Source organism: Furipterus horrens, unplaced genomic scaffold, assembly GCF_987537825.1.
Source record: "Furipterus horrens unplaced genomic scaffold, mFurHor1.1.pri manual_scaffold_7, whole genome shotgun sequence".
Taxonomy (NCBI): domain Eukaryota; kingdom Metazoa; phylum Chordata; class Mammalia; order Chiroptera; family Furipteridae; genus Furipterus; species Furipterus horrens.
Genome location: NW_028327177.1, coordinates 516,156 through 638,576, shown reverse-complemented (window position 1 = coordinate 638,576; position 122,421 = coordinate 516,156). Strand labels below are relative to the sequence as shown.

Sequence of the window (122,421 nt, the reverse complement as noted above, 5' to 3'; positions counted from 1 at the left end):
CCTGTCCTCAGGTGACGCCACCCTGCGGTGCCCTCCGTGTCACTGGGGCCTGCCTCCGCTTCCACGGGCTCTGGACGGAACAGATCAGGGACGCCCCTCCTTTCCAGACACCCTCCAGCCTCTTCTCCAGTCCCCGCCTTCGGACCCCCCTCCGCCCCCCTGGCCTCTGAGACCAGCCAACACCGTCTTACCCGAAACCCTCACCGCGGAACAAGCGCGAGCTCCCAAGTTCGTCAGAATACTCCCCAGGCGGCGGCTGCCGTCCACGGCCCCGCCACGCTGCGGCCTCCGGCGCTGCCTCCCCCTGGGCCCCTCTGTCCACTGCCAGGCTGTGGCTCCGCAGGCAGAGGCCACGTCTTCCCCGCCGAGCGGCTCTTAAAGCTGCAAGACCAGCGCAGTGGCCAGTTCTCTCCCAGGACATGGTGAAGCCGTCCCAGGATGCGGGGGGCCACCCAGGACGCCGGGGCAGCCGCCCTGGGCCTGGAGAAGCGCCTGACCCAGGCCCCCGTGGACGTGCAGGCCCAGGTTCTGCCCGCGCAGCCCTCAGCCCCGAGGCTTCCTGCAGAACCGAGCAGGTGGAGCTCACCGAGAACATGGGCGACACCTGGCTCACCTCCCGGGCTGGCCGCCCCCAGCCTGCGCTGGGCCGGTGTGTCTTGAAGAGGCTCCCTCTCAAGCAGGACCAGGAGCCTGTGTAGCCCAGAGGATTTGAGGGGCCCCTCTGCACCCCCTGGTGTCTGACTTCTGCCCGAGCCTCTCCCTGAAACCACGAAACTCCCTTTTTTAACCCCCCTGGAGCCTCTCCCAGGCTCCAGACCAAATGCAAACAGTAAAGCTTTTTGTAGGGGAAAGAGGAGAAAAAGGCAGCTGGAAGGCCCTGAGCGGCACTGAGCGCGCAGCTGCACGTGGGGAGGGTGCCCTCACTGACGTCATCTTCTGGTCCGCGGACAACAGACCGCTTTCACGGACTCAGATCCACGGGTTCTTTCAGCAAGACCTTGGCGTTTTCAGTGTCCAAGCACTGCACTTCCCGTTAAATTTACTCCTAAGTCCTCTCTTCTTTTTCACGCTACGTTTATGGAAGGGTTTTGTTAATCTCGTTTTGGGGTCGGTTGTTGTTGGTATGAAATCCCGCTGACTCCCGTTTACCGACCTTATGACGTGCGCTCTGCAGTCTTGCTGAACTCGCGCATCAGCTCTAACAGTGTTCCGGTGCGTGTCCTGGGCTTTCTTCTGTGTGTAAGATAATATTCTCTGCAAACAGGGGCAGCTTTACTTCCTTCTTTCCCGCCAGGATGGCCCTTGTTCCTTTCCCTGCCCGACGTCCTGGCTGGGGGTTAAGCAGGGCCGCCTTTGCCTTGCTTGGATCTCAGGGGGACGCCGGCCGCACCTTTTACCGCCACGTGAGGTGCTCACTGTGGGTTTTTCTTAGATGCCCTTATCAGGGTGAGAAAGTTTTCTTCTCTTCCTGGTTTGCTCCCTGCCTCGGCCATGAGTGGCGCTGGACGCCGCCGGCTGTGTTGCCTGTGCCTGCTGCCCGTCACGTGGCTCCTTTCCTCCCTCTGTTCCCTAAGCGCGGTGCGTGACAGGGTTGGGCTCCTGTGCTGCACCGATCTTACACTCCCGGGATGAGTCCCGCTGGGTCGCTGTGCACAGTCCTCTGCATAGACTGGTGGGTCCGGCCGGCCGGTATTTTGCAGGACACAGAAAACTATGTTTTTCGCAAGCTGTGCATAGAGTGCCTTTATCTTTCATAATAACGATGAAGAACACATTCTAAGCTAAGAAAACCAACGTTTCATTAAATAATTCAGAGCAGTTTTCTATTTATAGGGATTTTACGAAACAACGAAACAGCGCCCACTCCCTCCACGACGCGTCGGCACGAAACGCTGCAAACGTTGGGGTGACCCTGGATTGGCGCCGACGCAAACCTCGCCCCCTGCGCCCCGCGGCTGCTGGGCGGCGCTTTGCCCCGGCCTCACTCAGGCCCAAGGGGGTGAAATAAAAACGGGTCACAGCCTTTGAGTGTCCTCGGTAACCAGGCTTCTAAAATTCCACCATTTGGAAGGATACGTGGGTACACGCGTTTCCGCCCCTTGTCCGTGTGACCGCTGCAGTGGGGACGTCAAGGCTCTGATAGAGGACCGCGGCCCCACGTCCCATGTCCCCAGGGCGGGGTTTCCTTTAAGACACTCAGCTGTCGCTTCTCCATCACCAGCGACACCTGACGGTTCCCGGGCGTCGCTCGGGGTTGACATCGGGCGACTTTCGTTAGAACTGACGCTTTGCCGCCGCCTGGTGGCCACCTCGCGTCACGAACGCCCACCCGCGCCGCCGTCCAGGCCGGACACCGTGAAGCCATCGTTCAAACAAGTCACAACGCAAACGGGCCGCGGTCGTCTACACGAGGAGGGGCGTGTGTGGCCGTGCGGCACGGCGCTCCTGCGGTCACGCGGGGGTCCCGGAAAGCGCCCCCCACCCCCGCGCGGCCAGCCCACCCGGGAGCAGGGAGGACGCAGGGGTGGGTCCCCCAGTGCTGAGGCCGCGTCCTTGGCGAATTAGCCCCGTGGCCCCGTTCCCAGGCGGGGACAGGCGACATCGCGGGTTCCTGAGAGCGCGTGGCTCGGTGGGACGTGGCCGGCAGCCCCGGCCAGTCAGTGACCGGTCATGTGCGCATCAGTCCAGTGTCCCCAGATCAGAGATGTCCCCTCCTCACCCGGGCAGGAAAAACAGAGGTCAGAGCAGGAAAGGGGCTCCCCCCCAACGCCTCCCAGCTTTGTCCTCTGTCTCCACTTGGTTCAGGGTCCCTTAAGCTAGAGTCCCCCAGGGTGTGGCTGTCCCCTGCGCCCCCGCCGTGTGGGGACCCAAGACCAACAATCTGCCCCACACGCTCTGCTCCAACACCAGTCGCAGCCGTCGTGACGCTGGGGGCCCCCCCCAGCTGTGTGGGGGGAGGTGTTCCCCAGAAGGCTTTGAAACGTCTCAGAATGGGACATTGGGGCGATCAGCTGGGCTTTGGGTGAGGCTGCCAGTGGCTTGAGCTCCCATCAGGCGGCACGTGGTGACTGTCTCTCCTGTAGAGCGACAGCGTGGTCACCCTGCCCCCCCACCTTGCTTGCTGGCTGGATTCCTCCGTGGAGAGGAACTCCCCTCTCCTGCCATCTGGTGACCCAGAGCCCTAGGTTATCAAGGAAAAGCCAGAAAAATGCTAGATTTTTGTTTCTGATTGAACAATTGATTTAATTATTTTCCAGTTCTTGGATATTTAGGTTATTTCCAATTTTTCATAATTGTTCCATATTTTGTTTTATTTTCTTGTTATTGTGGTAAAATACACATAACAGAAGATTATCTTAGTTTTTAAAAAATATTTCAAATACTTTTATTTTTAGAGAGAGGGGAAGGGAGGGAAGAAAGAGAGGGAGGGAAACATCAGTGTGTGGTTGCCTCTTGTGTGCCAACAACTGGGGACCCGGCCCACAACCCAGGCATGTGCCCTGACCGGGAATTGATCCAGCGGCCCTTTGGTTCACAGGCCGGCGCTCAATCCTCTGAGCCACACCAGCCAGGGCTGTTTCTTTTTTTTAAATAGTATCCATCCTAATAGGTGTGAGGTGATAGTTCATGGTACCTTTTATGTACATTTCCCCAGTTATTAGTGATAGTGACCATCTTTTCATGTGCTAGTGACCATTTATACATCCTCATAGAAACGTATGGTCCAGTCTTTTGCCTGTGATTGAATCAGGCTGTTTGCTTATTGTTGAGTTTTAGGAGTTCTCTACATACTCTGGGTATTAATCCCTTGTCGGGTATATGATTTGCAGATATTTTTTCCGTTCTGAGGTCTGCCTTTTCACTTTGCGGAGAATGTCTTTGGAGGCACAAATATTTAAAATTTTCATAAAGTCTTAATTTCTTCCTCATTCCTGAAGGGCAGTTTTGCTGGAAATAGGATTCTTGGCTGACAGTTTTCTCCTTTGGGCACTTGGCATGTATTGGCCACTTGCCTTCTGGCCTCCAAAGTTCCTGATGAGAACTTCGCTGGTTCTCTTACTAAGGAGCCTGTGTGATGAGTCGCTTACGTCCTGCTGCATTCAAAATGTGCCTCTTGTCTCTGGCTTTTAAAAGTTTGACCACACTGTGTGTCAGTGAGGGTCTTTTCAGCTCATCTGAACGTGGAGTTCATTGAGCTTCCCTGATGTTTATAATGTTTATGTCTTTCTTTCATGCAATTCGGTATATTTTCAGACATTATTTCTTTCCATATCCTCTCCATCCCTGCCTCTCTCTCTTCTCCGTCTTGGACTCCCAGTGTGGATGGTGTTCCCCTGATGGTGCCCACAGGTCCCTCAGCCTCTGTTCACGTCCATTTTTTTCTTTCTGTTCCTCAGCCTCGATGATTTTTATTGTCCTATTTTCCAATTTGCCTATTATTCTGCTCACATTCGTATTTGACTCCCTCTTGTGAATTTCTCATTGCAGATTATTGTACTTTCTTGCTCCATAAGGTCTTTTTGGTTTCTCTTTAGGTTTTCTATCTCTTTGTTAATACTCCCATTTTTTCAAAAAAGATTTTATTTATTTTTTAGAGAGGGGGGAAGGGAGGGTGGGAGGGAAACACCCATGTGTGAGAGAAGCACAGATCGTTGCCCCCCATGCCCCCCACCAGGGACCTGGCCTGCAACCCCGGCCTGTGCCCTGACCAGGAATCAAACCGGCGCCTTCTGGTTCCCAGGACAATGCCCAGCCCACTGAGTCTCACCAGAGAGGGCAATATTTCCATTTTATTCATGTTATTTCCTTCACATTCCACTTTCCTTTAGTTCTTTGAGCATCATTGAGAGAATTATTTTAAAGTCTGTGTCTGGTATATCTGTCATCAGGTGTTTCTCAGGGACAGTTTCTGTTGACATTTTTCTCCTCTGAATGGGCCGTGCTTTGCTGTTGCTTTGTATGCCCTGTGAATTTTCTGTTGAAAACTGAACATTTGAACCTAAGAATGTGATGGATCTGGAGAGTAGAGTCTCCCCTTCCCCAGAGTTTGCTGTTTATTATTATGATTACTATTATTATTATCACTTTTGTGGGCCATCTCTCTGCCAGGGATCAGTACTGGGTGTAAACTGAAGGTCTTCGCAGGCCTTTTCCCAGCCTGCACGTCTCACTGGGCGCCTGATAATTTCCCTCTTCTATGAAGTTGCTTTGGTGTCTTTCATGTTTGGCTCCCAAAGCGGGGAAGAGAGGAAAATGAAGCAGGGGAAGGTTACCTGGAAGTCGCCGCAGCCGGAGGGGTGGGGCTTGCCGCGATGGGGCAGGTGCAGCATGGCCGCCTGCCTCCTTGCACCTCTGTGATCAGAGGCGGCCATCGGCGGTCAGAGCGCAGGTCCCCGATGTCTGGAGGACGTACTGCACGTCTGCACTGTGGAACTACCGTCCACGGGACGCCCTGCTGAGACAGGAGCCGAGGCACCGCTGGGGCCCGGAGCCCAGAGGGCAGACTCCCGGGGCCAGGCCGCGGCAGGGGCCTCTCGTCACTGACACCCTTCGTCACCCCGCCCTCCAGTCCGGGGCCCACAGTGCAGCTGCACACGGTGGGGCTGCTGGGCGCTACGGGGTCACCCGAATTCCGGGCTCAGCTGGAATCAGCAGGGCCCCAGGAACACAGGAGGCCCAGCCATGCAGAACCTGGGATGGAGGAGCCTGGGGACAACGCGGTCCCGGAGGGCAAACGGCAAGGGGATGAGGGCTCAGGGGACAGCACACCTGGGTCCCGCCTGCCTATGAGCAAGCAGGCCTGCCTGTGCCTCCAAAGTGGCACCGCCCACATGCGCTGGGGCCACCCTGAGCGACCCTGAGGGGACCCATGTGGCGCTGAGTGAGTGCACGAAGCTGCCTCCTGCCTGCAGACCTCCCCACCCCCATGCCAGGCCCCTGGCCCGAAGAGATCCTCACTCAGCCCAGGACCCAGGAGCTCAGCTGCACGCCAGGGCACTGCGCTGCCTCAGGCCTGAGCCAGGGTGCCCACGTGACTGGGGGCTGTGCCCTGTCTGCTAGCACAAGTGGGACCTGAATGCCCAGGCCCCCAGAGCCAGGTAAACAAGCAGCAGACAGAACACCTTGGAAACATAACAGGACCCGCAATTGCCAACCGGGTCTGCCTGATGCAGCAGCTACAAGCTCGGGCAGGCCAGAGAGCCGGCCTGGCCCCCTCCCAGCCTGGCCCCCGTCCTGTGCTGTCTGGCCCATCTGGAAAGGGCTGCTTTGTTAACCCCTCTGCTGCTGCCCTGTTTCGGACCAGGGCTCCCACCCCTTTAATGCTACTCTTACATTTTTAACGTGAATACTTAACAAAGTCCAGCGTTGATTGAAATTCCCATCCTCACCCTGAAAAACACGAAGGCATGAAAATATTTAAACTCAGATCGCTCCTCCCACTTCATATGTGACTAATGCCTGATATTTTAATGCCAGTTTTTCGTCCTTTTCATCTTAACCTCTGCTTACTCCAGCGCGTGACTCCTGGGCCGGAGGTGATTCGGCTTATGTGGCTTGCTTCCAGCCTTCCCTTCCATTCAAGAATGAGGCAAAGTGGCCGCGTGTCCGTGCGCAGGTGTAAGACTTTCTCAGAGTAGGACCTGTCTGGGAAAACGCTGCGTCGTGGGCTCACTTTAAAATAAGTTTCAACCTACGTTCATACCATGAAACCGTGAGCACGCTCTTTTCTTCCTGCCTGACTCTCTCCTCCAGCCGCGGCGGCCACAGGTCTGCTTTCTGTCACTATAGACGCGTTTACCATTTCCAGAATGTTCTCGAAGTGGGATCAAACAGTCCGTACGTTTTCTTTAGCCCGGGCTCCTTCAGTCCGCGTGTTCTAAGATACACGGGCGTTGTGGTGGGGTCGGAAGCCCCTTCTTCATCGCTCAGCTGTGTCTCACCACGTGGGTACTTCACACTGTGTCTCCCGCCAGCCTGTGGATAAGCACATGGCCGTTACAAACACCGTCACTGCGCGGACTCCCACTGGTTTTGGCCGGGTCCCCACCTAGGACTGGAAGGGCCAGAGTCTTCTCCAAAGCGGCGGCACCGCTCTGCCCGCCCCCACTAGCGAGGTCTCAGAGCCCAGCTGCCACGAACTCCGCCGGCCTCGATGGCGTCCATGCTTTCCCCGTCAGGCTTTCAGCCACGTGTGTCGCACTAGCTCCCTGCCACTTAAACACTCGTCTCCCTGGAGACTAAGGACGCTGAGTGCCTCTTCCTGTGTTGCCCGCCACACGGCCATCTTCACTGGTAAGTGTCTGTTCAGAACTTGCACCCACTTCAAAACCGAGTGGTTTTCCTTTAGAGTTCTTTGTATATTCTGGATACGGGCTTTTTTTTTTTACATCAGTTACGTGATTTACAAGTATCCCCAGTCTGTGGCTTTTTAAAAAATCCTTTCAGTATGTTTTGAAGAGCTTAAGTTCTTAATTTTAATGAAGTCTAATTTAGCAATTTTTTTCCCCATGGATCATGTGTTTGGTATTATGTTTAAGAAGTCCTTGTCCTAACCCAAAAATCACAAAGATTTTTCTCCTATGTTTTTAGATTTATAAAATAGTTTTAGATTCCAATTCCAATCTATTTGAGTTCCTTTTTTTATGCCATGAGGTTCATGATTTTTGCAGAGCTATTTAGTGGTTCCCACATCATGTGTTTGAAAAGAAGACTTTTGCTCCACTGAATGACCTTTGTACTTTTATTTAAAATCAAATGACAATACAGGGGGCTGGGACTGCTGGAGGGAAGGGAGGTACTGAAAGGAGGGGAGCCAAGGGAAAAAAAATTGGGACAACTGTAACAACATAATTGATAAAATATACTTTAAAAAATGACAGCACATGCACGATTCTGCTCCCGGACTCTGAGGACCTATCCGTCTAAGTCCGCACCAGTCCCACTCTGTTCTCATTACTGTCTGTTTATAGGAAGTCTTGAAGGCAAGCAGAGTCAGTTCTCCAGATGTGCTTTTTTCTTCAAGGTAGTTGTAGCCATTCTTGTCCTTTGCATTTACATTAATATTAGAATCAGTTTGTCCATTTCTTTTCTTTTTTTATCCTTACCCAAGAGCATGCTTATTGATTTTAGAGAGAGGGGACAGGAGGGGGAGGAACACCGACTGGCTGTCTCTTACAGGTGTCCCGGCTTGGGGACTGAGCCCACAGTCCAGGCATGTGCCCTGACCAGGAATCGAACCCACAACCTTTCACTTTGCGGGACAGCAGCCAACCAACTGAGCCACAGCAGCCAGGGCCAGCATGTCAATTTCTAAAATAAAACTGTTGGGATTTTGACTGGGTTGCATTGACACTACAGTTCAATTTTGGGAGAATATCTTTACTGAGTTTTCTGATCCATGAACAGGGTTCTCTCTCTCCACTGATTTGATTTCGTTGTTTAATATCTATCGGCAATGTTTTGTCCTTTTCGGTGCTCAAACCATACATCTTTGTCAGAATTATCCCTAAGTATTTCATACGTCTCAGAGAAGGAAAACTCTGACTCCAAAAAACCTCCGCTGCCTTGCGGCATACCTCTTCAGGGGAAAGGCTAAGGGAGTAAACCCCGACAGAAAATCCGGAGCCGGAGTCCCTAAGGCGGTTTGACGTTGTAGTCAACACCGGCAACTCCTGCGGCGCACCTGAAGCCAAGCTGTATTGACTCCGTCTTTCCCTTGGATCCTTCAGCTGCGAAGAGAGGGGGGTCTGCTGCATGGGCAACAGCAGACCCTCCATATCACCCTGCCCAGGCTCTGTAGCTTCAGCTTCACTGGAGAGGACACTCCAGCGTCATCGCAAGATGTCGATTCAACACGGGAGGAGACAGATACCATGTCACTCCCGAGTCGGACTGCACAGCCATTCTCGGCGGTGCAGATAGACTCTTAAGAAGCTACACCATCGTCTCTCGAGATGGACGGCTGCCGACTGTGAATTTCATACGTCTGATGCTATTTTAACACATTGTTCACCAGTCACAAGTTAACTCGTTTTTGCATTTGCGTTACCTGTTTCAATTTCTAAACTTCAGGGTAATATAGGATATTGTAAAATCTTTCTTCATCTTGTTCAATCGTGTTCCCTTTATTATAAAAAAATACTCTTCTTGATATTTAGGTTTTCGTCACAATTTTAGTATTACAAAAATTTCAACCATGACAGATCGTGACATTAAAGAAATTTTCAATGAATTCTATGCAGATGCTTTATCTGATTGAGTGATTTTTAAATATATTGTAGTGATTTGGAAACTGATAGTTTATTGGAAGACAGTTATCAACCTGATATTAGACACCAAAATGGCAAAAAAGAAATGTGATAGAATCTGAAAGGGAAAGTGATTTTGAAGAAGAGGGGATTGAAAATGATATTACCGCAACTTTGGAGGGTTATTCACATATTTCTGGTGTAATGGTCAAACCTTCTCATCCACAGAGCACCAGTGAAGTGACGGAGTTACTTTTTGATAATGATTTTTCTGAGTTAGCTGTTTCTCAAACCAATTTATACCACTGCCAAATGGAACAATTTTATAAAAACCCTGCTAAAGCTTTACCATGGACGGAAGTTACCACTAGCGACATAAAGAAGTCTCTCGGTTCATTGGTGTTGACGGGACAAACTAAAAACCACATTGGAGACATTACTGGTCAATGGACCCTTTGGTTGAAGCACCAATATTTCCTAAAACTATGAGCAGAAAGTGGTTCAAGCAAATTCTTAGGTTTTTCCATCTTAGTGATAATTCACAAAACATCTAGTGAAGACAGACTATGTAAAATTAGACCTCTTTGGGTTACTTTATTCCAAACTTCCAGCCTTTGTATAGACCTCACCAGGAGTCCTCCCTAGATGCAGCAATGGCACCCTGCAGAGGATGTATCAGCCTCAGAACGTAAAATCCGGCAAAGATAACAAAATACGGGATCTTAGTGAGAACACACTGTGAAGTGAGACTGGCTACGTCTGCAACTTCGAGGTCTAGTCGGGTGAGAGCAAGAGGCTACAGGAAACTGTATTATCGGTCTTAGAGCCATGCCTGGATTCTTAGCACCGTGTATATCAAGACAATTATTATAATAGTGTGCCTACAGCTGAAACATTATCAGAAAAGAAAACATGGGTCTGTGGTACCATAAGGGAGAGCCATGGTTTGCCAAAGGTACTAAAAGGAAAGTCAAAGAACCTTCAGAGAGGGGAAATGACGTCTTTACAGACAGGACCCACTCTTCTTAGATCATGGGAAGATAAAAGACTAGTGAATATGACATCAGCTATTCACGATGCCTCCATGACACCCACCGGAAAGCGAGAGAGGAATTCTGCCGAAGACACAGGTCAGCCTGCGCGCGTGTTAGACCCCCACGAACACACGGAAGGAGTCGGCCCCGCAGATCAGTACTTGCCGAACAGCAGTATCTTTTGAAAAAGTATGAAGTGGTATATAAAAAAGTAGCTTTCTTTCTGGTCAATTGCCCTTCATTCAATGCATTCAAAATTTACTTTAATTACAATTTTCAAAATAAAATAAGACACAAAAAATTTCTACTAGAAGTGGCGAGGAACGGACAGCTGCTGATTCAAATGAATGCGGCACAGAGCCTGGCACGTCTTCAGGTGCCTCTCACAGAGCTCCTTACGCTGATCCACCACTCAGGCTTTCCGGACAACCAAGACCACGTTTCAGAAAAAATAGTCACTGGTGTGAAAAGGAATCCAACTAGAACACGTAGCGCATGCCCTTCAAAAGGAACGCGCAGCGAAACCAGATGTATTTGCAAAACCTGCTGTGTTCCACGGTGCATAGGTGATGGCTATACAGTTTATCATACCGAAAAGAATTATTAAAACTTATGTGGAAGATGTGCACCAAGTTTCATTTCTATTCATTACGTGTCAGTAAAGTATATACTGAAGCTCATTAGGGTGTTTCACTTTCACACTCGATTATGAAATAACAGCCGGAGACATGAGACGGTTTCTGCGTAACATTGCCGGTCAACAATGTGTTGAAATTTCAATCTCTGATTGGTCATTGATGGAATGTAGTGCAACTGAATTTTGTATCTTGAACTTGTATCCCACAATCCTGCTAAATCCCTTTAGTAGTTCTAGTTAGCTGCTCTGTATAATCTATTAGATTTTCTAAATAGACAATCATGTCCTTGGTGAATAAGGACAGTTTACCTCTTCCTTCCCAATATGGTGCTTTTTTTTTTTTTTTTTTATTTGTACCTCTAGCACAGTGTTGCCTTTTTCCTGACCTCAGGGGAAACGTTTTTTCCCTGTTAACTGTGTTATTGGGTGTAGGTTGCTCACAGATGCCCTTTATCCAGTGAAGGGAGATCCCTCTTCTTCAATTTTCTAGAAGTTTGTGTAGAATTGGTACTATTTTTTCCTTATGTATTTGGTAGAATTCTGCAGTGAAGCCATCTGGGCCTGGCACTTGTTCTGTGGGAAGGATTTTGAATGACAGACTCAAGTTCTTTCATAAACATGGGGCTCTTCCGGTCACCTGTCTTCCGGGGTGAGCTTTGCAGCGTTTGTCTTCTGAGAAATTTGTTTCTTGCGTCTCCACTGTTGAATGCACTGACAGAAACTGGTTCCTAATGTTCCCTTTTCATGTTTCTACCTGTGGCGACGTCACTTCTCTCATTTCTGATATTGGTGACATTCATCTTCCCTCTTTTAGTTTGCTAGAGATTAATTAATGTTATGGCCTCAAAAACCAGCTGTCAGTTTCACTGATTCTCCCCAGTTCCCTCCTGTCCTTGTTTTCCATTTCATTGATTTCTGCTGTGACTTTTGTTATTTCCATTCTTCTTCTTGCTTTCAGCTTCATTTCCTCTTCTTTTTCTAGTTCCTTAAGGTAGTAGTTGAGGTCATTATCTTCACTATTTTTCTGTAAATTTTGAAATATTCCAAAATTTAAAGTTTGCTTTAAAACACTACTGTGTGTGTGTGTTGCTCTAATGAAGCTTCTGAGCCATGGGCCTGTAGCAGGCTCAGCATTCTGCATTTCCACGAGGTCCAGGGTGATGCCCTGCATGTAAGTTCTTTGGCTTCACCCTGTCCTATATTACTCTTAACTTCCCCCTGTCTATTCTGTACAAACCAATTATGCTTCTTAGTCCCTGCACCTTTGCCCCATTTCTCCCCCTCCCCCCTCCCAGCTGATAGCCCTCCAATTGGTCTCTATACCTATGATTCTGTTCCTCTTCTGGTTTTTTCTTTGTTTTTTTTCTTTAGATTCAGTTGTTGATAGTTGTGAGTTTGTTGTCATTTTAATGTTCATAGTTTTGATCTTCTTTTTCTTAAATGTGTCCCTTTAATATTTCATACAATAATGGCTTGGTGATGATGAACTCCTTTAGCTTTACGTTGTCTGGGAAGCACTTCATCTGCCCTTCCATTCCAAATGATAGCTTTGCTGGATAGAGTAATCTTGGTTGTAGGTCCCTGCTTTTCATCACCTTGAATACTTCTTGTCAGTCCCTTCCTGCCTACAAAGTTTCTTTTGAGAAATCAGCTGATAGTCTTATAGGCACCCCTTTGTAGGTAACTCTCTGCTTTTCTCTTGCTGCTTTTAAGAGTCTCTATCTTTAACCTTTGGCGTTTTAATGATGTGTCCTTGTGTGGTCCTCTTTGGGTCCAACTTGTTTGGGACTCTGTGCTTCCTGGACTTGTATGTTTATTTCCTTTGCCAAATTAGGGAAGATTTCTTTTATTATCTTTTCAAGTAAGTTTTCAATTTCTGTTCTTTCATTTGGGCCATGTTTTTTTGTCTCCTGATTTTGGCAGCCTCACTGTGTCTGTTTCTGTGTATTGGGTAGAGCTGCTATGACTCCATATCTTGGTCATGTGGCCTGATGTGGTAGGTGTCCTTAAGGGTCCAGGGGCACAGTGTCCCCTATCACCCAAGCTGGGTACTCGAGGTGCACCCTTCATGTGGGCTGAGTACTCCCTCCTCTTGTAGCTGAGCCTTGGTTGCTGTTGGCAGGTCAATGGGAGGGGTTTACCCAGGCCAGGCAGCTGCAAGGACTGGCTGTGACCACTGACCACCCACCTCTGCCCTCCATGGAGGGTCCGCTGTGTGGGAACAGGGTGGTGGTGCTCTGGCGTGGTCTGTAGTGTCCACTGGGTGAGCTGGCCCTGGGTTTCCTGGGTGGTGCAGGCCAAGGTCAGCCCCCACCTGAGTTTTGCCTGGGACAACTTGCCTGAGCTATAGAGCAATCTAATAGGCTGGCTGCTGCTGGTGCCAGGCCCAGGGCTCACTGCGGCCGGCTGTTGCTTGTTTGAGAGGATTGAGGAAGTTGTGAGGCTGAGCCGGGACCAGCCATTCATATGGAAGCACTGTGTGGGTGGGCCTGTAAGCTGAGTGGGGCAGAGTCCCTGGGGACCTCCAAGGCAGGGCAAACAGAGTCAGCGGGGCTGACAGGTCGCAGGCCTGGCACCAGTTTGCCGGCTCAGTGAGGGGAGGGTTTAGGAGAGACAATGGCCTCTGCTTGCCTCGCTGCTGGACTCTGCAGGCGCTCCCTGGGTGCCGCCGGGCCTTTCAGCTGCTGCCCCGGTGCTGGGGCTCAGAGGGGTAGTCTGAGCAGCGGAGTCCCTGTGTGGGCTCTTTAAGGGAACTGCTTGGGGCTCCAGCAGTTTCTTCCACTGACTCAATCCTCGCGGGTTTTTGTAGCCAGAAGTCGGGGGGACTTACCTTCCTGGTGCTGGGGCCCTGCACTGGGGCCCTGGTGTGGGGCTGGGACTCCTCGCTCCTGAGACATCCTTCCTGAAACTTCATCCCCCACACATGGGTGAGGGACCAGCCCCGTTCTGCGTCTGTGCCCCTCCTGCCCGTCTGGATAGCTGTGGTTTCTTTAATTCTGTAGTTGTCAGACTCGCATTATACCTCATTTCCGACGGTTCTGAGGGATGGTTGTCCTATATTTTTTGTTGTAATTTTAATATGGTTTGAAGAGGCGAGCTGTGTCTGCCTACGCTGCCATCCTCGGGTGTCCCCTGCTCCTTTTTTGTCAGATCTGAGATATTTGTTAGGTTTCACCTAGGAGATTGGCGGGGGCGGGGGGGCCGGGGGGCGTTCAGGGTACTTGGGTCTGTCACGTGGCTGCTCCTGTGGCACTCACCCCAACACCCTTGGCCGGAGGACTGTCCTTGGCCGAGCGCTGCCTCGTTCAGGGCAGCCTGTAGCCCATGAGTGGCTGTGGCGGGGCTGTCAGCCCTGACAGACCCCTCGTCACCAGAGAAGCGGCCTCCAAGGGCAGTTCACGCCCAAGCCCCGTGGCATCGGGCTGCAGCGGGCCCTCAGCGGGAACCACACCTGCCCAGCTGAGCCCGCCCCCTCCCGGCAGCACCGTTCACAAACCCGGTGCCCTGGCAGCGCCGTCTTGGGCCCTGCTTCTGAGGGACAGACCGGAGGTGGGGTGCCAGGCGTGGGCTGGGGAAGCACCCTCCACAGCTGGGACTTGGGGAGAGTGCCTGCTGGCCGGCCGCACGCTCGCCAAGGCTGGTGTGTGGTGACCCAGGCAGCACGTTGGGGCACGATGACCACAGCAGCGTTGATGGGCTGAGCCACGTCCCCTAAATCCACGTGTTGGGGTCCTGACCCCCAGGACCTCAGAATGTGACTGTGTCTGGAAACAAGGTGAAACAAGGTCGCTGATGTCAATGTGGGGCCCCGGCCCACGGTGACCCGTGTCCTCATCAGAAGGGGAGCCCAGGACACACACACATACAGAGGGACAATCACGTATGGACACTGAGAGGAGAGGGCCACCTGCCCACCAGGGAAAGGCCTCAGGAGGAACCCAGTCTGCCAACAGGCTGACCTCAGGCTTCCCGCTTCCAGAACTGTACGGAAGTGTGTAGGTCCCTAATCTGGGCACAGGCAGTGGACAGCCTGGTCCCCAGGGACTGTGAGGATGTGTGGAGAATGCAGAGCTCAAGGACATGAACAGGTGGGCAGCTGGCACGAGGACTGCCGGGACCGTGCTCTGGAACCAGCCCGCGGGGTTGCTGGGCAGCCTCGGAATTCCTGAACCAATAGTTCTAGGGTGGGGCTAGGAATCTGCGAGTCACAAACTCCCAAGGGGTCCTTGTGAGTTGCCCAGGATAAACCCTGCAGAAGCTGGAATAAACTTGAAAGTGCAGGGCTACGGTGCAGACCTGTGGGGCTCACAGAGGGTCCCCCTCGCTGAAAGAAACCAACTTACCTCTGTGCAGGGGGTAGAGTCGATGACCACCTGATACAGGAGCATGTGCCCCCCTCCCCCCAGGTAAGTGCCAATCACAAACCGGAGGGTCATCGCCTGGACGACCAGCAGGGCTGGAACCTGCAGGAGCTTGCCCGGCCCCTGCCCTGCCCTGCCCTGCCCTGCACCTCATCTGCTCGGGGCCTCAGTCTGGGTGTCTCCTGTCCGAGACACGCAGCCACATGCCAGCATCTTTGCCGAAGCCAGGACATGGTGGCTTGGCTCCAAGCGCAGGGCTGCAGCGTCTCCCGTACCCCAACACACACTCAGGACAAAAGAGCAAGGCGAGACCCACAGGAGGAGTGGAATTGCTTTTATTGAGGGGGGCACTGCAGGCCCACCCACGGTCAGGTTAGTGTTCTGCCTGAGCCGCTGGAAGCCTGGCGCCTCCACCTGCCGCCGGCCCAGGTTAGTGAACATGCAAAGCTCAGGGGGTGGAGGCAGGGGGGAAAGCCACCAAGGACGAGGGCCGGGTGGGCTGCCTGACTCAGCACAGACAGTCCAGCTGGCATCCCCGGGCCCAAAGGGCCAAGGCTCCCGGGGAGAGGCAGGCAGGTGGACACCCCAGGCAGGACCTCAGAGGCTCGAGGGGCCACGAGGGGAAAGAGCCTGTGGAAGCCCCAGCCACCCCAAGCCAGGGCCGGCAGCCCCAGGCCCCCAGAGCCCGGGGTGTGAGGGGCGACACAGAAGGCACTTACTAGGAGCTGAGGCTGAAAAGCAGAGGCTAGAGGCCTGGGGTCTCAGGAGAGAGTGTCAGGGGCTGGGGGCTGGGGACAGAGCTTGGGCCAGCTGGTTCTGCTGACTGGACCCCCATCTTCCCATGGGGAAGGGGCTTCCCTGGACAGGTGGGAAGAGATGGCTGGCCCAGGACCCCCTCTGTCCATGCAAGGCCCCTGGAGCCAGCAGGTCAGTCCTGGAAACAGATGAGAAAACGCCGACCCGGAGGGCCCTGCTGGGGATGGGTGCCCCACTGCCCCGAGCAGCTGGAACTGGTGGGCTGGCCTATGGGGCAGGGAGACCTTGCCCAGACAGAGCCCTCCCTGGGGGGATGGGAGGGCTGGGCAGGGGGCCCGGCTCTGGACCTCCAAGGCACCTGGCTGTGGTGAGTGGCAGGAAGAGAGAAGGAGGGACCTGGGGGTGAGGTGGTCAGTGGAGCTGGACTGGCCTCTTCCCTGGGACACAGGCTGTCTGGACAGCACACGTATTAATGTATTAGTCTGGTCTTTTTGGTTAAACTTTAGGCACCGCTTGGGAGGAAGACACCTTTAAACATTAAAGAAAGAAAGACCCAGCGCCTGGGCAGGGAGCCTGGCCACATGCAGAGCAGAAGGGCGAGGGCGGGCGGGCCTCAGGCCTTGGCAGACTCGGGGCCCCCCAGGGGGGTTGTGTGCCCAGTGGCGTAGCGGCGGCCGTAGCCTGAGGAGGAGTAGGAGGAGGAGGAGAAGGTCATGGAGAAGCCGGAGCCAGTGGCGTCGAAGCTGCCGCGGCGGGAGCCGGCCCGGGAGCCGGTGCGCGAGCCGGTGCGGGAGCCGGCCGTGGAGCCGGAGCCGCTGACGCTGTAGGGGCTGTAGTAGCCCTTGCTGGACTGGGCGGCGGCCTCCAGCAGCCGCAACCCCGTGCCCTCCTCCACCATGCTGCGGTCCAGCGCGTCCTTGTAGGAGATCTTGAGCTTGGTCTTGGGGCAGGTGAGGTACTTGGAGTGCGCGCCCACATCGCGCAGCTTCTGGGCAGTGCGGGCGTCCACCGTGCCGCGCTGCAGGGCTTCGTCGAGCGGCACGCGGCCCGGCGTGTCGGGCTCAATCAGGCCGCCGGTCAGGTACTGCACCTCCAGGAAGCGCTGGCCCGCCTCGTAGTAGAGCCAGCCCTTCTTCAGGGCCTGCGCGGCCGACATCTTGGTCTTGGTGCGCGGGTCCTCGAAGCCGCTGAAGGCCTTCTGGGCCAGGTTGATGCGATCCACCATGATCCTGTCCACCAGGCCCCTGTCGACAGCGTCGGGGACAGGGAGGCGCTCACCGGTGCTGGGGTCGATGATGCCCCCGGTGCAGGCCTGCGCCTCCAGCAGCCGCTGCCCCGTGATGTTGTCCACCAGGTTGCGGTGCATGGCCTCCGTGATGGACACCTTCTCCAGCGTCTCGGTGTCCAGGATGCCGGCCACAGGGCCCGTCTCCTCCGTGGGGTCAGACCAGGAGGCCAGCTGGGTCCTGGAGACGGCCGGGCTGATGGGGTAGGAGGAGGAGGAGCCCACGGAGGAGCCCACGGAGGATGAGCGGGAGCGGAAGCCGCTGGCATTGCCTGAGAGCATGTCAGCAAACTCAGTGATGGAGAGGGTGCCGGCACGGTACTGGTCCAGCACAGAGCGGTCAATAAGGCTCTTGGTGATGGCCTCATCGATGTCGTACTGGCGGCCGGAGCGGCGGTCGATGATCATGGACTTGACCACACCGTCCGAGGAGGAGATGGTGATCTCCTCCCACTCACACTCCTGCTCCGACAGCTCCAGGTACGTCTGGTGGTCTATGAGGCCCTTGCGGTAAGCCTCATACACCGACATCTCCTTGCCCGTCTCCGGGTCCACGATCACCACACGGCGCTTGCGCACAGAGGACTTGGAGGACGTCTTCCGTTCTCGCTTCTTCTCCTTCAGCGGCAGGAGGCACAGGCCCGTCTGGGGGTCAGTGATGCAGCGCTCCATCAGCTGCAGGTAGGTGAGGTTCTCCTCTGTGTTGGGATCGAAGAAGCCTTTGGTGTCATCCGAGGGATCGGTCAGGATCTCATTCATCTCCTCGTCAAAGAGGCCGCGCTTGTAGGCCACCTCCACGGGCAGCCGGTGGCTCTCCTCAGGGTCGATGATGCCGCCCGTGGCAATCTGGGCCTCCAGCAGGCGGATGCCGTGGTCCTTCAGGATCAGTCCCTTCTTCATGGCCTGGAAGAGCGAGATGAGCTTCCCGGAGTAGGGGTCCTTGTAGCCGGTGACGGCACGCTCGGCCGACAGCAGCTTGTCCTTGAACTCAGGACCCACGATGCCCATGCGCACGGCCTCCTCCACGGTCAGCTTGAGCCCCTTGATGGGGTCGATGACGTAGCCGGTGGCCGCCTGAGCCTCCAGGAGCTCAAAGGCTGTGCCCGGACGGATGATGCCCTTCTTCATGGCCTGGTACACAGACAGACGCTCCTTGGTAGTGTCAACAAACACCCCAGCGATACAGCTGGTGCCCTCAAGGAACTTCTGCAGGTTCTTGGTAACCTCCTCCACGGAGGCCAGGCCCTCCTGAAGCTGCCGCGCAGTGGCTTCGTCCATGACCTGCGAGCGCACCAGCTCCTCCACCGTGATCTGCTTGCGCAGCCCGCGGAAGGTCAGCTTGCGGGTATCGGAGAGCGGCAGGAGTAGCTGGCCACTGTTCTCGTCACGGCGGCACCGGCGGAGCAGCTGCGTGTAGCTGAGGCGCTCGTCTGTGGAGGGGTCCACGTAGCTGCGCACCTCGCTGGGCTCCGAGAGCTGGTCGTGCGTATCCTTGTTGAGGTAGCCGCGCTGGTAGGCCACCTCCAGCGGGAGGTGGAAGCCCAGGCGCGGGTCCACGATGCCGCCCGTGGCCAGCTGGGCGTCCAGCAGACGCAGGGCCTCCTCGGCAGGGATCAGGTCCTTCTTCATGGCCTGGAAGAGCGAGATGGTCTGCTCTGTGTACGGGTCACGGTAGCCAGTCACAGCCCGCTCCGCCGACAGCAGCCGGTCGTGCAGCTCAGGGCCCACCACGCCCTTTCGCACGGCCTCGTCCACGGTCAGCCGTTCGCCCTTCACTGGGTCCAGCAGGAAGCCCGTGGCCGCCTGCGCCTCCAGCAGCACGCGGGCCACCTCGGCGCTCAGCAGTCCCCTCTTGAGGGCTTGGTAGATGGTCAGCGTCTGCTGGGAGCCAGGCAGGTAGACGCCCGCCACACAGCCTGTGCCGTACAGGTAGCGCCAGGCGGACTCCATCTCCAGCACCTCGCGGAGGCTCTTGATGCCCTCGCGAAGCAGGTTGTAGGTCTCACGGGAGATGACCCTCGCCTCGAACAGGTCCTCCGCCGTGAGGCGGCGGCGCACGTAGTCGTAGGAAGCCAGGTTCTGCTGGCGGATGATCTCTGTCTTCTCGATGATCTCGATGATGATGATGATCATGCGCTCCTTGGTTACCCGGCCCGCCTGGAAGTCGGCCATCAGCCGGGACCGCTGCTCCTCAGGGATCAGGTCCGACTGCATCACCTCCCACAGGGACATGGTGGAGCTGCCGTGGCTGCCGCCGCTGGGGACATCAATCTGTGTCTCCTCGAACGCCCTCCGGGTCTCCTCCTCTGTGTACACCTGTGTGGTCTCCACCACCTCCTTCTCTGCCCCCTTCAGCGGCAGCAGGAGCAGGCCGGTCTCGGGGTCCTCCACGCAGCGCTCCAGCAGCTGCATGTAGGTGAGGTTCTCGTGCGTGTTGGGGTCGAAGAAGCCCTTGGTGTCGTCGCTTGGGTCCGCCAAGATGCGGTTCATCTCCTCGTCGAAGTAGCCGCGCTGGTAGGCCACGTGCACAGGAACACGGTGGCTGTGCACCGGGTCGATGATGCCGCCCGTGGCGATCTGGGCCTCCAGCAGGCGGATGCCGTGGTCCCTGAGGACCAGGCCCTTCTTCATGGCCTGGAAGAGCGAGATGGTGCTGCCCGAGTAGGGATCCTTGTAGCCCGTCACGGCCTTCTCTGCCGACAGCAGCTTCTCGTGCAGCTCAGGGCCCACGACACCCGTCTTCACGGCCTCATGGACGTACAGACGCTGGTTCCGCACGGGGTCCACCAGGAAGCCGGTGGCCGCCTGGGCCTCGAGCAGGAGTGTGGCAGTGCTGGGCCTGAGCAGGCCGCGCCGCATAGCCTCATAGATGGTCACCTTCTCCTTGGAGTCCTCCAGGTAGATGCCGGCAAGGCAGCCACTGCCCTGGAGGAGCGTCCGCACAGAGGCCACTTCCGACAGGTCCTTGACCGACGTCTTGCCATCCCTCAGCTGCTCAAACTGGGCCTTGCTGAGGACCCCGGAGTCCAGGAGCTCACTGGCTGGCACTGGGGTGCGGAGGCCGCTGAAGGAGAGCCTCTCCCGCCGCACTGTCTCCACCTCCTCCACGATGGTAATGAGGATCTTGATCACCTTCTCCACGGTGACCTTGCCCGTGCGGAACTGGCGCAACAGCTCCAGCCGCTGCTCCTCCGTGAAGTACTCGGAGCTGATGAGCTCCCAGATGGTCACCGTCCTACCCCGGAAGGTGCCCACAGGAACCTCGACCGTGGCCTTCTTGAAGGCCTCACGAGCCTGGAGCTCAGAGTAAACCTCCTCCTGCCGGGCCCGGGCAGCCTTCTCTGAGAGCGGCAGCAGGCTCAGCCCCGTCAGTGGGTCAGGCCGGCACTGCTGCTGAAGCTGGCTGTAGGTGACCGGCTCCTGTGCCCCGGGGTCGAAGTAGGTCTTGGCATCATCCCTAGGTGCCGACAGAGCTTTGTGGGTCTCCTTGTCCAGGTATCCCCGGGCATAGGCAATGTCCAGGGGTACACGGTGGCTCTTGCTGGGATCCACAATGCCACCGGTGGACAGCTGAGCGTCCAGCAGACGCAGACCCTGCTCCTTGGGGAGGAGGCCCTTCTTCAGGGCCTGGAACAGGGAGACGCTCTGCCCCGAGTATGGATCCTTGTAGCCGGTCACAGCCTTCTCAGCTGACAGCAGCTTCTCGTGCATCTCAGGCCCCACCAGGCCGGCACGCACAGCCTCATCCACAGTCAGCCGGGCGCTCGTGGCAGGGTCGATAATGTGCCCAGTGCCGGCCTGGGCCTCCAGCAGAGCCACCGCCACCTCTGGCTGCAGCAAGTTTTTCTTCAGGGCCTCATAGATGCTCAGCTTCTGCCCCGCCTCCTCCAGCCACACCCCCGCAATGACATTGGTGCCCCGCAGGGCCCGCCGCACAGCATCCACCTCAGCAACCTCGCGAACGGAGCGCTCACCCCGCTGAAGCTGCTGGTAGAGGTTGTGGTCGATTACCCCACTCTCCCGCAGTGTGGCAGCAGGCACCAGGGCACGGAGGCCCTCGAAGCAGAGCTGCCCCTTCTGCTCGTGCTCCTCAACCACGGTGATGACAATCTTGATGACCTTCTCCACAGTGACCTTGCCCGTGCGGAACTGGCGCAGCAGGTCCCGCCGCTGCTCTGCCGTGAAGTATTCGGAGTTGATGATCTCCCAGATGGTCACCGTTCTGCCCTGGAACTTGCCGAACGGCGCGGACACAGTAGCTTTCTCAAACACATCCCGGGCTTCTGAGTCCGTGTAGACCAGCTCACCGCCCTTGGCAGCCTGATCTGTGAGCGGCAGCAGGCGCAAGCCAGTCTCGGGGTCCTCCACGCAGCGCTCCAGCAGCTGCAGGTAGGTGAGGTTCTCGTGCGTGTTGGGGTCGAAGAAGCCCTTGGTGTCGTCGCTTGGGTCCGCCAAGATGCGGTTCATCTCCTCGTCGAAGTAGCCGCGCTGGTAGGCCACGTGCACAGGGACGCGGTGGCTGTGCACCGGGTCGATGATGCCGCCCGTGGCGATCTGGGCCTCCAGCAGGCGGATGCCGTGGTCCCTGACAATCAGGCCCTTCTTCATGGCCTGGAAGAGGGAGATCTGCTCCCCGGTGTAGGGGTCCTTGTAGCCAGTGACCGCACGCTCGGCCGACAGCAGCTTGTGGTGCAGCTCAGGGCCCACCACGCCCTCCTTCACAGCCTCATTAACGGTCAGCTGCCGGTTGCACACAGGGTCCAAGAGGAAGCCTGAGGCTGCCTGGGCCTCCAACAGGATTAGAGCCGTGCCTGGGCTCAGCAGCTGCCTCTGCAGAGCGGCGTACACGCTCAGCTTCTCATTGGCCGGCTTCAGCAGCAGCCCCGCAATGCTGCTGCGACCCTGCAGGTAGCGGCGCACGTCCTCCCTCTGTGCCAGCTCAGCCACTGTGGTGTGACCCTGCGCCAGCCGCTGCAGCTCCTCTGCACTCAGGATCCCCACGTCCTCCAGCCGCTGGGCCGGCACCTTCTGCCGCAGGCCGTCAAAGGTGTGCTCGGGCTCCACCTCAGGGGCCGGGCCGTCGGGCGCATCCCGGCCATTGGGCAGGGCTTTGGTGGCTGCTGCCTGCGAGGCGGCAATCTCCTCCGAGTGTGCCAAGGCAGCCTGGTGCTCCTCCTCCAGCCGCTGTAGCCTCTCACGCAGCCTCTGGTTCTCCTCGGCCATCAGCTTCTCCTGTGCCTGCCGCTGCTGCTCCAGCCGCTGCAGCTCCTCCTGCTTGAGCCGCACGCCCTCCTCGGCTTCACGCTGTCGCCTGCGAGCCTCCTCCATGCTGGCCACCAGCTGCCGCTTCTCCTGCTCCATCTGTTGCTGCTGCCGCTGCTGCTCCTCACGCAGCTTCTGCGCCTTGGCCACCTCGTCCTGGAACAGCTGCTCCAGCTTGGCCTTCTCCTGCTCGATGAGGCGCTCCCGCTGCAGCAGGCTGTCCTTCTCGGAGAGGAAGCTCTGCTGCAGGGCCTGGGTCTCCTGCAGCAGCTGCTCCTGCTGCACTGTCTGCATCTGTGGAAGGGGAGGGTGGTCAAGGACCTCAGCCCGGGGCCCCCCACCCGGCCAGCCCGCGAGCCTGAGGGGCCAATACCTCCTCGGACTTGAGCTGCAGTAACCTGGCCTCCTGCTTGAGCTTCTCCTTCTCACGCTCCAGCTCAGCGATGGCCTCCCGCAGGCGCTCAGCATCTTGGTCGCTCTGCTGCCGCTGGATCTCCAGCGTCTGCACCAACGTCACTTTCTCCTGTGTGGCCAGCTCTGTGCGGTGCAGCTTCTCGCCGATCTCCTCTGCCTGCTTCCGGAAGCGCTGGGCATCCTCCTCCGCGCGGGCCTGGGCCCGGCTCATCTCAGCCACGCGCAGCTTCAGGCGCTCGGCCTCGGCGCTCATCTCCAGCTGCCGCTGCCGCTCCGCCTCCAGGGTGCGCTGGAAGCCCTGCGTCTCCTGTGCCAGCTGCTGCTCCATCTGCTCCTTGTCCTCCTGCAGCCGGCGGGCCTGCTCCTGGGCCAGCTCCTTCTGCTGCTGCAGCAGCTCCGCCTCCGCCTTGAGCCGCGTCGCCTCCTGCACTGCCTGCATCTTCTCCTTGAGCATCTTCTCGGCCAGGGCCCGCTGCTGCGCCAGGTCCTCCTCTGCCAGCTGCCGGAGCCGGGCCGCCTCCTGGGCAGCCACACTCAGCCGCGCGGCCTCCTCCGCCACCTGCTTCATCTTCTCGGCCTCCTCCTCCAGGAACCGCTGTGTGTTGTCCTTGTCCCGCAGGATGAGCGCTCGGTTCTCCGCCTCGATGCGCGCCTTGAGTTTGCCCAGTTCCTCCATCTGCACGCGCACGGAGAAGAGCTCCTCCTCCACTTGGCTGCGCTGGCGGGCAGCCTCCGTCACCTCCGCCTTCAGCCGCTGCAGTTCCTCGTCCAGGATGCTCTTCTGGTGGTCAGTCTCCTCCAGCTGTAGCCTCAGCGTCGTCAGCTCCTGCTCCACCTGTGCCTTCTGCCGCAGCGTCTGCTCCGCAAACTTCTTGTGCTTCTCCATCTCTGCGTCGGCCGCCTGCTTCTGCCGCAGGGCCGCCTGCTCTGCCTGCGCCCGCCGTGCCGCCTCCTGCTCGGCCTCCTTGCGCAGCTTCTCCGCGGCAGCCTGCGCCTGCGCCCGGGCCTGCGCCTGCTCCTCCGCCAGCTGCTTCAGTCGCTCCGCCTCCTCCACCTGCCGCCGGGACTGCGCCGCCTCGCGCTCAGCCTGCTCCCGCGCGTCCTCCGCCTCCTCCGCCGCCCGGCGCGCTGCCTCCGCCTCGCCGCGCAGCCGCTCCAGCATGCTTTCCTCCTGCTGCAGCGTTTGCTGCAGCTCCTGCTCCTTCTGCTGCACGGCGAACGCATGCGCCTTCTCCTCTGCGTGCAGCCGCTTCTGCGCGGCGTCCTGGGCCAGCTGCAGCTGCCGCGCTGACTCTTGTTCCGCCCGCTCGCGAAGGCGCCGCGCCTCTTCCACCTTGGCCTTGAGCCGCTCCACCTCCTCCAGTGCCGCCTTGCGCTGCCGCGCTGCCTCCTCCTCCGCCGCCAGGCTCTTCTGCACGCGCTCCTCCGCCTCCCGGCGCCGCTGCTCCTCATCCGCAGCCAGCTGCCGCTGCCGGGTGGCCTCCTGCTCCGCCTGCTCCTTGCTGCGCAGCGTGTCCTCCGCGTTGCTGCGGATGCGCGCCAGCTCCAGCTCCAGTTCCGCCTTGCCTGCGGCTGCCCGCTCAAAGCTCGCCTTTAGGGACAGGATCTCTTCCTCCACCTGCCGCCGCTGCCGCAGCGTGTCCTCCACCAGGCCCTTCTGCCGCTCCAGCTCGCTCTCGGATGCCTTGCGCAGCTGTGCGAGCCGCTCCTCGATGTCAGCCTTGTGCTGAGCCGCCTGCTCCTCCAGCCGCCGCCGCTGGAAGGCCTCGTCTTCCGCCAGCCGCCGCAGGCGCTCGTTCTCTGCCTCCTTCTCCTTCAGCGCGATCTCTGCCTCAGTCTTGAGCCGCGTAGCCTCACTGATGGCGGCCAGCTTCTCGGCAAGCACCCGCTCCGCCTCCGCCCGCTGCCGCGCCGCGTCCTCCTCTGCCAGCTGCCGCTGCCGCTTGGCCTCCTCGGCCAGGGCGCGCAGGCGGGCGGCCTCTTCCGCCAGCTCGCGGAACCGACTGGCCTCGGCTTCCAGCCTCTGCTTGGACTTCTCGCTGGTGGAGCGCGACTCCTCCTCGGCCCGCGCCTTGCTGGCCAACAGCACCTCCATCTCCGCCCGCACCTTGGCCAGCTCAGCCTCCAGCGCCTGGCGCTTCTGCGTCGCCTCGGCCGCCTCGCGCTGCAGCCGCCCTAGCTCTTCCTCTAGCAGCTGCCGCTGCTGCTCCCCCTGCTCTGTCTCAGCCCTCAGGCGGATGAGCTCCTGCTCTGCAGCCAGGCGCTGCTGCGCTGTGCCCTCCGCCAGCTGCCGCTGCTTCTCTAGCTCCTGCTCAGCCAGCTCCCGCTGTCGCACTGCCTGCTCCTCGGCCTTGCCACGACGCCGCGCCTCGCGCTCCGCCTCCTCTTTCTGCTTCTCCGCCTCTGCCTGCGCCAGGCTCTTCTGCTGCGCCACCTCCTCGGCCTGCAGTCGCAGCCGCAGCGCCTCGTTGGCCTTCAGCTGCCAGCGCTCCAGCTCCCGCTCTGCCTCCTCACGGGCGCGCTCAGCCTCGGCCTGCTGCTGTGCGCGGCGCTCTGCTTCTTCCCGCAGCTGCGTCACAGTCACATGCTCCTCCTGCAGCGTGCGCTCCAGCTGCGCGGTCTTCTCCGCAAAAGAGGCACGCTTGCTCTGCAGTTCCACCGCCGCGCTGCGCTGCGCGGTCTCCAGGGCCACCTGCACCTGCCGGGCCCGCTCGGCCTCCGCCTGCCGCAGGCGCCGGTCCGCCTCCTCGGCCTGCAGCCGCAGCTCCTCGAGTGCCTGCATGGCCCGCTGCTTCTCACGAGCGGCCTCCGCCTCAGCCTTCACGCGCAGGGCCAGCTCCGCCTCCGCCTGCCGCTTGCGCTGGGTCTCGTCTTGCACCTGCCGTCGCAAGCGCTCCGCCTCCTCCTGTGCCTGCCTCTTCTGCGCCTCTGCCTCCTCAGCCCGCGCGCGCAGGGCCTGCAGCTCACCCTCAGCCCCACTGCGCTGGTGCTCGGTGGCCTCCAGCTGCAGGCGCACCACGCGGATCTCCTCCTCGATGCGCAGCCGGCTGCGCTCAGCCTCCTCCGCCTGCCGGGCCTTGGCCTGGATCTCGGCCTCCGAGCTCTGCCGCAGGTGCTGCAGCTCCTCCTGGATGCTGCGCTTCTGCTGCTGCGCGTCCACTGCTGCCTCTTCTCGCCGCACCACCTCCTCCTGCATGCGCCGCTGCAGTTCCTGCGCCTCCCGTTCGGCCTGTGCCTTCGCCTGTGCGTGTGTCTCCGCCAACTGCCGCTGCTTCTCCAGCTCAGCCTCCACCTCTGCCAAGCGCTCCCGCTCCTCTGCCCGCTGCTGCTCAGCCAGCCTCTGTGGCCGCAGCAGAGAGAGGAAGAGAACCGGAGAGCGTGGTGAGTGTGGGACCACTGCCAGGCGCGCACGGAACACGCACCACCACAGTCCACTTGGATGGCACGATGGGGGATCAGGGCAGACAGAGGTCACAGCGCGGTGGGGGAGGGAGCGTGCACCCGCCCAGGGCACTCGGGGCAGCGAGCGCAGCCTGGCCCCAGTGCTCACCAGCCCCGGGAAGGAGGCTCGGGCGTCCTCCCCTCTTCCCGCAGACAGGCGATGAGACAAGACAGGAGGAGAGAGAGAGAGAGAGAGAGAGCAAAGCAGGCGGCTTGCAGAGCCCGTGAGCCACACCCTCACACAGCCCTGCCCGAGAACCGTGAGTGCGCGAGTCCCGGCTCCATTCCCACAGCCCAGTGGGAAGTGGCAGGGCAGCCACCTGAGACAGCAGTGCACACCTGAGCCAGCTCAAGAGGGACGCAAAAAGCCAGCAGCTCTGACCACAGTGGAGGCTGCAGCTGGACCTGATGTCAAGGCTGCCCAGGAGGCAGGAGGAACAACACAGCTGGGCAACCTGGGCAACCACCTGGCCAAGGCCCCTCAGGACACCCCTGCCCAGCCCCACGACCAAACAGCCCCGCTCTTCCAGAGCAATGGACATGAGTGACGACACGGAATCTGAGGAAGGACACCAAAGGGGCCAGTGGGACAGCCGGCGGGGCAGGTGCACACACAGAGGAGAAAGAGGAGGCCCCAGCCTTCCAGGAGAGCAGTGCAGCGCCAGTCGAGGTGGGCAGGCCGAGCTCAGGGAGGGGCGCTGGCGGCGTCAGGCAGCAGGGAGTTGGGGGGCTGAGGTAAGTGGTGACAGACAGACTCCCCGGGGCTGCATCTGGGCAGCAGGACACCCCCCAACTCCAGAGGCCGTACCTCCTCCTCCTCCATGCGGCGCAGGGTCTCACTGATGAACTTGATATACTGGCTGGTCAGCGTGGTCAGCTCACTGTAGCGCGTGCGAAGGTCCACGTACTGGGGGAAGGAAGGAGGCGGCGGCCAGGGTCAGCCCTGCCCCCGCCACGGGCCCACCAGCCGCCCACAGGCACGTTCCTCAGCCTCACCTCCTGGATGACGCTCTCAGACCCCGACTGGACCTTGGGTTTTTTGGCCGGAGAGGCCACCGGCTCAAGCTGTGCTTTGTATGTGATCAGCTGGAGCTCATAGTCCTGCAGGAAACTCGGGTCAGCCACCAGCTTGCCCAGCCCCTGCCCCCACCAGCCAGGCCTGAGCTTGGGGCCACCCCTGGGGATTTGGGCCCCAAGGTCGGCAGGAAGCAGAAGCCTCACCTTGATGGCGTTGATATACTGTTTCGCGAACCTCTGGCATTCCTCCACCTTCTCCCCGTGGCGCTCAATTTCCTCCAGCAGCGCCTGGGGCAAGCGGTGGTCAGCACAGGCCCCCAGCCCTGCCCCCGCCCCACGCCCCCACGCAGGCTCAGGCCCACCTTCTCCTGCCTCAGCTGCTCCCGCACGGCCCGGCTGTTGTCCAGCGGCACAGCCTGGATCTGCTCCTGCCGCCGCTTGGCGTCCTGCAGCCAGGCGTCCAGCGGGTCCGCACTCTCCCGGTAGTAGCGCAGCTGGCGTCCCAACTGGTCGAGCTCCCGCTGGCGCACGTCGACCTGGGCCAGCACAGCCTGCCAGCGCTCCAGCAGCTGGGCCACCCGCTCACGCCAGCGCTCCACCTCCACGTCCCGCTCCCCGTGCCGCTGCTGCAGCCGCTGCCCCACTTCCTGCGCCCCCCGCAGCTCATCCCGAAGGGCATCAAACACAGGCTGCTGCGCCTCTGCCTGGGTCCGCAGCTTCTGTTGGGGGCAGAGGGGTGGGTGCCGTGTCAGCCCAGTGCCCCACTGCTGGCCCCCAGTGCACCCAGCCCCCCGGGGAGGCACTGGCCCGGCGACAGTACCTTCAGTGCAGCCTTGGTGGCTTCGAGCTCTGGGAGGGTGGTGGGGACAGCCTGGGCCTCCTTGAGTTGCCCCTCGTGGACCCTGAGCACCTCCTCGGCCCCCTGCGTGCTGCGGATCACCAGACTGATGGTCTTGAGCCTGGGATGAGAGCGGGGCTCAGGGCTGGGCTCACGGCAGCAACAATGCCACGCGGTCAGGCCAGTGCCCCGGTGGCAAGGGGGGAAGGGTGCTCAGGGATCTCTGGGACACAGGGACGCTGCGCTCCAGCCTGAGTCCTGGTGGGCAGCTCTGTGGGCCAGAGGAGCGAGCAGCCAGCTACACCTTCGTCCGGAGAGCTCCCAGCCCCAAGGCTGGCTGTGAGGGACCCGTGTCAGCCTTTGTGAAGAGAAGTGGACGTGTGGTCTGCCAGCAGCCTCGTGAGAGACTATGACATGACGGGTCGGAAACAAAGACATGGAAACAGGCTGGGCCTCGGGGGTGAGTCCGAGATGGGACCGAGAAGGGGAGGGTGGATTTGTCAATCCACTTCCGAAAGGGAGTCCGTGAGCCGCGAGTGTGTATGCACTGAAGTGAATGCCAAGGACAGACGAGGTCCCTGGGCTGGGGACACGAGGTGGGTGGGAGGATGGGGCCCTGGTGAGGACTGTTTCCCCAGGGGCAATGGGGCCAGAAAGGACCATGGGGGAGGGGAGTCAGGAGACAGGAGGGTATAGGTCCCCCAGAAAGACCTCAGCATGGGCCCCTCTCTCAGCCACGGCCCTACCCCTCTACTTACCCAACCCAGGGGTTCATCCCCACCTTCCCCCAAGAAAAGCCTCCCGCAAGGACTCTAGTTCCATACCCCAAACTCACTGGCCCAGGGTCGCCTCCCCTGTGGGCGTTCCTCACCCTACTGGGCTCCTCCTCTGCCCGTACTTCCCTCAGACACTCCCAGCCCCTGAGGTCACATGGGTGGGACACCTGTCTTCACTCCCACAGCCCCCCACCTCCGGAAGCCACCCCTCTAACCCCAGGTCCAATCATCAAGAAGTCCCACCTTCAAGGGGCAGGACTGAACCCCTCTATCCAAGTCTATGGTGCCCATGCTGGTCCACACCCATCTTGTGGCCAGATCCCTCAACAGATCCCACCATGCCTGCCCTGGGCCAGCCCACAGTGGTCAGATCCCCACTTCTTAGCACCCTCCTGGGACCACAGCCGCAGCTGCCGACGAGGACTCACTTCTCCAGGTAAATGGCAGAGAGGCTGCGGACCTGCTCCAGCTTGCCCAGGGTCAGCTCTAGCTCGGAGCGCAGGGTGGGTGCAGCTGGTGACGGCTCGGGCAGGGCCAGGACCTCCTCAGCCTCCTTGGAGAGCTGGGCCACCCCCTTGCCCAGCCCCTCCACCTCAGCCTGTGCTTTCTGGGGAGAGAGCGAGGCAGAGAGCTCAGCACAGAGCCCAGTTGCAGCCCCCCTCCCTCAGAGGCCCAGGGGAATGGCGGGTGTGGTGGGGGGGCGCCTGCCTGCTGCTCAGCAATGCGCTGGGCACACTCCCGTGCCGGCTCCTTGTCCAGCGGCAGCCGCAGGCGGTGCACAGTGCGCGTCTCGCAGGCCTCCAGCTGCAGCCGGACGTCCCTGAGCTCCGAGATGCAGCGCTGACAGCGGGACTCCTCCTGCTCGCCTGGGGACACGACCTGCTCATAGGCTGCCCAGCCCCTGCCCGCCCCCGCCCACCTGCCTGGGCTGCTGGTGCACCTACCCTGCTCCAGGTTCTGCACCAGCTGCTGGTAGTGGTGGCTGCAGGCGCCGTACTCGCGCTCAGCCTGCAGCCGGTCCTCGGGCCCGAAGCTGCTGGCGTCCTGGCTGTCCCTCAGGAAGGCCTGGTAGTGCAGCTCTAGGCTGCGCAGGGCCTGGCGCTGCTCCTCTGGCTTCAGTGTGCGGAACTGTGGGCAGCATGGGGACTGAGCATGCCGGGCAGGCCCAGCCCAGGGAGCCCGCCCCACCCCGCGTGGCCCGTCACCCTACCGTGACCAGAGACCAGGAGCGGATGAGCTGGATGTCGCGGCTGAGGCTCTGCCACGCCAGAAGGCTCTTCAGGTCCACGTGCAGCTGGTGCCACAGGGTGACCAGGGTCTGGTGCTGGGCCTCCAACCTGGCGGGTCAGGGGTGCCGTCAGCAGCGCCAGGCACCGCCCCCCGCCACCCACTCCAGCGACCAGACCCTGGAGCACACACCTGGCGACGGCCTCCTGGGCCTCCTGGTTGGGCGGGGGCACAAGGAAGCACACCGAGGGCACCGCCGCCTCGCTGCCACGGCTGCTGACCACCTTCCAATGGTGCTGCTGCGCAGGGCCCACCAGCTGGCACTCGTCACCCTTGTGCACGGTCACCTGGGGCAGCCAGAGCTGTCACAGGGTGGCCATGCCCACCCCATCTGGCCACCGCCACCCAGCCACACGGCCCCCCGAGCCAGCCCTGCCAGCCCCCAGCCTCACCTCCGCCTGCTTGTAGTCACACACAGCCAGCAGCGGCACACGGCCCCGCACGGGGTGGGCTGGGTTGCGGGGCTTCAGCTGCACGATGGCCTTGGCCCGCTTGGCCAGGCCTGAGAGGTGGCCCCTGTACTCGTTCAGCTGCTCCTTCTCGTCCTGCAGGAGACAGGCAGCTCAAGACCACCACCCAGCGTCCAGGTGCCACGTGCTGGGGCAACAGCATGTGAAAACCAACACGCCCACCCTGTGTCATGTGCCAGCACACCGGGCACCCCCCACCCTGAGATCAGGGGTCCTTCCTGCAGCCCCAGCGCAGGGCGCTACACACTTGAAAGGAGCAGATGGGACCAAGGCAGGTCCCCAGGACTTGGCCTCCAACAACCCCCACTGACCCTCCTGCCTTCCTGCCAAGGCCTGCATGCCCTGCCCCTGCCCCAGGTCACACAGGAGGGGCCCCAGCTGCACTACTGCCCCACGACACCCTGTTCCCTCCCCTGCAGGCCACCCACCTCCTCCCGTTCAGCCCTCTAAGGCGCCAGACCCACCAAGAACTGTCTGAGGGTGTGCACAGCTTAAGAGTCGACCCTGAAGCAGCCTGCACCTCTCAGGCCCTCCTGGACCCCCCAGCCTTCGCTGACCCCCGCTCCTGAGCACAGGAGTCCGAGCCAGCAGAGTCTCTGCCCTCCTCCACCCTTCACTGCCGCCAGGGTCAGGCCGACGTGCCAGAGAACCCACGCACTTTGGGGAAAGGGCTGAGACCGAGCGCCCCTGCTCTGGCCACACACCTGCTGCACTGGGAGGCCTGCCCAGGCCCTCGGTCCCCCACACCCGTCCCACTGCGCTGACGTCCCCGCCATCATGCCTCACCTCCACTTTCACACAGACCTTCCCAAAGCACCAGCGCTGCCCACGGGCCACTGCCTCATCCAGACCCTCTGCCCTCCCGTCTGCCCCACTCCCCCCTCACCCCTGCCCCGCTGGGTCACCTGGGCATCCTGCAGCAGGTCCTCGAGGCGGGTGATGGTGATGGCGCGGTCGCAGGTGTACTTCCTGCGCAGTGTCTCCTGCAGCTTCCGCAGCTGCTCCTCAGCCTCCCGCACGTCCGAGAAGAACTGTGCGACAGGAAAGAGTCGGGCTGGGCAGAGGGCCCAGGGCCCGGGAGGCCGGGGTGGGAGTGCAGGGCAGGGTGCATGGGTGCAGGGAGGGCCCCCCAGCCGCAGCGCTGGTCCAGGGCTGCCACCACCGCGCGAGGGCGCGCAGTCTCACCTGGAAGTAGGCGGTGTTCTCCTTCAGGTGCGCCTCCACGCAGCAGCACAGCTGCAGCACCCAGCTCCACTGCGTCTGCAGGGCCGCCTGGAAGTACTGCAGCACAGGGCCCGGTCAGCCCCAACCCGCAGCCCCCGGTCCCCAAAGCTCCAGTCCCCGCGGTCCCCGGTCCCTGCAGCCCCACCTCCACTGTGGCCCGAGCAGGGTGGTCCTCCCGCAGCAGCCGGTCCCCGGTGTTCTGGATCTCCTTGATTTTCTTTTCCTTCAGCTCCAGCTCATGCATCAGGGCCTGACACAAAGGCAGCAGGTCTCAGGGACAGGGTCTGCCAGTCTCCCCCCAAGCACCACCGGAGGCCCCAGTGGGACCCAGAGCTGGACCTGACCGGCTGCCACCAAGGGGCAGCCAGCCTGGGGACACGCCGTGGGAGCGGCGGGGCCACCTCACCGAGTAGCTCTCCTTCTTGGCGGCCATGTTGGTGTTGCGCTCGCTCCAGTCGAAGCGCACCTCCTCCTCCTCCTTCTCATTCAGCCACATCAGCTCCTTGGTGGCGGCCGCCACAAAGCCGTGCAGGCTCTCCAGGGACCGCAAGCGGGCCTTGGAGGAGTTCTGGAGGCGAGCAGGGCGTGTAAACAGACCGCAGCCCCGCGGCCTGCCCCACCGCCTGCCCGGCCCCCACTCACCAGCAGCTTGGCGTACTGCAGGTCCAGCCGGCCCAGGCACTCTCGGTAGGCACCCCGGATGGCTGCAGAGAGCTGGCCCTGCAGAGATGAGCAGTGAGGCCTGCGTGGCCAGGACCCCGTCCACCCTACGGCCCACCGCACCGGCTCCCACTCACTTCGTCCGTCCGCGCCCGCTCAATCTTGGTCCGGAACTCCTCGATGGACTGGTGCAGGCCACGGTGGCTGCCCAGCTGTGCCTCCACACTGGGCAGGTCCACGCCCCACTCGCCACCGTCCAGGCGGTGCTGGTTGTCCTCCACCCAGGCCAGCAGGTCCTGCAGGTAGCGCAGAGTAGAGTCCTCGAGCTCAGGGCGCCGCGGCGTGCTCTGCACTGCCACCTGGGTCACAGGGGCACTGACGCCCGCCTTCATCCGGACGTTGTACTCGGTGCGCAGGGCCACTAGCCGCTCGTGCAGGCGGTACACCCTGGGGGCAACGGAGGCATCAGGGGGCGTGAGCAGGGGAGCAGGGACCGGCTGCCCCAGGCTCCCCGGGGCCTGCACGGGGGGGGGGGGGGGGGGGGGGGGGGGACGGGACGGGACACACGGACGTGCGCCCAGCCCACCTGCGGTACATCTGCTCGCCCTGCGGGTGCCGCCCATCCTTCAGTATCTGCACGTCGTTGAAGAGCAGCCGGATCATGCCCTCGGCTTTTTCCAGGTCCCGCTCCACCTCACCTGGCCGCTGGGACGCCTTGCCTGCAGCGTGCAGCCGAATGTCCTGCAAGGTGACCGCCTTGGCTCAGACCCTGGCCCAGCTTTTCCCTTCCCTCCTCACTCATCTTCCTGATGCTCAAACCGCCAGCCCTGGCTCTGAGGGTCGGGGTGGGGAGCCCAGTCCCAAGGCCTCTCCCCGTCCAAGCAGCCAGACCCGTCCTGGCCTCTCCCTCCCCACCACACCCTCTGAGCAGCAAGCCCTCGGGCGGCCTCGGCAGTACCCTGCCTGGTACCCAGAAGCCAGCTCAGCCCAAAGCAAGCAGTTGAAGTTGGCCACAGACCAGGAGGGAGGAGCTGGGGGCCACCAGGCCCCGCCCCCTGCCCGGAGCCCCGCCCCGCCCCCCTCCCGCTCACCGCCTGTAGCAGGGCGTCGGCCTGGTTCAGCTGCTCCTCACACAGCCCCGCCTCCATCTGTAGTTTGCAGACCACGCGCTGCAGACGCTCCAGCCTGCGCCCAACACCCACGGGACCAACGAGAGGGGGTTGCAGCCAGGCTCCCGGCTGCACAGCACAGCCCTGCCACTCCTGGCCTCCCTGCTGCCCAGCCTGCAGGCTACTGGCCCGCTGGCCCGCGTGTGGGTTTCCCAGTCTGGGGGGGATTTCCTCCCCGGGCAGTGACTCACCCCCGGGTGGCTCCCCAGCCACCGCAGGGCCCCGCCCTGCCACCACAGCTCCCGCCCCAGTGCCGCCCACCTCTCAAACTCGCTGCGGAGCAGCTTCTCCCGCTCCAGGATGGCCACGTGCAGCTTGCCCCACTCCTTCTCCACGTCCAGCGGGTGGTAGCCGGGGGGCAGCTTGAGCTGTCCTGCTTGTACTGCCCCCTGTGGGCGGGAGCCAAGCTCAGGCCTGGGCCAGCAGGGTGGGGGAAGGTGCCAAACCACCCAGGCCCCCAGGCCCCGGATCTGTCCATCCAGGAACAGCCCTGGCCCCAAAAGGGAACAGCCCCTGGCCAGCCTCACTCACCTCCGGGATGCCCCTGCTCACCTCCCTCCAGGACCCCCGCTCACCTCCAGGGACTGGTAGATGCCCTTGGACCGGCTCTTGTCGGCCTCCTTGGCTGGAAGCTCTGTCTCCTTAAACTTTAAGAACTGGCTCCACAGGATCTGTGGGGACAGGGAGGTCAGGCGCCAGGCCTGGGCCCCCATGGCAGGCACACCGCCTGGCCCGAGCAGACAAGCCCACCTCGATCTCCTCGTAGCTGGAAGGGAACCTGCGCTCCTCGAACACGGCCGTGTGGTGCCGGACCCACTGCAGCAGCAACAGCACAAGCTCCCGGTACTCCTGCCAGCGCAGCTGCAGCTCCTGCGGGCAGGCCGGGACCGTCAGGGTGTACGCTACCCACACACCCACCCCCACCGCTGACCTGGGTCCACTGGCCACCACTCACATTGGCCTTCACCCCGTCCTGTACATCAGGCACGCGGGGCATGGCGTCATACAGGGACGAGACGTATGTGATGATGGACTTCTCGTCCGGCTGAGGGACGTCCACATCTGTGGGGGACAGAGGTCAGAGGCCCCATGCAGGCAGAGGGCAGGGGCGGGAGGAGGAGCAGCGGCACGCACCCTCAGGGTCCAGGAGCCGGGTCACTCCCAGCTCCCGCTCCGCCACAGAGAAGGCCTGGTCCAGGTTCTCCAGGTTGGTCTGGCCATACACCTTGTTCATGTCCACGAGCATGGGCCTGCGGGCACAGCGGCCAGTGAGGCGGGCAGCAGGCGCAGGGGCAGCGAGGCCTGGGGGCTCCCGCATATCCCACCGACAGCCCCAGCCCCACACACCCAGCAAAATACAGTGCCCAGCTCTGCCCACACAGGAGGCCCTCTGTACTTTGGGACTACCCCCCGCGCCGAAGGGGCCCACAGCGAGCACAGGTGCAGGTGGGGCAGGCTGAGCAGAGGGTGCCAGGCAGCCTGAGCTCCCCACAACCACCCTATCCGATGGGCCCCAGGTCCTGGGTTGGGGCTGAGGTCCTCTGAGGACTTCCCCAGCACAGCACAGCCACCCAGACCCCTTCTGAGGCATCCACTCAGGGCTGCAGTAAGCAGCAGCCCACTGGCCCTCTGGTCTTAAGAAAGCCAGGGTGCCTGGAGGGGCCCCGGGGGAGGCACACAGGGTGTGGGTGGGGCTGGGCCTGCACCTCCCAGTTGAGGAGGAGGCTGGCCTGGGCACTCGTCCACACGGGCAGCAGGCTCCTGTCACTGGGAGACACCCCTCTGCCAGCCTCCCTGCCCTGACTTGTTGGAAGTCGTCCGCTGAGCTGCTCCAGGGTGTCCCTGACCTGCAGCCCCTCTCGGCACCCCCGGCCCCCTACTTGTGCTGGTGGATGATGGCGTTGAACAGGCGGCCGTCGCGCCAGCTGGAGGTGAAGTTGTCGCAGCGCAGGCCCGGGTAGCCCTCCACCATGCGCTGGGACCACAGCAGGAGCTTCTCCTTGGCCGTCATGTCCTCTGACTGCCCGCTCACCTGGATGTCCGAGATCTGCCCGGTGTGGCGGGCAGGAGGCAGGGGCTTAGCCACGCCGCCCATGCCCACAGCCATGTGTCAAAGGGCATGGCTGGCTCAGCACCTAGTTGGGGTACACGGGAACCACCAGGCCAGCAGAGGCCAAGCAGGGTCCTTGGGTCCCCTCCCATGCCAGTGGAACAACGAGGACGCACCACACTCCAGGCCCAAGCCCATGTAGCCAGCAGCTGCCACAGAGGAAGTCAGAGCCCCCAGCGCTCACTGCAGCCCCGTGGTGCATGCTTAGCTGGGGAGATGTGGCCTGGGGCATACCCAAACCCCAGCTGCGGGCTCCAGAGCTCACCCAGAAACCAGGCCCAACACACGCTGTTTCAGTGGGGGTGGGGCAGTTGGCCCCTCTCTGGCTGCAGGCTGGGTAGGGTCTCTGGGTCTGGGCACAGTACGCCCAGCAGCTCAGGCCTGAACCTGCCAGCCTGTCGGGCTGTCTGTATACCCGCCCGCCTGCCTGTCTGTCGGCCTGCATGCCCGTGTGACTCAGCGGCCATGCCAGCCAGGGCTCTGCCTGCCCAGCTCTCAGATTTGTGGCTTCCTGTGCAGCCAGGCAGGCAATGGATGAGTCAGCCGCTGCAGCGGGTTCTTCTCCAGAACCTTCCCCCGCAGGCGGCTAGACCAGCAGGGCATGCATTCCTCTGTAGGGAGGCTCTGTGGGCCCTGCCCAGCCAGGGCTGGAGGGCACAGGATGGGCAGGCCTCAGGGAGAGGCCCAGGCCCTCAGGTCATAGAGCTAGCACAGGGCTGGGGTGTGGGCTGGGAAAGGGCAGCAGGAGCTCCAGGACCCCACTCTAGGGCCACCCTGCAGGCGGTGGCGGCAGCAGGAGGTGCCGGTGGCCACTATACCTGGAAGTGCAGGATGATTGTCCAGATCAGGCCGAGGGTCAGCTTGGGGTTGCCATCTGCAATGTCATCATTCCTGATGTTCACCAGCTTCACCTGCAAGCAAGTGGCCCTCAGTCACACACAGGCAGCTGGGGAGGGAGCCGGGCCGGGGCCGGGGACCAGAGGCAGCCTCACCTGGCGGTGGCGGAGGTAGTCCAGGGCAATCTGCACATTCTGCAGCTTGTGGAAGCGCATCCTCCCCTTTTCCCGGGGCTGTGGGGGACAGGCCGGTCAGTGTCCGTGGAGCAGAGGCACTGTGTCCACCCGCCCTCAGAACCCCAAGGCACCTGTGCAGTTGAACCTGGGGTGTCCCCCAGCGTGGCGGCAGTCCCTCCCATGTCCCTGGTTCACCCTCCCCGGCTGCTGAGGGGCCCACGGGCCAGGGGGCCAGGCCCAGCAGGGGCTTGGGAAGTCCAGCAGCCAGGCCCAGGCCGTGGGAAGGAAGGAAGGGGCTGGGGAGGAGACAATAGCCAGGAAGCTGCAGGCGGGTGGAGGGCAGTGGCATTGGGGGAGGGGTCCTCCTGCTCTCGGTGGCAGCCCCGGTGGCCCCGGCCTGGCCCTGGGCAGCGCAGCAGGCAGCTGAACACAGGGCCATCTGCCCACCGAGCGCCAGGCCCAAGTGAGCTGGGCTCCAGCCTCAGGGAGCCCATGTGCCGCCGTGGCCAGCGGGCACAACCACTCACCAGGCGCGAGCTCCTGATTATGTCCCGCTCTCTTGGCTGCCCGGCCAGAGCAGGGCAAAGGGTAAAGGGCAGAGGTCAAGGTTCAGAGTCCAAGCAGCAGAGAAACCAAAGCAGAGCAGAGCATGAGGTTACTACATCAGGGTCTCGGTGAGGAGCAGCAGGGCTGCGCCCACAGCTCAGAGTCGGGGCTATGCCCAGGTGACCTGGCAGTCTGGACCGTGAGGCCCGGGGAGGCGCAAGGCTGGCTGCGCACAGTGGGCTTGTGGGAAAGGCCTCGAGGAGGAAAGGCAGGTGGGGCGTCCAGGTGAGGCAGGCGGGGCTGCAGAGGGGGAGGTGAGTGCACATACCAGACTTTCCCCTGAGAGCACCTCCAGCAGGGAGATGAGGTTGTGGCCATCACGGAGGTCCTCATACAGGTCACTGATGTGTCTCTGGGCCTGCGGGGACAGAGGGTCCGGGTTGGCCTCAGGCTCCCAAGAGCCACCAGTAGGCCCTGGGAGCAGGGGGGGAACACTGACCCCAGAAAGCAAGAGGCAGGAGGCCCTTAGCCTACGCCCCATGGCTCCAAGAGGCACCTACCTCTGCCCTCCAGTGCTACAGGACAGATGAGGAGAGACGAGGAGAGTCCAGGAGAAGGAAGAAGAGGAGACAGGAGGAAGCAGAGAAAGACAGAAATTCACAGGTTTGAGAAGAAAGGTGAGGCCCCAGGCGCGGGGCGGAGCAGGGCAGCTTTGGGCAGGGGCGGGGCAGCTCCTGTTTTGCCTGGAGGGCCAGGGGCACCCTCCTTCAAGCCCACCCAGTCCCCTCGGTCCTCCCAGCATGTGCGCACACACAGGCACCAACCTTGATGAGGTGCTTGTTGACCCACTTGGTGAAGGTTTTCTTCTGCACACGGTCCCGCTCATCTAGGAGAGACAAGACCAGGTTACCTGGGGCCTGGGAGACGCCCTTGGAGCCCCCAGGAGGTGACCATCATGAAGATGCAGTGGCTGGCGCTGCAGAGGGCCTTGGAGTCACACCGAGACCCAGTGCCCCCCACCAGACCGGCGAAGACCAAGGGTCCAGGCCCAGCCAGCCCTGTGGAGACAAGGAGGGCTACAGGGCCCACAAGAAGCCTGCTACTCAAACCCCCCGTCTCCCTCTGGAGAGGGGAGGGTCCAGAGCTGGCAGCGGCGCCCAGAGCGCAGAACGCAGAGCACACAAGTCCCAGCCTGCCCCATCCCCATACACATGGCCTCCTGGAGGCCTAAGCAGAGAGCTTCCCAGCCAAGGACCCAGGCCTGGTCAGGAGGCTGGCAAGGGGACAGCCTGTGGTCCCAACAGGGTAACAGGCCTTCTGCAGGGCACAGAGGGCCCCGCACGCACCGCAGCCCTACCCCCCGGCCCACAGGCCACTGCCAGCCTTGCCAGCACGGCCCCCCCCTCTCCCTGCTGGGCCACTCTGCACCTGGGCCCCGACAGCACACAGCCCAGGGTCTGTCCCCCAAGTTCAGACCTTCAGAATCTGGGCCCCACCCAGAGCCAAGCTTCCTGCCGCAGGAAGTGGGCCCTTCCCGCCTCAGCCTGCCCTGCCAGGAGCAGTGCCCACTACCTTTCTTGCCCTCCGAGGCCCTGAGCACAGCCAGGTAGAGGTTGTCCTCTGAGCTGGTTCTCTTGTGACCCAGGCCCTGGGGCTCGGGCACGCGGAGCCGGTGCTGAGACATGCTGCCACCCCCCTCGGCACTTGGTCCCTGGCCCCAGGTGCTGCGCTGTGTCGCCCTGAGTGCACACCGGCAGCTGTGCTGAGCGGCTGAGCGGCTGGCTGGCTGGGCGAAGGACCTTCTCACTCAGCGGCGGCTCAGCTCCCAGCCGAGTTGGTGTGGCCACTCCCTGCCGGCAGAACTCCCCAGCACCGCTGTCCCCGCCCCAGGAGCCCCACTCACCCTGCCCACCCTCCGGAGGGAGTGTCCCAGCAGGAAGAAAGCAGGCAGCCCCTCCCCCACTACCACACCCTGGCGGACAGAAACAGGAAACCCAGGGGTTTCCTCACCCACCCTGCCCGCAGCGGCCCTTGGGGAAGACGGGGGTGTGAGGGGACCTGGCATTTTACTACACACGGACGGCATCCCAAAGGACGCCCCCAGCCCAGGCAACAGCGGCTGAGTGGGGCTAGACCCAGGGTGTGCTCCAGACCACTCCTCCCTTCAGCAGCAACCCGGGCTTCGGGCCAGGCTGCCCTTAGCCCGCTCACCCTACCTGGCCTGGGGGAACTGACTGCCCGTCCTTTCCTGGAAGCTCCCTAAACCACATCTCCCGACAGATCCACGTGCCCTGCCATGGCCTCAGCCCCTTGCGGGGCTCCACTCTGCCCTGTCGGCCACTCTGGTCCTTTGCGGGCCTGGCCCATCCCGCACTGCCCCCCCAGCATGCTGGGGGTGATGCCCCTGTCTGCAGGCAGAGCCCCGGTGAGCGGGAGCAGCACATAGCCGAGCCCTGACTCACCGCCAGGCAGGACCGCCCAGCCCAGAGCTGCGGAACTCTGCCCCTCGTTGGGAGGGGGCGCCTGGGGGCGGTGGGAGGCACTCAGAGGGCCCCCTCCTCCGGTGAGTCAGAGCCGTTGGGGGGGGTGCAGGCACTGTGACTCATTGGGAAGGAAGCTGCTCTGGGGCAGTGGGTGCAGGATGGGTGTGGGGCTGTTTGCACTGGGGAGGATTCGGAGAGATAGCACCACCCCGGGCTGTAAAGGTGGGAGACAGGGCAAAGGGTGCGAGCCCTCGGCCAGCACCGGGACTCGCCAGAGGAAGGAACGCGCCACCCAGACCACAGGAATTTTCCAGATGAAGCATCAGGCCTGATGTGATCCAGCTGTGAGCCCTGCCCCCCCCCACCCGCTGCACTCTGGGCCCCATTCCGGGAAAAGCTCACCCCACCCCGTCCACGCTGTCCATGCTGCCCCTCAATGGCCACGGGAGGGCACCCAACTCCCATGGGGTGAGGCCCACGCCTGCAGGAGCTGGCTACGCACCCCCTCCCCTCACATGTCTGAGTCCCCTCCCCACAGGTGGGGAGACCCCTTGGCACCACGTGCAGAGACACCCTCCTCCTCTACTCTCTGTACTGAGCACCTGCTCTATGAAGGCTCTGGGCTAGTCCAGCAGGGACAAGGAGGTGGGTCGCTGTCTGCAAGGGCAGGGGTCATCTTGGTGGGGACAGACACCAGAGGACCCTGGGAATGGGTCAGGAGTGGGATGAGGAAACGCAGAAGCTGGAACCCAGAGGGGCCAGGGCTTGCCCTCCAGGATGGGTGTGAGCCCCCGCCCCCCACTAGGCCCCAGCCCAACTGCTTCCCCAGCCTTCCCTCTGCCTCACAGGGGGCTCCACAGGCCGGGGGCAGGGGGGACAGTCAGAGTGGTGCAGCCGTCCCCCTGGGAGCCCCCCTCCTCTGAGCTCCTCTGGGGTCTCAGAGCTCATCCTCTCCCTTCCACAGCCCCTCCCTCCCAGCCCTGCCCCAGGCTAGAGCTGCTCCCAACCCGCCCATCCCACTGAGACTCTCAAACCTTCGGACCTCTTCTCCCAGGTTGGCCCAGCCCCCGTGCGCGCCGGGCCAGGCCACTGGCTCCCACACGGCTACACTGCTCAGCCGCCCCCCGCCCCCGCCCAGGACACCCTGCCCAACACTGGCTCCTACACGTGTGCCTGACCCCTTAACTATCCAAAGCAGCTGACCCTGCCACCAGCCAGTGTCCCCACGGCCCTCTGAGGGGCACCACAACAAAGACAGATGCGAGAACAAGGGCCGGAGGTCCCACAGGTGGTGCAGACGTGTCGGGGAGCGAAGCCCGAGAAGAGCCCAGCGCCCCCGCGCCCCGGTCAGGCTGCCCACTGCGGGCGCCCAGAATCCAAGGCCAAAGCCCCGCCAGCGGGCCCCGCCCAGGAGGAACTGAGGGGGCCTAGCCTTGTCACCGCCTTCCTCCCAGGTGTTTCCGGAACAGGGCGTCGGGGCGGGGCTGCACCTGGGACGGGCACCACCGCCTTCCCGGCCTGGGCAGCAGTTCCCCCGCCTTTGCCGCCACCTCTCCCCCGTCGGGGCCGCACCCACCTACGCAGCACAGCTGCCGGTAGAGGTAGCCCCTGCGGGCGCGCTCACAGCCCCCATCCAGCCAGCACGGCTGTTCCAGCAGGACCTCCTGCGCAGCGAAGGCGCCCCCCGCCCCCCACGCGCCGGCACCAGCCATGAGCCCAGGCAGCCTGGAGTCCCCGCGGACGCGGTGCCTCTGCTCCCCAGTCCGCGCTGCCAATCGCGGCTCTGCGCTCCACAGCCTCCCCCGCTGCCAGCGGCAGCCGGCACGCAGCCCAGACCCGAAGAACCTGCCCCTGGTGGGGCGCCCCGCCCCGTGCAGCACCGGAAGCCGCACCCCCATTGGAGGGAGAGGGCCCTGCTGGCCCTGGGGGACCGGGGCAGGGGAGGCTGCCCACATGACAGAGAGGCCTGGGAACTCAGGGTCTGCCCAGGCTCCGGAGGAGGGGAGCCCCGGGGGACGCCCAGGCGCTGGGAAGCTCCCCGAGAGGAGGCTCCCAGCAGAATGCGCAGGGGCGGTGGGGGAGGGGCAGGGAGGAGCCGGCTCAGAACAGGACAAAGGCACCCAAGCCCCAGGGGCCCCGCAGGGCAGTGGAGACAGGGAGCAGCCCGGACAGCAGCCCAATGGGAGCCCCTGCCCCACGCGGGGACAGGAGACAAAGTGGGCTGAGGGCCAAATCCACGGGGGAGAAGCCCTGGCCACCCATTTTACGGACTGCGGTTGAGTCACCATGTGCTCCCCGGCCACAAAAGCCACGCCTAGGAGCCCCATCCAGTCCACTCAGACCTCAGGTCCCGCAGGTCCGGCGCCAAGGCTGAGACGGGTCAGACCTGCCAGGGGGCAGCCTGGCCACCCCCACCAAGGACGAGTGAGCCTCCACACCCCAAGGTGTGCTGGGCGCGGACCTCAACACAACCTCCACGTCCCCATTAGGGCAGTCCCTCTGGCCGGAAGCCAGATCCGGTGCCCGTGGGCTCCATTCCCTGGAGCGGGCGCAAGCCCCACCCTGTCCTGTGTCGGCTCTGCTGTGCTGGGCATGGCTGCCTCAGGCCGTGGCCCCAGGCGGTGACTTTGAGCAGGGGGAGGGCAGGGTGCAGCCTGGCTGCCCGCCCCGAGCCCGTCCTGGGCCCTGGCAGAGGTGCTCAGGCACCTGCCTCAGCTGCAGCCGCACCTCTCCCGGTGGGCGGGCCCTCAGTCCCGGGCAGGAGCCTCCCCAGACCTGTCTCAGGCACCTGTGCTTGCGGTTTCCGTGTGGACAGTCACCTGGGTTCCCCTCCCTGGCAGTGGGGAGGGGCCGCGCCTGCACTGCCCTTACCCCCATCCAGAGCCCCGAACGGAGCTACAGAGCCGGGGCCCCGCCCAGAGGAGCAGGCAGGGTCTGCCGTGCAGGGTGGGAGGCAGGGGCCACCACCACGTGCTGCTGCTGAGCTCAGGGACGGGAAGGGGAGGGAACAAGGAAATGCAGGGGTGAGAGGGAGGCGGCCCCTCGCCCCTGCCCCGCCTCCCGCCCGTGGGCAGGAGTGGTGGTGGCGGGTGCCAGGGGCCCAAAGCGGTAGCCGCCAGCGGCTTACCTTGCTCATCCTGCGCCTGCCGGCGTCCCCTGCGCCAGCGCCACACAGCGGCCAGGGTGACGACATGGCCCACGACCACCAGGGAGGGAAACAGGCTCCCCGAGGGCTCCATGGCTCTGGGACCCCAAGGCTATGGGCGGAGCAGGCGGCGCCGCCTTCCGAACTCTGCTAGCGGCTGGCAGCCCCCTCCCTTCCCTGCATGAGGGCGGGCCAGGGGGGCCCGGGACAGGGACGTCCTGCCTGCAGGACCGCCCTACAGCACCGAGGGCCCAGCGGAGACTAGTTCTATTCCCGTCCCTGCACCAAACATGCTCCCACCACCTCCTCCCCCGCAGGCAGTCCCTCGCGGTCTCCACCCGAGGCTGCGCCCGGCCCAGCCCAGCTCAGCTGTCCCTGCGCTCAGCTACCGAGCTCAAGGTTAGCGGGAGCCTTAACCCCTGCTTCCCCGCGGCCACACCCGCCGGGAGGAGGAGCCTGTGGCGACGCGTGGGCGACGCGTGGCCAGGCCACAGCCCCCCTCGCCCCCTCCCGCCAGCACAGGTCTCCCCACCCCCAACGGGAGGGTGACCCCAGTGCCTAAGCACCCCATTCTGCCTCCCAGGGTGCCCTCTGGTGACAGCTGCCAGACACCAAGGGGTCGCTGGCCAGGGCCCAGCTTCGAGGGCCCCAGGCTTGCAGCCGACCCAGCCACGCTCAAAGACAATGCCGCACAGAGATCCAAGGCCTCCCATGTGGGACAGCGGGCAGGGTCGGAGGGACGGCAGGCTATGCACAGGGAGAGGACAGAGCCCTAACCCGGCCCCTGCCCAGCTGGGCCCTCACCTACCCGGCACGACCTTCATTGGGGATGGCAGCAGGAACTCCTGGGGCAGACAGGAGTGGGCGCGGGGTGTGGGAGGGTCTCGGGCCCCGCAGAGGCGGCAGAGAGCGGGCAGTGGAAGTGTCGGGAGGGAGGAGGGCGCCGCGTGCGCTGTCAGCAGAGCGCTTGTGTCCGTGGGGGAGGGGCGGGTGGGCAGGGGGCCCAGAGATATAAATATCCGAGGACAGCAAGGCCCGTCATCTGTCCAGACTTAGAATGTGACGTTCAGAGCGAGGGCACCGGGGCCCCGGGCCTTCACCCGGTCCTGTCCCACTGGGTAGCGCCCACCGGCATCACCCCCAAGCTCCCACAGCAGCTCCAATAATAAGAAGCTTCCTGGTCTGGCAGTGGCCCATGGAGGGGGAGCAGCACCCCCACCGGAGCAGCAGTGCGGGCCACTTGGTAAAGGCCACACGGGCAAAGGGGCCCCCACACACATCACTCAACACAACACCTGCCCTGGAGGGACAGACACCCTCCCCAAGGTCACACTGGCCAGAGACTTGGGCAGCCCCACAGGGGGCAGGGCCATGGGAACGTGACCGAGCTCTCCCACGAAGGGGCTGCGCTTCCCCATCCCAGGCCACTCCTGGTGTCTCCCCTGGCCCCACCCCAGGAACCCCAGCAGCTGCTGTGACTGCGGAAGGCCTGAGGCCGGAGGTTCTCATCGCATCCTGGTCACATCCTGGACTGACCAGGACCTCAGTGTGGCCAGCGACACAGGACATGGGGATACGGTCTTGCCCCTCTCCTCCAAGGCCCCAGCACAGAGGGGGCTGAGGACTAGAAATAGGGTTATATGGGATTTTGTGGCACTTCTGTGGCGAGCAGGATCCTATTAAACCCTCACAGAACCCGCTGAAGCAAGTCGTATGTTATTACAGCATCATGCAGATGAGAACCCAGGCCCAGAGAGGGTGAGGAGCTGGCTGCCGTCACACAGGCTGCAACAGGGGCCCCGTCAGCCTGCAGCAATGCTTGGCCTGTGACCACCTGGTCCACGCGGGGAGACCCACCCAGTGCTTCAGAAACTCACTTGTGGAGGGAACTGGCTGCCTGGCCAGCTCTGCTGACTAGGGCTGGGCTAGGGGAACTTCAGGAGCCTGTGGGGGTCAGGGGACCGGCATCAGTGAGCAGCCCTCCACCACCCACAGCGACCTGGGACAGGCCCGATGCCACTGCCACAGCAGACACACGCTGGGGCAGCTCTGAGCAGTGCCAACCCTGTACCCCTGAGCTCCAGCCCCCCAGGCCCGGTCGGAGACCTGGATAACCCCTTCACCCCCACCCGCCCTGCTCGCCAGCAGCCCGGCCAGGCCCTGCCCTACCTTGGCCCAGCTGAATCAGCTCCTCCATGCTGTACCTGTCCATGGCCGGGGCTCAGGCCAGGCTGTTCTGAGGCCACGGGGAGAAAAGGAAGAGAGGCAGGAAAGAGGGAAGGGGTGGGAGGCAGAGGGAGGGCTCCCCACCCTCCCCACCCTCCCCACCCAGCTCCTCCTCACAGCCACCCCTTAGTCAGAGGGGAGCAGAGCTGAAGGCCACTGCCCAGTGGATCAGAGCAGCCTGGGTGGGTCAATGGGCCAGCCTGCCGGTCCTGAGCCCTCTGAGCCCCCGGGCATAGCCCCCAGGGCCCACCAGTCTTCCTGTTGCGCTGTTGTGCTGGCCGGCCTACAGCCCCTGCCCTGCATGCATCCCTCAGCTCCCAAAGCTGGCCCTTCCCCCACACCAGCCCTGTGTCCCTGCCTCTGTGGTCCTCCAAGTGCTGTCCCACCAGTCACCACAGGACCAGGCCACAGGCAAACCTACCCTGGCCACAACCGCCTGCACCCCACAACACGCACAAGGACCTGAGATCACAAAATGCCGACTGGACCCTAACATCCTGCGACCACACCGGGCCCTGCTCAGCCACACAAAAGAGCAAGGCCGCTTGGGGTGCTGACTCCCTGTCTCCTGAGGACGAGGGTCCTGGGAAAGTCAAGGTGCACGGCGGATGGGGGCGCGAATGACATGCACACGTGCCCACTGCGCAGATGGAGCCTTTTTCTCTATAGACACCTGGGTTCAGAGAGATTTTTGAGCCAAGCACAGTGTTACTTTGAAATGTAAATGAAATTCATATAAGAAACCCATTCCACCACACAGAGCAAACCCAACTCCCTGCAGAGCCATGGGCCGGCCCATATCCCACCTGCCTGCAGGCCACCAGGCACCCCTCTGTCCCTCCCGCTGCTGGGCTGCTCTTGGACAAGCAGGTTCCTCCTCATGGGTCAGGGCTCAACTCAGGGCACCTCCTCAGAGGAGCCCTCCCTGATTGCTCCTAAAGCTGCATCCTCATCCCATTCATCCCCAGGTAGTGGGGGCTCGCAGGCCAGGGGCTCAGTCTGGATCGGGCTGACAAGAGTTGGTAGACACCTTCCCAAATGGAGAAGCAGGGCACCAGGGCACAGGGAGGGGCCAGGGGCACGTGTGACTGCCCTGCAGTGACCATGCCTCCCCGGCCTGGGCTGGAGGGGCAGAGGCAGCACATCTGACTGAGATCGTTCTGGGACCTGTGCAGTTGGTCCCACCGGTTCCTGACCTTGCCCTGCTACCACTTGCAGAGGGGCGATGCTTTGGGGAAGGGATGAGTTGGACTTGCCACTTAACCATCCTTGAAGCTCTGAGACATGGAGGTCCCAGAACTGCCCTTGCCCCAGTGTGGAGCCCCCATAACCCCAGCAGATGACATGGAAGCACCGTACCACACCCAGCACCCAGGCACCCCGGGCGTCTGGGGATCAAGAGTGGTCCTCCGTTCCGGGCTGGGCCCCAGGGATGCGGGGGGAGGGGAGCCCACACCGCCGGCCCTGACTCAGCCTGGAGCTGGAGCTCATTTCCTGTTGGAAACTCTGAGCTGCCACCGGCAGCGGCTGTGGCTGCAGCAGGGAAGGGAAGACTGAGTCACCTCCACCAGGACTGGCGGTGCCCGCCCTTCTGCCCACCACAACCACACCCAGTCCCCCTCCTGGCCCTGCTGCCAAATGCCCACAGGGCAGCCCGGCGGTCCAAGGTCCAACGGAGCCAGGATGAAGGCGGAAGGAGAGAAAAGGAGGGAAGGGTCAAGATCACCACACCCTGAGAGGAGGAGGGGCAGGGGCTGGTCTGGAAACCACGCAGGCCGTTGGGGTCGGGGAGGCAGGGCAGAGGGCCCTGGGCAACCAGATGCTCCTCAGTGCTGACCAGATGGCAAGCGCCAGACCGAGCACCTTCCTCTCCTTGTGGAAACACTCACTGGAACTGGACCGGCCGTGGGAGAGTCGAAGGGCCCCTGTACCCCACAACCCCACCGCTCCACCCAGAGGGGCCCCCATGGCATGGACCTACTGGGTCCGACCTAGACCAGGCCAGGACCAGGGCTCCCGCTCAGCACCTTGAGCCAGCACCTGGGTCCCACCAGCCCCTTCACCAGGAAAACTCCTGCCACCCAGCCAGCTGCACTCCAGGCCCCCTTCCCAGCCCCTCAGAGACCAAGAGGGAAGTGGGGTTCGATTATGCTGAGGGACTGGGGCCACCCCAAGTCAACACCAAGGTCGGTGAGCTCTGGGAGTGCAGGGCACACTGTCATCTAGCCACCTGGGTCCTGCCCGCACCGGGCTTTGGGACAGAAAGATGGTACAGAGAAGGAAAAGGCAAAGGGTCACTGGCAACCCCTGGGCCGACAGGACACGCCCCGTCCTCTGAGACCCAGCTCCCAGCAAAACAGATCTGTCTAGACCTGGGCTGGGCCCAGCACCCACCAAGTCCCAGCCGTGGGCCCGCTCCTGCCTGGGGCCTGCTCACCTCCCCCACCGGGGGTTCCCCCTAGGCCAGCACCAACCCCAGGTCAGTCAAGCACCTCGTTACAAAATACCACATCTGAGCCACAAAACCACGGGGCAGCGGTCAGCCCCACCAGACAGAGGCAAGGTTCGGAAAGGCCAGGCGGCGCCCCCTCCACCCCAGCACCCGCTCTGCATGCTGCCCCTGGTACAGAGACAGGCCACTGGGTGAGGGCAGCACTGGGGAGAGGGGCAGGGCCCTGCTAACAGCTGGTCCTGCCAGTCCAGGGACACAAGCCCCACCCCTAGCCCCAGGGTGCGCCTGGGGATGGGCTGGCTGGGGCCTGTGTGCTCCTGCCTGGCCTACCCACCCCAGGTCCTCAAACCAGGAGGAGGAGCCACGTGGTCTGATACCGGAGCACCCAGCACCCTCAGGCAGAGAGAGCGCCACCCGCCTGAGCAAAGTCCCTCGCATGTGCTACATGTAGCCCCACACACACCCCAGCCCACCAGGCCTAGGCCCCAGCACCCCCTCCCCTTGCCCATCTGGGGCCAGGATGCAGCTGACCTGTGGCTGGGGCAGGCTCCGGGCCAGGCCTCGCCAGGGTCCCCAGGGTGGTAGCAGGCACCACAGGGGGCTCAGCGGCCCCCTCTTCAGGCTCCTTCCGGCGGTAGACCCGTCGCTCCTCACGGGCAGGGTCCTCGGCTGGCAGCTGTCCCCGCTTGGGCGGGCAGCCCACGGGACCCGGCACAGTCTGCACGTGAGGGGTGCGGCGCGCGGGCATCACCATGGCAACAGGACGGCGCACCCGCTGCAGAGAGGCGGGCACGATCTCCGGCGGCAGGTGCAGGTACTGGCGCAGGTGGGCCACGCCCTCGTTGGTGAGGTACCAGTAAAAGTGGCGCCAGGCAAAGGTCTCCCGTACTAGGCCTCGCGCCCGCAGGGAGGCCATGGCCCTCATGACCTGCAGGTTGGTGACGCCGGGCACATGGGGATGAAGGCTGCGGGGCCTCCGGTCCTTCTTGGCCACCATCACACCCTCCCGGAAGAGCACCTCGTAAATGGCCCGCAGCTGGTCCAGGGGCATGAGCATGCCTGCCACCATGGCTGCCCCACCGGTGAGGAGAGGGCGCGGGCAGGGCACAGGGCGGAGGCCGACAAGGCGCCTCAGCACAAGGAACCACAGGGGCCTGTGACGGGCAGGCGCGCCGGGTGCTGAGCTCCAGGGCCTGCGCTCCGGACTCAAAGCTCTGGTGCCTGGCTGCCTGGCTCCCGCGATTCCTGCTGCAGATTCCTGCCTGCCTGCCTGCCGGCACTTGGGCCTGCCCACCGCCTGCGCGAGCCTCCCGCCTGCCCTCCCTCCAGGCGGCCCAGGCCGGCCCCCTCTGACTCAGCAGCACGGGTGGCCCCTCCCACCCACAGCCACCAGGTCCCTAGAAGAGTCGGGGGCACCTCACAGTGGCAGCAAGCCCTGCGGCTGTCCCCCTTCCCTCCCCTCCCAGGCCACTCAGCTCTAACGTCAGAAATTACATCAGTTTCTAAGCACACTTCCTTCAAGGTTCCTCAGGCTGGGGGAGGGGGACAGGAGCAGACATGGACCAAGAATTTCAAAGGTGGCAGATTGGGAAGAGGGAAGTGAGGAGCAGAGGGCAGAAGGGGACCTCAGGCTGGAGACCCAACACAGGGCTGTGGTCTCAGGGCTTCATGGGCTCACAAGGAACTAAAGAAGGGTTCTGGGCCACCTGGGCTGGGGGGAGCTTGAGGTCTAAGGGGGGAGGACCAGGACTGGGGATACTCAAGGCCTGGGGGAGGCTGGGGGAGGGGACAGAGGCCTGGGGGGAGCTGCAGGGGCCGCTGCTACAGCATGGACAGGAGGGCTGCGGGGGCCACTGGCTGCTGCCCACCAAACAATCTCCACCTCCAAAGCCAGATCTGAGACAATGGCCACCCTATTTAAACCTTCCCAGGCCCGATCAAAGGTGGCCCAGGACATGGAGCCCCCACAGAGCAGGGCGGGGGGCCTTGAGTGGGGCCTCCATCCACCCTACACCCAGGCCAGCTGTCAGAGGCCAGGAACGCTCAGCTGCCACAGGAAATCAAAGTCACCAAGCCCCTGCCACCACACAGACACCCCACCCAGAGTGCCGGCCTGTGAGCCAGCTCGACAGATGCTGGTCAGAGGAGACCAAGCTAGCAGAAAGGGCCAGGGGCCCAAGTGCATGTGGGACCAACAGCAGGCTGGGGGAAGGGGCAGCAGGCTCTCCTGAGCCCTGGGGCCTGGCAGGCCACACCCATCAGTCACCCCAGGGCCCCACACTGAAGCTCAACCATAGATACCCTGTGCCCCCCAAACCACCCAATACCCGACTCCCCCACGCGGCGCTGATCACACCCACACTGACCCACACCCGGATCTGCCTCTCCCCCACCCCACAAGTGGACACACTCATTCTGCGCAAGCCCAGCAACCCGGGAACTGATTATAAATTGGGCGGGGTGGGGCATCCCCAGGTGGAAGGCGCCTGCGGCCAGCCGCCGAGGCAGCACGTGGGGCCGTTTACCCAGCAGTTGCTATGACGCCGTGAGCTCGCTGCAAACACAGCGCCAACACACACTCGCGGAGCCGGCGGAGGTGGCGTTGGAAACTCGGTAGGCAAGCCAAGCGTTCCCACAGCCCTGCCCGCCAGCTCCCCCCGCGCTCTGCCCGCCGACCGTGCAGCCAGCCAGCCAAGCCGAAAGGGCGCCGGCCCCACGAAGAGCCGCTCCCCGCGGCTGGGGCACTGCTCGGGAAGACACGGAGCGTGGGCGCGGCGCAGCACAGCGTGGGGACTCCCTGCCGCTAGGGCTGTGGCTTCCTGAGCCCACACCGCCGAGGGCCTGGCCGGCTCTCAGGCCAGTGGCCCAGCCCTGTATCCAAAGAAAGCCCACCGTGCCAGCCTGTCCCGCCGTCCTCCCACAGAGACCTCCTGAGCTCCCCCAGCCACCCCACTGACCTTCTGCTTTCCCTCCATGGCCACCCCATACATTCCCGACCTACTCTCCCCAGTTCCTAAGCACCCTGCCAAACCAACCCACGCTCCCCTCCCAAAATGATTCCAAGCCACATCCAAGGCTCCCCAAACACTTGGACTTCAGGTCTCTTTCATAGGCCTGCAGGGGTCTGTGGCCAACCCACCCCGTTCGGTACCCCTGCGCCATCTTCAGCAGCAGAGGGCAGTAACTTGGGGCTCCGAAGAAAGGGGGCGGGGCACGGCGGGGAATCCCCCTCCCTCCCATCAGCCCGGCGCCCTGGGGGAGGCGGGGAGGAGCCTGGAGGAGCCCGGAGCAAGCAGTTCAAGGCCGGCCACTCCCGCCCAGCGCTCTCCCCGGGCCCTAACGCGGGGGCCGGGTAGGGGCACGCCCCCCACACCGCACGGAGGGGAGACCGCCCCTCTCTGCCCCGCCTCCACCCTGCGGAGCCACCGCTGCTGATTCAGCACGGCTAGGGCCAGCGAGCGCGGGCAGGCCCCTCCAGGTTTCCAGGGCAACCAGTTCGGGCCCTCGGGCAACCCCCAGCCACCCCACCCCAGAACAAAGAGCCGCAGTGTGGACTCGCCCGGGGCCAGCCCGCCTGGCGCCACCCCACAGGGATCCCACAGCGCTGCCGGTCCCCTCGTCCCCCCGGAGGCAGGGCAGCAGGCGGGGCGCGGGCTCCGCAGAGTCCCGGAGGGGAGCAGGGGCCGACCGCTGCGCCAGCCAGCTCCCACCCAGGCCCCGCCCCGCCCCCGCCCCCGCCCCCGCCCCTAGCTGCAGGGAGGCTGCAGCGGCTGGACTCCCCCGCCCCCCCACCCCCCCACACCTGCCGGGGCCCCGCAGGGCCTGAGGTCTTCGCGGCTCCAGCTCCCCATCCCCAAAGCTGTGCCGGGGAGGCGGACCCCGACCGCTGCCCTGCGGGGGGCTGCACCCAGCCAGAGGTCACAGCTTGGTCCCCGCACCCCAGCTCGGCCCCGCCCCGGCCTGTACCTTTCAGGGAGCTGATCTCGTGCTGGATGGCTCGCGAGGGGTCCATGCCTTCGGCGGCACGGAGGGCGTCGCCGCCCGCAGAGCCCAGCCCCGCACCTCTCCCGCCGGCCAGAGCCGCAGCCTGGGGGCGGAGCTCGGAGGCGCGGGGCGGGGCTTCGTGCGATCGATGCCCCGCAGGGCCGTCCAAGGCTGCCTGCCCCCCCCCACGCGCATGCTCCTGGCCCTGCACCGCCCGGCCATGCAGCCCCCACCTCCCAGGCGCCGGACCCCAGCAACTCCAGCCGGATGGCCAGGCCAACGGGCGGCATCCAGGCGCAGTCAGACGTCCACCTAGCCCACCCTACAGTCCCTCAGGGGACCTCAGGGCGCTCATGCACTCGGGATCCTGCACGAAGCCGCCACCACTCACTCCCCGCAGAAGATGCCCATCAGTCTGGGCTTCCCGGGGAGGAAGGAAGGCGTACCCCACCCTCCAGCGCAGGGGCTGGAGGCCTGCCGCGGTGTGCCCCCAGGACCCAGGCTAGCCCTGTCTTCTCCAGGATTCTTGTCGCGACCTCCCAGGCCCCAGCGGCTCTGCCCCGTTCTCCTCCACTCACATGCTCCTGTGGGCCATCTCACCCCGACCTATGACTCCAGATGCCCTCCACTCTGAGATGACAGCCCATCCGGCTCCAGCCCGGCCCCGCCTCTGCCTCTCCCACTCCGCAATTCCCTTCCAGGCCTGTCTTGGGATCCTCAGTGGCTGCAGCACGGTCACCTCCCAGGGGCTCAGGCCAACCTCCTGGGGCCATCGACCTCCCACCGCCCACCCCACCAGTCCTGGCAGCTCTGCCTTCCCATCTCCCCACCAGTCACCATCTGTGATGCCACCACTGGTCCAGGCTCCCGCACATCCCCTTGCTGTGTCCCCTCCCACCCCTATCGTGACAGGATCAGCCTTCTAAGCCACGGAGTGGGATATTCGTCACTGCCTGCCTGCTGGGGTGGGGGTCTGCCCTGCCTCACTCACCGGACCACAGGAAGCCTTGTCCACCCCCTGGGCAGTCACCCCGTCCTCTCCTGCCACTCCCCTTCCACTCCGACCCTCTGAGGGGCTGTGGGGGACAGATCCTCCCTGGATGAGGGCTGCCCACCTCAGTCTCCAGGCCTTCCTGTGTCCTCACCCCAAGGCCCCTCTGGGCCCCTCAGGCCCACAGCCTGCCCAGCCAGGCCACCTCCTCCGTGCCACCCCTTCTGCAGGCAGGCCGGCTGCTAGGGGTCAGGTCGGGGCTGGGGCGGGGGACATGATGATGACACAGGGCGAAGCCGCAGCACCCACAGGGGCAGGTCGGTGGGCAGAGGCTGGTGCAGCCGTGCACCGGCCCCAGGTCTGGTGGCTGTGTTGCCCGCCTGGCCCTGCCTCTCCCCGGACTCAGCCAGGCCAGGGCACAGGAGGCCTCAAGGAAGAACAGTTACCAAACGGGGGGGGGGGGGGGGGGGGGCTGGGAGGGGGCGGGGGGGGGGGGCAGTAAAGTGAGAAATGAAACCAGGGTTTTGTGATTCCTTACACCTAAATTCCCATTACCTTTTTATTACCTACTTCTGGATAAACCTAAATTCAGCCTGTCACCAAGTAGTACTTCCTCATGAAACTTATACTTAAATAATCACATCTAAAAACTTTGGAAAACTCATCCCCCAAAAACCTGCGCTTGTTCTATTTTAAAAGTGTATACAGTTGAATTTTGTAAGATGGCAATTTCAAGCTGACGGAAGGAGAAGGAAGGAAGGTAGGGGTCACACAAGAGGGTGGGCACAATTAGCTTTTTCCTAACTCTTCCAAACCACAAGGACAGCCATGCAGAGAAGGAATGTCCCAGACCCTTAGAGGCCCCTCCCATCAGGCTGCCCACCTGTGAGTGGCCACTGCCATCACCAGGCCGGTAGGTACCCCACTGCTGGGGACAAGGGCCTGGCGGCATGAGATGTGGGAAGAAAAGGCCGCTCTGCTGGGCGAGAAGAAGGCCCTGGCCCTCCCTACAGTGCTCGGCCTTCAGTGGCCTCATGCCCAGACCTCTCGCAGGGTCCTCTACAAGGCAGGTGGTCTGACCCAGCACAACTCCCCAGGGCCCAGCAAGGGCCCTAACAGGTGACCTGGGCCCTGGACTCACTTCTCGGACTCACACCTCAAACCCTCTGGAACCTTTATGCAAATTCCAGGAGGTAGTTCACACGCTCGGGGTCCCCAGAACCGGAGCCAAGCCCAACACCACTGCCAGACCCCCCTCCATCCCGCCTCTCTGTCTGGGACCAGGGACCCTCTCCCCACAAGTCCCAGGACACCCCGAATAGCTAGGTGTTGCCCTGCCTCCACACAGCCCCACCTGCCATTCAGCTGGTCCTGCTGCTCCCAAGGACTTGCCTGCCCTCAGCGTGGTGCCCCCAGCCTCAAACCTGTCCCCCAGCCCTGTGGCAGCTTGCCCCGCTGCGATTCACTAGGGCTGATTCAAGGGATCCTGTGAGGGGTGGCATGTGAAAGCTGTTGTCCCTGCCAGCAGACCCCTTCCTCCTCTGACATGTGGCCCCATGACCGCCAGGCCTCACGCACGGCTAGAGCTCAGTATCAGCCTCACCCTCTGAGGAATCTCCCAGGCTGGGCCAGAGGAGACCCTTCCTCCATTGGGAGGCCACCGGGGCTGGATGATCACAGGCCAGCCACCCTGGGTGGCTCCTGAAAGCCTGTGGCCACCAAGCCAGCCCGTCCACCACACCACCGGGAGGTGCCGGCCGGGCTCCTCGGGGTCCTGGGGAAGGCAGGCACAGAGGGTACCATCCAGCTCCCTCCGGGCAGCCCAGTGCTAGAAAAGCGCCTGAGGCCATGGGAAGTCCTGGGTCCCACCCCCAGGTCCCACCCATTAGGGGAGGTCCCATCATTCTGTTTCCACATCTCTCTCAGGCCTGTCTTCTTCCCCCATCTCCACCACCACCCCGGGCCTGGCCACGGCATTTGTCACCTCCAGGACAGCACTGGCCCCTGGGGGTCTGTCCCTGTGGCTGACGTCACCCACCACCCCTGCACCGCCAGGCCTCAGGCATAGAGCCGCCCAGGGCTTCCACACACAACCAGGTCCCGTCCCGCCACAGGCCTGCCGCCCTGCACTGCAGCCTTGCTCCCAGCAATGGAGGGCCCCACCTCCGGCCAGCGGGGAGGCCTGTGGCGGTCCACCCCTCTGTGGTCCCTCACAGCTGGGACAGCACCCCCCAGATCAGGGCCGCAGGGGCAGCTGTCTCACCCCCACACCCCAAGCCCAGACCCGCAGGCGTCACGGGGAAAGGAAGGAATAAATTCTTGCCGTTCAGGGGTGACGTGCTTCCCGCGAAGGCTACTGATGCAGCTCTACGGGGACCGCAAAAAGGCTGACGACTCATCTGACAAAAATGTATCGGCACTTGATGGGAAGAAGTGGCCAGTAAACCAGAAAAGACGGGAAGCACTGCTAGCCCAAGAGCAGACGTCCCTCTGAAACCTCTTGGGACCCCTCCGGGGGCCGCCCCGGGCCACACAGGCTGGGACACAGCAAGGTCAGGCAGAGCTCTTCAGCCCAGGGCGGCAGGGCCCTCAGCCTGGCGGTTAGGGACCCTCTGAGCCCACACTGCCGCAGGTGGCCAGGCCTCGGCACCTCTGCGTGGTGGCTCCGGGTATGCCGACCAGGACAACAGGATGGAGAGTGGCAGCAGTAGGGTGGCTGCCATCATGGCACCAGGACTGCGCTCCCCTTGGCGCCTGAACAAACCACACCGACCTCCTTGCACCACCAACAAAGGAGCCCACTTCTGAAAGACCTGGGGGATTTCCTATGGACCAGCAACAACGTAATGGGGAAAACCTTTCATTAGCAACGCAAGACAGAAAGGGCTGTGGGATATGATGACTAAAAGCCAGTCGGAACGTGAGAGCACAGAGCCAGCCTGCCCAGAGGAAGACACCAGCCCGCGGGGAAACCCACAGCCCGAAGGTCCGGCCCCCCAGAGCCAGAGCCCCCAGCGTAACCGATGCATTTCCCGAAGCTGCGATTCTGATCCACCCGCCAGCCAGGCCTGCGTGACGGTTCTGCACCCTGTCGGGCATCGCCTCGCCTGCACGCTCACGGTGTGGGGTAGGAGTGGCAGGGCTGTTGTTCACTGAGGCTCTAAGGCGGGGAGCAGGCAGGCATGACTGAGCCCCCTCAGGCACCGCAGGGAGAAGCGGCTGCGACACCCAGCAAACACCTTAGAGACGTCTGTTAATGCTTTGTGAGGACAGAGAACATTCTCCTGACTCCAACGCCGAGCGCTGGGTGCGCCCTCTCCCGGGGCCCCGCCCCACCCACACGCTGGGGCTCACTGTTATTCGATTCCCTGCTTACCCTCCAGCATGTCCCTATGGAACATCATGTGCACATGCATGTGGTTCTTGGTTCCTCCCCTTTCAACACACAGTATGGCGTCTCACAGACACCGCACACAGGAGGCACCCCTTCCTGCAGGGGCCCCTGTCCCCTGCGTGGGCACTTTCAGGTCCGATAGACAACCTCCCTGGCTTCTCCCACAGCTTCACCAGCACCACCCAGAAACCCAGGGGTGGGGCCTTTTGCCAATCTGAGGGGTGAACAGTATCCTGGTGGAGATAAAGCTTACATTGTGTGTACCATTTGACCCAGAAATTCTATTTATAGCAACAGTTACAGCCGCGCACCCCCGCGCACCCCAAGCCAGCTACAAAGCTGCTCACTGCAACAATGCCTAATACCAGGAAATAAAACACAATGAAATAACCTTAATGTTTTACAACAGGAGACTGGTTTAAATATGACAGGGTCACCATGCAAAGGAATGTTACCTTGTAAGTTAATGTCGCAGAAAGTTGTTCATGTTGTAACAGGAAGTAAAAAGAAGTTATATGTGTCCAAAATATTTCATCTTGCCCTGACTGGCGTGGCTCAGTGGGTTGGGCATCGTCCCACTAACTGAAAGGTCGCCGGTTCGATTCCCGGTCAGGGCACAGGCCTGGGTTGCGGGCCGGGTCTCTGGTTGGGAGAGTGTGAGAGGCAACCGAGCAATATTTCTCTCACACATCGATGTTTCTCTCCCCCTCTTTTTCGCTCCCTTCCCTTCTCTCTAAAAATAAATAAAATCTTTTTGGAAATAAAATATTTCATCATATTTAAATACAAAATTACAAATAAATTAAATTGTACGACAAAACACTGTGCACATTTTTAAAAAACAACAAACACAAAACAAAAAGATGCAGGAGTTTTACAAAACATCAACCAAGCGCCGCAGGGTGACTTGGCGCAGGGGGGTGGTGGCACTGAACGGTGCCCCCCCCCCCCAAGGCAAGGTACCTGTGCCAGGGACCTTATTTGGAAATAGGATCTTTGCAAATATAATTAAAGATCTCAAGATGAGATCATCCCAGATTATTGGGTGGGCCCTACATCTAATAACAAGTGTCTTCATAAGAGACAGAAGCAGAGGGACTTAGAGAAGCCATGTGAATATGGGGACAGAGACTGGAGTGATGTGGCTGCAACCCAAGGGACGCTGATGGCTTCCAGAAGCTGGGAGAGGCCAGAAGATTCCAGAGCCTTCAGAGAAAGCACAACCCTGTCAACACCCTGACTTTGGTTGTCTGACCTGCAGACTGTGAGAACAAGCTCCTGTTGTTTCTGGCCATCTGTGTGTGCTGGTTTGCTGGGGCAGACACAGGACACCACCAAAGACTTTGTCTCTGAGGGTGGTGCCACTATGACCAATACTAAAAGGTGTGGAACGGGCTTTGAGATTGGATGCTGAACAGAGGCTGGAGGACTCTGAGAATCATAAAGAGCCCTGATTGCCTCAACAGACAGCTGGTAGAATTCAGGTTTAAGTTGTTGCTTTAGGTGAGGGCTTAGAAGGAAATGAGGAGCAGTGGAGGGAAGGGGACCCTTATGAAACAGAGCAGAAATCGAGGCTGAACTGGCTGTAAAGCAGAGCTTGTAAGTGATGAACCTGGAGATTTGCAGAAAAGTGTGCAGGGCCTGACGGGTGTCTCCTGGCTGCCAAGGAGAAGTGCAGGAGCAAAGACACGCACTGTGGAAGGGGCTGTTGAGCCAAAGAGGAACTAGCGCAGTGATCTCGGAGTGACAGCCTGTTCAGGTGGCAGAAGATACTGCTGCAGAGACTCACTGTTAAGAAAGCACGCTCTACACAGAGAGCCGAGGGCGTGACTGGGCAACCTTCAGCGGAACAGGTGCATCTTCACAACACCTAGGGATAGACAGGGGTCATCCAGGAAAGACCCGTGATGATCCTCCTCTCTAATGGCATGGATCCTGTGACATACATGGGAGACCCACAAGGTTTATGAGGATGTTGTATCAGCAGAAACACTGCCAGCTTGGACTGAAGAGGACAGACAGGATACAATGAAGGCAGCCTATTGGAATTCTGAGATCCCATGGGCAGGAAACGGGGTGATGGAGCTACTCAGCTTCACACAAGTGCTACTCTTTCAAAGAAAGGAAAAGGGCCTCCAGGGGCAGAGCCTCCGGCCCAGAGGGTGGGGTGGCGGGTGCAGGGTGGAGTGTGAAGCCACAGAAGACACAACTGTCTAGTTTCATGGGTCCACAGACAGAGAGAAACTTTACCCCAGGTAGACCATACCTACGCCTCACTTATACCTGATTCAGACAATGTAGGTTAGACTTGGGGCTTTTGAGCTGGTGAGATCCAGTTGAGACTTTGGGGTTGTGTTGGGATAGGGTGAATGTATTTTGCATATGACACAGATTTTAGGGGACCAGAGGGCAGACTGAAGTGGACTGAATGGTGGCCCCCCAACATATGTCTACCTCTAAACCACTGAATGTGCCCTTATTTGGAAAAAGGGTCTTTGCAGTTATAATTAAGCATCTTTTTTTTTTTGAATTATTTATTTATTTATTTTTAGAGAGAGGTGAGGGAGGGAGAAAGAAAGGGAGAGAAACATCAGTGTGTGATTGCTTCTCACGCATCCCCAACTGAGGACCTGGCCCACAACCCAGGCATGTGCCCTGACTGGGAATCGAACCAGTGACCCTTTGGTTCACAGGCCAGTGCTCAATCCACTAAGCCACACCAGCCAGGGCTAAGCTAAGAATCTTGAGATTCTGGATTACTCAGGGGAGATGCTAAATCCAGTAGCACATATCCTTACAAGAAACAGACAAGTAGACACAGGGGAGAAGCCATGTGACCACAGACACAGAGATTGCAGAGATGCAGCCACACTCCAAGGAGTGCTGGCAGCCACCAAGCTGGAGAGGCGGGAAAGGGACCTGCCCCGGAGCCTCTGAGGGGCACGGCCCTGCTGGCACCTGGATTTTGCACTTCTGGCCTCCAGACTGAGAGAACACACTTCTGCTGTTTTGGGCCACCAAACAACCCAAGGAACCTAGTACAGGGGGTGTTTTGGGGGGCTAACTGTACTCTGCAAACGAGGTGAGTTCCTGTGTAATAGTCACAGTGAAGCTCACTGTATTTTGTGTCTGTTTTATGAGCTGCCCTGTAGCCACTTATCATTAAGAGAAAAAAGGTTCATTTCAGAAGTACAACATACACACTCATTTGAAAAACAAAAAGAACAGAATAAAGATCATAAAAGCCACATGTTCAGAGACACCTGCTGGGGACACCACTTTCTGTCTTTCTACCAGTCGTCCCCCCACCTGCACGCTGTGGTCCTGAGCTCCCAGCACCCAGCCATGCGCCTACCCCACTGTCCTGGGCACCGGGGCTGCCCAGCCCGCCTGGCCACAAGATCCCCCCCCCAGGCCTCCCAGACTCCAGACCAGCCACACCAGATGTCCTGCTAGGACCTTCCTTTCCTGTAGCATTGGCCCTGGATCTGTCCCCACCCCGGGACCAGCGTGGGCAGCAGGTGCCCCTATCCTCTTCCCGGCCCCAGATCCCCTTTGCCTCAGGGCAGCAGTAAAGCTGCCAAGAGCTGACCAACCAGCCGGGACGACCCTCTGCAGCTAAACCACGACCCAAGCTCCCCCAGGAGAGGCAGGGTGAAGGGGAACGGCCGCTGCAGGCTAGTGTCCCAAGTCCTCCGAGTGGGCAGCTTCCTCCCCTCACCTGAGAACACTTCCTGACACTCCCTCCACCCAGTCCACCATCACCCACCCAGCCCTGCACCTCCCTGTCCACTGTGGGCCTGCTTCTGGGCACTGGCCTTGGCACCAGGCCATGGTGGGTCTAGGCAACTGGCCCCCCACCTGCACCATCCCTCCCCGGCCTCCCTGAGTCCCTTCTCAGGGCACCCAGCTCCTGGCCCCTGCTCCCAGCTCCCCTCAGGCTTCGCCAGGCAGAAAACGGAAGTTGGACCCCTACCTCATGCCATACACAACAATTAATTCAAAATGGATCAAAGACCTAAATGTAGAAGTTAAAACTGTGAAAACCTTGAAAGAAGGAAAATGTGGGCATAACCTGCATGGCTTGGGAACAGGCAATAGCACCAGAAGCACAAGCTACCAAGAAAGGAAGAGGCACATTGGGCCCCTCATAATGAAAACTTCTGTGCTTCCAGGAACACCATTGAGGAAGTGAAAGACAACCCACAGAATCAGAGGCAGATTCTGCGAATCACCTACCTGAGAAGGGACTTGTGTCAAGAACACGTAAAGAACACTTACAACATGAAAAGACAAAAACCAATTTTAAAATGGACACAGGGCTCGGACTGGTGTGGCTCCGTGGGCTGGGTGTCATCCCGCAAACCAAAAGGTCACCAAGGACCTGGGTGAAGGTTCCTCAGCAGAAACGCACAGGGGTCAGTACGCACGTAAGAACGCGCTCGGCAGATGGGGGTCAGGGAGCACGAAAGGCACCGGCACGAGAGCGCACTTCACACCCACTAGACCGGGTGTCCACCATCGGAAGGGCAGATAATGGCTGCAAGTGCGGGTCACGGCTCTGGGAACGCAGGGCGGCAGCGCTTGGAAAACCCCCTGGCAGTTCTCCAAGAGTTAAAGATAGAACGGCCGCAGGACCCAGCAATTCCACTCCTTGGTGTCTACCCAGGAGAGATGAAGACACGTGTCCACACGGCAGCTCCGTACAACGCTCCGGGCGCACTGCTCAGAATAGCCGGAGGGTGGGAACAGCCCAAATGTCCATCAGGGTTGTCTATTACGTGTACGATAGCACTACATCTAAAAAAACAAAGGGCATACCATAATTTCTTTATTGCTGAAAAACGCTAATCGTCACCTGACCTGCTGGGAAAATGGCACTAACAGCATTGCTGGACCCTGGGTTGCTACAACCTTCAATTTGTAAAAAACGCACTCTCTGCAAAGCACCGTAAAGCAAGGCACACCTGTGTCTGAAATGTCCCATCCCAGCACATCCAAATGGACTGAAGTAGATCAGCGTTTGCTGAGGGCCAGGTGATGTAAAGATTCTGGAATTGTGGTAATGGTTTTACAAATCTATTAATATGTTAAAAACCACTGAATTCTGTCTCTGTCTCTCTCTCTCTCTCTCTCTCTCACACACACACACACACACTATGGTCACCCCAGCCAGTGAGACTGGGGGCCAGAGTGGTAACTTAAACCGTTTTTCTTTATATCCTTCCATAGTGCTTGTTCTTTGTTTTTTGAGCACATTCTACTTTTGACAGTGAGCAGAGACCAAAAGTCCTCCCCACAGAGTCCGTTACCTGCCAGCCTCTGCTCCTGCCAGCTGAGCTCAGGCCACCTCAGATGACAGTCCATGCCATCGCCCACTCACCCATGCAAGCACCCTGCAAACGCTGGCTGAGGGCCTGGGGCCAGTGCCAGGGACACAGATAACAGAGCTCAGAGTCCAGGACAGGAGAGGGTGGCACACATGAGGAGGGTACCCGGCACAACGGCCTGGGCCTGCCAGGGAGGTGGGGAGCCCCTCTGGCTGAGTCTTAAAGAAAGCCATGCACACCCTGTGGACACATGGACACCCCTCCTGGCCTCTCTCCAGCCTCACCTTCCTTGGTCCTACCCTCCAATCTGATCCTCACTGACTGTTGTCACACTGTTCCCAGCCTTGAGGGGACAACCTTGAAGTTTCTCCCCCGCTGCCCAGGTCCTCCTGGCTGGTCCCACGCCCCACTGCCTGCCCTGAACCCTCACACGCAACCCCTCGGCAGACCTCTGGCCCTGAGCGCACACACCACTTGAAGGTCTGGGAGGCTCCTTCTTCACCAGACCCCCTCCCACATTAGCCTGCTCACCTCGACCCTGCCCGGCCCTCGCACCCCTGACCCCGCCTCTCCAGGCTCCCCTGGGGAACCAGGAGTCAGGACACCCCTTGCAGCTGGGCTGGCCAGCCACACACTCCAGTGGCCACAGCCCCACAGGAATCTGCCCTGCAGAAAAGGCAAGGAGGATGGGGAGGGGCTCTGGCCAGCAGGAAACCAAGAATGTTCTGGAAGGATCAATGACCACCCGGGGACAGCTGGGGATTTTCAGGGGGAGAGCTGGGGATGATGACGCATCCAGGGTAGGGCCTAAAATATCGTGGGGTCTGGGTGGGGGGAGGTCAGAGGTGAGAGACAAAGAGACTGGACTCTGGAGGGGAGACCAGCAGTTGAATCTGGTGACTAAGAGCAGGGGAGGGGAAGGGTGGGGGTGGGGCTGGGGCTGGCTGCTAGGGCGGGGGCGCGTGGGGGTGGGGGGGTCACAGGCAGAAGACAGGGCTCTTCACTGGCCCAGTGAAGGACCAAGGGTGGATGTACAGGGCTGGGCAGGGGACCCTGAGGGCAGAGCCAACCCAGGACAGAGGTTCTCCCACACCCTCAGTCCCGAGCAGACACTAGATGTCTGAGGTCAGGGGCCATACCTGCCCTTGCCCCTTCCCTGGGGCAGCCCTGCCTCTCCAGGGACAGGATGGGCCAGGTCTCAGGCTTCTAGGAGGTCCCAGGGGCTCACCATCATCGACCCTGCGGCCCACAGCCTGGCCACTCCAGCCTCCTCAGGGCCACTCCTGGGGCATGGCCACGGCCCGGCATCGCCCACAAGCTCCAGCTCAGCCCCTCACCTATTCCCTTGGCTCAAGCCAGAAGCTGAGAAGACTCAGAGATACCTGGTACACCCCAAAAGTTTGCCCTACTCCTGGCTGCACAGGGAGCCCCGCATCTGCTCTCCTGCTTGGCAATTCCTACCCACCCTCAGACCAGGCCACATGGGGGCTGCCCCGTGCCTCTGGTGAGTTCACCGCGGGCAGGTGCCCCGGTGTCCCCAAGCAGAATGCACAGACAAGTTACTCAGCAAGCCCAGGAAGTGCATGTGGGCCCAGGCGCCCCACTGTGTCCAACACCAACCCTGGCAACCAGGGACGCAGGGCTGTGGAGGGAGAGTCGGGTGCCCAGCCCAGGACGGGCTCTGGAACCACCCACAGCCCTGCGTCCCATCCAGACCAAGGATCTGGAGCAGAGCACTGTGCATGCTGTTAGGGGTCCCCACTCTACAGAGCGGCTGGTTGATACACAGCCCTGTCCTGAGGTTTGTCAGGAGGGCAGTGGCCCAGCGGGGTAGCTGCTGGCCCTGCGCCTGTCCAGACTCACCCTCCTCCCTGTGGGTCAGTGCTCAGACTCAGCCCACGGTCACAGGAGTGGCTCCACCTGGCCCCAATGAACTAGTCACAGAGGCAAACAGTTTACAGTGCTGTTAAAGAGAAGCTCATGGAACACCCACCCGGCTCGGGACCCAGTGAAAGCTGCTTGCGAGGGACGCCCCATCGGAACTGCCCCCCTGCCTAGGCGAGGTCAGTGGATGGAGAGGGTTCCTCAAGGCCCCAGGCCAGGCCTCAGCAGGCCCGCTCTCCCTGAGCTGCCCTTGGGGGCAGAGCCAGTAAAACCAGCCATGGGGAGCTGGAACCTGCTCTGCCCAGGGCCCCAGGTCGACCCTCTCCAGCAGCTCACTCCCAGGCACCATCACCCCCCATGGATGGGGAGCCAGGGCTGTGTACGCCCTCAGAGCAGTGAGGGTCTGCACTGGTGCAGAGAGGCCCCAGGGGCGTGGAGCAGGCAAGAGGGTCTGCCAAAAGCCACAGAGTGGCTCCCTCCAAAGACGAAGCCGGGGCTGCCCAGGCTTCCTCAGCCCACAGCTGCCACCCAGGGGACAGAGGAGGAACGCGGTGGGGGTCCCTGCCAAGGAAGGGCAGCAGCCTAAGCGCTGGCCACTTTGGGAGGTGAGCAGAGGCCACAACTATGCGACCCACAGCAAAGCTGCCAAGCGGTGGCAGCCGCCCCCGCCCCATGTGAGAGGCACCCAGCTGAGGGGCCTGAACGGCTCAGCCTTGACCCACGTGTCTGCTGGGCACAGACTCGGGGCACTGGACACGGGCCGGGAGGAGCCCCTGCTGCGCGCGGCCCACCCCACCCACCCGCGCCGCGCGATGTCCTATTAAGGGCATGACTGCGGGGGCTGCGCCGAGAGCTGCGGCCTCTTCCCTAGGAGCCGGGGCCGCGGGACGGGCGCGGCTGCTGGGGCGCTGGGCTCTGTCCGGGCCGCGATGGGGACAGACACTGCGGACACGGTGTCAGAGGCCAGGTTGTGGGGCTGGAGCTCCCGCCAGGGCCGGCGGCGCCGTACCTTTGTACCTCTCCCGCACCTCCTCGTAGGCCTGGATGAAGTCCTGCTCGTCGGGCGGCGGGCCGGGCGGCAACGGGGCGGCCATGCCGGCGGGCGCGGGACGCGGCGGGGCGCTGCGGCGCAGAGGCAGCCTCCAGCCCCGGGTGGCCACTCTGTCCCTGCGCCCGTGAGCGCCACTTAAAGGGGCCGCCCCCGCCCCGCCCCGCACCCAGGATGCCCCACGGGAGGGGCGGGGCGGGGCCAGGGACCGGCCAGGCCCGGGAAGTTTCGGCCGCACGTCCGGGTGCCTACATGCTGGGCTCGGCTGGAGCGGGCTCCGCGTCTCGGCCCCACTGCGAGTGCCAGCGAGCGCACACCATTTCCCGCTCCCGGCTGGGTCGCGGGCCCGCCAACAGCCTGAATTCTCATCCGGCGCCCAGCTCCGCAGCAGTCCCCTCCTTCGCCAGCCCCGACCTCTCCGGTGACCCGGCCGGATCCAGCGACCTCACCTGGCCGCCCCCCGGCGCGCCCCTCCCTCCTCCCTCCTCTCCGGAACCCTTCCTTGCAATATTGGAGCTAGAGTTGGTATTATCAACATAAAAAGGACTCTTAAAACAGAAAGAGCCCTGGCTGGTGTGGCTCAGTGAACTGAGCGCCACCTGCGAATCCAAGGGTCGCCAGTTCAATTCCCAGTCAGGGCACATGCCTGGGTTGCGGGCCAGGTCCCCAGTAGGGGGTGTGAGAGAGGCAACCACGCATTGATGTTTCTCTCCCTTTCTTTCTCTTTCCCTTCCCCCCTCTCTAAAAATAAAATATTTTTTTAATTATGTACTATAAAAGGATTGAAATAGGGACTCTTCAGAAGAAATAAAATGCTTGGCGCAAATAAAAGCCTTTCTTTTCCACCCGTCAAATTGGCAAAGACGCTTCTCGCAGCACTGACAAATGTTCTGTCTAGAGCGCCCCTGGCTCATTCCTCTCCAACCTTCCGCGCTGCGTACCTGCGAGGACAGCCCTGTTCGGAGGGTCAGTACTGAGAAAGTCAGCAGGCAGAGCACAAAGGCTTTCATGGAGGGAAAGGGACCTCTTTTAAAATCCATGTGACACGTGACAAAGATTGTCCCCCGATGGCTCCGTGCACACCAGCCCTGGAGGGGGGGCGCCAAGCCTGCACCCTGTCCTGCTGTCCTGCTCCTCTGTCTCCACCCACAAGGCCCCTCACCGCCCACAGCACATCCTCGCTCAGCAGCCGCCCGCACGCCTCTCCCCACAGGCCCCAGGCCACCCTCCCCGCCTCCTCAAGGGCCAGCCCTGCCCTCCAGACGCCTCCCCTCCACCCAGTCCTGCTCAGCCTGGCACAGAGACCCTCAACGGGCTCCTCCCTCGCCCAGTACATCCTGGGGTGGCTTCCAGCCCTAGGTCACCCACTTCGCAAAGGGAGGAACCGCTGTCTAGCGGTCAGCCCTGCTCTGTTGGTGGCCTCTCGCTGGCTTTCCCCTCCCTCCTCCCCAGAATGGCAACCACGGGGGAGCCAGGCGGGCTCTGGCTCCAGGAGGGGATGGGGGCTCTCGCCAACCAGCCCTGCTCCTGTGTGCTTCCGCCGCCCCGGTGCCGGCAGCCAAGACCCGGGGCCTGGAAGGCAGCTCTGCCCCGGGAGCCCAAGAAAGCATCATCGCGGCGTTTGGGCGCCGGGCCTGCAGAGGCCGGGGGTGGTGCCCCCGCAGCTCGCTCAGCCGCGGGCCCCGGCCGCGGACTGCGTGCGGCCAGCAGGCGGCGCTGTGCCGCCCGCGCCTCCCGGGACGCGAGAGGCCCTCTCTGACCAGCGGATCTCTCACCTCTCCTGCCGGCCCCACACCTGCCCCGAGCGCGCGGCGGCGCCGCCCGCCAGAGCTGGGAAACTGAGAGACGAGGCCCTTCCGCATTACCTGCAATTCGGATGACTGCCCGCTCAGCAGGGTCCAAGACACCGCCATTGCCCCCAGAGCCTCCTGCACTCCGCCGGCTCCGCTGCGTCTTCCCCAGGTTCCAGGGCAGCGTGTCCCCAGGGCTGGGTGAGCTGCTGCTTCCATTGGAGCCATCCTCGGACACCGCCCGCACCTCATGGTCCTCACCCGACATGGCTTCCTGGACGGGGAGCAGGAGGGGGTCACAGCTCTGGGGGGCTGCACACTGACCTTCTCAACCTAGACATTGGCCCCACCCACCCACCCTATCAGCTGAACACTGACCCCCACCCCCTCCTAAGGCCCACCTCATGCACATACTGACCACCCACCCTTTCCGCCCAGACATGAAAGACCCTCTCCGACCGTTCAAGCTGGCCTCCGCCCCTCCAGATCATCTCTCAGACACCACACAGTGACCCGCAGCACTGACCTCACTCCCCCCAGTCTATCACTAGGACATTGACACCCCCCCCATTGTTGCCCCTCCCTTCTCTTAGTCACCCAAACACTGAGCCCTCTGTACGGTCACCCATGGGCTCACCCATCACAGGACATTGACCTTACCCTTCACCCTCTACCCTGGGAGGGGAGGGGTAGTTACCTTCACTTGGACGCTGACCCCCACCCCCACCCCATCACTCAGATACTGGCCTCCACCCCCACCACCCCAGCCCTGGACCCTGTCTCCTCTAATCCTCTAATCACCAGGAAAGCTAGGCCACCAGGAACAGTGACAGCCACCCCTCCCATGCAGGACCCTGACCCCATCCCCTGGACAATGGCGTTGTGCCTCCAAGGCGTCTCAGCCTCTAGGACTCCCGTGGCCCCGCCGCACCGCCAGCCCCGCACAGCCCCACCGTGGTCTCCGCAGTGGACGCCTATAAATAGCTGAAGCCGCAGTGCCGTGGGCCGCAGGAGCTCGCTGCGGCACGGCTGGGCGCCCGGCGCCTCTCCGCAGCCCACTCTGAGCGCGCACAGCCCGCACGCCGGCGCTGCCGGAGCGCACGCACGCCCACCCACTCGCGCACACTCCGCAGCTCCCCAGCCCCGAGTGCTGGCGTGCGGGAGGTGAATGGGGCTCTGTCCCGGCGGGGGTGGGGTGGTGTGGGGGCACAATGTGGGCTCTGTACCTCGGCCCTCAGGCGAAGGGCTGGCGAGGAGACAGGGGGCAGCGACCTGGGGCCGACCCCCCCTTCACCCCCGTTCTCCACGGTCTCCTCCACCGGCCGCCTGTGCTTCAACTCCCCGCCCGGCGCCCCGCGGTCAGCCGATCCTGCCCAGCAATCTTTCCTGCCCACACCCCGGGCACCGCCCGACCAGTTCCGCAGTCTCCGGCGCGCAGAGGTGGTGCCCTCCCGAGGGAGGATGGGCCGCGACGCAGCCCCTAGTTCCGGGACGCCTGCGGACGGAGAGCTCCCACCCTACCCCGAGGCTCCCGCCCGCTGCGCGCCTCTCTATCCCGGCCCCAGTCTTACGTGCCTGATGGCTCAGCTCGGCTAGGCTCGGCCGCCGCAGCCAGACTGCTTGGACCCGGAGAGCCGCGGAGGCGGCGCAGGCGGAGCGAGCCCGGAGCCCCGCCCTGGCTCCAAACCGAGCACCGCCCGTAAGTCCGGGCGCCCCAGCGCGTGCGGGGCCAGGGGCTCACGGAAGCAGTGCGGCTGGAGCACTAGTGTGGCTTGACCTGGGCAGGGCTCCTACCGCGCACGCCCCTATCACCAGGCACGCAGGGCCCCCTCCCCACGCACTCAGGGCGGGTCGGTCGGCGAAGAGACGTTCTTGTGGGAGCGTGCATGACACTCAGGCGACGTGGGGTCGCTCGGGTGCGCGCTGGGTCGGGCCTCGCCAGCTGCCCAGGACCGCCCCCAAAAAGCAGCGGGGTCTACCCGATGGCCCCAGCCACTAGCCACGCCGAGGTCCCTCCCGCCTAGCAACAGAGGTGGGACTCGGAGCTCCAGCAGGTTCCTCCGCCTCATTTCACGTTTATTCAAATAAGAGTCGCGCTCGGGCAAGGTGTGGCCTAGGCGGTGTCAGGCCGTCCTCCCTCCTCCTGGGCTCTGCTGACCCCTGGTGGTTGGGTCGGCCTTTAGGGGACCGGGCACAGCCCTCCTCGTCGCACCGCGGGTCCCTGCACCAAAACGGGAGGCAGGGTCGTCCCCAGGGGCAGCTCAGGCAGCGGAGGGATCCGTAAGACTATGTGGAGCTGGAGCCTGGGGAGCAGGAGGCCAGAGCCAGAGCCGAGAGGGATCTCTCGGGCTATGTGGCCGGGGAGTGGGCCTAGAGCCCAAAGGGGTCCCCAGGGGAAGCCCGTGGTATGTGCTGGCACGTGATGAGGTGGGTGGGCAGCGCCTGGGTGTCATGAAAGATGACGAAGATGCTGGGTTGGTGGAGGCAGTCCACAGCGCTGTCGTAACGCAGGAGCACGTGGCCTGGGGCCCGCAGGGGCGGGGCCCGCAGCTCCCCGTGGCCCTGGCCGTAGTCGCCGGTTAGCACCCGCGCCACGAACACGGACTTGTGGCCGTCTGCGTTGGGGGGCGAGTAGCGGTCTTGCACCGACAGGGAGGCGCGCTTGGCGAAGTACACGCCCTTCCCGTAGTGCGTGCCTGCCGGCAGGACGGGCGGGAGTCAGGATCGCCCAGGACGGCAGAGCCCACGCCCCTGCCGGACCCAGGCCTCACCGTTGCGGCCACAGAAGCTGCGGTTGAAGCCGTGCGCGCAGATATCTGGGACAGCGGGCGCCGACGTGCCGTGATACAGGACGTGCTCCACTGGGCGCTGCTCACAGCGCTGCTCCAGGCGCTCTCGGTGCAGCTCGTACTGCTGCTGCAGCAGCGGGTGCAGCACGCGTTCCACCTGCCGGGCGGCGACAGGGCTAGTTGGAGAACCCCTAGCCTCTGGGCCTAGGGTCAGCGCTGAGCCAGGAGATCAAGAGCCCTGTGTTGGGAGAGCTCAGGGTCTGGGGAGACCGCACAGCTCCAGTAGTGCTCTGTCCAGCAGCAGACATTAGGCGGACATGAGCTACCTGGATGGGGGCGCTTAGTGGCCCCAGAGGGCTTCCAGGGAGGCCTGCAGGTGAGCAAACCCAAGCACTACCTGGACCTTGGCACCCACAGCCAGGCTTCTGCAGAGAAAGGCTGAGTGGCGTGCCCCTCTGCCCACAGAGCTGTGCTCCCAACACCAGGAGACACCCCTGGCCTCTCTGTGCCAGGAAGACCAGGTGAGTCAGCCGTGGCCGGGCTTCAGGAACCCACACAGTTATTAAAGAAAGTCTAACCAGTCTCTGCAGAGGGATGCAAAGGAATATTCCGTCCATCAAACAAGATTAGCTAATGTGAAAAAGAGATACTCTGAAAATGAGCAAGTTTTTACATTGAGTGGAATTGATGAACTACTGATTGAAAACTACATTTAAAAAAATTTTTTTAAAGAATGAAATTGCTGAATCAAATCTAGCAGGGAGACTGAATAGTGAGACCATGAAGACAGAGCTGAGGAGTGACAGAGTGCAGAGCTAAAGGAAAGAGGCAGAGGTGGTGGGAGGGTGGGCGAGAGAGGAGGGAAGACCTGTGTGACAGGACAGGACAGCAGGTGACAGGAGCAAGTGAGGCACTAATGGAGACAGCTTCCCTGAGACAAAGGTGGTGCCTTCAGGTGGAAAGTGCCCATGAGATGACAAGGACCACGAGGAACTGCACATCCCTGGTTCTACCTGCCCGAGAGCGTCAACCTTCCACTCAGAAGATACTGATGTCCACACACACCAGCGTCCACACAGACATGGAGAGAAGTCTTGCACTCCCACCCCGGGCTACTTGCCACCAATACTGGCACTAATGGACCACAGAAAGATTATTTTTTTAATGTCTCAAGAGCAAGCATTTTTAAAGAGAAAAGAAAGAATAATAGCTTCAAAAATCTGGAGGAAGACTTAGTTTGATCTTGAACACTATATCCAGGCAAACTGTTCATGGTGAGGACAAAATCAGGACACACTAAGATAGGCAAGAATCACCTGTGCTCAGGTAAGTTAACAGAAATGTCTTAAATACACACATGAAACTTTTGTCTGAAAAAGAATGGCAGACACCGTTATCAAATCACAGTTGCAGATTAACTCTCATCGTCGAAGGCAAACTAAATTTAAAAGTCCAAGATGGTTACTACCCATTCAAGGAGATACTTCTACTGAACAGAAGAAAGATCTATGCAAGAGGGTGGCCAGGGCCACAGAGAGCAACCCAGCAGCCAGGCCCAGCACAGAAAAAAAATGGAGAAAGTGATAAAAATGAAGAGCCCTTCGCCCTTGAACCGTGAAATATCCTCTGTCACATAACCCAGTTTTAATCACCACGATTCCATTTCCCCATGTTCTCTAAGGTTCAATAGTAAATATTTTTCATCATCATTATATATTCATCAACCAACAGTCCAAGGATGTAGCTTCATGATGGTTACAGAATAAAAGACGAAGTTCATTTGTCAACCTTGACAACAGACTAAAGATGATGTAACTGACCACACTGTGCGATGGAAGATGGGAGAGAAGAGAGAGGGAAGGAGGCCATCACGCTCACCTTCCACCCACGAAGGCCAGAAACAGTTTCCAAAGTTAAGTGGGGAAAACACGCAAGTGTCCCTCTAGTCACACCAGTGCTGCCTGGAAGACCTGACTGCACAGAACTGACAGAACTCGCCGGGGCATCAGGGACGTGACCACAGCTGTGTCTCTCCTTTGTAAAGGGCAGAAAGGACAGCTGTTCGGTCCAGTAGTGGAGGGAAAGTACTCGGTCCAAAGTTTAGCAGTCACCTCCACGGAAGCGGTATGGTGGGTGGTGGCACATGGTGGCAGGTGGTGGCAGCTAACAGGCCAGGACTGGGGAAGGCCAGAGGCTCTGCCTCTCTGACCAGCTCCAGTTCACCCACAACTCTGTGCATCAAGAGTCAAGCGTCTCCCCAGCACCAGCGGCACAATGAACCAGTTCCTGCTGTCCCTTCCTTCTGGCCCCCTGTGAGCCTCTCCCATAAGAACTCAGCCTTGCTCTCTGCTCTGGGTGGTCTCATCCCCTTCCTTCTTGTCGTAAGCAGTTCATTTGCAAACTGGTTCCTGTCCTGACCTTCCAGTCACTCTTCACCCCTCAGCCCAGCTTCAGCTCCAGCCAGCTGAGCAGCCCAGCAGAGCCTCCTCCCCAGTCCTTCCTTCTGGCCGCGCAGACGTCCTGGACCTCACTGCCCTCCACCTCCGACCCTCCACCTCCAGAGTCCCTTCTCAGCCTCTTCTCCCAGCACTCCCCAGGTTCACTCTGCCTCCCAGCAGCGGTCCCTGCCTTTGGCGAAGCACACTGGTGCTCAGAGCCACCATGTTTAGCAGGTAAAACTACAGGAGAGGCTGCAGCGCTGTAGCCAGCCTTCTGCTTGCTGAGCGAACCCATGGGCGGCAGGAGAGCCCCAAGAACAGGACAGGCACGCAGTCCTCACAACAGCCATGAGATGGCATCACCGCCCCAGATGAGGAAACACGAGGAGAGGGTAACAGCCTTGTGTAACTAGCAAAGCAGGAACGTGCTCAAGCCTCTCAGGTCCTGGGACCTTGTTTCCCCAACCCAGACTTTGTGAACATGCTCTGGGCAGGAGCAGGCTGGGAAGCCTGGCACTGTGCCTCCCCCAGCAGCTTCCAGCCTGCCCCACCTGGGCAGCTCCTGGCCAGCCATCCCTGACAGGCAAGCAGGACCGCTCACAGGCTCTGCAAGACCATCACGGTGCCATGATCCCAGGAGGCCAGGAAGCGGACAAGACCAGCCTGACTCACCCGGATGATTCGGACCCTGCTGTGGATAGTGTCCAGGGTGTCATAGAAGGCCTGCACCACCGCCTGGAACTCCTGGCTGCTCTCGGCCAGACACTCCAGCCTGCCCAAGGGCTCCTCCAGCCTCTGTGGTGGCTCTGTCGCAGGGGGAGAAAGAGGGTCTAGGCCGTGCCTGGGGCACAGGTGGATCCCTAAGAGCTGTCCACCCCACCCTCCCCCGGTCCCAAGTGCAGACTCACGGGTGGGGCTTGAAGGCTCCAAGGCCAAACTCAGATCGGTGGGGCCAGTCAGCAGTGCTGCTAAGTGGAGGGCTGCAATGGTGGGCTGCACCTTAAAGCCACGGAGGACGATGCAGTCATCATGAAGGGTGATACTCACGCCGTGGCGCCACTCAAGGCAGGCACGCAGTTCTGTGGGCAGCACGTGACCCCGAAGTCCCACTGTCTCCTCTCGGAGGTGCAGCTCCAAAGCAGCCCCTAGGGCCTGGTCCAGCTCATCCATGTCCTGTTCAAAAGCCGCGTGTACCACCAGCTGGGCCTGGCCACCTGTGCCCCGGCCCAGGAGTGCTGCTTCTGCCTCCAGTGGGGTTGGCTCCAGCAGGGAGAGGGCCAGCGCTCGCTGCAGTGCAGCAGCCTCCTCCTGCTCAGCCACCTGGCCTTGTGGCTCCAGTGACCGATGGAGAGCCAGCTGCAGCGCCGCTTCCTCCTCCAGCTGCTCATGGGCCCCCGTGCCAGGGGCTGGGGGCTCCTCCTGGACCCGAGGTGCAGGCTCCTCTTCTGACTGCTCACTGGGCTCCTCCTCCCCCAGCGCCAGGGACAGGCAGTCCTCCCTGTCCAGGCCCTCCAGCGTGGCCAGCATCTCTCGAACTTCCTCTGGGAACAGAGAGGGTCATGAGGTGAGGGGCCTAGCCCAGCCAGGGTGGGGCTACAGGAAAGGATGAGCCAGGAAATGGGTGACGATGGGGGGAATTACAAGGTCTGGGATCACAAGACAGGTGGGAGTGCAGAGCCAGGCAGAAGGTGAGGTCAAGAAGGGGTCCCAGGATATGCTGGGCATCCCAAGGGGGCCCTACCAAGGCTCAGATCCTCCTGGTCACCGCCTGGACTGCCCAAGGGCCACAGAGTGCGGGGCTGGCCAGGGAGGGCCTGGAGGGCTTCCACAGAGTCCACCTATCAGGAGAGAGCATTAGGGTCCACTGGGCCCATGCCCCTCCCAGGTCTCTGAGCAGCAGCGCGGGAGGCGCCAGGCTGCGGTATGCGAAAGAGGAGGGACGGGCGGGCTCCAACTCTACCTGGGCAGTGTCTATGTCCAGACGCTCGGTCCCAAAGACACACTGGAACTGAGCCTCCAGCTCCTGAAGAAGGTGCTGCCCCTCTGGACCCAGCAGGAACCTGGCACTGCCTGGGTGCGTCAGGCTCAGCACGTGACAGCTAATGCTGCCTAGCAGACTTTGCAGGAACTCCTGGGCTGCCTGGCATGGCGTCAGGGCTCCACAGAGCTGCAAGACCATCAGGGTAGGAGGGCAGTTCACAGGTTTAGGGCACAAGAAAGGGACCCAGAGGCCACAGGAAATGGGGCCAACGGTGAGAAATTGTCAAAGGTTACTCACCCGAAAGCCAGTCATGTCTGATCCTTCAAGTGGGAAGAGGGCAACGTCTCCCAGGCCAGCAAGAAGGTCTCCATGATAGAGCTGTATGAAGCGCATGGCTCCCGGCTCCATCGACAGCACCATCTCTGAGACCCCCTCCTGCTCCACTGAGCCCACAGGCCCCAGGCTCCCCGACCCAACCTGCTCTAGAGACCCCGTGGCCATCTCTGTTGAGCCCTCTGGGCCTGGGGACCCTGAAGGCCTCGGGTGTATCAGCCCTGCCTGCCCTGAATACCCCAAAGGCCCCAGGCTTTCCAGACCCTCCTGTGCCAAAGCCCTCACAGGTCCCAAGCTGACTGGCCCAACCTGTCCCAGAGACCCTATGGGATCTGTCCTTAGAGAGTCTCCTGACTGGCCTGGTGCCTCCTCAGAGCCCAAGGTCACAGTCTCTGCACCCTTCGGTGCCCTCGCTGGCGTTCCAGCCTCCCAGAGAGCATGCTCAGTGACCCCAGGTCCCAACTCAGAGAAGTGGTCCCCTCCACCAGTGTCCTCAGCAAGCTCGTCAGGCTCCAGGAAGTCGTAGTGGGGGACCAGGCTCAGCTCCGAGCCCTGTAGCTGGTGGTCCTGCTGCAGCACCCGTTCGGCCACTGAGGGGAAGGGAGAGGACGGAAGGCCTGTCAGCGGCTGAGGGGTGGGAGGGTAGGCCAGGACTGTCTAGCCCCACTCACCCTGCCACTGCTGGAAAGTGACCACGGTGCCCAGGTGCCCTGGCAGGCTGCGCAGGCCTGCCAGGGAGCCCCCGCCACTTCGCCGCTCGTTTTCCAGATACAGCTCCAGCAACAGAGGGTCCACAGGGGTGGTGCCCCCCTCCACACGCACTGCTCGGGCCTGGGGCACCGGCGCCACGGACACTTCAGCCCCATCCAGGTGCAGGGCTTGGGCCTGCTCCTCCAGCACACGAACTTCTGTGGAGAAGGCGCAGGTTGGCTCGGGGCATCTCCCCTGACAGGCACACCTGCCTCTATCCCCCTCTCACCTGCTTCAGAGAGGGGCTTGGGCAGCTGGACCAGGGCCCTGTCCCGTCGGGGACTGGCCAGGGCATGGCAGGGCTGCTCTGGGTGCCCTGCAGCGCACAACAGGGCCTGGACGTGCTGCTCCAGGCGCTGGGGCGCGGTGCCAGGGGGCAGCCCTTGGAGCAGCAGGCGCGCAGGGGCGCGCGGTGGGGCGGGCCGAAGGCTCAGCCGGGTCCCATGCAGCACATGCTCCTTTTGGGCCAAGGTCCTTGCTGCATCTGTGGGCACAGGCGGGGTGGGGTGTCAGTGCCGGGGGCCTGCGAGGTGCCCAGGCTTCCCTTTCCATCAGCCCCCTCACCTGCAGGCTCCCGAAAAGTGAGTACACCCCCGTGGCCAAGTCTCTGCCAGCTCAGCACAGGTCCCCCCCCAGAGCGTCGGTGGTTCTCGAAGTAGAGCGTGAGCAACTCATCAGGGATGCTGGGGGGCAGCCTGCTGAGCTCCACGGCCACCCCTTCCTCCTCCTCCTCCGCCTCTGCCATTACAACCCTGGGGCAGGGGCCAGCGGTAGGGTAGCCACCCACAGTCCCACTCCACCCCTCCCAGCGCCCTCCAACCCCCTCCAACCCCCCTTCTCCCGTCCCCCCACAGCATTCCCTGGCACCCTCTTCACCATGGGCAGCCCACATCCCACATTTATACTGCCCGCTGCCGAGGCTGCCCCAAACCACACCTTCAGCTAGGACTCTGGATCCTGCTCAGAAGGCAGAAGGCCTGGAGCCAGAAAACAAAAGCGAAACTGTCCGAGGGAAGGAAGGAGGGAGGGCGGGGCCGGCGGGCGCTGGGCGGGGTGGTGGCCAGGAAGGTGCTTTCCTCCTGCTGGCAGGCCCTCCAACAGAGCCTTCTGCCCGCCCCACTTCCTCAGCCCGAAAAGAGCCCCCAGCGACCAGGTGCTAGCTGGGCACGACCATTCGGTCCAGCCTATCGGCCCCATTGTCCCACTCAGCCCACTGGCTCAGAGAGTAGGGGAAGCGGCCAGAGGTGGAGTTAACCGCGGGCTCACCAGGCGCGCACCCAGAGCCCAAACTTCTGAAGGGCCCCGCAAGACCACAACTTTACACTTTTTTCTAATGACACCAAGTTTGGTTTCATTATTACACTGCATAAAATATGGCTAACATGCACTTTTATTTTCCCTGTCTCTCTCTCTTTTTTTAAGGGGCCCAATATTTTCTTCTGCGCCCGGGAGTAATCCGTCTCTGGAAGCGGCAGGCGGCAGACCTCCACTCTCCTGGCCTTTCTGTCAACCTAAAAATGACCCATCGCCCTGCCTACTAAATCCACCAGGGGGCTCCAGTCACTGCCCCCCTATTCTGGGACTTCCAGCCTGTGTTCCCCTGCAGACAGCATAAGCAGTGTGGGTCTCCAGGCTCAGGCTTGCTTTCAACTTTCCCCAGCGTCTCCTCAAATCTGCTCCTCACCATGCATACCTCCCAAGTGGCCAGCTCCCACTCTTGACGTACAAGTGCTTCCCAGCACAGCCTTCCTCGGCCTCCTCCCCTCCCCACACACACTTTCCCAGCTCTCTTTCTGCACTGCTTTGTGCACCTGCCCACTTTTACCACCTTACACCAGCATGGCCGTCTTCACTGTCATCATGGGTAACCCCAGAAGGTGCGGACCCTGGACCTGCTGCTGCAAACCCTCATCATAGAAGGGGAGGTGGAGGTGCAGGCAGGGCCCGCAGCAGCGCGCACACCCAGGCTTCGCCTTCAGGACCCAACTCCCCTGGGCCACAAAGCCCTGCTCCCCCTGCCCATGCTTCATTGCTTCCAGCCTCTCAAGGAGGTGTGCCCATGCCTGCCCTGCCTCCCACCTCCCAGTCACCCATCAGCCTCCACCCCTGCCGCTCAGCCAGGGGATGGAGGACCTGCCCAGCCTGCACCCCCAGCTGTAGATCTGGCACCATGGCTGCCCCACCCTGGTCTGTGCCTCCATCGTCTCTCACCTGTCACAACACTAGCCTTCTAACTAGTCTCCCTCTGCCACGCCCACCCACCTCCACCGCCCCTCCTCCACAGTGCAGGCAGGGAGAGCCTTGTGAAGTGGCACGAAGCTGCCACTGCTTGGGCCATGGTAAAAGCCAGAGTCACTCACAGTGAAAGCCAAAGTCCTTTGGAGGGCCTGCCAGGCTCAGCCCGACCACACCCAGTCCCCTCTGTGGCCCCACCCCCTGCACCCCCCAGGCCCCGCCAGCTCCAGCCTCTTCCTCCAGTGCAGCCGATCTCTCCCCCTCAGTGTCCCTGCACTGGCCTTTCCCAGAGATCCGCCTGGCCACGTTTGTCCCTCATCCGACTCTTAGGAGCAGATTTTACTTGGAGCTAAAGGTCTTCAAGGACCTTACACAGGTCACTTCAAATACCCTGACTTCAACTTTGTATTTGTCATTTTTATTGTTTCCTCAAATTGTATGAACTTTCAGTTCCACAGGGCACAGGTGTGTTCCTGCCTGCCCTATATTTTCTCTCCTCAGAGAACTCACCACCTGCTGATACTGTATAATTTATCTGTTATGCTGCTCCCTGCTGAGGGGCTGCCCAGGAAGAGGAGCAGATTCATGACCAGATTGTTGAATTTTCATGACCCAGTTGTTAAACTGGTGGTAGCTTAAAATCAGTCAAGCAAAAGGTGCAGATAAGGGCTTCCCCTTGCCGGACCTAGTTGCTAGTTGCTAAACATTGCACCAGCATGCCATGGACACACGACAGAGCCTTTTCCAAACCATGGCAGGGCCTGGGAGAGGCAAACCGTGCAAGAGCCAGGATTGCCCAGTAAGGTCCCCAGGCCCCAGGTAGAGAGGCGCTGCAGCGGGAGGGGGTGGGGGGAAGGGCAGGGGGGAGCGGCAGTCCTGGCTGTGGCAGTTGGCACCTTCTCTGGAGGACCGCTGGAGCAGAGGGAAGAAGTGACACCTCCAGTCCTGGGACATCTCTAACCCTCAGCCCCTTAGCAGTGGAACAAGGCCAAGGATCGAAGCCCTGTGGTTGTGAGGTGTGAGAATGAAAGGTCTCCTGCGGGGCCTGGAATAGTTTGCTTTCCATGACCGGCACAGATAATGGAGCAACTACGTGATCAGGCCTCTGGACGTGGGATAGCCTTGGATGAAAGGGGGAAGTGGTGTTTCAAGGCCAAGAAAGGGTGGAGAGTGCTTCGTACCCTCGGTCATCCCAGGTTTAGGAATACATTTCTCAACTCCCTGACCAAATTGGCCTGGCAGACGTCTGCCTCTAGGAGTCTCCAGCCCCCACAGCCCAAGCCCACCCGCCGGCAGACAGTATGGGACGACGGGCTGGGGCCTGGGACTCGAAAAGGAGCAGCAGGGCGGCAGCAGCGGGTCCAGACCACCCAGGAGAAGCCCTACTTTCGCAGCGGGGGCCCCGCCCCCTCGCGGCCCCGCCCACGGCCGCCCGGCCCCGCCCCGCGCGCGGCCCCGCTTCGTCACAAGGGCCCGCTGCGTCTTCCCAGCCGCAGGCGCAGGCCCAGCCAAGCCGGCTGCGGAGCGGTTGCGGGTTTGGGTGCGGGCGCAGCGGCCATCGACCGCGCGGCCGCGCAGCGGACACCGTGCGCACCGTCCTGAGACGCCCCGCGAGTGGTGAGTCCCCGGCCCGAGCAACGAGTCTACCTGCTGAGCCACAGGGCCGATACCTCCGCCCCCGCACGGACTCTGCGTAACTGAACGGCGCCACCGTGGGTCAGTCGGCCGGTCTGGCCGGGGTGCGCGGCCCTCTGGGGGCCGGGGCGACGGCCGGGGTTCGGGAAGCCGCGGCCTGGAGCGGGAGGGAGGTAACGATGCGCTGCGGTGGCGGCGGTACTCGCGACCCGAACGCCTCCTGACCGGGCAGGAAGGCCCACCCCGCCCTCGAAGCAGGTTCGGTGGCCGCCGCCTCTACCCGCTTCGCCTCCCCCCCCCCCCACTCCTGCTTTGTTTTCCCGCACGCCCTCTGGTCGCTTCCATCCCCCACACACCCCCGCACCCCGCTGTTCCTGGCGTACCCCACTGGCAGGCACCCCGGCAGCCGATCCAGGCCTGCTGTCCCCGCCCCGAGAGCGAGAGACGGACGGGCCCTGCTGTCCGAGAGGGGTCAGAGCTCCCGCCGCTCACAGATGGCCTGGGATTTCCTGGGATAGAAATAGCCGCCGGCTCCGGCCCGTGAAAGCGGCTTAAGGGGCAGGGTGCTAAGGGGAGGGTCCGGGCACACGCCGCACCTCCCGACCGCGCCCCCACCCCCGACCCTGCGGCCCCGACTGAGTCCCCAAGCCGCGACCTGGGGGCTCCGACCGGAAGGCCCCGGATCGGTGAGAAGGCCCTTCCACTTGCTTCTAAGAAACAACCGGAGCCAACATTTCCGAGACTGACAGTCATCTCCTCCTCCGCCCCTCCTCCACTTTTGGGGTTGGCCTAGAGCAGCCTCTAGCCTAGAAGCACCAGGCCCAGCCACCCACCGGTAGCCGCCCGCCCCGCCCCGCCGCGGCCTCCTGGCCCCTCTGTTCCGGGCTCCCGGGTGTCCAGAGGCAAAGGTCATGAGTTACCCTTATTGCGGCCAGTGTTAGTCAGATTTCGGTTTCCGCAGCAGGTGGGGACTGACTGTTCTCTCTCTCTCCTCTAGGGGGAGACCACAGACCCTGAGGCCATGCCTCATGAGAAGAGCTTCTTGGTGTCTGGGGACAGCTATCCGCCCCCCAACCCTGGATATCCTGGGGGGCCCCAACCCAACGTGCCTCCCTACCCTGGGGCCTCTTACCCACAAGGCCCGTTCCAGCCTTCCCCCTATGGCCAGCCAGGGTATCCCCAAGGCCCAAGTTCCTACCCGCAAGGGGGTTACCCTCAGGGCCCCTATCCCCAAGGGGGTTACCCTCAGGGCCCCTACCCACCAGCGGGCTACCCCCAGGACCCCTACCCTCAAGGGGGCTACCCCCAGGGGCCATATCCACAGAGCCCCTTTCCACCCAACCCCTATGGACAGCCACAGGCCTTCCCAGCCCAGGACCCTGGCTGTGAGTAATGGGGCTGGGCTGGGGGAGGGCAGGGGCCCCAGGCGTCCATAGTAGCACTGATCCAGCCGTCCTGCCCCGCAGCTCCTCAGCATGGGAACTATCACGAGGAGGGACCCCCGTCCTACTATGACAACCAGGACTTCCCTGCTACCAACTGGGATGACAAAAGCATCCGCCAGGCCTTCATCCGGAAGGTGGGCCTGGGGCTGGGCTGGGTAGGGCAGCACAGTGGCCCTGGGCAGGCTCTGAGCGGCGCCTTCCTCAGGTGTTCCTGGTGCTGACCCTGCAGCTGTCCGTGACTCTGTCCACCGTGGCTGTGTTCACGTTCGTCAGGGAGGTGAAAGGCTTCGTCCGGGAGAATGTCTGGACGTACTACGTTTCCTATGCTGTCTTCTTCATCTCCCTCATTGTTCTCAGCTGCTGTGGGGACTTCCGGCGAAAGCACCCCTGGAATCTCGTTGCCCTGGTAACCCCAAAGCCTGAGCCCCCGGCTGCACACTCACAGTGTTTACACTGACGAGGGTGGGGCTGGAGCGGCCCCCATACCCAAGGCCTTGTCCCCCCACAGTCAATCCTGACCGTCAGCCTGTCCTACATGGTGGGCATGATTGCCAGCTTCTACAACACCGAGGCGGTCATCATGGCTGTGGGCATCACCACGACTGTCTGCTTCACGGTGGTCATCTTCTCCATGCAGGTGAGGGGTCCTGGTAGTCACCTTCCCATGCGTGCGAGGGCCCCCAGGTGGGGCAACTGGCCTGGGGCCTGGCAGGGCGGGCACCCAGGGCCTGCTGTCCCCTGTGCCTGCAGACCCGCTATGACTTCACATCATGCATGGGTGTGCTCCTGGTGAGCATGGTGGTGCTGATCATCTTCGCCATCCTCTGCATCTTCATCAGCAACCGCATCCTGGAGATTGTGTACGCCTCACTGGGTGCGCTGCTCTTCACCTGCGTGAGTGAGGGGCTGCCCGGTGGGGGGTGCAGGGCACAGGTGTGGGCGAGCAGGTCCCTGAGCACCACATGCTGTCTGTCACCTTAGTTCCTGGCAGTGGACACCCAGCTGCTGCTGGGGAACAAGCAGCTGTCACTGAGCCCAGAGGAGTATGTGTTTGCAGCGCTGAACCTGTACACAGACATCATCAACATTTTCCTGTACATCCTCACCATCATTGGCCGTGCCAAGGAGTAGCCCGAGCCCAGGCCTGCACAGGGCCCCACGCGAGTGGCGTGGCTGGCGTGGCAGTGCCATTTGGACCTTCCCTCTCTCTCCCTGGGCGCAGCCTGGGACAGAGGAAGCCTCTCTCCGACCTTCCCGTGTGTATACTGCAGAAACTTCTGTTCAGACCCACTGTGGCCAGCATGGCCCCTTCTAGCCCTTCCGCCCTGCCAGAGGGCAATGGGGCTGCGTTTCAGCGTCGCCTCCTGCCCACTCACTGTTGCATGAACCCTGTCTGCCAGCCCACCCCAGGGAGCAACACCAGGTCCCAGGGGACAGGGATCGAGCCAAGGGGTGAGGGTGCACGTCTCCCCTCCTGTCCCAGCTCCCCGCCTGGCATAAAGTATCTCCTTCCCCTCCTTACACCCACTCTCGAGTGCTCCCCTCTGGGGGACCTGTGGGGTGAGGGTCTTGTCCCTGTGCTGAGCCCTGAGGGCAGAGAGGATGGAATATTTTGGGGGAGAAGGATGCCTTCCTCTCATTCTGCTGTCTTTAAAATTCTAATAAATGGGACCTCTGCTCTCTGCTCTTCTTGTTGCTCTTCTCAGTGCCACTTCTCCCAGGAGGTGGGGAGAGGCTCTGGGCCTGGCCAGGGCAATGAAGGAGGCAGGACCTGGTGTTCATGGTGGGGTTAGCGTGCACCAGGTGAATGGCAATAGCTAATCCTTCTTTATCCACGCTCCCGCCTCCCCTCTTGCAATCTCCCCAGCATGTCCTAAGGTATGTGGCAGGATTCCCAGCTGGTGGACAGGGACCCTGAGGCTCCCGGAGGTTAAGCAAGGTGCCTGGGTGACATGATGGTAAGTGGCCTGGGACCTGCACAGTGTGATGTGAGAGCCTTACCATCTTACCTGAGGGGCAGCGGCTGAAGTCAGTGACTGAGCAGGCTGTCAAGTTTCTCAGACTCTCCATCTCTGCGAGGCTCCCAGGGAGCCCACCCTTGGGCACCTGAAGTGCCGCCCAGGTCTGGCTTTGACAAAGGCCCTCCACATCCCTCCACCCTCCCCATGGGAAACGTGCCAACGAGAGCCCCCAGGTGAGGGCTGGACAAAGACGGGGGGCTCATTGGCTCGGCCTGCCTCCAGCACCTGCTATTGGTCTCGCCAGGCCCCACCTGTTCAAGGACCTTGAGCCCCAGCTTGTTCTGCATGCCCTCTCCTGTGGCTCTTGCTGCCCCGACTCTGGAGTCCTCACCCATCCTCACCCTACCGTAGGGTGTATGTTCAGATCACAGCTAGCTGGCCATATGCTCACCCTGGCTCCTTACAGAGGGGTCCCTCTGCTGCCCCATGCCCAGCTCTGAGGACCTCCGTGCCCTGAGCCTTCCTGAGCCCCTAACCCCAGTGGACCCTCCTCTCTACGGCCTTCCCCCTGCAGGACCCTCCATCCAGCTTGACTTGAGACCCTCTTGGGGCTCCTCCACCTTCTCCCTGGGAACCTATCAGCCTCACCTCTAACTGGCACCATCACCCCAGCATCTGTGAAGGGAACCACACATTGCACCAGCACCCCCCCAGGTCCATAGATCCCCTCCGCTGAGGCCCAGAGCCAAGTCCCTCCTCCCGCTAACCCGCTGCTCCTGCATTATTGCCATCAACTGTATCCACCCCAGACACCAGGGCCAGCAGTGGGGCCACTCTCTCTCTCCTTTATCCTGCCCAACTCCTGTCTCCCTGCGCACCTCCCCTGCTTCCCAAGGCCTGCTCCTGCGCACCTGTCAGCCCCCCTCCGTCAGCCCCCTGCCTGGCCACCAGGTTTGTTTCCAAACACTGATCACACCACCTGCCTACTTAAAACCCTTTGATGGCTGCCAAGGAGATGAAGTCCAGACTCCTTGCCTAGAACACAGCCCTGCCATATGCCCTCTGGCTGCTCCAGCTGGCCTCCCATGGTCCCCTTGCCCTCCACTCCGAGGCCTGACCTTGTCACTCTGAGCCCTGGGCAGCCCCCACCCCCAGCCCCCTGGACCTCTTCCTGGTGTCTCCCTCGCCCTTCCCAGCAGCTCTCCAGCTGCCTTAGTCACTGCTCTGTCTCCAAGCTGCACACTGGCAAGCAGCGCGGCCCCTCCCCGACGTCTCCTGGCAGCTCCTCAACCAGGGAGCCCTGCTCACCAGCTCGAGGCACAAGGCCCTGCTCGGTGTTAGCTCAGATGCAGCAGGATTTCACACCAGGAGGAACCCCGGAGCATTCACGTGGTCAAAGGGAACAGCGGTCAGGGCAGAAAAAGCTCAGGCATGCGAGTCAAGCAAAATGTGCGTGGACAGGATTTTCTCAAGTTCAAGGAGGACGGACTGGGCTAAGCAAACCTGTGGGGGAGGCTCCTTGGGAACAGCAAGGGCCTGGGCATGTGGGGCAGGGGCAGGGCAAGGACCAAGAGGCCCCTACTGCAGGAGGGAAGGCCAGGGCCACATACTGGCGAGGGCTTGGGCTTGTCCTATAGGTGAAGGGGACTCCAGTAGGAACCACAGCTGGGTCTTTGTTCAGGAAGGCGAGTCCAGGAACAGAATATCCAGGCAGTGGTCATGGAGTGTGAACCAGTGAAGAAGCCGGGGAGGAGGAGGCTGCTGAGGTGCGCCAGAGAAGAGCTAGAAGTGGCACTGGGGGCAGGGGCATCTGCTGGGCCCAGGGCAAGACCAGCAAGGGCGTTGCTGCCTGCTCCCGTTGCAACCCACCGAGGGTGGGGGCAAAAAGGGTCAACTCCTGATCTGACTGGGTGGGTGGGTAAGGGTGTAGAAAGGCCCTCATGCTGACTCGGGAAGCTGAGTGGAGTCATAGCAATTGTGAAGTGAACCTCGTTCCTGCAGGTGAGGAAACAAGCAGCCCCTGACATCTGGGCACTGGTCCTATCAGCCAGGCCCTGGTGCCACGAGGAGCTGGCCTGGCACTCGCAGATAGAATGTGCTTCTGTTTAGAATATAAGCAATTCACACAACACCAGCGTCAGACAACGCCCTCATGTGACCCACCAAGACAAGAAGTCCACTCCGTAATCGTGTCTGAACACGACCCTGTCTGAGCCAGTAAGACTGACAGTGCCTGAGCGTGGCACCACGTTAGACAGTTACGGCCTGTATTCTGTCCTTCCAAAGACTTGTCAAGGTGTCCATCACAGAATGACTCCCCTTCCTGACAGTATCCAATGCAGAGCAATCCCTGCTTTCTTACGCCCTCCCCAGTGCACCCACACAAGCCACATCCAGTAAGACCTTTCTGGCACCCCTTCCTATGACTCCCTGCAGTCCCCCAAACCTCGCCACAGCCGCTGACAGCAACAGCCAGACCTGTTCACCATGGTGTAGTGGGGGGAGGGTGGCTTCTCCTGGAGGGCATGACACAGCTAACTAACTATCCACAAGGCCAACAAAGGCTTATTTATTCTTTCACCCAAAATGTGGACTTACAGACGTAATCATTAAATCCGTTGTTTTCAAGATAGAATGCCACAGAGACCCATGTCTCCATCACACATCCTCCCCTGCAAAGCAGCACTGTCATCAGTCCCACAGTGAGGGGCAGCCCAGGGCCCCTGCTCACAGAACTCCCAGCACAGTGGCCCTGTGTCACCTGCCCTGGGCCACCATTGAGTGTCTCTGAACTGGAAGTGCCTTCAAAACAGGGACTGTGTGACCTGTGTGTCTCGGCACCCAGGCCAGCGCCTTGCCCAGGGCCAGGCACACTGTAAGTGTCAAAGGTGGAGTGAGTGGCACAAGCACTAACTGTCCCAGGACCAGGGACAGGGAATGCTGCAGACTTCCTGTCGGTGGTGCAGCATTGGCAGAAGTGTTTCAGGAGTGCGGCAGCAAAACGGAAAGCCCAGGAGAACTACGGCGGCACACCTGGGAGGACCAGGTGAAAGAAAGAGAAGGTGCGGGGGAGGGTGCGGGTGGTGGCGTCAGGTGTGGACGTCGTGCATGGAGAAGTCAGGAGTCAGAGCTCTGTTTTGTACTTAGTGATGAACCACTGGAATCGTCCAGGGAAAAGCCTTCTTTGAGTAAAGGCAGAAGGTCAGCAAGGACCTCAGTGATGGTGCAGGCAGGGGGCCTAGGCTGGGGGGCAGCTCCCAGGGCAGCCCCTTCCCCCTTGGGCAGCAGGATGGCGTGGCCGCTCTGCTACCACAAGCGTCCTACGTTTCTTTAATGTCTTTGTCTCAGGCCTGTCGGGCACTGGACACCCTTCAGAATGCCCAAAGTGCAATGCCTCCCCCGACACCCCAGCTTCTCAGCTCCCACCCTCACTACTGAAGACTGCCTCTTCTCCCTGCAGGGCCTCGCTTCATGGCATCATCCACCTGTCCTCCCTTGCCACTGCGACTTCTAAACCTTTAGGTTCTTGTGTGGCAGTGTCCTCCCTTGAAGTGTGCCCTCTGTTCTCCACTCTGCTCTGGCCTCTTTGTCCCTGTTACCCAGCAGCTTCCTGGCTCTGGGAGGGCTCTAGCACTAGGCTCAAAAATCCTCTGCTTCCCCCAATTGTTCTCACGATCCTGGAGCATTTCAGATTCTGTCTTCTGAGTGCTTCTCACGCCTGCGACCATCTCCCGAGCCAAGGCCACGACCGCCTCTGCAGTGGGGCCCTGACCCGTCCTCGTGCTGCAGACAGATATCATTCCCCGCGTCATCTCCTTCAGGGGACTTCCATCAGGACAAAAGGAACTGACTGCCTGGGACCCCGACTCCAACTCTCAATACATAAAATTGCTAGATGAAATATTTTTACACTTTTAAGTATATAGAGCCAAGCAAAAATGCAAGAAATAAATGGGATGGGCGACCCTCCGGCTGTGAGGGAAGAGTTAAAGCTATGGGATCAGGAGAGGCTGCACTGAGGACCAGCAGGGGAAGGCCCACCCAAGAGCCCGAGGGCCAGAACCTCACCACCACTGCTGCCCAGACTTTACCCCGCTTGGCACCTGGTGGTTGAAGGTCACGGGCCCCATGCTGTCGGCCTGGCAGAGGGCGGGGCAGACTATGTCCAGAGGCAGGTAACATCAGCCAGAACCTCTACAGTGTTTTTACACACAGTGTCTATCAATTTAAAATTGTCAGGCATTTCAAAAGGCGAGACTATGTGACTGAAAACCAAGAGGAAAAATAAGATGAAAGAAATAGACATAGAGGTGACTCAGATATTGGTGATATCAGAAAGAAAAAGGACTTCAAAGTGAAGGTGCTTCATGAATTAAGGAAAATGCAGTGGGACGTGGAGAAACAGGGAAGATAATATGGAGAATTTACCCCTGCGGGTTGGATTCCGTAAAAGAAATCAAACTGAGTGCCCTGAACGAAAAAAAACAGAATTTACTGAAACTAAAAATTCAGTAGGTGGGCTTAACAGCAGATGAGACAAGTCAGAGGAAAGGATTAGTGAACCAAAAGGTCAACAGAAAATATGCAGACTCACAGAGAGGAAAAAAGAGAATGGATGCAAAAAATAAATATGACAGAGCGAGGAAAAGGTAAAGGCGCACACCGTGGCGCCCAGAGGAGAAGGGACACAGGATGCAGAAGCAACATCTGGAGAGAGAACGCTGGACATTTCCAAAACCAATGACACAACTCACAATCTACCAAAAGGGACACAAAAAGGGTAGGCTGACCTCAAACCCCCCCCCCCAATTTACCTTATGAGCTCAGCATTACAATTTGCATCATGTCCCCCAAATTCATGTTGAATTCCTAACCCCCAGGACCTCAGAATGACCATAGGAGGTCCTACTGGAACCTGATCTGCCCCTAGCCGCAGGGCCAACCAGGGTCTGGCACAGAGGCACTGGGGCAGGCTCGGGCACCCCAGGAAACAGTGGGCACAGCGCTGCTCAGAGGACATGTGTGGGGAACAAGGAAGTGTCCGGGGAGGGGCCAGCACCCACAAAAGCACAGGGCCCATGGGGAACTGTTGAGGGGTGTGGAGATGCAGGAGCTACGAGGGGCAAGCAGAGAGGTCGGCACTTACCCTGGATGCAGAGGGAACAAGGGACACAGCAGGGCCAGCAGGGTCCGTGCATTTGCCACACAAGGACTCACCACAACCCTTTGGGTGCTGTTAGGGGACTCAAGGGGCCTAACAGAGCCTATCAGGCAGCCCTGGGGCTCACAGATCATACAAGCATATGAGCTGCAGTTAGAAGTAGCTTTCCCCTACTCAAAACCCTCAGACCTCCTTCCGTCTCACTGAGTATAAAAGCCAAAGCCCCATCTGCCTACAAACCCTATCCTACCTTTCTGGCTCTGCCCAGCCCACCCCCTCGCCATGGCTCATTTCCCTCCATTTCATAGGCCTTGATGGTGTTCAGAAATGCACCAAGCCTGCTCATGTGCCCCAGGGCCTTTGCACTGGCTGCCCCTCTGTCTGGAAGGCCCTGTCCCCAAACATCCTCATTTCTTATTCCCTCCCTTCTTGCAAGTGTCCTATCAAGCAGCACCTTGTCAGGGGACAGGCCCTCCAACCCTCTGTACTAAGGAGCATGCCCTCTCCCTCTGCCCTCTGCCGGCTCTCCTCCTCCGCAGGGCATGCGTCACCACTACTGCCATCCTGCCAGGATGTCAGCTCCACGCCAGCAGGCTGGGCCTTGCTGTGTCCCCTGCAGCGGCGGAGATGGTGTTCCACCCTTGCTACGGAGCAAATAACCAGATGCAGTCCTCAGAGTCGCCGTGAGATGGCATCACCACCCCGTGCTGAAGAGCAGGAAACACCATCAGGGTCATCTGGCTGTAGCTGGCTGTAACTGGCTGAGGACCTGCGCCCAGGCTTGTCAGAGCCCAGGCCTCCCAGGCCCTATGCCCTGGTCTCCCCTGAGACTTTGTGAACGCCCCCTGGGTGGGAAACGAGGCTGGGGAGCCTGTCCTGCCCTGGGCAGCTCCTGGCCATATAAGCGGAACCAGAGAAAGCAGAAGCTCCCTGCTTGTCCCCTGCTGTCCTCCAGGACCTGCGATGCTGCCTGGTGCTTGGCTGACAAGGAGATGCATTTAGCTCTTGCTCTGCGCCAGACATTGCCCTTGCTCTGCACACACTCCCTCTCTAACTAAGCCTCCAAAACAGGAAGGAGTGTTGCCACCCCATGCAGCGGGTGAAGGAACAGGGTCCTGCCCTGGGCCACGCGGCAAAGCCAGAGCAAGGTGTATAACTACACTGATGCTGCTGACACAGGCCCTGAGGGACATCTTGGTAACTGGGGTCTGGAAGAGGAATAGGAGTCAACTGAGGGTGCGGGTTGGGGGCCCAGGTCTGTGGTGGGCCTTGGAGTCTGAGGGTCTGCAGCCCCAGCCACGTGCCTCCTGCAGCCCTGGTGCTCATCCTGCTCCCTGCCTTGGGGCCACCACCCTGTCCATCATGGCTCTTAACACCACACCTTGTGTTGGTCTCCCGGCCCCCTCCATCCTTGCCGCCCTCCAAATAACGCTTTGCAAAGAGCAGAGAGGAACTGACAACACAGAGAAGTCGCTGAGACTCCAGAGCCTGAAAGAGCCCTCCTGGTCTCTGCCCTGGCCTCTAGTCCCTGAGCCTTTCAGGATGGGTGACTGGATAACCCCTGGGGTTGGTGACCAATGTCACAGTCCCAGAAGACTCTGCCTCTTGCCTCTGCAAGACCTGCAGAGTCCTGCCTCTGAGGCCCTTCTTCACAGCTCTGGCTGGCAAGGCCCCAGGTGGACCAGATGATGTGCCTATTTGTCCTAGGGCCATCAGCCTTCCCACAGCCCCCCCAGACTCATTGAGGGGACAGCTGCCTGACTCAGAAAGCCAGGGGCTTGTAGCAAACACTCAGGAGGCCTGGCCCGTTTCTACTGCTAACCAACACATTTCCTTCAGCTTTGCGGTGGGAAAAAAGAAAGAACAGTGAAGAAAAATGCATTTCATACGTTTATTGAGCACCTACTATGTCCCAGAGCTGTGCTGTATTGGGCTCTGACTTCCGGGGACACCACCTCAGCCTTCTGAGTACCGCCTAGATCCAACGGGGGAATCAGAAAGACACACCCCCCCCCCCGCAACCTCGGCAGGTGTGCAGAGAAAAGCTGCAGAAGGGGTGAGGCTGGAGGAACAGGCCAGAGATGAGGCTGCCTGCAGCGAGCCCCAACCTCGACTGCTGGGAAAACACAGGAAGACTGGACTGGCCATGGGAACCTGGGGGAGAGCCCAGGCACTTGACCTGACTGTGCCTCAGTGCCGTCACCTGTAGGACGAGGTATCTGTATTATCTGCCTGGACAGGAAGTAGAAGGGGTATGGACAGAGGGCTCCAGGTTGAAGGTCCTTGCCCTTCTGCAACTTTAAGCCTTGAAAAGAAGGCGTTACAACGAAGCTTATTAAACCCACAAAGAATCCCAAGCCAAGATGGGAGCAAAGATCCCAAAGGCCTTGCCCAGCCCATGCACTGAGCTGAACTTAATGAGGCAGATGTGAATAGGGATGAGCTGTACAAAAGCCAGTGGCCATGACCAGAGGGGGATCTGACTCAGATAAGCAAGGAAAGCACTGAAGGTTTGCTTGCAGCAAATTCTGAACAAGCCCAGGAGTGCCAGCCCTGAGTGCACACCAGAAGACTCCTGTTACTCCTGCAGGTGTGCCCTGGTTGTCAGGAACTGAGGCACATTCCAAAGTGATGCTGTCCCAGTGCTCAGAAAGCAGACCTGGACAGAGGAGGGCAAAACACAGCGCAGAATCTCTCATTCCCAAGACTCTCACCTCCAAACATGTGATCCAAATTAACATCAGTAAGTTTTTTGATGAATCCATGGCTCTCCAAACTTCTGCTACTCTAACCCAAACTCAGACCTGGTAGGTTTGGATTCCAAAAGACACTCGTGTACATGATAAAACAACAACAACAAAAGGTAAGAACGTTGGAATGAAGAGGAAATAAGAGTAGAGAGAGCAGATGAGCCTGGAGAAGGTGAATACAAAGAAACGGTTGGGGGCCCCAACTCAGGATCCTGGGGGAGACGGGGGTAGGGTGGGGGTCTGCTGTGCACTGCAGGTTTACAGAGAGACTGGAGGCGGGAGGCAGAGGCACCGATACCAGAAGCTGCGAGGCTGTCCCTGCCCTTGCCCGTGCCCAGGACCAGTCCGTGGGCACGCACTCACCTTGCATCAGCTCTGCCCACATCTCTCCACCCCCCGCACTGGAGCCACTCTCTCAGCTTGTTCAGATGACTGCAGCAGCTCTTTCCCCTTCAGTCCATTCCCATGCCCCCTCCCTTGAGCCTTTCAAGGGCTTCCCAAGGCCCTTAGGATGAAGACCAACCTCCCTCATTGGCCACAGGCCTTATCACAGCCTGGGCCCTGTATCCGTCCCCAGCACAGATGTCCTGTCCCCTCCTCTTCCCCATCCCAGGCCAGCCCTTTTCAGTTCCTTCAGTCCAGCCCCTGCCCACGGCCTCTGCACAGGCTGTGCCCTCTGCAGGGAAGCTGCTCCCACACCAGAGAGCCCTCCGCAGCACCTTGCTGGTCAGCTTCCATGGGGAAGGCTGCCCTGCACTGGCCAGGGCTGACCTACACACGACCCCTCCCAACACCACGTGGCCACTCAACATACATGTGTGACTGCTCGATTCACAGTTGCTCCCTGCTGCACTGCACTGTCACCAGGGCAGGGACAGTACCAGGTTCTGACAAGCACTGAACCCCCAGCTCCTAACAAAATGCCTGACACACAGTTGGGGCTCAATATATATTTTTGGGAGGAAAGAAGTACCGTACAAAGGGAAAGAGATGGTGTATCAGTCAGAGTTTTTGTTTATTTTTTTAATATGCTCATTTTCTTTGGTAATAGTGAGCTTGGACTTCCTTTCCAAACTTTTTAAAAAATAAATTATTTTATTTTATTTATTTTTAGAGAGAGGAGAAGGGAGGGAGAAAGAGAGGGAGAGAAACATCAATGTGTGAGAGAAACAAACAGTTGCCTCTCACGTGCCCCCAACTGGGGACCTGGGCCGCAACCCAGGCATGTGCCCTGACTGGGAATTAAACCAGCAACCTTTTGGTTCACAGGCTGAAGCTCAATCCACTGAGCCACACCAGCCAGGGCCAGAGTTCTTCAAAGATTTGTTTTAAAGAACTGGCTCATGCCTTGTGGGGAACCGCTCCTTGTGGTTTAGGGAATTGTAGCCCCGTTCGTGAGCCTGACTTGCCACCCCACCGGGTGGCTCAGCTGGTTGGAGCGTCACCCTGTGAACCAAAAGGTGGCAGGTTTGATTCCTGGTCAGGGCACATATGTAGGTTTCAGGTTCAATCTCAGGTTGGGGTGTGGATGGGAGGCAACCTATCTGTTTATCTCTCTCATTGATGTTTCTCTGTTTCTCTCCCTCTCTCTCCTTTCCCTTCTCCTCTAAAATCAAAAAACGTATCCTCAGGTGAGGATTAAAAAAAGAGCGCAGGGTGTGGAGCAAAGATCTGCTCTACGGAGGACATCTAGGCACTGGTTCCCAGGGCCAGAGTGACTGAGCCATGATTACAGTCTAGGGCCTCAGAGGAGGGTGGGGGCGAGCCCCCCATTGTGAGGTCCAAGTAGAATGCTCAACTCAGTTTGACCCCAGCCCTGGCTGCTCTTCAACCCTGTCCTCGCACCCACCCTCCTCCCAGGACTGTGCCTTCCAGCTTACACCTGGACCTCACCATGCTTGCGTTTTTGAGAGCAGATGCCCATAGACCCAGCGGAGGTCATGAAGACACAGCCTTGTTTGACTCCCAAGGTTAGGCTCACAAAGTTCTCTGTGTAGGTAGCTCTTTTAAAAGGGGTTGCAATCAAGACTCAGAGACTTGAGTTCTTGGAACCTGACATAAAATGTGGTCAGATTCTTGAAGGTCTACAGTCAGGAAAAATCAAGAAGCCAGAGAATAGTTATGGGCACAAAGGGGGTGCTGCCAGGGGATTTGGAAGAGGGGAACTTGAGTCACCAGAAAAGGAGACTCCAAGCTATAGGGAACCAGATGCTTGGACAGGGAGCCCCTGCGCTAGCAGTCAGAGAAAGACTGAGTACCTGGGATCGGAAGAAAGCATAGCCCAGTATCCAGGTGTGAAAGATAGAATGTCCCCAGGTTCGATTCCCAGTCAGGGCACATGCCTGGGCTGTGGGCCAGGTCCCCAGTTGGGGGAATGTGAGAGGCAACCACACATTGATGTTTCGCTCCCTCTTTTTCTCCCTCCCTCCCCCTCTCTCTAAAAATAAATGAATAAAATCTTTAAAAAATAAAGGAATGTCCCCAAGGGAAGGATGATAGGCTACACCTGGGTGTGCCCTAGATTGGAAGGAAAGGGCACCCTGGCCAGAAAGGAGAGTGATGAGTTTTCATTCAACAGATATCCACAGATTACCTACCTGCACGGCACCAGGCCCTTTGCTGATCCCACAATCCCTGCCCTCCATGTACAGAGAGTAAACAGCTTTAAAGAGCTAACCAGACAGAGCCAGGTAACTGTGATGGCGGAAAGCACACCTGTGGGGGAAGCCTAGCAGGCAGTGACTAGCTTGCCACCGGTGAGAGGAAGCTACAAGGGGCACCCTAAGAATGAAGTTGTCTGCACAGAGAAAGCGTCAGCACCTTCCAGGCCAGGGCAGGGCCTGCGCACAGCTGGAGGCACCGAGAGCTGGGCCGTCAGAGCAGAGAGGACAGGGAGGGGGCACGGCCACTGACCTCACAATACCCCCGGGCCAGCCTTGCAACTTGCAAACTCCGGCGCCCTCCCCAGCCTGGGCAAGGCCCTGGGTGGGCCGCACCCTTCCCGCTGCCCCGGGGCATGTCTCTACTCACGAATTATGAGGGCCTTCGACATCAGATCGAGAGGCTGGTGCGGGAAAACGAGGAACTAAAGAAGCTGGTGCGGCTCATTCGGGAGAACCATGAGCTCAAGTCAGCCATCAAGACAGAGGCGGGCGGCCTGGGCATCGGCGGGTCCGCCAGCAGGCACGGGGAGGCGGCGGCCGGCCCGTCCCAACAGCAGGGTAACTACAAGGCGCCTGAGTTGAAGGAGGGGGGCGGGGAGTGTGAGGCTGCTCCAGAGAGGGCAGACGTGCGCTGGGGTCCCGGGTGTCACGGGGAGAAGGGCGCAGATACCAACAAGGTCGTGGGACAGTGGCCCCCCGGGGAGGGGAGGGTGAGGACACAGGGCCACGGGGACGAAACGGCAGCACTAGCTCCAGCACTCCAGCTGGCGGTAGGAGCGGCAGCCCGCGGCCGGCCCGCAGCCAGACCTCCCGGCAGCTCCACAGACTGAGAAGTCCCTGCTCTGGAGCCCAAACATGCCGGCCTGCCCGTCACCCTGAGCCTCCCGCCTCCTCCCCCACCCGTCACCCTTCCGCCCGGCCCCTCTCCCCGTTCTGTCCCCTCAGGCGCGGCCAGGAGGGGCTTGACAGCCCGTCTAGAAGCCGAGGGCGGAAACGAGGACTGGGGCTGGGGGCCCAGCGGGGGCAGAGGCCCGGGGCTGGGGTTACAGAGGACGGTGCGATGAGAACGGGCGAAGGAGTCCCAGGCGGTGCAGGGACCGCAGCGGCGCTCCTCCGCGTCGGGCCTGGAGCTGAGGGACCGGGCGGCAGGCTTGCGGCCAGGACAGTGGCTTCGGGCGAGCGCAGCCGGGGAGGGCGCGGCCTGGGGCAGCGGGACTGAGACAGCGGTCAGTGCGTGTCACGTGTGTGCCACGTGTGCGGCATGTATGAGCGTGGGTGCGCCGTGGGTCGTCTCATTAGCGACCGAGCCTGTGAATGCGGTCCCTGCGTGTGCAGAGCCCTGTGACGCGTGTGCACGGGGCGGCAGGTGTGCAGTGTGTGGAGCAGCTGTGACGGGCGCGAGCACGTGTGCGTGGCGTGTGTGCACGCGCGTGCGCTCTGCGTGCCGGCGTGTGCGACGTGTGCCCGGGGCGTCCGGGTCGGTCCAGGGAGAGGCGACGAGGCCGCTCACGGCCCGTCCGGCCGCTGAGGGGACAACGGGCTCACGGGCGGGGGCGGGCGAGCCGGGCTCCTGCGGCGCAGCGAAGGGGGCTGCCGGGACGCGGGGAGGGCGCGCGAGCGCCGGGCAGCAGCGCCCTGACCCAGCCCGACCCCGGGGTCGCGGCGAAGCGCCCCGTCCGCGCGGGAGGACGCACGGAACGGCACGGAACGCGCTGGAGCTCGCGGGCCACGCCGGGCTGTCTGGGCCCGTGAGGGCGAGCAGGAGGGGCCGGGGCGCCCGCGCCCGGGGGTTTTAAGGCGGCAGCCGCCTGCCCTCTCCGCGGCGTCCGGGGCGCGAGTGCGCAGGAAATAGGGGTCCGTGTGCCAGAGGTCGCAGCTGCGGCTTCGGGGTCGCGGCGGGCGGCTCGCGAGGGTTAGCTCACGGGAGACTCGCAGGTGGCGGCGGACGCGTCGAGTGAGGACCCCGAGGGGCAGCGAGGGCCCCCCCAGCGCGCAACTCGCTGAAACCCCCGCCCCGCCCCCCTCACCTGAGCGGCGTCTTCCCGGGGCCCCGGGACTGGCCCCTCTGTCTCCCCTCAGGACCTGTCTCCACCGCCCTCAGGAAACGCCCCCCTCAGCACCTGCCTCCCTCAGCACCCCGTCTCCCCCAGGGCCCGCCCCCTCAGCGCCCCGTCTCTCTCAGGGCCCGCCCCCTCAGCACCCCGTCTCCCTCAGGGCCCGCCCCCTCAGCACCCCGTCTCCCTCAGGGCCCGCCCCCTCAGCACCCCGTCTCCCTCAGGGCCCGCCCCCTCAGCACCCCGTCTCCCTCAGGACCTGCCTCCCTCAGCACCCCGTCTCCCCACAGGGTCCGTCCCCATCTCCTCTTTCTCGTTCCCCCTCCCGCCGCCCCTCTGCCGCCTGTGCTCACCCGTCCGCCCTAGGTACGCCTACTCTCCCCTCTCTGCCCTCAGGCGTCCGAAGCAGGCGCCTTGCATCCCAAATGCTTGGGCTCCGCCCCGCCAAGGCCCCGCCCCGTTGGGTCCCGCTCAGCATTCTAGCCCCGCCCCCCGCCTCGCCCGGCAGGACCCGCCCTGCCTGGTCCCGCCCCCAAGCTTCAGCTCCGCCTCCATGCGGGGCTGTGCGTCATCAGGGCTCCGCCCCTCCCCGTCGGGGCCGGTCCAGGAGCCTGGCCCCGCCCATCAGACCCTGCCTCAGCACTCTAGCTCCACCCCATCAGGGTCCCTTCCGGGAGCTCGGGCCCCGCCCCTTGGCTTGCAGTCGGCTAGGTCAGGGCCCGCCCGCGCGCCATGCCCCCGCCACCCCAGCCCCGCCTCCGGCCACCTGAGTAGAACTGGAGTCTCCGCTGCCACTCGCAGGGCCGACGTATGCGCCCGGGACTGAGGGGTCCGAGGCCGGGGAGGCCGCGGGAGGTGGACAGACCCGGGAGGGATCACGGCGGGGGCGGCTACAGCCCAGGGCGGGAGGCTGGGCGAGGGTCGTAGTGTGGCCGAGGTCAGGACGGTGTGAAAGCGCGGTGCCGACCTGCGCGGTGAGGGCGGGGGCCCCAGGGGCCGCTCCAAAGCCCCGGCCTCGCCTCGCGGGAGGGACGGGTTGCCCCTGCTAGGAGCACGTGGGGGAGTGAATCAGTTCAGTTCAACAGGTGAAAACACTGTAAACTACATTTGCGAATCCACAGCATTTGCTTTTCTTCTTAACTTCAGTTGTGGGAGGTCACAAACCAACCTCCCTGGGCCCTAAATCATTCATACATATAAAGTAAACATATAGATGCAGCGACTCGAAAGTTGTCTTTAAGTTTCTGGTACTGTACTAAAACCCAGGACGATTTCAACTCACAAATCTGAACCAATTAAATATAGATTACAAACAGGTTAAAACAATCACTGATACATTGAGCCCTGGAATACAAAGCTATGGGACCGGAACCTCCTAAACAGAGGCTGGGCTCCCGGCCCCTGCTAGCTCAGAGCGCCCCTGCTCACACCCGGAGGCCCTCCAGGGCTCCCCAGAATCTACCTCCCAGCCAGAGATTCCAGCAAGGCTGCTCCTGCGATTCTCATAGCAGATGGGTCGCAAACCCTGTGGACAGTGTGTCTGTGCCTGAGGCCACCCCAGTCTTGGCCCTGAGCACTGTCACAGCCTGAATTGCCACCCAGACATGCACTTAATTGGCCCCTGAACCATGAACATGTCCTCCCTGCAACCCTAAACATCTTGATCACAATGAATCTTTTTTAATATAACCACTTTATTGATATAATTCACATGCCATACAATTGTACCCATTTAAAGCATACAATTCAATGGTTTTTCATATATTCACAGATATGTGCAAACTGTACAATGGCTTTAGAACACTTTCATCAACCCAGAAAGAAACCCAAGCAACCACTATTTACTTTCTGGTTTTTATGAACTTGCTTATTCTGGGCATTCTGTGTAAATGAAATGAGATACAGTATTCTCTCACTTATCGCCGGAATTACATTCTAGACTCCCCCGCGATAGGTGAAAATCTGCGAAGAAGGAACCTTACATTTATTTTAGTATTTATATATATTTTAAGGCTTTATAAACCCCTTCCACACACTTATAAACCATTCCCAGTCCCTTATTAACCTTTTCCACACATAAACATATTCTACACTCTTAAACCTACGTAACTTTAACAGCATATGTATACAGTACCGCAAAATCCCACAATATAACGAAAAATCCGCAATAAATAATTAAATACAATATTTTTTTAAAATCCCGCGATACAGGGAGGCCGCAATAAGTGAACTGCGATATAGAGAGGGACTACTGTATGTGTGGCTTTGTGACTGGCTTCTTTTATTTAGCACAATGTTTTCAAGGTTTATCTGTGTTGTAGCGTGAATCAGTGCTTCTGGGTGGGATTAGGGTTGTTTATGGATGAATATTATGCCATTAATGGACACAACACATTTTGTTTGTCCATTCTTCATTTGATGGACTTTTATTTCCTCCTTCTGGCTCTTACGACTAATGCTGCTACAAACAATCCCACACAACTTTTTGTATAAATGTGTTTTCGTTTCTCTTGAGCTGATATCTCAGAATGGAGTTGCTGGGTCACCAGGTAACTGTTTAACTGTGTGAGAAGCTGTCAGATTGTTTTTCAAAGTGGCTGCAAGGTTTGAGCATTCCAATTTCTCTGCATTTTCGCCAACACTTACCTGACTTTTTGATTATAGACATTCTAGGGGGTGTGAACTGGTCTCTCATTGTTTTAATTTTCAGTTCTCTGATGACTAATGATGCTGAGTATCTTTTCATGTGTTTATTGGCCATTTGTATGTTATCTTTGAGAAATGTCCAGATCCTTTGCTGGTTTTTAAGTTGGACTCTTTGTCTTGTTATTATTGATCTGTAAGAGTTCTTACATTTCCTGGATACAAGTCCTGTATCAAATATATGATTTGCAAACATTTTCTCCCATTCTGTGAGTTGTCTTTTCCCTTTCTTGATAGGGTCCTTTGAAACAGGGAAGCTTTTAATTTTGATTAAATACATCTTATCAATTGTTGCTCATGCTTTCAGTGTCATAGCTAAGATCCATTGCCTAATCCAAACTCGTGGGGATTTACTGCTAGGTCTTCTTCTAATTGTATAGTTTTAGCTCCTGTGCCTGCATGCATTGTTCAGCGTGTGGGCAGGGGCCTCACGCAGGGGCCAGGCACACCTTTGGCACCATGTGAAGCTCCACACCTGATCTAGCTCTGGCCTCCCTGGGAGTCCCCCACCTGGTGAGGCTCAGCTGTCCCTGCAAGCACAGAGATCAGGAGGGTGAGGCCCACTCCTCCCACCAGGGAATGGAGGGGTCATCTTGGCCACCTGTGAGTCCAGCCGCTGGGAAACCCTCTTCTCCTTGGCAAGGGGTCTGCAGCTCAGTGTGGTGAGCACATTTGAGGGGTGGGCAGCTGTGGAAGGTCTCTGTGGCTGGGGAGCAGGTGGCTAGAGAAGTGAGCCAGGGAGGAACGAGGCTCCCTCAGAGGGGCCAGCCCCTGGTCTGGGGTCCCACCTAAGAAGTGAGGCTCAGAGAGGTTGGTCAGCTCATCACAGACAGAGGGGCATCTTAGTCCAGGCCCTGTGACAGTGGGGACAGAGCCCTCTCCCCCGGTGGCCTATCCAGGGTCTCAGTGCTTTCTCTGTGTCCCCCAGGTGTCTTCCTGCCCCTATCCCCGGCTGCGGCAAATGAATCTATCCTGGAAGAAGTGGGGATTATTGCTCTGGCACCCCTGGCCGACATGCTCAACAGCCCCCAGCCCAGCCCCTCGACAGGCCCCATCATGAGCCCCACGATGGGACCTCTCCACACGCTGCTGCCCTCCCCAGGGCCCATGTCGCAGAACAGCGCGCTTGCCAGCCTCCTGACTGGCCCCCTGAACAGCCACCTAGCCGGTCCCATGGCAGTGCCCACGGTGGGCACACGAGCCCGCTCTCTGGGCCTGCCCTCGTCTGGCCCCCCGACTCCAAGCAGCCCGTTGACTGGTCCTATGGCAGTGTCCCCAGCGGGCACATTGGCCAGCTCCATGGGCCTTCCTTCCACCGGCCCCCTGACTCTGAACAGCGCCTCGGCAGGCCCCCCGGCTGTGTCTCTGAGCAGCCCCTTGATCACCTCCACAGCTGCCCCTCCAGGTGTGCCTCAGAACCTCCTGGACAACCCCATGAGCAATGTGGTGCAGTCAGAGGCCTCAGGGGTGCGGCTGCCAGAGCCACCCCACGGAGGCCCCTCTGGACCCCATCCCTCGGCTGGTGCAGGGCCTGCTGCCACTTCCAAAGGTAAATGGTGCAGGGGAGGGCCCCTGGCTGGCCAAGCCCTGGTCCTGCCTTGCCCTTACCCTCCTCCTCTCTTCTCCACCCCACCTTGTCACCAGTCCCACTGTCCACCAAGCATCCCCTGCTGACCCAGGACCCCGAGCCCCTCAGCGTGACCTTCGTGGGTGCACCCATCCAGACCTCCACCCCTGTTGGCACTATGGGCCCGCCTGGCTCCGTGATGGCTTTCTCCAATGGCCCCCCCAATGCCCGAACCCAGTCGGGTGCTTCCCCGGGACAAGCTGCTCCTGCGCCTGTCCCCACCACCCCAACTGCTTCCCGCACTGTCACAGTCCTCCCTTCTGCCCCTGCTCCTGTTCCCCCAGCTGCCACCAATTACAGCCCTGCGAGCCCCACCCACATTGCCAAGCAGACCTCCCACTCCCCTACCCGAGCGCACCGCTCCCCAACCCGGCCCTCCCCCACCTCCCACTCCCCTCCACGCAACCCCCACTCCCCGCCCCGAACCTCGTCCTCACCGGCTTCTGTCAACGACACCCGGGGCCCACGTGTCCCTGAAACATCTCGGAAAAGCATCCTGGACTTGGAGCAGAAGCCGGCCCACCGGAAGACCAGCAAGTTCCCTGAGAGCCCCCGAGGTCAGTGCTATCACAGGGTTCACTCCGGCCTGAGGGGCCCCTGCCACTCCAGAGACCCCGGGGTACCTGCCTGGGTTGCTGACCACAGTGACTGCCCACTCCCTCTACCTCTTGCTGTCCCCAGACCCGAAGAAGCTGTCCTGGGAGAGGCTGGTCGGGGAGATCGCCTTCCAGCTGGACCGCAGGATCCTCTCCAGTGTCTTCCCCGAGCGCGTGCGCCTGTACGGCTTCACCGTCTCAAACATTCCAGAGAAGATCATCCAGGTACGTGGTGCCTGTCTCCCCCTCACAACCAAAGGGCCTGTCCAGGGACCTGGCAGGAATGGGGAGCATGCTGGCCCTTGAGGGACTGCTGGGGGTCCCTGCATTCCAGCCAGGCGAGTGGGTGGAGTCCAAGGGCACCCTGGGCTGGAGGAAGCACTGTGCTCACTCCTAGTGGCCACATGGCCAGCAGTGTGCAGGGCCTCTAAGAGCAGGAGCCTGTGGTCCCAGCCACACAGACTCCCCAGGGGCCAGGGCAGTGTAGGGTCTGAGCAAGGTCAGGTCTGTATTCTCCCCCTTTGCCACTGCCATGGCCTCCCAGGGTGCCACGGCCCCCGCCAAACTGGAGGGGGTCCTGCCTGTGGGCTTCCCTTGGGAGATAAGCCCTCTGTGCTCCCAGCCACCTCCTCTGGGCCATCTGTCTGTGTATGACAGACCTGGGTGTGTGACTGGGCAGGAATGACTTGGGTTATGGTGGGTTCATCTGCACCCAGGTTTGAGCTGGTCATTTCGTTTTGTGAAGGTGTCTTCTGGTCTTTAATCTGATGTGATCAGAATTGGCCATCTCTTCCTTTACTGCTTGTCCTTCCCTGTCTTGCTTACGGCTGGAAGGTGGGGGCTGGGATGTGGGGGCTGGAAGGTGGGGGCAAAGGTGAGCTGTCAGTCCCTCCTTCCATCCTGGGCAGGGCTTGGGGTCATCCCTGGCCCCTGCTGTCCTCCTCCCAGAGGGTGGCAGAGTTGGCCATTTCTCTTCTTCCACATTGTCCCGGCTTCTCTTGGCCCTTCATTCTTCAATATGAATTTTAGGGTTAGTCCCTCAAGTTCCAGGACCTAGTTTTGCATTGATTTCTAGATGAAAATGGGGACGTTGCATGCCTTTACAACATAGGTTATTCCTACATGTCCATCGTCTCTGCCACTCCTGTCACGGGACTGCTTTGGCCATGTTTGGTTTGACCAGCCTTGACTCTCGTCTGGGACCCCCGAAGCCCCTGCTGGGTCACAGGTGCCATGGCTGTTTAAAAATCGGTAAATGATGGGATAGAAGCACAATATTTATGTCTAAAATGCTTCATGTGATATCCAGTTGGCAAAGACCCATTTATTTGTAAGCACAGTTCAGTCGTCCACACAGTAGGTACTAACGTCTCTGTGTAAAGAGATTCCCTGTTTGAAACGCCCGATTAAGTGGGAGAAGATGAAAGCGTATGGCCCTTCAGTGGGGGATGTGGCTGCACAAACCCTGTGTTCCCGGCTCCTCCGCGAGCTCTCGCATGTGCTGTGGAATTGAAGTCACAGCACTAGGTGGCAACTCTTTAGAGATGAGCAGGAAGAGGAGAGCGGAGTATATGTAAGGCAGTGTTGGTTTTTTCTTTTGGAGTTTGAGGATGTCCAGGAGCTCAGCAACCCCTGAGCCAGAGCGTCCGCCACCGTGTTAGTGACTTCTAGGGAGCCCGTGGCAGTTGCCACAACTCTCATCTGGTCATTCCACCCAGCTACCACTGCTACCAATTCCAGAGCCACTGGCCTCGTTCACCTTCCATCAGCAATGACTTCCAGGATCACATGCTTGTGCCCAAGCCCCTAAAAGGCAGCTCCACTGGAGCCCGTGGGCACAGAAGCTGTCTTCAGGACTCAGGCGGACACATCCAGGCTGGCCCTCTGCAGGTCCCACTGCAGGGTGACATCTGAGGATCATAAACATGCACCCTGGTCTCAAGGCCACCCAGCCTGCTTGGCTGGAGCATTTGTTGGTTCCTAGCTGCCTCCGATTCCACTTTGTCCAGCCCTTGGCTTCCCTTCAGCAGAACTTCTTGTTCGCTTCTCTGCACGTTGAACTCCAATGCTTATGATCTCTAGATTCTTTAAATTACACGCAGACTCACTGAACCTGGTCAAACGGGTCCTGTCCAGACCAGAGCTGTTGGCTCCGTGAGTGCTGGAAACATTGACAAGAGTCCTATTTTCAATGAGGACACACAGACTCTTTTACTTTTTTTTAACTTTATTTGTTTTTCTTCTTTTTTTATTGGATTTCTTGGGGTGCCATTGGTTAATAAAATTATGTAGGTCTCAGGTGTACAGTACATGGACGTCTTTGTACTTATGTATGTGAATGTCGAGTATGTACTCCCCTGGCTGGTTTGGCTCAGTGGATTGAGCGTCGGCCTGCGAGCTAAGTGTCGCTGGTTCGATCTTCCAGTCAGGGCACATCAGAGAAGGAAAACTCTGACTCCAAAAAACCTCCGCTGCCTTGCGGCATACCTCTTCAGGGGAAGGGCTAAGGGAGTAAACCCCGACAGAAAATCCGGAGCCGGAGTCCCTAAGGCGGTTTGACGTTGTAGTCAACACCAGCAACTCCTGCGGCGCACCTGAAGCCAAGCTGTATTGACTCCGTCTTTCCCTTGGACGCTTCAGCTGCGAAGAGAGGGGGGGGTCTGCTGCATGGGCAACAGCAGACCCTCCATATCACCCTGCCCAGGCTTTGTAGCTTCAGCTTCACTGGAGAGGACACTCCAGCGTCATCACAAGATGTCGATTTAACATGGGAGGAGACAGATACCGTGTCACTCCCGAGTCGGACTGCACAGCCATTCTCGGCGGTGCAGATAGACTCTTAAGAAGCTACACCGTCGTCTCTCGAGACGGACGGCTGCCGACGACGGCTGCCGACGGAGGTGTACAGTTCTATAAGACATCATCAGCATATTGCATTGTGTGTTCTCCACCCCAAGTAAAGTCTCCTTCCATCACCATTTATCACCCCACCTCCCCCACCCAGGACTCATTGACTTTTATCTCTCAAACCAACTATCTTTTAACATAAGTTTGCAGACAATTATGCCACCTTTTAAGCCCAACTAAAAGTTGTCCAGTGCTCATGCCTGTCACCTCTTCTAATCAATTGCAGGGCTCTTCTGCTCTATGGGGATGCTCTGAGCTCTTTCCTTTCAATATCCTACTCGTAGGAGACCCTGAGTCACCAGTGAGGGTGACTGAAGCGGGGGTACCTTGTGCATGTGTCCAGCTGGGTCCATGGTGTGCCCTGGTGCTCCTCACTGGCCTGCCGAGAATGTTTTCTATTTTTGTGTGATGATTTGTTTTCCAGCTGCCTTGCCAAACCCTCTTACTAGTTGTCATGGCTTGTGAGTCATCAGCTTGGCTTTTCTATGTAGACCATCACATTGTCCAGTGTTTAAGAGAAGCATGTACTTTGGCAGCCTCATCCTGTTTCTGACGTGGCTGGGGACACACGCTTCTAGTCTTCCCGTTAAGCGTGGTGTGTGCTCCAGGCTTTTGGCCAGATTAGTGAGTTCTCGGTTGCAGATAACAGAATGCGCTCGAGCTGATGTAAGCGGAAAGGGGGTTATTATAAATGTTTGCGTGGTCCCAGAAGCCCAAGGAGGACACAAAATTGGGTTTTTTTGCTGGACACCCAGTAAAAATGCCAGCACACCAGGGACTTTTCTAGTGGACACACGATTGCAGACACCATGTCACAGGGGAGCCTGAACAAGTGGCTCTAGCTTGCAGCCCCTCCGCGCTCAGGAAGGCGCGACAACAGATGAAGAGATGTTCCCTCATCCTGATTTGTTAAGAATTTTTATGTTTTTTCTTAATCGTGAACAAGTACTGAATTTTGAAGAATGTTTTTCTGTCTCTGATGAGAGGATCGCATGATTCCCCCCACACACACACTTTTTCTTATGCCATATTGAGACGCTAGAGGAGATATTTTTATCACACTCCACATCAATCCCTGGTGGTTTTTATTGCACTGGGATTCTGTTTGCTGTTAGTTACGACTTCTAGCTTCTCTGCTTTTTAGAGGCCTGGGCGGCGCTGCGGTGACATAAACCCAAGGGCATCAATAAGCCAGGTGTTCATCTCTCTGCAGGGTCTTTGAGCTCTGCTACCCAACTCATGGCCCGAGTCTGGGTGTGGGAGATCCGGGAACTGGGCTCAGGGGGCAGAGCTCACAGTCCTCGTCTTATTCCATTGGCTCGAGTGCAGTGATGTCAGGGCTTGCGGCGGAATGGTGAACACATGGTCTCGGCTGGGCGTTCATTACCTAAGAGAAGGCGGGGAGCCTGTCCTCTTACGTGGACTGTGCCCACTTTGCCCGGGGTTGTCTTGCTGTTCCTCTCTAGTGATCCTTTGGATTCTGTTTCCTCATTTCTGCTCTATTACTTCTTTCCTTCTGCTGCCTTTAGATTTGCTTTTTCTTTCTTGAATTGAGCACTTAAATCATTCTGTTTGCCGTCTCTTTTGTTTTTAAATAATGCATTTAAGACAGGGAGATAGTCAAAGTATTTAATAGCTGGTGCAACAAGAACGCCAGCCAGAGTGGGTGGTGAGCCAGGACCCAGGGCAGAGGGAGAGGTTCTGTTGTACCACGACTGGAAGGGAAACCCGGGCCTCAGGGCAGCCACAGCTCTGTGCTTCCGCCACACCTCCGGCCTGCCTTGGAGAAGATCTGCAGGATGGATGAATACAGCTCTTGCCCTCCAGGGCCACATTCTGTCATTTGATCATTTAAAACCACAAAACCCACGGCAAGTTTCCACCCCTGTAGGACAGGACCCTTCCTCCTGCTCACCCCTGCTCTGTTCTTTCTCAGTGCTTGCAAGGGTGTGGGGCCATGCCTGGGTGTTTGTCCTACTCTTCCCCCCACCAGCTCCCCAGTCCACTCTCAAGGGGTGTCTTCCTTGGGGTAGCCCTGGCCTTGCCTCTCAGCCCACACTGCTGTCTTGGGGCCAACACCCTGACAGGGTGGTCACAATCTGCTGCCTGCTGAACTTCTGGTCATGTCTCAAGACCTGTGCACCGGGCCTGACAAAGCAGGAACTCAGCCACAGCCTGGGCTGAGCGGGCCATGGGTCTTGTCCCTGCACGGGCCGAGGCTTATAGCTGTGCACCCACAGTGCTCTGTGCCATCCTGGCATGAAAGGCTCGCTCGCTTACCCTCCCATGTTGGCTGAGCTCCTGCAGTCCTTCCCACTGGGGTCTGGGAACAGGCAAACGGGGGGAGAACACCCTGGGGCCAGGAGGGGGCTAGAGTCAGGGAGACAGGCCTGTAATGGTGCTGACCCAGAAGTGAGAGGCTGAGCACAGAGCTCTGGGTGCACCTGCCAGGGGTCAGAGGTCACTTCAGCTGACTCCAGCCATGAGCCCAGTGCTTTGCTCACATGACCATCTGGGAAGCGGAAGACAGGGTAGTCTTCCTGGAGGAGGTAATGCCTAAGCAGCTTGTCTGGGCATTTACATTAGGTTAGAAACTAGCTTGGCAGGCATCTAGGGAATGATTGGAAGGGGGCAAGCAGGACCAGAGCAGAACTGTGCTGGTCTGCCCTGGCTCTTGGAGCTGGAGCAGTGGAGACCGTAGAAGGGCTCCGGCAGGGAGACACCCCATCCGACCATCACTTCAGACCCATAGTTCTGTGGGCCTGGGGAAAGCTATACCTGTGAGAAGCACATATTCTGCAGAACCCAGTGCAAATGAAAATACAAGGCTACAGCAGAACATTAAGTTGAGTGCAGGGCCCTTCTGAGCCTGTCCTGTGTGACTGCCCAGGTCACATGTGCAGGAGGCCACAGAAGGAGGGTGAAGACGAGGGACTGAATTCATGGTAAGGAGCTGTGGAAGGACACAGTCACTGCCTGGCTCAGGTGGCACAGGTGATGAAGAAGTAGGTGGACACAACCTAGACCCTGCTAGAGAGCACAGTTGACTCTGGCCTGGGCTGGTCACATCAGCATGAAGGATGGGGAGTGATTCCGGCAGGGTGTGTGAGCAGCATGCAGAGGATGCAGTCCGTGTAACAGAGGAGGTGCCTAGTGGTGGGGAGGCTGAGAGGAAGCTGGGCAGGGAGCCAGGAGGAGAACTAGGAAAGCCCCCAAGTGGTGTCCCCTGGGTCAGGCAACCCTGGGGTCATTGGGAGCTCCTTCCGCGTTACCCCTTCACTCCCAGCCATGCTCCCCATCCTCAGTTCCTTGAGGCCTCAGCTCAGTCCCTAATCCCTGGTGGTGTGGAACAGGTGACGAGGCGCAGGAAACTGCCCCTCGCCTGCCCGTGTCCCCTCCCTCTTCCCTCAGGCCTCTCTGAACCCCAACAACCATAAGCTGGATGAGGAGCTGTGCCAGACGCTCACACAGCGCTACGTGAGCGTCATGAACCGGCTGCAGAGCCTGGGCTACAATGGGCGGGTGCACCCAGCACTGACGGAGCAGCTGGTGAATGCCTACGGCATCGTGCGCGAGCGGCCCGAGCTGGCTGTGTCTGAGGGCGGCTCCTACCCCGTGGACTTCCTGCAGCGCGTGCTGGTGGAGACCGTGCACCCCAGCATGCTCAGCGATGCGCTGCTGCTGCTCTCCTGCCTTGGCCAGCTGGCGCGTGACGACGGCAAGCCCATGTTCATCTGGTGATTGAGACCCACCCTGCAGTCGAGCTTTGCTCTGCCCCACTCCCAGTGCCTGGACATTAAAGCAGCTTCCCACATGTGCTGGCTGCTGGGCCTGCCTGCACCCCTGGCTGTGCTGCCTCCTTGAGTGACCTCCTTGGGTGCACCCTCTCCCCTGCTTGCAGGCAGGCCCGCCTGCCCTGGGGCAGCTGTCTGGCCAACAGGGTGTTCAAAGGCCCCAAGACTCCTTTTGCCTGGCAGGAGGAGCAGTGGGAACCGTGGGAACCCCCCCAGACTTCAAAGGCAGAGCAAGGAGCTGGAAGGAGCTGAGCTTGCAGGCTGGGCTGTGGCTGAGCCAGCAGCACTGGTGACAGGCACAGAACTGTCTGCTCGCAGGGCAGGAGGCAGGTTGGGGGCACGAGACAAGGGTGTGGCTGTAAGCATCCATTCCTTTGGACAAGGCATGGATGAAGGGGGGACTCCGGACCCTCATGGGGGCAGGGGGACTTTAGAGAGAGGGGAGCCAAGAGAAAGCTTCCCGGAGGCCTGGGCAAGGTGCCCCTTCCCAAGGCATCAGTGGCCCAGGAAGCTGACGGGGCTCCACAGGGTACAGAGACCACACCCCACCTGCTGCATGGGTGGAGCCTAGGAGCACAGGCAGGATGGGAAAGGGGAACAACGCTGGGGAGAAGTGGAGGCGGGTGGGGTAGGAGGAGACACCTGGAGGTTACCTGCAGATTCTGAGGGGCAAGGACCTGTGGATGGCGCAGGAGCAAAGGGGTGCAGGCCAGGATGGTTGTCCCTGTGCAGACACCCATATGCATAAGGACAGAAGGACAGTGTGGGGAAACCCTCGGAGGCCTGAGGACCGGCAGGAAGATGCAGCTGTGAAGGGAGGGGGAGATGCCTCAGCCGCCCATGAGGGTGCAGGAAAGAAGGGGGGCCTGCTGCTCTGCCCTCCCCACTCCCAGGCCGGCTATTTCAGGCAACCCTGCCAGACCCCTGGGAAAGAGGAGAAAGTTAGAGACCTGCGGTTATAGATCTTGTATCAAAGTAGCCATGAGCACACCCAGCCCCAGATCTTAATTTCTAAAAGGGATTGGCATTCCTTGGAAACTTGGGATGGGGTGCAGAAACCCACCCCCTCCCTGCCAGTCTGGGTGAAAGGCAATATAAGACCCTGCCGTGGAAACTGCCGATACTGGTCCAAAGCTCCCCTTAGAAAGGTGGGGGCAGGGAACGCCGGAGGGAGCGAGTGCAAGTGGGCTCAGTAGAAACGGAGCTGGCTTCCCCCTTGCTCTCGCGCCCGAGGGGAGTGGCCACGAGGGTGGAACCAACGGTCCCTCCCCCCAGATCGGGAGCTCCTTGGGGTAGGATCACAGAGCTGTCACTATTGTAGGGACACCACCCCTCATCTGGGGACATGACTTTTGACTCAACGACTGGACGTCGCACCTCTGGGGAGACAATGGGGGTGGAGTGTGTCCCAAAATCTGACAGCAGAAGCGCCCGGGGAAATTCCACTCGGACTTGAAGGAGCGGGGAGGGAGCGGGACGCAGTTCTCACCGAACGACCCTCGCTAGCGTTGCGCCCGCCCGCGTGAAAAAGGGTCTCCCTCCGTCTCGTGCCGGCTGCAGCCCAGACCCCACTCCCGTGTGGCGGGTCTCGGGGCTCTCCATGCGGCCTTTGGGGGGGGGCGGGGCGAGGAGGATCTGGGGCGGGACTGCGAGGCCAGTGTCCCTTCCGCTTTCTCTTTTGTTCTCTTTAACCACCGACGAGATTTCGCATGGGGTGAAGAGAGGGCGGTTTCCGGGACCCACGTCTACCCCTGTTCCCGAGTCCCCAGGCTCACGGGCACCTCCCCGGGTCAGCACACAGATTGTGGCACCTGGCCTTGACCCCTGTGGCTCCCCACCAGCTCCGGCGGATGCACCCGCAGGTCAACTCGCACGCTGGAAGCGAATGAGTCTCGGGGGTGCCCCACGGCGGAAGAGTCCCGCGCGCCATGCAACCTCCGCCGGACTGGCCGCCGGTACCTGGCGCGCTCAGGCCCTCGCCCTTCCCGCACCCCGTGCTGCATGCCCTCCACGGCCTGGCTCGCGCACTGCTGTTCCCGGCCTACTGGGCCCTGGACCGGCTGCTGGGTTGCTGGGCGCCGATGGCGCGCCCGAGTGGCCTGAAGTGGCTGAGCGCCACCGCGGGAGCCGGAGCGGCGCTCCTGCTGCTGGCGCTCGTGGGCCTGCCGCTGGCACTGCCGGGCCTGCCGCTCTGGCTGCTGTTGCAGGCCTGGCGCCGCCCCTTTTGCTACCAGCCCCCTCCGCAGAGCTGGGCGCCCCCTGCGCCCTGGCGGCCCCCAGCTGAGGCCGCGCGCTGCTTCAGCTTTCTCAGCGCCAACCTGTGCCTGCTTCCCGACGGGCTGGCGCGTTTCAGCAACTTGAAGCACACCCAGCGGCGAGCCGACGCTGTGGGCGCCGTGCTTCTAGCCGGTCTGCGGCCCTTGCGCTACGGGGCTATGGGCTGCAGTCCGCCAGGAACTGGGGCGCCCTGCGGGGTGCTGATGGCCACGGTGCCGGCGGGTCTGGACTTCGTGTGCCTGCAGGAGGTGTTCGACCTGCGCGCAGCGCGCCGCCTGGTGAGCCGCCTGGCGCCCCATCTGGGCCCAGTACTATACGACGTGGGTACGTTCGGCCTGCAGCCCGGGCCGCACCTCAAGCTGCTGGGCAGCGGGCTGCTGCTGGCATCCCGCTACCCGCTGCTGCGCGCCGCCTTCCGGTCGTTCCCCCACGCTCGTCGCGAGGATGCGCTGGCCTCCAAGGGACTTCTTTCTGCACAGGTAACCACCCACCAGCAGTGGCGCTCCCGGCCGGGGAGGAGGTGGGGCGTGGGGTCGAACGGGCCAAGGTTGTTGGGGCTGTCCGTGGTGTTGCAGGCGCAGGTGGGCATCCTGGACGGGCGCCGCATCGTGGGCTTCCTGCACTGCACGCACTTGCATGCGCCCAGTGGTGAGCCCAGCGGGCGAGGGCCCGTGCGCAGACCCATCCTTCTGTGTGGCGGCGGACCCCCACCCTTCCCCCACCGTTTTTTCAGTGCCCCCGACACTGGGAGTCCCTGGGTGGGCTCACAGATGATGGGAAGGGCGGGGTTCTGCTGTGTTCCGGATTCGAAATGACACCCTGGGCTAAGCTTTCTTCCTGGCCGGCACCCCCACCCCACCCCCATCCCCGCAGAGGATGGGCCCCTGCGCTGTAAACAGCTGACGCTACTGCTGGACTGGGCGGAGCAGTTTGAGGCTGAGAGCCGCCACAGTGACGAGGTCGTGGCCTTTAGTGTGCTCCTGGGTGACCTGAACTTCGACAACTGCTCACTAAGTGAGGGGAGGCTGCAGCAAGGCGGGACGGGATGGGGGGGCCGGCCTGGCCCACTCAGAGCTGGCGTGTCCCTGCAGACCATGCACAGGAGCAGGAGCACCAGCTCTTCAGCCACTTTCGGGACCCCTGCCGGCTTGGCACCCGCCATGAGCAGCCCTGGGCCCTGGGTACGGTGCCCAGGTGGGGGGGTGGACCTCAGGAGGGCTCCTTGCCAGCCCTCCCACTAATAGAGTCCCCCCTGCCTTCCCTCAGGAACGGTATTGAACACTTCCAGGCTCCATCACTCGGTGGCCTGCTCCCCAGAAATGCTGCGGAGGTGAGCAACGACCAGGGCCAGGCACCGCCCCAAATGAAGGGGTGCACTTGCCTTGATGACACTGCCCCTCCTCAGGGCCCTGGAGCAGGAGGAAGGGCGCCACCACTACCTGGCGGGCCCTCCCCACGGAGGCCGCCGGGCCAAGCCCTGGCGGGGCCAGCGCTTGGACTACATCACCTACCGGGGAGCACCTGGAGGCCTGCAGGACCCAGTATGTGCCAAAGCTCAGGGCGTGTGGTGGGCTGGTGCTGGGGCCGCCCCCTTAACCTGATTCCCGCCCCCAGGAAGTGGTACAGGTGACATTCAGCACCGCCCTGGCAGGGCTCACAGACCACCTGGCCGTGGGACTGCGGCTCCGAGTTGCGATGCCCTCGTGAGGCCGTGAGGCTGGTGGGACCGCGGCAGCAGGCAGAGTGTGAGCTGGACGGTCACGGCGGGAGCAGGGTGACAGAAGGGATCTTTATTGTGGGCGCCTCCCTCACACAGCCTCCTGGGCCCTGCGGTACTCATAGACGCTGCCGCGCTCGGAGAAGGCTGGGGGCTGCAGGGGCGACACGGGCACCGAGGCAGGGTCCTCGGGGTCCCCGTAGCCCCCACCACCCGGCGTGTGGAGGCAGAGCACATCCTGTGGAGCAGAGGGGCAGGTTCAGCACAGGCCCAGTCGCCAGCTACCTCCTGCTGCAGCCCCGCCCCCACAGCAGCGCACCCACAGCACCCGCCTGAGCCATGGAGCCTGGTTTGCAGCCCCCTTTCCTTCAGGGGCCAAATTAAACGGGGTCTCTGGTTATTTCTGCAACTCTGTTCACCTTCTGCGGGATGAGAGCCACTGTGGGGATGGAGGTGGGTCGGGACAGGTGACAATCCTTACCCCAGGGTACACGGTTACGGATGTCTTCCCGCCCAGGTTCACGGTCCGGCCATCCTTGCGGATCAGTAGGTTCAGGCCACGAGCGCCAGGCTCACCCCCTGCAGCACAAGGCCAGGCGTGGGGTGGCCCAGGAGGCAAGGGAGAGAGAGGCGTGGGGGCTTGGTAAGGAGATAGGGGAGCCCCGGCCGGAGGGAGAACTTGGAGGGGAAACGTGCTGGGCTGGGATGAGGGAGAGTGGCTCGGCCAGGGGAAGGCGGGGGTGGTGTTCACCTTGGAGGCCGTAGGGCCTGAAGGCACGGCGCTCGGTCAGTACGGACAGCTGCGCCTCCTCGCGGAACAGCAGCTCTCGGACGACACCATCTCCACCCCGGAAGCGGCCGCGGCCCCCGGACCCCGGTCTCAGCTCAAAGCGGCGCAGGATAACGGGGTACCTGCGCCGGCTGGTGGCTCAACACGGCTGCCCCGGCTGCCCGGCTCCGCCCCGCCCAGCCCCCCGGCCCCGCCCACGCCACTCACCTGCTCTCCAGGATCTCGGGGTCAGTGATGCGCGTGTTGGTCATGTGGCTGTGCACGCCGCTTCGCCCGTGCCAGCCAGGGCCCGCGCCCGCGCCGCCCGCCACCGTCTCGTAGTAGCCCATGTGGGCGTTGCCCAGGGTCACGTTGTTCATGCAACCCTGGCAGGGAGGAGCGACCGCTGCCTGAGCGCCCCAGCCCGCGGCCCTCCCCTTCCCCCACTCCCGGCAAACCCGAGAGGTGCCCACCCGCCTGCCGCACCTGGGAGGCGGCACAGGCTCCGAAGGCCCCCAGGATGACGTCCACCACCCGCTGTGACGTGAGCACATTGCCGCCCACCACGGCCGCCTCTGGGGACGGGTCCAGGATAGAGCCTCTAGGAATCACGACTCGAACTGGCGCCAGGCAGCCCTGTGCAGGGAAGGGCCAGCTCTCAGGGGCAAGTGGCAGATGGAGACATACGTCGCCCGACACCTAGCAGCTCTAGGATCATCAGTCCATTACTGGGCTGCTGGGGCGACTTTGCCCTGGGCTCATGCAGGGTGACTGGGGCTTGGGGTCAACTTGCTGACCTCACACACAGGACATGCCAGCGCACCTGGTTGAGCGGGATGTCGCGGCCCACCAGACAGCGCAGGCAGTAGATGAGGGCAGACAGCGTGATGGCCCGTGGTGCGTTGAGGTTGCCAAACACCTCCGGCCCAGTGCCGCTGAAGTCAAACACCGCGCTGCCCTGCCCACCCAGAGGGGAGGTCGTCAGCGGTAAGGGGGCCAAACCCCAGACCCCCTGCCCGTCCCCGCCCACCAGGCCTCGTTTCCCACAGCCAGACCTGACTCAGGTTGATATGCACGTGGAGTCGGATGGGGGAACCGTCATCCATGTGGTCCTCTGCAGAGACCTCCAGAGGGAGGCCCCGGGCCTGTCTGGAGGTCCCGAAGGCCCGAAGCATATCCCGGACAGCCAGCTCAGCATTGGCCTAGTAGGGAGTATGTTCAGAGGCAGCCATGCTACCTTCTGGGTAGGTCCGGTGCCCCCTCCCCTACGTGCTCAGCTGCCTGGAGTCTGGCACAGAGTTACCCTGTGCTCTTGCCCCCAGACCCACCTGAATATGGCCCATGTAGGCCTGCACCACATCCAGACCATACTGCCCGATCAGCTCCCCCACGAGCTGGATGCCCTTCTGGTTGGCTGCCACCTGGGCACGGAGGTCTGACAGGTTGTCATGCAGGTTCCGGGTCCCACTGCAGCCGGGAATCTTGCCTGGGGCCCGCAGGGCCTCCGTCACCGCTGGGTGGGTGGAGTCACCACTGAGCCACCCTCTCACCCAGAGGATGCCAGGTGCCCTGCTCCCCACCTGCCACACCTCTGCTGGGCACTGGCTCCCCACCACCCTGCTGACTCCCTCCAGCACCTACAAAACCCACAGCTTCCTCCCATATGCTGAACCTTCTCCTTCCCACACCTCAGCCCCCCACAAACACCCTAGGCTGGGGCAGGCAGCAAGCGGGAGGCCGTGACAGTGTGTGACAGGGCACATTTGTCCCTTACCAAAGTCTCTTCTCTCTTTCACTTCCTCTTGTCCTGCCTCCCCACCTCCTGGGCCCACTCTTCCCAGGCTTTTTTCTGGGCCTCCTTCCCTTTCCCTTAACCATCCCCCACTCACACTGCCCTCAGCTCTGTGGCCCCCACTGGCCCCCAAGCCAACTTCTTTGAAAGAGCATTAATGTAGCCAGCTGTACAGCAACCCCCCCCCCCACACACACACAGATCTGGAAGATCTGGAAGAAGACTCCAGCCCCCCACAAGCAGCGCAGGTCTCCGCCCCAGGGACCTTCTTCACTTCGGGAAAGCCTCGCTCATCTAGGCTGAGGTCCTCTCTGAGGCTCCCTGGGTCCTCTGCCATATTCCTGCACATGTCCCTCCCATGGCCCCTGCCCCCTGCCCTCTCCCCAGATTGACCAAAGGGGCAGCCAGAGCTAGGTCACTCTCTTCATGTCCTTGACAGTCTGTGGCTCTATTACACCACCCTCCACCCTGCCCCTGTGGCCTCTTCTCACTCTCACACCCTGACAGCCTCAAACCTGCTCTGCATTTGCAGATGCTCCTCCCTCCCAGTCCTCACTGCCACTGTCCCACCTTCCCCACAGCTGCTCTGCACCCCCTCAGAGCCAGGGCCCCTCTCCACCAGCTGTTATCCTCAATTGCTCCCCTCACCCCCAAATCCCATCCATGACGACACTGACCTCCAAAACAGCTGTCTCCACCCCACCCTCGCTGCCCAGCTTAGGCTCAGCATCACCCAGGGTAACTGCAGCAGCCCGCCCCCACCCAGGTCTGGGCCACCCTTGGACCGCCACCCACTCTGCGTGCCGGCAAGGGCTGTCACAGTACGACAGCCAGGCCAGCATGCACCCAGATGAAGCCCTGCACAGCCGCCCACTGCCCCACCCAATGACGTGGACCCGGGCCCAGGAACGCTCAGCACCTGGCCCTGCTATGTCTCTGCAGCCCCCAGACACCGTGCAAACCTGGTGCAGATTGTGAACACCTTGAAATAGGCTCCTCGCCATTCTGCACCCAGTCCCTTCAGTGCCCTGAACAACTCCCCACCCTCACAACCACTGAGGCCTTCCTGGGCCCAGGCAGGACTCATCTCAGTGCCCCCGGTGGTCCCCAGAGATGTCACCACCTGGCTCCCCACAGTGCCCGGCCTGGCCTGGCTGCAGGTAGCAGCCGTGTGTGCCGCCCACTGAATCCTGCCTCCGCCCCAGACCCACTCCCGCTCACCCTCCTCCTGGAAGACTCCTCCCTGGACGAGTTTGAAGGACAGAAAGACAGCACCCTCCTGCTGCAGCGCGTTGGAGTGTGGGGGCATGGAGCCTGGGGTGATTCCCCCAATGTCCGCGTGGTGCCCGCGGCTAGCCACGTAGAACACAGGCCGAGTCTGTCCTGGCCAAAACACCTGGGAGTGGAGGGCAACGGTCAGCTGCATGGCCTCCCTGCCCCCCGCCACCCACCACCCCCACCCTGCACCGAGGTGCCCAGGCAGCAGCCCTCACTGGCGTGATGACGGTCAGATCTGGCAGATGGCTGCCCCCTGCGCTGGGGTGGTTGCTCAATAGCACATCGCCAGGGTGGAGGTCAGCCCCCAGATGCCGGATCTGAAACAGGACAGAGGTTGGGAGTGGGAAGGAGGTGGCGGTGGAGGCAGGGCAGATGAGAGGGCAGGAAGAAGGGCGTGCCACACCTGGAACTGCACGGTCTCCTGCATGGCGCCCAGGTGCACAGGGATGTGGGGGGCGTTGGAGACCAGCCCCCCATCGGGCCCAAAGAGGGCGCAGGAGAAGTCCAAGCGCTCCTTGATGTTGGTGGAGATGGCTGTGCGCTGCAGGATGCGGCCCATCTGCTCTGAAGGCACAGAGTGACCCAGCGCTGCTGGCCTCACCCACCCACGGCTTGGCCCGGGGAAAGGAAAAGCAGGACCCAAGTCCCAGAGCCAGGCCCAGCAAGAACCTGGGGCCCCACGTCAGTCCGTCCAGCCAAGCATGGGAAGAGCCTGGTGCCCCAGCCTGCCCCTGCTCAGACGGGCTCACTCTGCTGAGCCCACTTCCTGCCACACACAGACGCAATCCCAGGTCACAGGAGTGAGGCCACGCTCTCCTCAAGGTCTGCTAGTGCAGGCGACCTGTGCCATCCCAGAGCCAGGGCCATAGTGCCCACCCTGCCACCAGCCATGATGCTGCTGCTGCCCTTTCCCCTGGGTGACACTTTCTGTGCCCACGCCTGCCCTGCAGGCAGACCCCCCCCACTGGACACTGCAGGGGGCAGGGCCTGGAAGGACGGTACGGTGGTGCCGCTCACCAGCGATGCTCATGAAGCGGTGTGAGAAGATGGACAGGTGGATGGGGTCGAGCTGGGCACCCACCATGCTGGCAGCCTCGGCCCCCACCGAGATGCGGATGTCCCCAGTCTCAGTCACCTCTGCCTGGCAGCCTGGCTCCACCAGAATGGTGCTGGGGGCAGGGCACAGCGGGGCTGCAGGGGCCAGGCCAAACCACTGTCCCAAACAGGGACCCCCACATGCCCAGGCCGGGGCACATCCCAGCCATGATGGGACTCCGGAGTCCCTCAGACCTCTGCAGTCTTGGGCCAGAAACCCCTGCCAGGGCCCCACAACTCACCCAGGTCCCCGGGACTGTGGCCCCATCCCACACCCCCACAGTGCTACCCTGGCCAGGCCTCAGCCTACCTGTTGTTGTCAATGATGAGGCAGGGCCCCTGAAGCTGGTGCCCACAGCCCAGCTCTCCCAGTAAGTACACAGGGGTCTCCTGGTAGCCCCCCTCAAAGTAGCACTGGGTCATCTGAGGAGGTGTGGGGTGAGTGAGGCTCTTAGATCTAGCACCTGTCCCCAGGACTTCCCATCCATACACATCCTTGCGCCCCTGAGGGTGTAGGTGGGTATGTACAGGCAGGGCCACCAACCTTGTCTACCCGGGGAGGCCCGGTTTGGGCTTTGGGGACGTCTTCAAGGCGGAGGCCGCTGCGGCCGGTGCCCCTCACCCGCACGTCGTCCACCACCACTGGCCGATCGGGGATGATGAAACCAAACTCCCTCATGTACCTGCACCCGCCAACCCAAGGGAGCCATCAGGGCAAGGTGAGCAGGCGAGCAGGCTGCCGCCAGGGCCCCTGGGACAGGCGCTTGCGTACCTCTCCACAAACGCTGCCCCAAAGTCTCCTGCACGGGGCGAGTGCGCAGTGGCCGGGTGCTGGTGGGCGGACACCATCAGGGCGCAGTCCGTGCCCTGGTAGCGCAGGTGCAGGAAGCTCTCAGTGCTGATCTGGGACCTGTCATGGTCACGAGGCCGGCCATTCACACGGGACACCCAGGGAGGACGCCTGCCCGCCCCTCTAGCCTTACAGTCCATCCCACACTGAGTGCTGCTCAAAGGGGCCCTGGCACCACCCAGGTAGTCAGGTGCTGACCGAGCCGCAGGGGTGCCTGGGACGCTGCGAACCCCCTGCCCAGCCTGGCGGCACCCCGGACCCCACCTGGGGAAACCCTGGGCCTGCAGGGCGCCCACACACTGCTCCTCCAGCCGGCCCAGCCTCTGGTCCAGCTGCACAAAGGTCTCGGGCGTGTAGGGCAGGGAGCAGGGCTCCTGGGCCTCGTGCACGACGTCCGCCAGGGCCAGCCCCAGTGCCGAGAGCAGCCCGCTGTGCCTGCAGGAGCAGGGCGACAGGGTGAGGAGGGGCCTCCCCCAAGCTGCCCCCGCCCCAGGTCACATGCCCGAGGCCCAGACTCACTTGTGAATGTGCACGGTGTCCATGCCCAGGGCCCGGGCGATGGCACAAGCGTGCTGCCCGCCAGCTCCGCCAAAGCAAGCCAGCACGTGTGCCGAGGGGTCGTGCCCTCGGGCCTGCGGAGCCGGAAGAGGGTCAGGGGCTTGCTCACCTTAGCCTGTCAGGCTCCCAACCCCTCACCCCCACGGGGCTGCCTGAGCGGGAGGGGTGGGGCACAGGGATGGGAGGCAAGGGCAAAGGGGAGTGTACCTGCGTGAGAGCGCGGATGGGCCGGCACATGGCCTCGTTGGCCACACGCACGAACCCCATAGCCACCTCCTCCAGGCTCAGCGGGGAGGCCGGGCAGGGCCCGTTGGTCAGAAAGCTGTTGATGTCGGCGGCCACAGCCTCCAGGGCCTTTCGGGAGGCCTCAGGGGACAGTGGCTGGTCCTCTCCCGGCCCAAAAATACAGGGGAAGGAGGCCGGCAGCAGGCGACCCAGGACCAGGTTAGCATCCGTCACTGTCACAGGGCCCCCTGGGAGGTGTGCATGGGGTGGGGTTGGGGTCTGGAATTGGGGACCAGGCTAGCATCCGTCACTGTCACAGGGTCCCCTGGGAGGTGTGCATGGGGTGGGGTTGGGGTCTGGAATTGGGGACCAGGCGGTGGGCGAGGCGGGAGAGGTGGGTGGGCCAGGACAGCGCGGGAGGGCAGCCCCAGGCCTTACCTTTCCGGTAGCAGGCAGGGCCGGGGTGGGCTCCTGCAGACTCTGGTCCCACCACAAACAGGCCAGACCTTGGGGAAGGGAAGGCTGGGATTGGAGGCAGGTTGGGAGGCAGGGCACGGGTCCCAGCCAAGGTCGGGGAGCTGACCTGAAGAAGAGGCGGGAGCCCCCACCGGCTGCTACTGTGTTGATGTCCAGCTGGGGGGCCTGGAGGGTGACACCCGCTGTGCTGGCCTCAAACACGTGCTCAAACTCCCCAGCGTAGCGGCTCACGTCGGTGGATGTGCCTGGTGGGGCGTCTGGTGGTGAGGACTCACCCCACAGACCTGGACGCCTGGCATTGCCCAGCCAGGCTGCTGAGCCTCCCCTGGACCCCATCTTTGGGCTTTCATACCTCCCATGTCAAAGCCAATGACAGGCTGGCCGCCCTCTGCCCGGTAGGTGGTGGCAGAATAGCCAACCACACCACCCGCGGGGCCAGACAGCACAGCCCGGGAGCCGCTGAAGGAGTCCATGGGTGCCAGGCCGCCATCGGAGCGCATGAACAGCACCTGCACATCCTGTAGGTGGGCAAGCGGGCAGTGAGGGGCGGGGCATGCACCAGGGGCAGCAGGGTGGGCAGGCGGGGCCTCACCTTGAGCTGACTCTGGAAGCCCCGGCGGAAGCCCTGCACGTAGCGCTGGATGGCAGGTGTGAGGTAGGCTTCAGCGCAGGCCGTGTGCCCCCGCGGCACGATGCGCACCATGGGCATGGCCTCCGAGGACAGCGCCACGTGTGTGAAGCCCAGCTCCCGGGCCAGCGCGCCCACCTGCTGCTCATGCTCGGCCCACCTGTGACAACGGCCCAGAGCGCTGCACTGCCAGAGCAGTCCTGGTCCCCACCCTCGCCCTGGCCTCCCGCCCAGGCGCGCTCCTCCCTGTGCGCTCACACTCACGTGTAGGAGTGCATGAGCACCACAGCCAGGCTGCGGATGCCTCGGGACAGGAGCCCCTCCAGCTTCCCTCGCAGGCCCCCCAGGTCCACCGGCTGCTGTACCTCCAGCAGGTCCCCCGTGCGGCCTGTGGGCAAGCCGTCACCACCCATCAACGACCCGTGAGGCCATGCTGCCCCCAGACCCCCACACCCGAAGCACACACCTTTGACGGGCTTCCCGGTGCCTGGCTCCCCACGGTAGAGCACCACACGCTCATCCACCTCCAGTACCTCTTCGTAAAGCACCTCGGGCATGGGCACGGCCTGGGGCGGGCAGAGGCTCAGAGGAGGCCCAGACCCAGGAGTCCTTGCTGGGGCCCTACGTGGGTGGGCAGTGCAGGCGGGGGACTATGTCCCACCAGGCCAATGGACAGGCCCCAGCATGGCCCAGCCAGAGCCTGAGTGTGGCCATGTGGCCAACTGCCCTGCCCCCAAGAGCAGCTCCTTCCCCCAGCAGTGAGGGTGGGGGTGCAGTGGACTCTCGCCCCTCACCCTGAACAGGTTGGCTTGGGCTGCCTCACACCTGGTCCAGGACAGGGCGTGGTGGCAGACAGGAGCACTCTGTGACCACTCTGAATGCCGGGGGGACCTGGTGTTCTGCTCTGAGTGTCCAGAACCTCCTCTCTGCCTATTTGCGGGTAGCCTCGGGCCGGCACTAACCCTCCCCAGGACTGCCCACCTCGAGGGGACCCAGCCACCTGCTGGCAGGGGCGAGCTCACCAGGTCAAAGAGGTCCTCGCGGGCCTGGGTGCCAACGTGCAGCAGGTCTCGGAAGCCGCGTGTCACCAGCAGGGCCACCCGCTCCCCCCGCCGCTCCAGCAGTGCATTGGTGGCCACCGTGGTGCCCATTCGGATGCTGGCGATGCGACTGGTATCCAGTGGCCGGTCCCTGGGCAGCGGCATGCCCCCCTCCTGGGAGCCATGCGGTCAGTGTCAGGCCTCCAGCCCTCGGGTCCCTCCCCACCCCACAGCCCTGCTGTGGCACCTGCTCCAGGATGCGGCGGATGCCTTCGGTGGGGGCGTCCGCATAGTTTGCAGGGTCCTCTGAGAGCAGCTTCAAGACCCTCACATGCCCCCCTGGACACTGGGCGAAGACGTCTGTGAAGGTGCCTCCGCGGTCGATGGCAAAGTGCAAGCGCCCCTCGGGACTGCCCATGGTGACAGGGCCGGCGTCTTTCAGTGACTCTTCAGGCTGTAGTCCTGGGAGAACTGGGTGGAGGCGGGCGTCAGCAGGGAAGGGGGCTCATCCACAGGTGGGGAGCCCTGGGCAGAGCCGGGATAGGGGATCCAGGTCCAGGAGGGGCTCTGGCAGGAGCCAGAGCTGCAGGGTTCCCGCTCGCGCAGCCCGCAGCCCGAGGCAGGGCCAGAGCTGGGTGGGTTGGGGCGCCAGGCCTAATGGCCCGGCGGGGCCGAAACCGGGCCTGAAGCCGGCCTTTCAGAAGGGGGGTCGCCGCGGGGAGCCCTGGACCTGAGGGTCTGGGTTCCTCCAGCGCGAGGAGGCACGGGGTTGGAGCACGTGAGGGGAGCTCCACTGCCCGATGACTCGACCTTTGGGCCAAGGCCTGCGGGCCAAGGGACCAGGCGGGGCCTATGCAGGCGACCGGGCGGGGCCGCGGCGGGCGGGCGCTGGGGAGGGGGCTGTCTGCGGAGCAGGGCCGCAGCGCCCTGGAGGGAGGTCGGACTGTCCCGGTGCAGGGCCCACCTGGCCCCCTGGCTCCGCGTCTCTCGCCGTCTGTTCGGGCTGCACGCCCTGCCCGCCCGCCCCAGCTCGGAGGCCGGCCCGCCCCCAGCACGACAAGTCCGGGCGCGCCCGACTCTCCCAGTGGCGTCAGGCTCGGCCTGCCTGCCCGGAGCCGCCCCCGCCTCCTGCCGCGAGCCATCCAAGGACAGCAAGCGCAGGCCTGTCCAGCCCGATCCCGGACTGGCGGCACAGTGCCCATGCGTCCCCTCCCCCGCGGCCCGCCTCCAGGTACCTTGGCAGTCAGGCCCTGCGCTGCCCTTGTACCCACTCGTGTCTCCCCTTGACTCTGCACTGCCAGAGGCCCCAAAGCATGGTGCTAGTTCCGAGAGGCCTGGGGTCACCTCCCACCTGCCTGTTCTGGGCAGCTGCCCACTTGTAGCATTTTGGCCAGACCCTGTGAGCCCCTTGGATGGAGTTCCTCTTTCTTGCACCCCACTCAACCTGCCGAAAGTCCTGTTGTTACTTCCACCTTCGAAATGTAGAGCCAGAGCCCACCACTCTTCAGTCCCCTGCCCTAGCCAAGCCTGTCACTTCTCACCAGGAGAGGGACTGTCCATCCCATTCCAATGCCCATCAGTCGAGGAGCCGGGGGGCGGGACCACAGATCCCGACCCGCAGGCTCCCTCTGCCCCCTAAGGCCCTCATTGGTCTACCCTCCACTTCACCAGCACTGCCTCAGCACACCCAGCTCACAGCCACCGCAGGGCCTTTGCACAGACTGTTCACCTGGAAAACTCCAACCAGCCTCATGTCTCCCACACTCCAGTCCAGCTCAGGTCCAACGTCACTTTCTCAGTGATGCCACCTCGTCCTGGCTGCACCTATGAGAGGAGCCCCGCCTCTGCCTGGTCCCTTGTTTTGTTCTGTTTTCCTCTAGAGCACCCGTCCTGGCCCACGGAAGCAGGGGTTTGCCCCTCCTTTTCAGTGTCTTGGTACAAGCTGAATGAGTGGAGCCCTGGCATTCCCTGCGCTGCTCACCTCTTTCAGCATCCTTGAACTTGATGGTTCTGCGCCGGGGCAGTCGGGGGCTGGAAGTCACCTCAGCCAGGAGCCCGTAGCTGCAGAAGCCCAGAGTGCTGCCGCGGTTCCTGAGCACCAGCTTCAGCTCCTGGTTCTCCTGGATCAGCTGCACGAGCCGCCGCAGCTCCTCGTTCTCCCGGGCCAGCCGCTGGATCTCTTGTCGCAGACCCTCATAGCTGCTAAGGAGGGACATGCCAGGCATCAGGAGGAGCAGCAGGTGCCAGCAGCAGCGGACTAGCCAGGGGCAGAGGACACCGCCATTGTGAGGTCAGCACTGCCCCTGCCCCGCCCCCCTCGGCCACATTCAAGTCCAGGGCTCCAGAGCCAGGGTCCCGCACTTCCAATCACCTGGAGCAGAGCGTGCAGGACCTCTGGCCTCTGGCCTCCCTCTGAGGGCTACATGACCATGGGAATCCAGGTCTGCCCCAGGCTTCAGAGTCCCCTCCTGGAGGACAGAAGCTTCCTCACCCCAGCCCAGCACAGGTGTGTTGCAGGGAGGGGGGCTGAGATTCAGGAACCCCCACCCTCCAGGAGGGATGCCTAATGAAGGATGGAGTGGGATGGACAGTCCCTCTCTGGGTGAGAAGTGCCAGGGTCACTGTGGGGCCGGGTGACTGGGCATAGTGTCCAAGGTGGTTGTGGCCAGCACAGCATGTGAAGGGTCCAGAGCAGCGATTTTCAACCTTTTTCCTCTCAAGGCACATAAACTAATGATTAAAATTCCGCGGCACTGACAATAAAGAATAATTTTTATTCATTCATAACGGATATCTATTGTATTGGCTGTTGTCATTTTTGATTTGACAGTCTAAGGCAGTGGTTCTCAACCTTCCTAATGCTGCAACCCTTTAATACAGTCCCTCATGTTGTGGTGACCCCCAACCATAAAATTATTTTTGTTGCTACTTCATAACTGTAATTTTGCTACTGTTATAAATCGTAATGTAAATATCTGATATGCAGGATGTATTTTCATTGTTACAAATTGAACATAATTAAAGCGTAGTGATTAATCACAAAAACAATGTGTAATTATATATGTGTTTTCCGATGGTCTTAGGCAACCCCTATGAAAGGGTTGTTCCACCCCCAAAGGGGTCGCGACCCCCAGGGTGAGAACTGCTGGTCTAAGGGAAAAGAGGTCAGTGCCCCTGACTAGATAGTCAGGTAGTGCATGTTTTAGAAATTCTTGCAGTGCACAGGTCCAGACAGTGGATGTTTGAGCTGCCCTGAGGGAGGGCGGCTGGCCCAGCAGCAGCAGCAGCTGCACATCGGAGGGGGCGCAGCTGCAGTGCTGGGAGGCGGGTGAGCCGCCGACCACGTCAGGCTGGAGCTGGAGGCTGCGAGGGACCCGGTGGTGCTGGGTGAGTTCCAGGGGTATGGGCAGTGGCATTGTCTCGTGCAGGGCAGGCGCCTCAACGAGGCCCCACGTGCGGGGCCTCAGCCGAAGGGCAGGCAGCAGGGAGGCCCCGGGAGGGTCTGAGGACTGCAGACTCCCGGGGGCAGGGGAGCCACCCCCAAGGCCAACAATTGGGTTTACATTTTACAAAACCTAAAGAACTCTCAGCTTCCACGCAGTCTGCCCTCTGATGGGA

The 122,421-nt window shown here is 61.2% G+C and overlaps 6 protein-coding genes across 26 annotated transcripts; 3 read left to right on the top strand and 3 right to left on the bottom strand.

Annotated features, from left to right (window-relative positions):
• Positions 1-15,597: 15,597 nt before the first annotated feature.
• On the bottom strand, positions 15,598-66,546 carry PLEC (plectin). 15 transcript variants are annotated; one of them, XM_090283120.1, is made up of 33 exons: positions 66,351-66,546; positions 38,373-38,434; positions 38,109-38,123; positions 37,877-37,966; positions 36,982-37,059; positions 36,808-36,900; positions 35,760-35,926; positions 35,014-35,129; positions 34,835-34,941; positions 34,630-34,749; positions 34,455-34,550; positions 34,141-34,268; positions 33,802-33,895; positions 33,297-33,451; positions 32,848-33,157; positions 32,693-32,770; positions 32,457-32,618; positions 32,196-32,300; positions 32,012-32,107; positions 31,732-31,857; positions 30,749-30,901; positions 30,489-30,643; positions 30,280-30,406; positions 30,014-30,197; positions 29,778-29,935; positions 29,498-29,676; positions 28,276-28,414; positions 27,818-28,174; positions 27,660-27,743; positions 27,435-27,539; positions 27,247-27,345; positions 22,957-26,337; positions 15,598-22,877 (listed from the first exon to the last, which is right to left on the bottom strand). In XM_090283120.1, exons 1-33 carry the CDS (start codon positions 66,541-66,543, stop codon positions 16,650-16,652), a joined length of 13,740 nt encoding a protein of 4,579 aa, XP_090139246.1. In that variant the 5' UTR covers positions 66,544-66,546; the 3' UTR covers positions 15,598-16,649. The 15 variants fall into 15 exon arrangements, with proteins under 15 accessions (XP_090139246.1, XP_090139255.1, XP_090139244.1 ...); XM_090283129.1 differs by lacking the exon at positions 66,351-66,546 and adding an exon at positions 64,447-64,538; XM_090283118.1 differs by lacking the exon at positions 66,351-66,546 and adding an exon at positions 48,386-49,024.
• Positions 66,547-68,326: 1,780 nt separating this feature from the next.
• PARP10 (poly(ADP-ribose) polymerase family member 10) lies at positions 68,327-92,894 on the bottom strand. 3 transcript variants are annotated; one of them, XM_090283143.1, is made up of 11 exons: positions 75,503-75,572; positions 75,131-75,318; positions 74,796-75,050; positions 74,488-74,724; positions 73,781-74,406; positions 73,463-73,669; positions 73,244-73,340; positions 72,411-73,043; positions 72,175-72,308; positions 69,047-69,221; positions 68,327-68,971 (listed from the first exon to the last, which is right to left on the bottom strand). In XM_090283143.1, the coding sequence occupies exons 2-11, from the start codon at positions 75,309-75,311 to the stop codon at positions 68,646-68,648; spliced, it is 2,871 nt and encodes a 956-aa protein (XP_090139269.1). In that variant the 5' UTR covers positions 75,312-75,318; positions 75,503-75,572; the 3' UTR covers positions 68,327-68,645. The 3 variants fall into 3 exon arrangements, with proteins under 3 accessions (XP_090139269.1, XP_090139267.1, XP_090139270.1); XM_090283141.1 differs by having other exon boundaries at positions 72,175-73,043; XM_090283144.1 differs by lacking the exons at positions 75,131-75,318; positions 75,503-75,572 and adding an exon at positions 92,784-92,894 and having other exon boundaries at positions 72,175-73,043.
• Positions 78,261-81,565, top strand: GRINA (glutamate ionotropic receptor NMDA type subunit associated protein 1). 4 transcript variants are annotated; one of them, XM_090283228.1, is made up of 7 exons: positions 78,261-78,418; positions 79,434-79,821; positions 79,903-80,015; positions 80,087-80,287; positions 80,390-80,518; positions 80,632-80,775; positions 80,863-81,565. In XM_090283228.1, exons 2-7 carry the CDS (start codon positions 79,458-79,460, stop codon positions 81,010-81,012), a joined length of 1,101 nt encoding a protein of 366 aa, XP_090139354.1. In that variant the 5' UTR covers positions 78,261-78,418; positions 79,434-79,457; the 3' UTR covers positions 81,013-81,565. The 4 variants fall into 4 exon arrangements, with proteins under 4 accessions (XP_090139354.1, XP_090139356.1, XP_090139357.1 ...); XM_090283230.1 differs by lacking the exon at positions 78,261-78,418 and adding an exon at positions 78,432-78,517; XM_090283231.1 differs by lacking the exon at positions 78,261-78,418 and adding an exon at positions 78,542-78,694.
• Positions 92,895-95,223: 2,329 nt separating the features above from the next.
• On the top strand, positions 95,224-106,133 carry SPATC1 (spermatogenesis and centriole associated 1). 2 transcript variants are annotated; one of them, XM_090283203.1, is made up of 5 exons: positions 95,224-95,278; positions 98,102-98,722; positions 98,818-99,357; positions 99,482-99,621; positions 105,715-106,133. In XM_090283203.1, exons 2-5 carry the CDS (start codon positions 98,188-98,190, stop codon positions 106,042-106,044), a joined length of 1,545 nt encoding a protein of 514 aa, XP_090139329.1. In that variant the 5' UTR covers positions 95,224-95,278; positions 98,102-98,187; the 3' UTR covers positions 106,045-106,133. The 2 variants fall into 2 exon arrangements, with proteins under 2 accessions (XP_090139329.1, XP_090139330.1); XM_090283204.1 differs by lacking the exons at positions 95,224-95,278; positions 105,715-106,133 and adding an exon at positions 100,508-101,516 and having other exon boundaries at positions 98,109-98,722.
• Positions 106,134-107,754: 1,621 nt separating this feature from the next.
• Positions 107,755-110,081, top strand: LOC150003892 (sphingomyelin phosphodiesterase 5-like). Its single transcript, XM_090283215.1, has 7 exons — positions 107,755-108,853; positions 108,950-109,022; positions 109,248-109,388; positions 109,466-109,555; positions 109,641-109,704; positions 109,780-109,915; positions 109,989-110,081. Exons 1-7 carry the CDS (start codon positions 108,026-108,028, stop codon positions 110,079-110,081), a joined length of 1,425 nt encoding a protein of 474 aa, XP_090139341.1. The 5' UTR covers positions 107,755-108,025.
• Positions 110,082-110,144: 63 nt separating this feature from the next.
• OPLAH (5-oxoprolinase, ATP-hydrolysing) lies at positions 110,145-121,019 on the bottom strand. Its single transcript, XM_090283253.1, has 27 exons — positions 120,785-121,019; positions 119,051-119,274; positions 118,786-118,977; positions 118,230-118,329; positions 118,028-118,151; positions 117,734-117,923; positions 117,488-117,659; positions 117,242-117,380; positions 117,097-117,164; positions 116,641-116,906; positions 116,395-116,507; positions 116,140-116,310; positions 115,798-115,935; positions 115,570-115,708; positions 115,336-115,448; positions 114,948-115,099; positions 114,334-114,494; positions 114,146-114,247; positions 113,874-114,048; positions 112,189-112,373; positions 111,916-112,062; positions 111,684-111,818; positions 111,347-111,496; positions 111,089-111,246; positions 110,843-111,003; positions 110,573-110,670; positions 110,145-110,329 (listed from the first exon to the last, which is right to left on the bottom strand). The coding sequence occupies exons 1-27, from the start codon at positions 121,017-121,019 to the stop codon at positions 110,183-110,185; spliced, it is 4,155 nt and encodes a 1,384-aa protein (XP_090139379.1). The 3' UTR covers positions 110,145-110,182.
• Between the last annotated feature and the right edge of the window lie 1,402 nt (positions 121,020-122,421).

Excerpts from the sequence above, each read along its gene's own strand:
- PLEC (XM_090283118.1), bottom strand. The coding sequence starts at position 48,923 with ATGGTGGCAGGCATGCTCATGCCCCTGGACCAGCTGCGGGCCATTTAC. Across the intron at positions 29,936-30,013 it reads GGTGCAGAACCTGGAGCAGG|GCGAGCAGGAGGAGTCCCGC; the intron begins GTAGGTGCACCA and ends TCGTGTCCCCAG. Across the intron at positions 28,175-28,275 it reads CCACCAAGGCTGCACTGAAG|AAGCTGCGGACCCAGGCAGA; the intron begins GTACTGTCGCCG and ends TGCCCCCAACAG.
- PARP10 (XM_090283141.1), bottom strand. The coding sequence starts at position 75,311 with ATGGCAGAGGCGGAGGAGGAGGAGGAAGGGGTGGCCGTGGAGCTCAGC. Across the intron at positions 74,407-74,487 it reads CACTTTCCAGCAGTGGCAGG|TGGCCGAACGGGTGCTGCAG; the intron begins GTGAGTGGGGCT and ends CCTTCCCCTCAG. Across the intron at positions 73,341-73,462 it reads TGGACATAGACACTGCCCAG|GTGGACTCTGTGGAAGCCCT; the intron begins GTAGAGTTGGAG and ends CTCTCCTGATAG.
- GRINA (XM_090283228.1), top strand. The coding sequence starts at position 79,458 with ATGCCTCATGAGAAGAGCTTCTTGGTGTCTGGGGACAGCTATCCGCCC. Across the intron at positions 79,822-79,902 it reads CCCAGCCCAGGACCCTGGCT|CTCCTCAGCATGGGAACTAT; the intron begins GTGAGTAATGGG and ends CCTGCCCCGCAG. Across the intron at positions 80,288-80,389 it reads CCTGGAATCTCGTTGCCCTG|TCAATCCTGACCGTCAGCCT; the intron begins GTAACCCCAAAG and ends GTCCCCCCACAG.
- SPATC1 (XM_090283203.1), top strand. The coding sequence starts at position 98,188 with ATGCTCAACAGCCCCCAGCCCAGCCCCTCGACAGGCCCCATCATGAGC. Across the intron at positions 99,358-99,481 it reads GTTCCCTGAGAGCCCCCGAG|ACCCGAAGAAGCTGTCCTGG; the intron begins GTCAGTGCTATC and ends TGCTGTCCCCAG. Across the intron at positions 99,622-105,714 it reads TTCCAGAGAAGATCATCCAG|GCCTCTCTGAACCCCAACAA; the intron begins GTACGTGGTGCC and ends CTCTTCCCTCAG.
- LOC150003892 (XM_090283215.1), top strand. The coding sequence starts at position 108,026 with ATGCAACCTCCGCCGGACTGGCCGCCGGTACCTGGCGCGCTCAGGCCC. Across the intron at positions 109,389-109,465 it reads CTTCGACAACTGCTCACTAA|ACCATGCACAGGAGCAGGAG; the intron begins GTGAGGGGAGGC and ends GTGTCCCTGCAG. Across the intron at positions 109,916-109,988 it reads CTGGAGGCCTGCAGGACCCA|GAAGTGGTACAGGTGACATT; the intron begins GTATGTGCCAAA and ends TCCCGCCCCCAG.
- OPLAH (XM_090283253.1), bottom strand. The coding sequence starts at position 121,019 with ATGTCCCTCCTTAGCAGCTATGAGGGTCTGCGACAAGAGATCCAGCGG. Across the intron at positions 117,660-117,733 it reads GCCGGGGCTTCCAGAGTCAG|CTACAGGATGTGCAGGTGCT; the intron begins CTCAAGGTGAGG and ends CCGCTTGCCCAC. Across the intron at positions 116,311-116,394 it reads GACACCGTGCACATTCACAA|GCACAGCGGGCTGCTCTCGG; the intron begins GTGAGTCTGGGC and ends CTGCTCCTGCAG.